At 36.3% G+C, this 130,700-nt stretch overlaps 7 protein-coding genes across 10 annotated transcripts in view; 3 read left to right on the top strand and 4 right to left on the bottom strand.

The window, feature by feature from the left end:
• Positions 1–5,468, top strand: part of LOC127985712 (uncharacterized) — a 7,020-nt gene extending 1,552 nt beyond the window's left edge. The window contains exons 3-11 of one of the 2 annotated variants that reach the window (XM_052587782.1): positions 543–789; positions 876–1,152; positions 1,230–1,407; positions 1,519–1,589; positions 1,664–1,844; positions 2,199–2,447; positions 2,553–2,724; positions 2,815–2,963; positions 3,112–5,468. In XM_052587782.1, coding sequence (XP_052443742.1) covers positions 543–789; positions 876–1,152; positions 1,230–1,407; positions 1,519–1,589; positions 1,664–1,844; positions 2,199–2,447; positions 2,553–2,724; positions 2,815–2,963; positions 3,112–3,293 — 1,706 coding nt within the window. In that variant the 3' untranslated portion in view covers positions 3,294–5,468. Of the gene's footprint in view, positions 1–542; positions 790–875; positions 1,153–1,229; positions 1,408–1,518; positions 1,596–1,663; positions 1,845–2,198; positions 2,448–2,552; positions 2,725–2,814; positions 2,964–3,111 lie in introns of both variants that reach the window. The other variant, XM_052587781.1, reaches the window with a different exon arrangement.
• Positions 5,469–20,644: 15,176 nt separating this feature from the next.
• On the bottom strand, positions 20,645–24,378 carry LOC127986499 (lys-63-specific deubiquitinase BRCC36). The gene is made up of 8 exons (XM_052588770.1): positions 24,159–24,378; positions 23,955–24,074; positions 22,872–22,959; positions 22,693–22,781; positions 22,554–22,609; positions 22,167–22,298; positions 22,033–22,076; positions 20,645–21,282 (listed from the first exon to the last, which is right to left on the bottom strand). The coding sequence occupies exons 1-8, from the start codon at positions 24,261–24,263 to the stop codon at positions 21,134–21,136; spliced, it is 783 nt and encodes a 260-aa protein (XP_052444730.1). The 5' UTR covers positions 24,264–24,378; the 3' UTR covers positions 20,645–21,133.
• Positions 24,379–26,136: 1,758 nt separating this feature from the next.
• On the bottom strand, positions 26,137–29,618 carry LOC127986498 (FUN14 domain-containing protein 1). The gene is made up of 5 exons (XM_052588769.1): positions 29,482–29,618; positions 27,705–27,852; positions 27,545–27,620; positions 27,319–27,447; positions 26,137–27,174 (listed from the first exon to the last, which is right to left on the bottom strand). Exons 1-5 carry the CDS (start codon positions 29,492–29,494, stop codon positions 27,097–27,099), a joined length of 444 nt encoding a protein of 147 aa, XP_052444729.1. The 5' UTR covers positions 29,495–29,618; the 3' UTR covers positions 26,137–27,096.
• Positions 29,619–42,703: 13,085 nt separating this feature from the next.
• LOC127986495 (transmembrane protein 164) lies at positions 42,704–58,264 on the top strand. Of its 2 annotated transcripts, none has more exons than XM_052588767.1 (7): positions 42,704–43,315; positions 43,399–43,738; positions 47,925–47,974; positions 53,764–53,830; positions 53,931–54,009; positions 55,639–55,739; positions 56,902–58,264. In XM_052588767.1, the coding sequence occupies exons 2-7, from the start codon at positions 43,412–43,414 to the stop codon at positions 57,106–57,108; spliced, it is 831 nt and encodes a 276-aa protein (XP_052444727.1). In that variant the 5' UTR covers positions 42,704–43,315; positions 43,399–43,411; the 3' UTR covers positions 57,109–58,264. The 2 variants fall into 2 exon arrangements, with proteins under 2 accessions (XP_052444727.1, XP_052444726.1); XM_052588766.1 differs by having other exon boundaries at positions 42,729–42,845; positions 43,188–43,738.
• Positions 58,265–58,512: 248 nt separating this feature from the next.
• LOC127986496 (nuclear protein AMMECR1-like) lies at positions 58,513–90,703 on the bottom strand. The gene is made up of 6 exons (XM_052588768.1): positions 89,374–90,703; positions 79,123–79,233; positions 75,990–76,104; positions 68,153–68,243; positions 67,925–68,021; positions 58,513–62,617 (listed from the first exon to the last, which is right to left on the bottom strand). The coding sequence occupies exons 1-6, from the start codon at positions 89,799–89,801 to the stop codon at positions 62,503–62,505; spliced, it is 957 nt and encodes a 318-aa protein (XP_052444728.1). The 5' UTR covers positions 89,802–90,703; the 3' UTR covers positions 58,513–62,502.
• A 7,555-nt stretch (positions 90,704–98,258) lies between these two features.
• LOC127986443 (cation channel sperm-associated protein 1) lies at positions 98,259–113,182 on the bottom strand. 2 transcript variants are annotated; one of them, XR_008160876.1, is made up of 13 exons: positions 113,008–113,182; positions 112,398–112,511; positions 111,971–112,109; positions 111,601–111,836; positions 110,705–110,768; positions 110,297–110,342; positions 110,168–110,207; positions 106,129–106,201; positions 105,632–105,746; positions 105,181–105,318; positions 103,516–103,617; positions 101,509–101,620; positions 98,259–101,338 (listed from the first exon to the last, which is right to left on the bottom strand). XR_008160876.1 is itself a non-coding variant. In XM_052588705.1 (10 exons), exons 1-10 carry the CDS (start codon positions 113,150–113,152, stop codon positions 105,259–105,261), a joined length of 1,032 nt encoding a protein of 343 aa, XP_052444665.1. In that variant the 5' UTR covers positions 113,153–113,182; the 3' UTR covers positions 105,097–105,258. The 2 variants fall into 2 exon arrangements, 1 of the variants encoding a protein (XP_052444665.1); XM_052588705.1 differs by lacking the exons at positions 98,259–101,338; positions 101,509–101,620; positions 103,516–103,617 and having other exon boundaries at positions 105,097–105,318.
• An 11,945-nt stretch (positions 113,183–125,127) lies between these two features.
• Positions 125,128–126,682, top strand: LOC127986444 (NADH dehydrogenase [ubiquinone] 1 alpha subcomplex subunit 2). Its single transcript, XM_052588706.1, has 3 exons — positions 125,128–125,286; positions 126,332–126,438; positions 126,518–126,682. The coding sequence occupies exons 1-3, from the start codon at positions 125,183–125,185 to the stop codon at positions 126,607–126,609; spliced, it is 303 nt and encodes a 100-aa protein (XP_052444666.1). The 5' UTR covers positions 125,128–125,182; the 3' UTR covers positions 126,610–126,682.
• Positions 126,683–130,700: the final 4,018 nt, after the last annotated feature.

Below are 130,700 nucleotides of genomic sequence, written 5' to 3'. Positions count from 1 at the left end.
TTTAGATTGCTTCGGGGGTACCGCGGCGGAGTAACCCAGTACCTTTGTGATTCTTCATAGACATAAACAGAGAGAAGTAGTTCCGGCTACGATGTTCTTCCGCAAGACGCAAGCAGTTCTGTTTATTAACCGCTAGAGCGTCAAAAGTTCCCTACCGCAGCTTTAACCTCCTGTATCTTTTTTTAGGTTTTGTTTTATCTACCTCTTTTTGCAGTAAGAAGTTAAGAACAGGCATAATGTGTCTGGCTTCTGGTCTCATTCGTGTTCAGATGTCTTCAGTTGTACAAAACTGATTGTTTTTCTGCTTAATATTTTAAACTACCACATTATTTTAATTTACTGACTTAATTTTGACCACACTGGTATGTAGTGCCAACAGTTTTAATGTTTACTGCACTTTGTTAAACTTTGTTATATTCCTACGGCAGCTTATGAACCAGAAGCCCACACATTACCAGAATAAAGCTTACTTTGAGAAAAAAAAATGGATAGAAGTAAGGGTTACCTAAATCAAATATTACATTTTGTTTTTTCTCGGTCAGCCACGCAGGCAACAGTTTTAAGTGCAAAGGTTAGTGCTGAGACCACACAAGTTGAAACACGGAGGCATCTGTCATCTACACCAGTAAAGGCATCCACATCTGGACATGGAGCAACACCTGCTAAAAGGCCCCGCATTGAACTTTTGGAGGAGAAGGATGAGGATGAAGGAAACTTTAGAGACTTTCTGCAACCTCATCATTCCACATATAAGCCCGTTGATTCTTTTGCAGAGGCTTCTGAACTTCGGTAGTGTTGTGCAAATGTAAATTTGTTATTCGTTGTATTTGTTTGCTTTTTTCCAGTCTAATTTTATGTTTTGTACTTCCTTTTAGTGGGATGGAGGTCTCTTGTGATTACGCAGATGCAAAGTACATTGTTTTTGAAAGCTCTCTCAGGGAGCTTTTCGAAACATGTCCTTTGTGCAAGCATAAGTGCAATGTCCAGCGATGTCGGCTTGGGACATTTGTGTCTTTTAGTATGGTCTGCGGCCATTGTCAATATGCTAAAAAATGGCAGAGCCAGCCTATGAGAGGAAGCACCCCAGTCGGAAATCTTCAAATGTCAGCGGCAGTTTACTTCACTGGTGGATCATTCATTCAGATGAATAAGGTATTTTGCAGATTGTGTGCACTAAAAAAAAATCACTAAGGATAAACACCATCAATGCGTCTCTACTATGTTTCCAGATTTGCAGAGCTATGAATCTGCAAATACACCATTACTGCACATTCAGAAGGCATGCTCGTATGTTTCTGGAACCTTCCATATATCACAAGTGGAAGATGGATCAACAGGCCATGCTACAGCAACTACAACCACAGGGCAAAATTGCTCTGAGTGGTGACATGCGTGCTGATTCTCCAGGTGAAATATTTCTTCTTTGTTGGCCAAAATTGCTTATGTGGATAATGTACAATTAAAGATTTTTGGTTACACACACTGTTGTGTTAACTTTCACATGTTCTCTATATGTAGGACACTCAGCCAAATATGGCAGCTATACTTTAATGCACCTGGAAAGCAATAAAATTCTGGATATTCAACTGGTACAGGTAACTCTCTCTTTCAGAACATATTATTTTTAATTGATTTTGCATATAGTAAGATTTTGATTTGTCAGAGCAACGAAGCTGGAGGCATTGCACACATGGAGAAGGAAGGACTCAGAAGAGGTCTGGATCTTCTAGAGTCCAACAACTTACATGTGGAATACATTGTGACCGATCGGCACACACAGGTGCAAAAGTATCTGAGGGAGAGAGCTGTAAAACAGTACTATGACGTTTGGCACATCGAGAGGGGTAAATGCAAATCTACGTTAATGTTATAGTTGTTTACAATTTCGAAGTAGTATTGTACATGCATGGTAATTTTAAGTTACACTTTACTTCAAGGGGTGTGTGTAAGACTGACATGATATAACACTTAACGACAGTTGTCAGAAACATGCATAAAACATCTTTCATATTCATGACATGTCATGAATATGAAGGTGTCATGTCAGTCTTACACACACCCCTTCAAGTAAAGTGTTACCTAATTTTATTTAATGCAAAAAATGTATTATGCAAAAGTTTGATTTCTGCAGATTCTCATTTTGTTCGATGTAAGACTTTTTTTTATTCATTTATTATTATTATTTTTTAATCATCCAGGGCTATCGAAAAAATTGGAGAAACTGTCCAGAAACAAAGAGTGCCAGGTGCTGCGCAAGTGGTTGCCAAGTATAAAAAACCACATGTACTGGTCAGCCATGTCTTCCAAGGAAGGACCTGAGAAAGTTGCTAAATGGAAGAGTTTATTCAACCACATTCAGAATGTCCACACTCATGACAGCCCAGAATTTCCTAAGTGTGCTCATACAGACAAAGTTTCTAGAGACCGTAATAAATGGTTAAGACCAGGTTTGTGACCATTATTTATCTTGTGTAACTGACCTACTTTTGGTCTTAATTTAAAACAATAACTGGAAACTCAGAATTTGTGAAACCCGTTTTCTGTTGTAACAGGTACCATGCTCCTGTATAAAGTTGAGAAGCTGCTCCTAAACAAAAGACTCCTCAAAGATGTGAAAAAGCTGAGCCACCAGTATCAAACGTTGGCTCTTGGGGCATTCCACAGTGTCATTCTGAGATTTGCTCCAAAGAATGTGGTATTTCCTTATATTGGAATGTTATGCAGGTAATAACTGAGCACAAAAACATTATTAAAAATAGTGTTCAATTTTAAACATTTACTACATTTATTCATAAACCCCCATTTTATGTTCAGGCTCTATCTTGCTGCAATGCATTTCAATGAGAATGCTGATCGTGAACAGACAGTGAACTTGGAGGGCACAGCTGTCTATAAGATAATGTATCCTAAATCTAAGAAGCGGCAACCTACAGCACAGACAGTGAAAACAGAGCCCACTTGTAGTATGTTCTGAAATGTGACATTTATTATAAATGTTTCATGTTACCAAATATAATTATTTTAAAATATTTCATGAACATTTTTAAATCAAAAATGTAAAAGTATTTTAAGAAAAAGTGCATCAACAATTTTTTTTTTTTTTTTTTAAAGAGTACGTCAATGACCTGATGAGGCTGCTCTTTACAGAGGTGTTTGACAACCCTGCCACCTTTGTTGAAGAAATTTTAAAGCTTCCCATTCCAGCGGACCTATCAGCAGAGTACGACAGGCCAGCAAAGGAGGATGTCATCGCCAGAAATGTGGCAAGGTTCAATCCAGTGTACCCAACGTAGTTCCCACCAGCATCAGGAAACTGCAGCCGAACCCGCAGGACGACACGTGATGAAATGACCACGTGCACATGTCTGCCCAGATATCCCCAGCACCAGCTGACAAAACTCTGATAGGCAAGATACCTGTAACGTCTGGCAGAGAGAGTCAGTCAGATCAGTGGTGTCGAGCTCAATTCCTGGAGGGCAACAGTCTTGCAGAGTTTAGCTTCAAAAACGAAGGACATGAAAATGTATACTTTTAGAATTGTATGCTGTCATAATAAGTCTTACACATACAATTTTGCACAAGCTACGTACATATTTAAACAGCATTATTAACGTTACTGGTTCTATTTCTTGGCAGCAAATGTTTTCTGCCTTGTTTGGCATTTTCCTACAATTCCCACATGTGCACCTTCTAAAATGGGCAAATACAAAAAATAATTACGACAACATTATTACAGGCAGCTTAGAAGTTTATCAATAGCCGCTAATTAAATGAGTTGTTACTTACCATATAGACACGTCCTACTGTAGTCGTATTTTCTGTTGTTCCATTTCAGACTCTGGATCTGATTCTGGATCAAATATGTATGGCTGGATCTGCCTGTCACTCATACTTAATTTAAGATATATATATATATATATATATATATATATATATATATATATATATATATATATATATATAGCCAGGCATGTACTGGCCATCGGGACTACCGGGAGATTCCCGGTGGGCCGCGGTCTGGTTGGGCCGGTGGGTTATGTATTTTGTTTTTAAATCATTATCGCAAATATATTCGTAAGTATATTTTTGAACAGTCCAATTACGGCCTAACGTGTCTCTCTCATGAAGCCGCAAGATGCTTTTTTTTTTTTTTTTTTTTACGTTAGTCACAATAATTTATTTAAAACATTACAAAAAGCAGTGTAAAGAACAGATAAAACGACGCGTGCGCATGATGCTGATGCGAGCTGCGAGACGTGACGTGTTCACTGCTCATTGGCCAATCAGAATCAAGTTCTAGCCTTGAAAAGCGGCCGCTTTACAACTGTGACGAAATTCAATATGTTAAATAATAAAATATCTAACTTAAGCGTAAAGGAGGGGCCGAACGTTGAGAGAGAGAAAACGACAAGCACTTGAGGCAGATGCCACCAAATGTGTCAAGATAAATAAATTATTTGCTGGAAGGCACAAGACTTCAGTGAAGACGTCCTCAGGGCGGGACTTGACTGCTGAGGTGAGACAGAAATGTAATGATACACGTAAGCTACTGCATTGTTTTGTTTCAAAAAGTTAGGATATTCCAGCTGTAATATCTCACCACTCACTGATCTATATAAATTACATTTAAAATTCTCAGCTCTCAGGTTCTGTCTATTTTATTACAAAATTCAGACAATACCGTTTTGGAGTAAAAAAAAAAATATGACGTGACAGATCGCTTTAGCGCCTCAGTTCAAGTAAACCGATCATCTGTTACTTTCTGTTTAAAGATACAGTACAACTTACAGAAATTTATATATGCCTCAGAAATAATATCGATCAGTTATCAGTCAAAACAGCAGGAGAACAATTATTTCACAGAATGTTACATTTACCTCAAGAAAGCCCTTTAAAGACCATAGCAGGTTAGTTGAGATTGAAAAATAGCCATAAGAAAGGAGTATTTTGCTAAATATGTGCACTATAGTACATATTTATTATATTTTCACCTTAAGTATAAGTATTTTACATTTGATTATGCAATTTTTTTACATTTTTATTACTGACTGTTCACTTGTCTTCATTAATGTTTGAACTTAATAGTTAGTGTTTATTGTGGTATTGAAATTAGAATTGTGAAATGAGATTGCAGATTATTTACAAAGAAAACAATAGCAATTTTATTTTTATCTTTGTTTATGTATTTATTTTTGGCAGGGCAAGAAAAGTTCTGAACCCTAGCATTGAGCTCTGCATTTGAATAAAGTGACGTGACATTCAGCCAAGTATGGTGACCCACACTCAGAATTCGTGCTCTGCATTTAACCCATCCAAAGTGCATACACCCAGAGCAGTGAACACACACACACACACACACACACACTGTGAACACACACCCGGAGCAGTGGGCAGCCATTTATGTTGCAGCTTTTTAAAGGCCTTTGATTATGTTATGAAAAATGTAAAATAAATCACTACACAACGTTCTTTGTCTTAATTACTCTTTTATTTTATTGTAGATCAGTGGTCTTTATAAATCATGTTTACTGTAGTTCAGTGGTCTTAATACTAGCCTACTATAAGCAGCCAATAGGTCAGAGGTGATTTGTGTGAATTAATATTAAAAAAAAAAACAAGTGTTATGTTGCAGCACATGAAATATAGTTACAGCAGAAATTGTGTACCCTAAGCATTAATATTTTATTAGAATAATAAGAAGCACATAAATTGAGACATTTAGATATTTAAAATAAAGCCTGATAAAATAATTTACATTTTCTTTGTTTATTATTTTAATAGTTTTTTCTTGGTTTTGATGGTAATACATTCTAATCAGTAATTTTACATCCAGATTAATGTATGTATAGACATGTAGTGTGTGTGTGTGTGCGCGCACGCATGTTTACATGCATGGTGGGTCGGTCTGGATGAAGTCCAGGGCTGATTTTTTGTCCCAGTCCAGCCCTGTATATAGCGATATCGCACCATGATCGATAGTAAGTAAACCTGCGCACACTCCCGCTTGACTCTATAGCTCTGCCCACGGCATGCTTCCAGAAACTCTACTTTTTCGGAGAGAATCAGAAAGCTGCATTTTTCTTATATAAATATGATACAACTAAAGACTTTTTTGAGATATGGATGCACTACTACTACTCAAGATTAACATGAGATTAGGTGAAACTGTGTACCCTTTAAGCCAAAAACTAAAGATGGCATCTGAAAGCGGCGGTCGGAGAGTTTGTGTGTAAATGTATGCTTTTGATCAACGTTTTCCACTTTTTATGTCATCTCTAGCAAGAAATTAATATTACAGTAATGAAATATCCACTTAGTTATCACCGAAGCTCTCTTTATTTTGCTGTAGATCATTAAACCATTACTCCGCCTCAGAAGCCTGTCCAAAATTAGTGTCGTGAGGTGCCTTTGTGGGCTCACAAAGCTCGATAAAATCGTTCTCTTAACTCAGAGTTTGAACCAGAGTTTGTGATTAACTCTGGAGCACGTGCAGCAAACCAATCACAGGGAGAGTGGAGAGCATCAGCAAAGCAACAGCTGGGTTCACTTCTCGCGAGAGTCGGCACAATTAATTTTTCTGCTGAAGATTAAAGAAGCTTAAAGTAGGTAACTTTTGACGCTCTAGCGGGTAATAAACAGAACTGCTTGCGTCTTGCGGAAGAACATCGTAGCCGGAACTACTTCTCTCTGTTTATGTCTATGAAGAATCACAAAGGTACTGGGTTACTCCGCCGCGGTATCCCCGAAGCAATCTAAAATAGTCCGAATATAAACACTTATTATAGGTGCACCCTAGTGATTCAGGACAAGCCAAAAACACGGTTTGGAAAATGGATTCATGGTGTACTCGCTTATTATATACATTTTCCTACATTTTGAACACAAACAAAGTTATGGACCGCAGCTCTGATTGGTTGTTTCTTAACGTGAGCGATGTATTTCTGCAAATGGCAATAGGACACTGGGAGGAGCCAGAGGAGCTTGATTTTTTCACAGATTATCTGTCTCATATTCTACTGTCAGGACATAATGACAGGTTTAACAAATATGTAAAAAAAAAATATTTTTCTACATCCTCTCAAACTTTACTGTACTATACTGTAAGAATCCTTCACCAGAACTGAATCCAGCAGTTTTAAAGCTTCCAGCAGCTTTCTCCTGACAAAGTAAGATGATAAAATAAATTCAAGACCAACTTACCTGTCTTGCTTTTTAGTAGCATGTTTGTTGATTGATGTGCGTACCAACTGAAGGTAATGCAGATATTTGAATGATAGCAGCATCTACAACACAGAATCTGTTAACAAGCTGAATAAGAACAAGAACAGTACAGGAAATCTTCTCATGGCTGTACTATACCAGTTACTGTCATTTAATTATGAGTTACACCATACTATCCCTTATCAATCTATAGACTGACCTTCTGTCTATAGATTAAATCTCTTATGTCCCGAGAGTATGTTAAGTTTTAGTTCAAAATATTTTTTGTGTTTGTCCCTTTAAATCCTGGTGCTTCCGGCCCCTTTTCAGCACTGAAAATGTTAGATTTTTTTTTTTTAAATAAAAGTTTAACTACTACATTCCTATTTATAATCATTCTAATAGCAACACAGACAGAGACGATGCAAGCGTCAGCAACATTAGCCATACACAGTGCCAGGAAGAACTATACTATGTTCGTTTTGGGAATCACCTTCTAATGCCTCTTTGTTGTGGAGAAGCAGCTACAGCAAGCAAATATCGGGTATGCAGGTAGAGATATGAGGAAAGGACTCAAATGCAGGAAGTATGGGCTCTTTATTAATAACAAAGCAACAAAAACTACCCCGAGCAGTAGGCAGGCCAGGGCACAACACGTGTACTAAAACGGCACAGGACAGAAAACACTGGGAGACTAAGTAGGGCAGGTAATGAGGGAGATACAGGTGGAACCACTGAAACAATAATGAGGTAACCAAATGGGAGGGGTCAGACAATAGACAGGAGAGCGTGTGGCACAAACAAACAACAAGCCTTGTGCTCACACATAAGACACAGTGTCCTCTGCTGGTCATCTAGTGCACACCAGCTGAAGACTGGGACAGAAAACAGTAATGGTGGACTGCTGCTTCTCTCTCAGGGTTGTGTTTATGCTAATAGGGCAGAGATTGTCACAAATGGGCAGGGCTTTTCCCTGATGTGTACACGGAGATAATCTGGAATCGCTTGTTCAGTAAGACTGTTTATGATTTATTGAGATTATAAAAATGACTGATTGGATTTTTATCATTATAGGATGGTTGTTTTCAGATGCTGTGTCCACACCATTGTCTTCAAACATCTTATAAAAGTAATTTTTGCATATTAGGTCTCCATTAAAAGTGTTTCTTTTTTTCTGATGTGTTCTGGTGTGCATACATTTAGGAATTATATGGACTCATATAATTTGGTGAATAGCCAGTATCATGCTCTGAAGCCCCAAGCACAAAGACATGATTTAGCACATGCTATAGATTTCCATACTGGATTTTTATGACCTATAAATCCTGATGCATTGAAGCGAGTGTTGTCTATAAAAACAGGTGCTATAAAATCTGCTCATCTCAGTGAACTAAAATAAATAAAATTAATTTAATATGCTTCATTGAGGGCATCACTACAGGGTTAAAAATCAACAGGGATTTGAACATGTGCCAAACAGGAGTAAACTATGACACAACCGAATGTGCTGGTTCAATGTACAGTGGACATGTCTAAAGGGTTTGACTCAGAACCAGGCGAAACTGAGCTTCTCCTTTCAGCACGCTAGCAGCAAAGCACTTGAGCTGAAATTGCCATAACCGGCAGAGCCCTTGAGCAAGATGGCAAGACTTGCTGAAATAGTTCTCAGTGAAAGCCACATTTACAGTTTAAATGCTGAATATGGCACATCAAATAGGGTAAAGTGAAGCTCTATTGTATTTGCGTGATGGAAGAAAACAATCCTCACTGGTTCTTACGGAAGCTCAAACTTGTTTGCAAGCACACACAAGCATGCATTTTTGAGATTTTTGTTTACCATATTTGAAGTGCTACATGTATGTGCATTGATAAATGTGCAAACCTTGAATTAAATGTTTTAATATATTTAAATCATATAAAGTTATTGTGTCTCTTAAGACGACTTGGATTTAAATTAATTACTTTTACAATGTTTTAATATACATGCTGAAACTTGACAATTTTAGTTGCATGGATTTTCGAACTGATGGACAAAAATATAAGAGAATATTAAAATATATTTATTCGTGTCCAAAGTCCATAAGTCTTATAGGTTTGCAGGGCTATGTGGCTGTGGAAGGTCAGCACATACATCAGCATTCTGATCCTCTTATTAAGTGCCTCTCAACATTTTTAAATTTTAAATGCACAGATACAAAAAAAAACCTCTCTTTACAGTGATTGTCACCTCAGGGCTCGACATTAATGCTTGTTCGGGACAAGTGGATATTCTGAAGGGGCAAGTGAAACAGAATTGTACTTTCCCGACCGGACAAGTAAACTGATTAATTTTAAAAACCACAATAACTAGGCCAGCACCGAAACTTTGGTGAGAATGATTCCGATTTTAATGCTTTCAGTGTAAACGGTGACTAATAATGGATAATGTATTGACAGTATCAAGGTCTCCCGTCAGTTGAGGTTCGTGCAGCCAGTCTGACTCGCGGAGAAATCAACCTGTAAGTTTAACAGTACACAGAAAGAAACATGAACAAACATACTGTGGTAGAAAAAAAAAGATAAATATTCTATATAATATATATGCAACATTACACGAACAAAAGTGGTGTTTTCATGACTTTCAGCACAAGTAATATTAACTGACTCACATTGAAGACGCATTATTTATCATTTTAGCTCCATTTCAAATAGTTCTAAGCAAAGCCACAGCAGAACAGTCGTGCATCTCTGAGCAACACACAACAGTCTTTCGTTACTGAATGATTCAGCATTTTTGAAGAGTCAATGATTTAGATATTGATAAAGACAGTCACATGATTCAGTTATTGAATGAATCAGCCATTCGAACGAATCAGTTGAATCAGTGATTCACTCATTGCCACCAACTGGTGGTTAAATTTCATATTTAAAAGTATCATTGCATTTTTTTTCAACATTTCATATTTGTATGTAAAAAAGTAAAACATTATTCTAATAACATTATTTATGCATTTGCAATTTTGAGTAAATTTATATATGGAACTTATCTCCATTAAACAGTCTGAGTAAATATAAATGGCACTTTTGATGCAGCTTCTGCCTTTCCTCTGCAGTGGAAAGATGGAGTTTGTTACTGATTTCATTCGAATAGTAACAACTATATAGTGTCTTATTATTCTAACTTAATGTATCTGTAAATTTCAGAATTTGACATAAATGGTGACATGTATATTTAATCAGGTTTGGAAAACAATGTTCTTCATAAAGTAAAAAAAAAAGTGTAACAGCAATCAATTTAAGACAAATATCACAAACATGTTGAATAAAGTAATACCTGATAGAGCACTGATGAGACTATTGCTTCAGAATAAATTACATTTGCATCAAAAAAGAAAAAAATAATAATAAAAACCTTTGTTCCACCCGACAAGTAACGTTTTTACTCTGAATGACCGATTTACTTGTCTGAAGGACAAGCACATGTCAAAGTTTAAAGGTTTAGTTCAGTCATAGTTTTTGCTATTTTTGGACCAACATTTATTTTCGATGCTTCAAAAAATTCTAACTGACCCTCTGATGTCACATGGACTACTTTGAAAATGTTTTTATTACATTTCTGGACATGGACAGTAGACCATACACACAGCTTCAATGGAGGGACTGAGAGCTCTCGGACTAAATCTAAAATATCTTAAACTGTGTCCCGAAGATAAACGGAGGTCTCACTGGTTTGGAACGTCATGAGGGTGAGTTATTAATTACATAATTTTGATTATTTGGTGAACTTACCCTTTAATGTCGAGCCTTCCACCTTAATAAAGTGTGTAACATATATAACTTTCTAATGTAAGATCCTTTACTTCTTTAGTCCATTCATTATTTAATTCAACAATACTGAATACAGACAACTAGCATACAGTTCTTGGCAGGCTGCCCAATGGCTCTCGGATTAAATGTATATTTTTAGACTGAGCAACTGTAAATCTCCCCCATACTCTATTCCTTGTGGACAGACATGCAAATAATAGATGGCTGTGAAAGCCGTTCCAATGAGAGACTGAATTCTGTTTCTCACAATTTAATACACAAATATAGAACAGGCCTAGAGCACTCACGTATTGTGTGATGGCCTGAAAACCTATGCTGACCACAACATCCAACATGGCCAAATGTCTTGGATTACATGGTGTTTAGCTCACAATGCTTTGCATTAGAGAGACTGAGGCTCTCTGGAAGAGCAGTAGTCTCTGATCCAGGTCCCCAATGGTTTCCTGTGACTTTCCTGTCTGTCTGCAGATTAAAGCTGGGAGGCCTGTCTGAAAGGATTCACCAAAGCAGAAATAAAGAGAAAACCATTTTGTAGATAGTTTAGTGTAGTTTAGAGAACAAAAAAAAATATATATGAAAAGGGAGTGCGTTAAGAATTTTCACTCCACACTTTCATTTTTGTTAGCCTTACTTTAGGTACTCAAGTGCACCTTGGACAGGACTGGGAATTAGTCCAGGGAGTGAATTTTGAGAAGGGGCAGCATCCCAGAGAATGGCATGGGGAGCTTGAAGCCTGTACATGCACATTATAATATGCACGACTTTGGGAATGATTCTGCTTTGTCGGTATTACAGCTAACTGTAGCATTTTATTATCTGTTTAGTAATCACTGTGATTTCGGGGAAGATTTATCGGCTTAATGTTTTTGCTCTTGGTGACCGTAACTCTGAATTCTTCAGGCAGAACAGAGCTGATTTAAACTTCTGTTTTAAGGCCCTCGGTATCAGTGGATTAGCACAAAATAGTGATTTTACACAAATTGTGGTAATTAATTGCATTTCAGGACATCTGTCAAACCTGAAAATAAATGGCTGATTTTACATTTTAATCCACAGCCATGGTGACAAATAGTATTTTAAATTCTACAAATATTATCAAATAATTTATACATTGTAAAAAATTACATTTTGAAAAATTGTGGAATTTTTGCTTCCCAAACCCATGTCATGCCCTCGTACCATTGGCAAAACTTCTGATGCATATGGGACACAAAAGTGGAAACACTTCAAGAGCGTTGAATTCATCATCAGATTGGTTGAATTCTACAGGATTTTGTGGGAGATGTGTGTCACGTTCTTTAACATTCTGTCTGGAAACAAAGATGAAATGATGCCAAACCTTGTCACCAAAGAAGAAAGCCATAGTGTTTACAACTGTGACGATGAGCGATTATCAGGATAAGCATTGCAGTTTCAAAAGTATGTGAAATATTTAAAGGTTGCTGCATAAAATCTTTAAAATATGTCCAAGACTGTTACACACCGGTCTGTTATTGTGGCAACATGTGTCGGACAAATAGCCTCATGGTTGGACTTCAGCCAATGAAAAGTGCCATGTTTCCAGAACCTTAGCCGTCAATCTGAAGGTCTGGTTATGTGAGACTACAACAAGCCATGCAGGAAAAAGAGCGTGTGTACACATGCGCCTGAGAGAAACGTTGGTGGATTCAAATTCCTGTGTGCGAGAGAGGGGAGCCAATGCTGAGGAGCAATAAACATAATTTCCAGTTGGATTTTCCATTATTAAAGTTATGGTGAGTACTGTATTTGGTCTGCGATAATATCATAATTGTTGTTTTGACATTGTGGAGTTTAACATTAAGAGTAACGTTAATGTTATATTGGATAAACCAAACAAAACACTCATACAAAGTGACGGCATACATTAACGTGATGAAGGTTAGACTAGTGCACGTGCGCATTAAGGCTGGGACACACCAAGCCGACTTCAAAGAATTAGGTGTTCGTCTTGTGTTGGCAGCGTCGGACCAGAAAGCTGTGTTTGAACACACCGCACAGACTACAGCCGACATGCGTGAGAGGAAGAAAGATTAATTCGAGAGCTCTCTGGCTCTCTCTATGCAACTTACATTCAAGTTCCAGAACAGTAGGAAAGACATCATTAAAGTATTAGGTGTGAGTCCAGTGGTTTAACATACATTTTATGAAGCAACTCAAGATTTTGCTTACAGAATTTTTTTTTTTACAAAATAATACCCAAAGTGTGGTGGTGCTTCCCGTATTGGGTTGCAGATCAATGTTTTAGTATATAAAGGCCCGGTTTCACAGACAGGGCTTAAACTAAGCCAGGATTAGGCCATAATTCAATTAGGACATTTAAATAAATTTTGATAAACATGCTTAGAAAAAAAAAACATCACTGGGTTGCATCTTGAGGCAAAACAAAGGCACTGATATATTTTAAGATCAGTCAGATCAAGTTTATTTCAGTTTAAACAGCTACGACTTACATTTTAGTCTAGGACTGGGCTTAAGCCTTGTCTGTGAAACTGACTCAAGTTTCATGAGCTCAGAGTACCTTTTCTGAGAATGGAAATATTCAGGTGAGATTCAGGTAACCTCAGATAAATGATTAAATTTTATGGTGATTATTATTTTTTTTTAATTTTTTTTTTTTTTTATGATTGTGAATGTATTCATGTTTAAAGTGCAATTCATCAGTTTTGTGTATCTCATGAGAATTAAAATGCATGATTTTGTAAGGTTTACTTGTGTAGAAAATTTCAGTGCATTTATCATTGTATGGTATTTTTACAATATCGTTGTAGATTTGATTTTAAAAAAAAATTAAACGATTCAGTTTATATATTATAAAAATATTTATAATGTCCATCAGTAACACACTGCTCACTATAACACTCTGCACAAGTAAATCAAAGCCTGATAACTCTGCCTTCAGTGTAGCAGCATCTTAGTAAGCCGGTGAAATAAATCAATGGCATCACTCAGCAATTCTTTGCTCCACAACGTCACCACGGGAACAGACGGTTCCTCGAGATGGGGCGTTCTGCTTTATTGAATTTAATTTGTCAAAAATGCCTGATACAGCAAAACATCTTTTATTTATCTGCTTGGTAAAGCCCGTTCTTACATGAACAACTGAACCTGAGAATAGTCTGCCAGACCATCCTTCTTTTCACTCATTGTAAAATTCATTTTTATGCCGCTGCTGCTTCCCCCATTAAACCCACTGAAGGTGCTCATACAAAAACGCCAAAAAGGATCAAAATATATACTGTGCATTGACTATCATCAGTATTACCGGGGTACATTAATGGTGCATTGTGCTGTCAACTGCAACATTATTTTGGTAAATGCATTCTATTTGTATAATATAAACCAATAATTGTACATAATTTGTAAACCCCTGTAACTGCAAACCATGTTTAATGTTTAATAACCCCCACCCAACACAACATAGTGAATGATGTTTTTGATATTTATTTATTATTTTGAAATTTAACCTCATAATACCTGATTTAATTAAATTGTAGTTACACTGTGTACAATTTTTCCCCCTTTTTTTAATTTAGTTAAATTTTGACCATGAGGGAATTTTTCCACTTGCATTCCCCTGTGGATTCTATTGTAAATCAGTCGTACTTTGATGTAAGCTTTCCAAGCAGACTTCATGCAGCAACATGTAACCGTGTTCATTTTAACATCTTAACCGGTAGGTGGTGCTATGCCAAAAAACTGCTTATGTACCCTCAGATTAAGGTTGTTATAATGGGTACCAAGTTTGGTCTAACTATGCTAAAGCCTTGCAGAGATACAGCCTAATGTCCATTATGGTGTTTGCTCTTTGTCACATTTGTTGATGTGTTTGGTCTATTGAAAATCTTTTCATAACTTTTTTGAGGTTTGGAAAAGGTTGAAGATGTTCTGAGCCAATTTTGGTGAAAACCAGACAAACCTTCTTGGACAAGTTTTAAAAAAGTAGGTTTTTCTGAAAATCTAAAATGGCGGGAAAATGTTTATGATGACAAAGTGACACAGAGTCAATCGTCATGAGCCAATAAGAGGACACAATTATTTTGTTTCTAGCCTTTGTGGTTCAAATGTTATTTGCATAAACATGAATAGCAATTTTTGGGCACTAGAGGGTTTCACTTAAAGACCACAGATTTGCAGTGTTTAATGTACAGACTGCTCTCCATCTTTGTGCCAAATTTAAAAACGTTCCTGTGGTCCTATGGGCTGCCATAGATTCAATGGTGGAAGAAAATGGAAAGAAGTAGGATAAAATCTTTTTTGCATTCTGATTTTTATATCCAACACGGTTTTTCCTTATTCAGTGAATCTCTCATATTCTTCCACTTGTTACCATTGTTTTTCTTCAACGATAGTGTGTGCAGTATTGCAGTGATGTAGCTGTGATGTCTTCTCCCAAATGGTCTATTGGTAAAGTCATCACTTCACTGCATCTGCTGTTCGAAGCGTCGGCTACTAACAGTCAGTGTCCTCAGACACACTAAAAGGACTGAACACACGCATTGGCTTGTGCATTGATTCGTTCAAAATTCTGCATTAGGATGTATTGAACATAGATTCAACAACTCTGTTAAATGACCCCAAAAGAAATGCTGCCCCAGCAACACTAGCCAACAACAATTAGCCAATCAAGATTCAGTACTAACCCACCCTCCCACCTGTGTAACTGCGTCTCTTGTCTATAGCTGTCACATTCGTCATTTTTGTACCCTTGCATACTATGATCTATTGACTCAACACAGGCTATTACACAGAAGGGCACTGGGGTGGTGATGTATTCTGTGATTCCTCAGAATCAGCTTTTATAATCACCAAAATAAGAACTCTTTGTATTCGGCAAATAAATCTTGGAGCAGAATTGAAGATGTAATTACTCTCCAAGTGTGGGGGCTAAGGAGGAGTGGATAAGGAGCAGGCTTGAGCAATGAGGGCTCCCACCCTGCATAGTGATGTTAATTGAAACACTCAGGGAATTGCATATCTGAAATGATTGACAGCTTTAGAGCAGATTTATGACACTGAACTGTAAATGTATTTATTTGATGAAATAAATATTCAATGCTTGTCCCTATACCACTCTCTTTGACATCAAAATCTATTTTTATAGCACTTCTTTCCTAAAATCATGTTTGTCACTATATGATTTATTATGAGCTTCCCAAACGTTTCATATTTTTTGCATAGACTCAAACATACAGTAAAATTATGGCCATATCAACAGCATTTAAAATGTCAAGGTATTTACTTATGTGCATCTTTATAAGTATTTGCAAAAATAAAACATGTTTGAATAAATTTAGTTTAAACCAGGGTACCAAGAGAAGGCAAAAAAAAAAATTATAATATTGCAAATACAACATTTAAAAACTTTATAAATCACAAATTTGTCCAACACTTTCCAACAGCGATCCCAGTGGTTAATGTTACAGTGGGAGCCATTTGGTTATCAACAGGCCCCCATGTGCAAGACCTAGGGTACTCTCTTGCAATGGCAGCACTTCATTGTCTTCATTGTCCGTTAGTAATCTGAGTGTGCTCTTTGATAGCAAATTTTCATTTGAAAGCCACATCTCTAGCATTTGTAAATATTACTAAATTACAAAATGGTAATGCTTTATTGGGTAGTGCCTTGCACTTTATAAACAAACTCCAGCTGGTCCAAAATGCAGCAGCTAGAGATATCCAGGTCTCCAACATCTGTACGTTTTTTCCAGGTCTACTTGAGGACCATGTTTTGACATAACATGACCTAGAAACTTAATGCATTTCTTTAAGAGAGAGTGTGTCTATCATCAAATGTCCAATGACCACCCCCATTAGGCAATGAAGGGTTGCAGAGGAATTGCATAATTGAAACGGCTTGCAGGTCCACTCAAATAACCCAAAGAGAGTAGTCACTGCTGTCTTTACTTGATCATGGCATTTCCTAGGGCATCAAATGATTACTCATTTAAGAGAGACCATACGCAATTTTTTTTACAGGTTACATGATTCAGCCTTCTGCAATCACAGAAAAAATCCTTCTCAACAACAATTGTAGGGAAAACCCATGGACTGCAACACTACTAGTGGATGCTCTGATGAACAAGGTCCTGTGCATGTTGATTTCTTGAAAGACTAGTGGTGGGATATGACTGTGGTGTCATTTTAAGGACTGGGCATCACCAGTAGAGATGCAATGAGTAAAGGTAATGGTTTGGCCAGTAGTCCTTCTTTGTCTTAAAAACACTTTGTTTCTCTAGAAGTGCCCTCAATTTAAACACGTTCGGCCAGTAAAATTTCCAGATTAACCTCTATCGGGATTCGTAAATGGTCAGATAATCCATCACGAGAATGGACACAGGCATCCTTTCCAGACACTCTATGGCGGTTAAGCTTGGTCACCTCTTTGTGTGCCATAACTAGTCCCATAAGGTCCCCCAATATGCTCATGCCAGTCATGCCAGGAACTCCCACCTCTCCTTGCTGTTCTGAATCCTTAAAAACCAACACTAGCACCCCTATTTGCCTTTCTCAATTTTGGTCACAACATCGACTTGTAGGAGTATTAAATATATCTAACATTACTATCATTCGAGGAGGCTGGATGCTACATTTTCCTTGGCTCTACCCTCATTTCTTTATCAAGGTGGACAATTTTAAATAGTTCCTCTTGAGGGGCTACTAATGTATTAATAACCATGTGCAGGCTTTTTAAGCTGAGTGAAGGTGATTTTTCCACAGCAGTAGAAGGACTGACTATGGCTTTGGTCTTGCTAGGGCTGGCACATTATTTTCAATATGGCTAACTTTGAGGCAACTGACTGGAAAACTTTGCATGAAACAGTGCAGAACCTTCAAATGTCCACCTGTAGTCTTGACCTACAACTTTCTTTAAACTGCCCCATTATGGGTAATGAAAGGTTCATATTTTGGTTTTGGGAGTCCCAACAATAGGTTGACATGCATGCAAGGTCAAAAACACTTTCATTGTCTTATAACATGCATTTATTTTTACCTTAGTTGCACAACGACTCCCAAACAATTCGCTCAATGATACATTTTTCCAAACCCCTCCTTTGTGTGACGCTAATCTGCGGTGATTGGTCCAATTGTTCTCATTTTCATTTCATCATGCCTGTAATATCTGACGAAGCAGCATTTGTGAGCACAGCGCTGCTTTGTGTAAAGCATTACCAGGCAAACTGCTATTTTATTTGAAAAGTGTATTTAGTTGTCTGGGATCTGACCTACTAGAGGTCAATTCCTTACTTAATTCTGGCATTTTTCCAAGGTCTTTAAAAAATGAGTTTTTAGTCATCTCCTAAAGAACACCAGCGTGGATAACTGTTTTGAACTGTATATTACATATACCCCCTTAATTGGCAAGGTTATAGAGAAGGTTGCTTTCGATCAATCTGTATTTGATACTGTTGAGAACGTACTCCTCAACAAGCTGGAAAAAGTGGATAGGGCTGTATAGATTATATTTAATCAAGGCAGAGACTACTTTTGTGAGCATAGGGAATTTTGAATTTAAACTGGACTGCCACAAAACATGGAGCTTCACAAGGCTCAATCCTTGCGCCTTTACTGTTTCATTTGTATATGCTCCCACTAGGCTACATATTTCAAAACAACATTGCTTATCACAGCTGTGCAGCTGACACTCAAATCTACCTTTCTCTATCACCAAATGACTTCAGTCCCATAGACTGCCTGTGCCAGTGCCTAAATGAAATAAACACCTAGATGTGCCAAAACATTCTTCAGTTAAATAAAGACAAAACAGAGGTCATTGTATCTGGCATTAAGGATTAAATACCAAAGGTGAATGCATTCCTTGACTCCAGGAGTCTGAAAGTTAACATGTTGTCAGAAAACTTGGTGTCATTCTGGATTCTGATCTTTAACTTCAGAAGCTACATCAAAGCAATGACTAAATCAGCATCTAAAAAAACACGTATCCATATCCTTTGTGTCCAAGCAAGATCTAGAGAAGGTTATTCATGCATTCATTACCAGTAGAATGGATTAATCTAATAGTCTTCTCACTTGTCGTTCTACCGGTGAAACTTGAGCCCTCCTTCTGGACAGCACACCAAATATTTTCTGAATATTGATCTACAATAGGAAATTTTATTTTAACATACAATACATTATGCACAGCAGCTTTAAAAAAGGAGCAAAAATATCTCATATGTCTAGAATCACAAGATCCAAACCACCAGCCTTTTTTTGGTGGGCTGGTGAAACAGTATGAGCTCTGTCCTGCCTATTTTGGAGGTGTTAATTAAACACTGTCAGCCTCTGGGACGTTATTGTCCACTACCTCATTGGCCCCTCTGCCATAAATATATCCAGGGGCCCAAGGTCCCTTAGGCATCTCATCAAACACAATGCCCTCCAAACACACACTCATAAACTCACTTCCTACACACACACACTGACAGAACCCCTTTCCCCAGCCACCATTTCAGATTTATAGAGGCTTCAGGTTCACAGTCAACTTGGTTTCGCACTAAATAAATGACAGTGTTCTGCCAGGAGTAATAACCAGTATGTTGATGCACAAGGAGGGAGAGACGTCTTTGCTCGCTCCATCAGTCTCAGAGCACATCTTTAATATTATCTGCTTGCTTCCAATCCCAGGATAAGTGCTTTCACACACACACACACACACACACACACACACACACAAGCCATTCTGTTTTAGTGGAGTGTTAGACCTCTCCTTGATACAAAATGGTATTACTTTAAGGTCCACTGTACGTAGCAATATTGGATAAAATAAAGGATATTTACTCTATATGAGAATTTGCACTTCCATATGTTGGACAATATCTATAGAGACCTGGTTCAGTGCATCAGATTTCATTTCTCGAGGACAGAAGTGCTGTTAAAAATGTTGTCAGAGTTTGTGAGCTGACACTGCATTGGGCCATTTCCATAAACCACTGTGAGATCACTTCAGTCTGATCCCATCAAAACAGCTCGCTTTCCAACTATAAATATCATGTAACTCAACTGGACTCATTTTGGTAAATGATGTAGTGTAGCCTTGAGTGACTTACTGTTTTTATACAACAAATGTTAAAGGTCACTATTAATTATGTATAATTATATTTTAGGTAAGGTATTCAGTCTGCACTGCTTACCCAGTGTCACATCTAGAGATTAAGGTCTGTCTGCAGTTCAACAAGGACACCTGCGCCACCTAGTGACAACAAATAAAACAACATGTGACTACTGGCTTTTCTGTTGGATTCATATTTTTTTTGCGCACATAGTGATGCTATGCAATTAGTTTCACATTAATGAAGCAAGGCAAGATAAGTCAGCACCAGTGTGGCTTAACTTGTATAAAATCTTCTAAATACAGTTGAGTATTGGAAAGGACTACTGGGACAACCCTCGACCCAGTTTCAGTACTTTCAAACTACCAACTAAAATGTTCATATTTGTATTTAAACTGGAAAATATCAACTTTATGACACCAGGGAGCTACCTGACATTCACAGAAACAAGTGAAAATCTGCAATTATGCAACGTGTTACACAGTTTAAGATGTTAAGAGCTTTGATTTCTAAACACACATTCCAAACTGAATTTAGTTAAGGACTGAAAAGTGGGAAAAGAAACATTCTGTATTCATTACGTGACCCTTTTATTTCACACGGTCATATTAAATTGGCATATATGCTCATTCAAAGATTTACAGCTTATAAAAAAAAAAAAATAGCATCAGTAAAATGTCTGTCAGTAACATTAACAGAACCATCAAAGTCATATCCATAAGAGAAAACAACAACAACAACCTTTTAAAGAATATGCAGTGAGTATACATAATACTACTACAAAGATACTAACATGTAATACACATACACACACACTAATATATATATATATATATATATATATATATATATATATATATATATATATATATATATATATATATTATATAAGCACTAAGACAGAGCATTACAAATGTGCTGATGTTTCAAAATGTTAAATTACAGACATCCTGTTTTTGCCCTTCCAGTGATTCCTGATCAAAATGTGTCAGTAGGGCAGAAAAAAAACTGTGCTTTCAGTGCAAAATCTTAAGAAATCCAAACAATGATTCTCCTTATAATGAAGCCAGTTCTTGTGTCAGTTGCTCTTTCTCCTTCTGGAGTTTGATGATACTTTGTTTGTTCTGTTCCAGTCGGTCTTCCAGCCACTGCAGCAGCGGGCCGCTAATGGCCGACATCTGACTGCACAGGTTTTTAGTGAACACTGAGAAGCACACATACATGCAAATTACAAAAGCACAACGGTAAAAATTGTTCTGTTACACACTTCACATTTGTGAAATGTACAACAAGGTAAGTCCCATACTATACACAAAAAATATAAATAACTGATGAATTATCATTTATTTGAAAGCAAATCTTTTTGCATTATTAATTGAATAACTGATCTTCTATGCATTTTCACATGGAATGTGATTAAATGATCTTATTTATAGAGCCCGGCCGATATATCAATTTGGGGATATTATCGGCCGATATGAGTCTGTCACCGATATATCGGTATCTGCGAATATGCTGCCCAATATGAAACTTTTTTTTTTGCTTCAAATACGTGAATGCATGTTACGAAGTGAAATAAGCTTCAATGGAATAAAGTTTAAAAAGAACTGAATTGAATTAAAGAGGAATAAACTTCAACTTTACTGTTCAGAGCACAGATGTTAGACTCATTCTGGGTAATAATGTTTATTGTTAAATGCCATGCCTCCATTACACATCTGTCACGTTATTATAAGTGTTAGATCACCACATTTGAGTGATTATTGCAAAAAAAAAAAAAAAAAATTGTGTTAATGCATATATTCAGTATATGTATATACTGTATTCTATATATAGTACCGGTCAAATGTTTGGAGATGCTGTAAAACATTCATTTTGTGTGCAATTGAGAAATCAGCTGATTGTATTTACCCACTAATTCCTTCAGGAAATACAAAGTAGATTTAATAATTACCTGATCCATTATGTATCTTTGTGATTGGATCCAGATGAGATAAACTGAAATATCGGTGCAAAAAAATATTGCATGAGGTCCTGAGTAACCATTCACAAATTTAAACAATCTGAAACATAATCCACAAGGAATACCTGTGAATCCTTCTGTATGTATCCTGTTCTTCTTGACACAGGATTCTGGGCAGCTCCACAGCAGACTCCAGACACACTTTCCCGATGGCTTCATGTGGGATTACATGGATGGGGATCTCAATCCGCTCATACCTTGTCATAAGAAAGGAAACCAATTTCCATATTTATGAGCAAAAAACACTACACAAAATCCTTTTCTCATCAAATACTGAGAGATCAGATAAACACAACATACAGGTGTCAGGTGTGGACGCACATCAATTTATCTTTTTGTTTATGGGACTACATCTTATGTTTTAGATTATGTGCGATGCATGGATCTGAGTTGCAAATCTAAAAATGTAAAGCTTCCAGTTATTCATTGAAATAAAAAAGCAGATTATTTACTCTGAGCCTTTCTGGGCTTGTACTGACTGGAAACAGGTGTACAGGACTCTACCAGTCTGCAAGAGAAACAGAATGGAAAAGTACTTGTAAAAACGTGACAATCATATAAAAACTCTTCAAGACGATGATCTTAATATACCTTTGTGTTTTTATCTTCTATAAAGCATGAGAAGATGAGTCCAACAAAACCCTGGTCCATCATCTGATACATTGCTTGAGTCCTAACATCTGTATAATGCAAGAAGAATTGGAGTTTCATTCAAACAAAGGGAAGATAAAAATGCATAATTACACGCATTCAATAAAAAAACAACTAACCAACATGTGATGGCCACACAGTGATGTGTGGATGAGAGTGGTACCAGCCCACAACCCTCATGGGACGTCCTGTCATTTCAGCCAACCTGTGCCTCGTATTAAGAAAACTAGCTAATAATATCAGGATTTCACTGAATGATACATTTCATTAAGAATCATTTTAAACATTATGTTAATGCTTTATGAATCAGAAAATGATGTCCACTGATTTATGTACATAATGGGGTCCAAATGTCTGAAACAACTAGTGCATTTTTTCCTTTACATCATTATTTCATTATGAGCATTTTGAATTGAGTGAAAGGTTTAATTGAAGCATGTATTTTGGAAGGTATTAGAATGCATTTAGTATGTCCTCCACTTAATTCAATTCATGTTTATATGTGGTTTATCACATGTAAAAATAATATGACCTTTTGCTTTAATAACAGCGGCACCCAAGATTATCCAAGACTTCATGGTCTTTATCATCCCGTGTGAGCAGAGAATGTTCCAAAGAATAGATTTTACTGAATAATTTGATAATTTTTACGAATTTACTTGACTGGTGAACTGAACTAGAAATGGTCGACAGAATAGTGTTTACTCGTGGTTGTCTGTTTGTTTGGACATCCTAAAACTTTCCTTGTTTGCTAGAAAAAACTACATTTTGAATATTAGATATGTATGCGTACTCTACAACCGCATTTCCAGAAAAGTTGGGACATTTTGTAAAATGCAATAAACACTAGAATCTGTGATTTGTTAATTGTAGTTAAACTTGAATTCACTGGCAAAGGCTCAGAGAAAACATGTCCCAAGATTTCACTCACCAACTTAATTGCATTTTGCAAATATAAACAAATTTAGATTTAAATGTCTGCGACAAACTCCAAAAATGTTGGTACAGAAGCATGATTTTTAAGTATTAAATGTTTGTTTGGTATTATAGAAACAGTTACCCAGAGCATTTTAAGACAAGGTTTGTGTTGCAGAATGAAGAAAAACAAGATAATAAAAAACAGGCCCATAAATGACCACTAAAAAGGTTATATAAATAAGAATGCACATATTAAATGTAAGAGAGAGTATGTGAGAGGATATCTCTGCCTCAGTGGACGCTGCTGACAGCTGCTCTGGGGAAATCTCCACTCGGTCTTTCCTCTTGTCTGATCGACGCAGAATTATGACAGAATGGATGTGCACGATGCGGTTTGTGTCCACCTGTTGGTCAATAACAGAGCTGTTGTCGTTCACGCGCATCTATACAGAACAACACAAACACAAACAAACACAGGAACTTCAAACCTCGCCGATGCAGAGCCCCATTACTTCCTCCTTCTCCGTGCTCAGAGCGTGATTCATACAGACTAGAAATGCGTCTGACTCTAAATGTACAGCGCTCACTGCCATTATGTGAAGTATAATCTAACAGTATACGTTTTCTCAGATTTGTGTGTTTGTTTATCACTGTACCGCACTTCCACTTCCGCAAAGCGCATGCGCTACATTCAATTCCTTCCGACAGTAAACAGAAGAGGGACTTTTTTTACGGTGACCGGGAAGGAATATGTTTTGTTGTATATGGCAAGCCGATTTGAAAATATTATATTTCTGGATTCCAGGAATGAAATATTTACTTGTTAAATAATCGTAATTCTTGATATCACCGGCAGAATTCTTGATATCAAAAATAGAATCCCTCACACATAGATCTTGAATCTTTGGGAAGGCAGCGATTCGATTTGATTCACGATTCATAGGTTTTCGATTTGATTCAAGAAAGATGTTTGCAGATTTAGAACGATTCAGTTCGATCCGATTCACAATTAAATTCGATTCGATTATTACAATTAAATTCTGCATTCTTTAAGTGCATTCACAGGATAATTTAAATGCTTAGTTAGGAGGCAAATTACACAGCAGCCTTTATAGTTAGAGAACCATAGGTTAGAAAAAAATTGACAAAATTGTCCATTGTTAGATGCTATTATATATATATATATATATATATATATATATATACATATATATACACACACACACATACAATTCATTATTTTATTATCTATTTAAATTGCTATAAGAAATCAAATACACTGCTGGACAACAATCAATCATTTGTAATCTATAATTTTTTTCTTAATGGCAATTTTATGATTGTTTTATATACAATAAACAATTATTTAAATTTTCTGCACAGAGTAAGGTAGAAAATATACTTTATAGTTTCTGTACTGTAATAAATAATATGTAAATTAGCACTGCATCGTTCATAAATTGTATTTATTGTGTTTTTTTTCTTCTTAGCGTTTCATCAGTTCATTCTCAGTTTCATTTAAATCGATTACTGTCCAAGATCGGCGATTCACGATTCAAAATACACGTTTTAAGATCAATTCATATGCAGCGTCAGAGTTTGTAATCGATGTATCGAGAAAATGAGTGAATCGTTACACCCCACAATTTTTTTTTATTTTGGCTAGAATAAAAAGTGCAAGTCTTAATTCACTATTAAAATATCACAATACCTTGAAATTCAGATGCAATTACAGATAAATAGCTAATCCATTCTGACATACCAAGAAGGTCCTGTCACTTTTATTTGTATAGAATACAGTTTTGTTAGATAGAAGACCCTTCTTCCTCGGCTGAGCCCTTTGAAGCTGCACTAAAACTGTATTTTGGAAGTTCAAACTCGCGGGCACCATAGAAGTCCACTATATGGAGAAAATTTCTGAAATGTTTTCCTCAAAACAACATAATTTCTTTACGACCGAAGAAAGAAAGACATGAACATCTTGGATGTCAAGTGGGTGAGAACATTATCTGTAATGTTTTGTTCTGGAGGTGAACTGCTCCTTTAACACTGTTGTGTGTTCATGAGGCTGTGGCGTATCTCCTGAAGTTGTGATATGTTGTTCTGAGCCATATAAAGTGACTCTCTATGGCTCTGATATTGTTCTTGTTTATTGTTTATGACAATAAAGCATAATAGCTTAAAAAGCCACAAAAAGCAACGTCGTTCCCTCAGTGTAAATCGAGATAACTGTTTTACATCGTGTTTCGGAGATTGTCTTATTACTAGGAAATAGCAACTTTTGCAGCTCTAATCCTGGATCCTTTCTGTCACAAAACTGTCCATGACTTCCCTTATGAAACTGTTGTTGTTGTTTTTTGTTGTTGTGAACCCTAAAAACATATAAATCTAAAAAGAATGGCTAATATCAGGCATGTTGAAGTCTTTAAAATCAATTCTCGAAAATAAGGACTATGAAACAACAAAGACTGTTATAAGTTTTTTACTCCACACAGGTCTTTATTTGAGGTTGTAATATACGAGATAGAGTTCTTCAGATGAACTGAGGAGGGCAGCAATACGCCATTGAAGCGTCAAAGATGCCCCAAATCACAAAAGAAGAAAATATGTTGAAGATTAGGGTGTTTTCTAACCGGAATAAATTTGGAGTTGAACAGTAAGGGCCACTACAAAGAATGACAGATTTAACTGCAATTTTTCCTCGAAGCTGCAGCTTGGCTTGTCTCTTCATTCTTACAATCAAACTTTCATTAAATCATCAAACTCTCTCTGGCTCTCACACTTTATTCAACCTAGTAATACGGTTCAGTGAGAATATTATGAATTTGACATCTGGAATACTAACTGGACTTAATATTGTGTGTGTTATTTTAACATTATGAATATTATGTGCTGAGCATTAGCTGAAATTTAGGAAAATAGATCAAACATATTTATGAATATCAAAAAACAACTAAAAAAGGCAAACCAGAATTGTTTAAAAACCGATTGTCTATATACTTTAAACATTTCTGTCATTATTAATTAAAATGACAACTTTTATTGACTCCTCGGTCTTTGAAGTAATGTCCAGATTCACAAACATTTAAACAATAAAATGCACTTGGTTTAGGTCACAGTGTTTTTAAAGGGCCAATTTCAAATAGTTTTAACTATTTACACGTTTAAGCAAGCGGACTTATCAAGTCTGGTGTCAAAAATCGTCTGTACCAAAATAATACAGCAAAACGTTCAAATAAACAAAATTTAACCGGGGCTTTAAGTACAAACTAAAGCAATGCACAATCAAAAAAACTGAAAGCATACATTCTTAATGTTTCCTTATGATCACATCCTAACAATCTAATGTTGCTCTACGTTAAATACAAGCTGCAATAATCTGATGTTTGATGACATCCTCAGCATGTAAGCCAATGATTAGAGATCCTATGAAGCCAGACCCAGCAGGAATCCCCCAGCGAAACCTCCCGTGAGAACAATGTTGTTCTTGACAAATACTTGCACCTACGTGGAGAGAAAACATTTCAATGAATGGTCCCTGCTTAAAATCAATGACACACACTTCATTCCAGTGATAGTGCATTACAATGAGTTTGTGAATATTACAATGACATAAATGCAAATACAGATCCCAACAGCATTTCTTACCTCATTCAATTTCGTTCTCACTTCTTTAGGAGGCTTGTCTGAATTCAGCTTCAGCTGCTTCTTTGCCTTGTTCACATCTTGCTCGACTCTTTTCCAGTCTATCTGAATGTATCCTGTGTGATGAGCGATCTGAAAGTGCATTGGAGATTGCTTGTATCTTGAAACAATCATAAAGCATTTAGACTCTCAACATGACGTTACATAAGCACTTGGTTTTACAGTTTACCTGGAGCAAAAAGAAACCGCCGCCGACAGCCGATGCTGCCAGCTTCCCAACTTTCTGAAACAAGTACCCTGCACACCTGAGAGAAACACAAGAGCAAGCGGTTCACTTCTACTCTACTCACGGTGTTAATACGCAGGCATCAATGTTCATAATGACCCACCATCCGCTCACTCCTCCAATGGCCAACTGTTTTGCAACAGCGTACTTCTCAGAAGCGGGTCCGGAGTTATTTTTGCCAAACATCTTGTTCCACCACCCTTGTTTCTTGAGATGCTCTGCCAGTTCTATCACATCTAAGGTTTCGGTGTCTGTTGGAAGAAACACAGTAATATTCTTTTTTTATAATATATTTCAATGAATCCAGACTTACTTACAAACCACAAGTTAAAATATTCATGCTACAGAAAAGAAAAGCTTTCTTCTTGCCTCTCTTTGATTTTGAGCACAAATATTTTTAAAATAAATAACATTCATTGTATTTTTTTTATATAAATTATATTATTTATTCATTCAAATCTCTATTACCTTACTAACTAGTTAGTAAGGTAATTAATTTGTAAGTTTATTTTAATTAGACTTTTTTTTTCTTCCATTATGCTACTTCTTTGTACTTGATGCCTAAATAAAAATATACAAATTTTAAAACAGAAATTAAAAACAAGTTCAAGTTTTCATATTGCATACGTCACTGTTTCTGGTATGTTGAGTCATACCTAAAGGCATAGAAATGTGTTTAAAGTAAGCATTAAGTCTACTTAGATGTACTGTTGTGGGTAGAAATGCTGGTGAATAATGTACAAGGTCAAAGAGAAAAACAGTGTGATAAAAAACAAGCAGGTGAAAGTGAAAGTGACATGACATTCAGCCAATTATGGTGACCCATACTCAACATTCATGCTCTGCTTTTAACCCTTCCAAAGTGCACACACACAGAGCAGTGAACACACACACACCGTGAACACACACACAGAGCAGTGAACACGAACGAACAAACAAACACACACACACACACACACACACACACACCCAGAGCAGTGGGCATCATTTATGCTGCGGCGCCCGGGGAGCAGTTGGGGGTTCGATGCCTTGCTCAAGGACACCTCAGTCGTGGTATTGCCGGCCCGAGATTCGAACCCACAACCCTGACTTCCCACTAGATTAAATGCAAAGCCACTGTTCTCCATCCAGGTCTGAGAGCTCTCAGCATCTTTACACGATAACCCTGTCCCTGACTAATGACGAAAGCTTGCTGGATTCCAGACTTAAGCCAGACACAGAAATAGAAATAGCCCACAGCTGCAGCCAACAGACAGCACAGTATCACTTTCTTTCACACGCATCTGAAGTAAAGAGAGATGAGACTGTCATGCCAATGCCAGGAGTATGACTTGGCACTCACACAGTGTCTAACTCTTCTTAGGGTGAATCTTTATAATGGTTGTGTAGATTTTCTTTGCATGCCGAGTGAACTGATGTTTCTCTGTCCTTGATAGGATAACTCCAACAGGCTTTTAGGAGCTGGTTATTTTAGCCGTTCTAGTAAACACACCCAAGGTTTCTCACATGTGAAGGACGAGGGGTGTGTGGGTAACTTGACTCATGCCACAAACATTAATTGCTTTTGCATGAGACTTTCTGTGCTTTGCTAGCGTGTGAATATGCGTGTCACAACGTTTTAAATGCGGTATAATTAAAATAATCTCTCTCCATCGTTTAAACCGCTTCTTTACGCGGTCCAAATATGTATTTTAATGTGAATTGCACGACGTAGTTTACTGAAGGACGTGTGTCTACACGTGTGTAATCGTAAATCAGCAACTCTCAAGGTCCTTCCGTGACGAGGAGGCTTGTTATAACGTCAAACAGAGAAATGTGGTAATATGCAGTCTTATTTAAATGTGTATTAAGCGATAGAGCTGGAAAAGTGAGGCGCTTACCCTTCTCGGACATTTCCCTGCGTGATTTCTAACCGGTGTTACAATATATTCAGTTCCTGAAATATTTGGTCCCACTGGGTGGCGCTTACATGAATATTCATCAGGATACGTCATCGTGGGCGGGGCCTACAGGCACAGGCGCGTCCCCGCGGTTTCTCTTATGGATTATTTCAAGCAGGTAATACAGTTTGAACGAGGTTTCTTAAACTACTCATATGACTGTTCACATTTTGGGTATCACTTTAGAAAACTGTTTCTTACATACTGCATAACTAATAAGGAATTATTGAAGAACTAACAGGTGATTATTCATTAACTACTGTTAACTGCTAAGGAAGATGTGTTAATTAATCAGTATGTAATATCATTTTATGATTATGTTAAGTAGCGGCTAGCCTAGCTAATCTATAACTAATGTATTCAGTCATACCTCCTGAAGAACTACTGTTAATTATCTACTAGTTAAGGTTCAAGAAAAATAACTATGAAGTAACTACTAATGAACAGTTTTACACAATTACATTGAATTGTGACCCTTTCATATAAATGTTAATAGTAATAGTAGTAGTAGTATGAAAATGCAATATTAATAAATGCAATACATTTTATACAGGTTTTGCCTGTGTTGTGTTGTGAGTGTGTCAGCTTCCGATAGGAACCCCACCATGACTCCAGTGCCTTATGATAACTTACCTTAGTTTTTATATTTTATATACAGTACTATATGTGTGCATCATCAGCATATACCACATTACCATTAATTAAATTTCTGTATGTAAGGCAAAGCCTGAGGAAAAGTGAAAATACAGGTATCCAATTAGTAATTAATAAAGAATTATCAAATAATTCTGCAGGACTTATTTTAACCTGAAACATTAGGCCTATTCTAAAGTGAAAATATTGGGAACCCATTAGTAATTATTAATTAATTATAAAATAATTCTGCATAACTTATTTTGAACCTGATACACAGGACTGGGGTCAGCGGGGCCCTGGTGAAGGTTGCACCAGTGGGCCCCGTTTGAAATTGTTTAATTTGTATGTTCGTTTATTTTTATTTATTTGTACTATTTACACAATGTTTAAGTTTTTTTTTTTCAAGTTTGTAGGTGTCAATGTACAAAAACCGAATAATTAAATGTAAAATAGCACTGATAGTCTTCAATGTAAAAATGAAATATAAAATCATACATTTATTCAGACACCTTCAACATTTCTCACATTATTACAGTTTATTTGCTATCGCTTGTAAAATGGTTATAAAATATGACAAGAACTTAGAGTTAAACTGTGTCAGAACAAATTCATCTTGATAATGTCATAACTTTGATAGAAATATTTTTAATGGATTACAATCAACCAAAACTACAGACAACTGTCACGACAATATTTACACAACTATCAATACTTTGACCAATTAAGACAATTGTTTAATTTGTAGCCTATTAATGTCTGACCTCTAAACAAATTACAGCTCATCCATTAACATTGTCCTTTTCATAAATGAACACACAAATGCATTGGTGTCAACTAAAGCAAGGTTAACCTTAGTTTAAGTAATGTTATGATTAGTCCTTACTATTAAGTCATTTTAATAGTAGTTATGGTAACACTTTAGTATAGGGTCCAATTCATACTAATAGTTGCTTATTAGCATGTCTATTATTAACATATTGGCTGTTTATTAGTACTTATAAAGTACATATAATGCATGGCATCCATAATCCTACCCAATACCCTAAACTTAACAACTACCTTATAAACTATTAATAAACAGCAAATAAGGAGTTAATTGAGGCAAAAGTCATAGTTAATGGTTAGTTAATAGTGAGAATTGGACCCTAAAATAAAGTGTGACCGTAGTTATTATTTGTTATTTATTAGTTATTGTTTTCGGCTCTAATAGCCTATTTCCTTTTTTTGACTTTATTGGTTTACATCCAAATGTAATAATAATCTGTGCACTGAACAAAAATCAGCATCACCACAGCTTATTGGATGTTGAATGCTTCACAAATTGAATGTTTCACAATCAACCAATTATTTATTAGCCACAGCAAATGCACATTGCCAGGTGTGGTGGGTCAAGAACATTAATAAAAAATAGTGTCATTTAAAAAGAAGTGTATAAAGCCATGGTAATAATATAAAGTGATATACCCTAGTTTCTGTGTAGAATGTATTGAGGTTTATCAATGCATTCATTATGTGGAAATGTATTTTATAGTAAGACAAAAGTGTTTTAAAAATAAACTTTTTATTTATATTTATAGGTAAAAACCAGAATGTTGGTCAAGAAAAATCATGGGATTAATGGCCAAATTACTACAGCATGTCTAATGAAATATTTATTCAAATATGTATCTATATATTTCCTTCATTTTTGTGAGCTATGCCCGTTCCTGTACATTGTAGACCAGTGTTGTTTTTATGTTGTAAATCAATAAACATCTTGATGGAGATGTTTATTGCAGGTTACACCTTGGGTTTAACAGTCAGAATGAACCCAGAACATCCTAAACTGAAACTGAATTATACATTCTTACTAAAACTGATAAGAGGTAGCAGGCCTGTTTTGTAGATATTAATGGTTAGTATCACTTAATTTGACCAACATTTTAATGCACTGAATACAACAGCTAATGCAACTGAAACTTAACATTAATGATAATCTTTGTTAAAGAAAGTATGAGGGTTGTGTATCAAAATGATGTTCAGTTGAGTGTAGAGCAACATTCAAGCACACAAACATGCAATTCCAAGTTCTTGTGTGGACTTGAGCTATCAGCTTATAATTTAAAGGCTATTTTTATAATACAGACAACACTGGTAGATACAGAATAAAACCACAAGAATAGCCTATATTAGTAAATATTTATTTAAACATGAAATCATACACATTTAAAAAGCTTAATCTCAGTCATTCATGAGAAACGTATAGTTCTACTGTCATGGAACGTCAACATGTAACATCTAAGAGAAATGAAATGATCAGTTCAGTAATAGTTCAAGGATAAGCAGAGTACTGAGAAACACATGTAACAGAAACGAAAATGTGAACAGTCATAAGAGTAGTTTAAGCTTAACTTCGTTCAATTTAATTACTGTCTTGAGGCGCTCATACTAATCATTTCTGTTCCACGCGCCTGTGCTCGAAGGCCCCGCCCACGATGGGGTATGCTGATGAATATTCACGTGAGCGCCACCCAGTGGAACCAAATATATCAGGAACTGAAAATATTGTAACACCGGACGACCATTGTCGTGCGCATTCTCTCCGTCACGTGACAGAAGGCGTTTCGTTTTTTTATTTTTATTTTTTTATTATTTTTGTATGTGAATGCAAACAATACAAAGATGACATCAATGATATACAACTTTATGTGGAGTACACAACATGTATCAACAATATGTCATCTGAATATACAAAACAAACATACAAACAATTTAACAATTGCTAAAAGGAAAAATATAGAAAAAAGAACATGAGGGTAAGATATTGATTTATATTTCAAGTAGAGTATACAAATTAAAGTCATTACAAATTGAGGTTGTTTTTCTCGCTTTCTTATTTACAGAGGATGAAATAGTATTAAGATACATTTTAAATTCTTTCAGAAAAACAAGAAAAATTAGTTTGTTGTTGGTGAATTTACATTTATGGATATAGAATTTGCCAAGGAAATAAATTAAATTAATAACAAAACAAGATTTGTTGTTATTTGAATCGGAATCAAAGTGTCCTAAAATAATATCTTTAAAAGTAACAGATATGTCTTGTTGGATATTATTTTTAATAAATGTTTCCACATCTTTCCATAGATGTTCAGTATAGGAACATGTCCAAAATAAATGAAAAACAATTTCTGTGTAAACTTGCAAAATGAGCATCTTGTCTCAATATTGTTTTTATATTTAATCATAAAAAAAAATAACAGGGTAAAATTTATTTAGTATTTTAAATGATACTTCTTTCACTTTATTGGTGAGAAAATATTTTTGTTGTAAAGACCAACTCTTTTCCACTTTAAGTTTTTTAAATAAATTATTCCAGTAGTTCTGCTCATAGGTTCTGCTTGAAGCGGCGATCGGTGTGACATCAAAGTACCGCGAGAGCCAGATTGATTCGAAAGCATAAGCCGCGCGTTCTCGCGGTACTTTGATGTCATACACCGATCAGTTTGCGCTGTTAAAAGTAATGTTTTATAGTGGGCTATATATTGAAAACAGATGCTACCGAAAATATTCAATTTAGGGCATTACTTCATTCATTTTCTATGGTATCCCCAAATAGACTGTCTTGAAACCTCAGAAAGTTATATATCATTTAATTCATTCATTCATTCGTTTGTTTTATCTAATTGGAATAGCAGGATCAAGTTTTTCCTAGGTTTTGAGTCAAAGCACAATTGCTGCCAGCAAAAAAGTCTAATAATAATAATAGTAATCATTTTTTTTTTAAACTTTCCAAACTACATGTTCTTTTTCATAATTGTCATGTGGGCAAATTGTCATGTGTATTAAATGTTATATGCATAAAATGTATTATTTGCAATGATTTTTTGGTAGAAACAGCTATGTAAAAATATGATCAGATTATATATTATGTATACATTTATTTATTGGTGCAGTTTTCACAGGCAAGTTGTAAGTTTGCTGCAGCTGACTTCAGTTGTTGCTTCTTTGTGAGTTTTTGTGTGGCTTTTAGTTTTGTCTAATGCATGCTCCGTATGGTTAAAATCAGGAGACTGACTTGGCCATTGCAGAATAAATCACTTTTTTACTTTCAAAAACTCTTGGGTTGCTTTTGCTGCATGTTTTGGGTGATCATCCATTGGTACTATAAAGCACCACCCAATCAAGTTTGCTCCATTTGACTGAATCTGGGCAGACAGTATATCTCATACACTTCAGAATTCATCTGACTGCTTCTGTCCTCTGTCAGTCATCACTAAACACCAGTAACCCGGTGCCACTGGAAGCCATGCACGCTCACGTCATAACACTGCTCCATGTCTCACAGATGATGTTGTGTGCTTTGGATCATGAGCTGTTTCAAGCCTTCTCCAGACGTTTTTCTTCCAGTCATTCTGGTACAGGTTGAGCTTAATTTCAGCTGTCCAAAGAATGCTTTTCCAAAAGTGCTCTAGCTTTTTTAGATGTTTTTTATATGGCCTTGTTTGCACCCTCTGTATTTGCTTTGTGAAGTCTTCTCTTCATGGTAGACTTTGACAGAGACACGTCTCAAATTAAAGATCACAGTGTGCACTTTAAGTCCATATTCATTATGTAACCGTGACTTGAATATGTTTTAGTCAGCAGCTAAAATAACACAAATTGTGTCTTTGTCCAAATTTAAATGGACTTAACTGTAGATCCCAGAACTGCACGATGGGCAACATGGCTGGTTTGAAACATGCATCTTGTATTAAAAGAATGCTGTTGTGTTTTGGTGATTAAACCAAATGTTCTCACAACATATTACAACGATCTTGTGCTTTGAAACAATTATAATGTGGACTGAAAATATAGTGTATCTACAATCAAGTTTAAATGGTCCACTACATGAAAAAGTATAAGTAATAGCTTTGCATTTTAAGAGATTTAAGAGTAATGTTATTTAAGGAATATATTTTGTCTTGATTGTATGTGTTATTTATTTATTTATTTTTTAGTTTTTTATTGATATATTTGTCGCAATCTCTCGGACCCCTATTATGAACCTGTTGGGGTTGTGGGAATTCCCTGTTTACATTCATGTCCACAATTTCCCTAACTTTACATCATGATACTGTCACAACTGGTTAACAGAACGTACATTCACCATGTCTATAATAATGCCACCATATTCTTTGGGTTCAAAGATTTAATCACAAAGTCAAACCCCAAACACCGAAAGGAGGTTTCAAGCATCAAAGCAATAAAGGTTTAATACAGCTATAAACAATTACAGTGTGTCTTGTTTCATTTTATCTTTCCTGTGCAAAAACCTATACACACATTTTTACCATGATTTGCAAAACACACAGACTATGGCAAAAACTCATGAATCAGAATATATTAAAAGTCTATTTCAGGATCACAGTTCAGCCCCTTAAAACTAATTCATTGTCAGTCTTTACAACTGTCTAGGTTTCACTCATCAGAAAGTGGATTTTAATCATTTAAAATACAATAACATATAGTACGATCACTTGTTGTATATATTTTAATAAGTGCAGATCAGAATGAGTATGTTGTTTAATATTTACATATATATATCAGTTACACAGACGATGGAACATTAGCCATTTCACCCATATTTTGACATATTATTTTCACTAAAGTTACTTGAAACATTAAAGTAGACATGGTACTGGAATTTAATATACATTCTGTGTATATAACAAATGGGGCACTTCATCTTTGATCCTTCATGATCGTTTTTATCAGTCACACGATGAGAGAATGAAACACTTGCTGTTATTAATTTTTTTTTTTTCATCTGCAATTAACAGAGCAGTCTAAAATTGTCTTAAGATCATCTGGCTTATTAATTTTAATCAATATCTTTTATCAGCTATTACTTTAACAAAACAATGCAGAACAATTATCTTGTATTCTCAATGCTTTGTTTGATTTAACTTTAAGTTAACTTCAAGTTTACTTTTTTCTTTCATAAACTTAAAATGTGTTATTAAATGTAGCCCACAAAAGAGAAATGAGTATGCCTCTAAAACCATTCTAAAAAATGTCTGTTTAATTTTATTTGAATTCAAAATTTGAGTCTATAGAAATGACTGTATAAAACTCGTTTTGGCAGAATTTTATTTTGTTACATGAACCTTGTACTACATTGTGGAATATAAAGCATAACAACTTTACAAAAGCAGCACTTTATTCATGTAGAAATATATTTAGAAAAAAGAAAGAAAGAAAAAGAAAGACAAATTCATAAATGCAAAATATAGTTACGAGTTTTCTTGCAGAACTCTTGATTGAAGCGTGTGAAATCTTTACTGACCCAGTAATCAGATGTAGCTGCATTTCGATATCAGACAGACTCTACACTGAGTACTGAGTAAGTAAATGACATCAGTACGGTCCTTGATCACATCCAGCTCATATTCACTTCTCCATTAGATAATAGTAGCTGTAGTCCACAAAACATCCTTTAATCATGCATCGAATGCATTCGTAAATAATGAACAGGTCCGCTAATAATAATCCACCTCCACAGCACATTCTTCTGTGGCTGTTCTGTTTTCTTTTCTTTTCTCTTTTTGAAAGAGCTGTTCAGAAAAAGTGAAACTGATGGTGTCTGTTAGGGGGAATACCATGTCCTTATTATGCATGCATATTAGGTTATTTCCCAAAAGCATCCATGCTTACTTAATACAAACTGAACAGAAAAGTATTCTTCAATATTTGTGCGATGGAGAGTTTCTGCAGAGGAAGCATTGCTTATATGACGCTTCTTGGGGAAAACTCTTTTCTTTGTTCATGAACGAACAGTGTGTGTTTTCAGAAATGGTTGTGTAGGAAGTTAACAAAGACATAGTTACAATTGCAGGTAGTTTGTGCAGCTATAATCAACAGAGCTCTCAAAAAGCCAAAACAGCAATTTGATGACTATAGCCCCTACATTTGAATTTCTAAATTGCATTTAGTAGTTAATTTCCAGTGCATCTATATGACTTACTTCATCTCAGTGAGCCCATCCAGTGCTGCGACGTCTTGTTCCTGCAGCGCTTCACATGTCTGAGCTCTGACTGATTGTTCAAGTGCTAACAAAGACATTTTTTGTTGGCTCAGAACCATACCTTTTTACCAGCACACCGATTTCCACTGAACTCCTCACTTGACGTCTCACGCAAACTGTCTATTGCTCCACATCCTTCCTCTGCTGTAGTCTACTCCGAATTCTCAGAATACGGAAAAAGCGACTTCCTTGGTTGAAGAAGAGCTTGACAGCGTGTGGTGTGTGCACATGGCAGAGCTGTGTGCTTGTCTGTTCGTCTTATGAGAGCGTGTCGTGTGTGCGGGAGGCCAGAGTTTATCTGCCCTCTATAAATTTCCCCTGGGTCTCTCCCTTCACCTGGCTGGGAATCGTGTGTGTGTTAGTCACCTTACAAGGGGCAGTCCCTTTTGATAGCAACACTTTCAATAAGCATCGCAGGCAATACCTTGGACAGGGACTCTTGCAAACGTCTGAGATGAATGGACCCAGAGGTACCTCTGGCAAGAGTTCAACAAAAGTGTCACAGAGTTTTAGCAAAACATTGCTATTCTAAAAAGAATTCCATCTCTGTTTTTGGAGGTCGAAGAACGATAAAGATTAATTTTGTTTTTACATGCATGTGTGTATTTGTTTATATATTAATTTGGATGAAGAAACAAACTCATTAAAATGAAAGACATCCACTTTTTAAATACAATCAATGTTTTTCATATGATAGTTTACCGAAAGAAGACAAGAATTGTATCAAATTTAATCAAATGGAAATGTACAAAAAATTATTATGAATAAACAAACAAAGTGAAATGAAAGATATTCTCATTTTAAATACAATAAACTATTTTCATGTCATTATTTTACCGAAAGAAGACAAGAATTGTATGATATTAAATGAATAAAAATGAATGTACAAAAATAATTATGAATAATAAATGAATTAAAATGAAAGACATTCTCTTTTTAAATACAATAAACTATTTTCATTTATGATCATTTCATTGAAAGCAGCAATAATTGTATGATATTAAATAAATAAAAATTAATGTACAAGAATAATTATGAATAATAAATGAATAAAAATTAAAGACATTCTCTTTTAAAATACAATAAACTATTTTCATTTATGATAATTTTATCGAAAGCAGCAATAATTGTATGATATTAAATAAATACAAATGAATGTACAAAAATAATTAAACATAATTAAATGAATTAAAATAAAAGACATTCTCTTTTTAAAAACAATAAACTACTGTATTTTCATTTATGATAATTTTATCGAATGCAGACAAGAATTGTATCATATTAAATAAATAAAAATAAATGAACAGAAATAGGTGAATTATGAATAAACAAACAAACTGAAATGAAAGATTCTCTTTATAAATACAATAAACTATTTTCATATGATAATTTTCTCAAAAGAAGACAAGAACTGTATTACATTTAAAAAATTAAAATAAACATACGAAACAGTTGGTATGAAATAAATTAATATTTCATTGTTTCTTTTACTTATTTTTTATTTTCTTCTTATTGTTAATTGAGACAAACAGAACAAAGAAAGAACCCATTCCTAAAACAATTTTGTTATGTAATGCATTGATGAAAAGCACTTTCGATATTGTCTCATACCCAAGGTATGAAAAGCATGAGAAACAATTATATCTACTCTCAACTGTACATGTCTTGTGTGAGTGAGACCATTACATCATTCTGTATCTCATCATTCTGTACTTATTTGACCTTCTGTGGGTTCTGCACTGATGTCATCATACTGCTTAAAAAATTTAAACTTAGCTGTCCCCAAAAAGGCTTCTATTTGCATAAACATTTTGGTGAATCATAAAGTTCCTTGCCATCTAAAAGAGGGAGTGTGGCATACAGGAAGTCAGAGCAAAGTTTGTGAGTATGGTGTACAGGAAATCAACGCAATGTTCATCACCACCCGTCATCCTGACTTGCAGGCGGGGCCTTTTTTTGTTGTTGTTTGTTTATTTCTTTGATGTTGCCTGGACAGATTTCAAGTCAGATTTATTTAGATAATCCATTTCACAATGCACACAGTTTCACAGCAGATTTACAGATTGGATTTCTATAGTGTAATACTATATGCATAATTACCGTGATCTTATGACCAGCTTTCTGTCAAAAAAGTGACTCCATCATTTTTTAATCCTTTATCCCCTAGTGAACATTAGGCAAACGCGGCAAGCAGTTGTTCATCTTTAGCATTGTTAACAGTGGGTTTTCTTTACTAATCCTCACTTATTAATTAATTAATTGCTTAATTCTCCCATTAACTTCAACACTCTGTAGATTGGGACAATATGTACTCTGATGAGAGTTGATTTAATTTTGTTGCGTATTCTGTTAGAAAATAATACATCGGTATATTGACTTCAGTGTGTTTAAATAGTTTTTGGAAATAACATCGTATACAAGCTGTTTCATAAAAAAGTCTCAGAGTTTTTGTATTTATTTAAACTTACATTGTAAGAATGACTGACTCTAGTAAAGCTGAAAGTGATTCGGAATAAGATTTAATAATACAATCTTTTTCTGGTCAAATCTGGTCAAGACCCTTGACAGAATTTTTAGATTAAGCATATATTTCTTTTCTTTAGCGTATGTGCATCAGTGGTTGTCATTGACAATATAGGCTAAAACCAACCTAATCAAGAAGGTTCAGCAGTGCAGTGGGCAACACTCTCCCCCCAGACTTTCCCAGCTCAAAAATAGGGGCAGGTTTGTGGTTTCAATGAATCTACAAGAAGATAATAACACAGTATTCTCCCCACCCAAGAGGAGCCAATGCCAGTAAACTCAGTGCTGGTCACATTTACTGTTGAAGAAACTGAACTCCCACAGTTTACAATGTACTCGCTTGCTGTTAAATTAATGGATTTTTTAAAGTACTGGACTGTTCTCATTAGCCTACATATTGCATATATAGATACATAAAATTTTATGTGGATTGAAATATACATAACTTTAATGAAAGCATAATAGTTTTGAAGATTGAATAGCAGTGTGATCAGTTCAGGTTTTTGTTGCAAATAGCTTTGAAAATATAGCTACACCTTTCATGAGAAAGTTGCACCAAATTGAAGTTAGTAAGTAAGTAACAAATAAAAAAATCTATTCTGCTTTTGACATTTATTACAAACACATTAAAGACCTACAAGAAATTAAAGAGAGCTTTGGTGATAACTAAATTAATATTTATTTACTTCAATACTAAATTGTTGGTAGAAATTAGCTTGATTTCACCAAGTACAACATGTTCCTGGAACAACATTCCAATCAACCAATCAGAATTGAGATATAACTTTTCAGGAAATATCTGTTTTACGCTTACAATCAGAGTTAGGTGCTTCTACACTCTTGTTAATCAGCTATCATTTCCCACTGATATTAGGAATAAATTATGGGTAATGTTAAGTTTAGGGGTAGGGATTGGAAGTCTATATTTTTGGACAATAATGTTGACCCAGGATTATCAAAAGATGCTGATCCAGGAACATGTCTTGGAAAGATCACAGTGACCTACTGGGGGGATGGTTGGTCAAAAACCGTCATTTGCGCACAAACTGACCACCAACCCCAAAAGCATTTTTTAATGCTTTTTTGTCAAAAAATTGAGGGAATGCACAAGATTGTGGGAAATCATAGGCAGTACATCTATGCTGCCTTCATTCAAAATTTATTTTTTTATTCCATTAATGCAAGCAGAAACTGAATCAGTTTGAATGAATAGGGCAGATCTACAGGGAGTACAAATCTGAATGTTATCTGCATAACAGTGGTATTTGAAACAGCATTAGTGGGTTAGTATATAGATAAAAATATTAACGGCATGAGAACAGATCCCTGAGGAACACCTTGCTTCAGAGAAACAGTATGCAACTAAAAAGTATGCACTGAGATGTAGAACTCTCTATCAGAGAGAAATCAAGAAAGAGCAACACATGTGACATTTACAGCTGAGAAGCGGGAGAGAAGTAAATAATGACAAATTGCTTCAAAGCCAAACTGATGTCCAGTAATATAAGAATATAAATCTTGAAAACCCCATTTTATCAAAAATAAAATTACAAGTAAAAAAAAAAAAAAAAAAACACACTCATTAGACAAAATATTGGACTGAAGTGTCGATACTACATTTACCACAAGGGGTCACTTTTGAATCAATGTATCATGAATCTATTAGGATTGTACTTTGTAAAACGCCCCAAACACGTAAATGGTCTTCGATAATAACAGTCAGCTTTTATGCAAATAGACTACTTAAGGACCAATATGTGCTGCGTGTTTTAATTCATGATTCAATATGTTAAATACCAAAGCTTATCATCAATAATGATGATGAATAAGAAGTGAATAAGATAGCTGGTTTAAACAGGATTTAGCTAGTTTAGAAAGGATGTCACAGTCTGGTCAAATCCCTTTTATAACAAGGCTGGAATGACAAGGCTGGGAGACCATCTTTTAGTATCAGTCTAGTTTAAGATGTTCTTGGCCATAATGTTAACATGTATGTGCACAACTTTCTTTAAATGTTTGTTTCTCTTTGGGTCTTTTATTATTTCAATTTAATTTTTCATTTATTTATTTAATTTAAGAGTTGCACATATTTTAGAATGGAATTAAAATCGTCTTTTGAATTCCAGCCTAGTTCCAGTTCTAGTTCCATTCAAGTAAATTTGAATTTGATGCTCAGTTTAATTTTAGATGTAAAATATATTATGTAGTCCTTTACAAATTAATGTAAGTCATCTGGGTTTCTGAAAACATTAGGGTGAGTGAAAGATGACAGGTTTACAAGCAGTGCAAATTTGAATGTTATCTGCATAACAGTGATAGCTGAAACAGGTTGATGTATAAACTGATCTAGGAACTGTGTATAGGTAAAAACTGTAACGGTCCAAGAACAGATCCTTGAGGAACATCTTGCTTAGAGACAGTAGGCAGATGAAAAGTGTGCATTGAGATATAGACTAACTTTTAGAGATACAGGTGGGAAACCAAGAAAGAGAAACACCTGTGACACCAACATCTGAGTGGAGGGAGAGAAGTTAAGAATGACAAATGGTTTCGAAGGTGAACTGAGCTCTAGTAACATGAGATTATTACATAATAAAGTTATATTATATTTATATTCATATTTATGGATAAACTATCCCTGCAAGAAGTATCGAAATTATTCCATCAAGTGGTATGTAGTTAGTTAGGCTCCTCCAGCTGTCTAATTTATTAGCCTATTATAAGTAAAGTTTTACTCGTCTAAATTTATTTTCTAGACTGGGCGGTGGGCTTTTATTCTGGACTAAATACTTTATTTCTTTTTATTACTCTCTTGTCAGGTAGATTACCTTCCGCTCTTTTTTATTTGTGGGGTATCATTTACGAAAACGTAACCATCACGTGTACAGCTACACCGGCAGTGAGGGAGTTAACAAGTACGTACTTGCACAAAGAAGGCGGGGCCTCGCGCTCTGGTTCTTTTCCGGGAAATGAACTCCATGGAAATGAACGGGCAGAATAACAATCCTGCTGATGGTTTTTCGCGAGAGGCTAAATGCGCAGGCGTGTTGCGGTGTGGGTGGATTTTGGGTGCCCGCTTGAACAGGGCGGCGTTTCTATGGTGAGGAGGTCTTTAATACGCCACATGGACCCAGACACATCGCACCTTCTGCCTCTGCTTTTATCGCATTTTTCGGATGATACATTGTAACAGCCATCTGCATCTCTCGCGTATCGGTCGTAGTCGTGTTTTTAGTTGTGTTTATAAACGTAAGGCCTCTCAGGCGCTTATCAAGGATCTCTTTGAAGCGTTCATGTTATTATCCTCTCTAGGAATATTCTGGACTCTTTATTTAGCTTAGAATCGGTTTCCAATCAAAACGTTACGTTTCGTAATGCGTCGTCTTCCCTGAATAGCCACAACTTGACCATCTGTGAATAATACATTGTATATGGTCTCTAGATCTCTCCCACAGGTGTCTTTCACATAAAGGATGTGGATCTGATTAAACAGCCGAGGCTGCTCAGCTCCTCGTTCATTTCATCATTCGGTCACCGAAGACAGATTTGACGTTAATGTTTCGCCAGGAGGTCGGTGTCCTGTCTTTTATTCCGTCTTGTTCGTACCTTTTCCAATACGAGCAGAGGAACATGTCTCGGTATAACCTCGACAGTCTGCTGGACTGGATGTATGGAGGGGTGGACCCCATGTTTGAGGGCAATGGAGGCCCCGAGTGCGCCGCCTTCCTCTCTCCACGACAGAGACTATTTGAGACTCTGATTATTGTGTTAATTTCTATCCTGGAAGTGGTGGTGGCTATCAAAAAGCTAAATGTCCCTAAAGAGGTCAGAGATGTGGGGAAAGATGGCAGGAGGAGTAAGGAAGACACTTGGGGCAAGAACCTATTGCTTGTGGCTCTGTGCATGACTTTTGGAGTTGAGGTTGGGTTTAAATTTGCCACGAAGACTGTCATCTACCTCCTCAATCCATGTCATGTTGTCACAATGGTGCAAGTAAGTATATTATGTCTGGTAAAATCCTTAAAAAATATTGTGCAGATGTGGTTCTGACAAGATAAGGGCTATGTAGTTTCAAAATCCTTTGAACAACGCATTCAATTTCAGATTACTTCATAAAGCATCTGGATTTAGTGAGTAGTAAGTTGCTTGCATTGTTTCGTTTCCAAGCACTGAATGTCAATGTATGACTTGCTAATTTAAGAAACATGTTCCTGCACAGCACATACCTAGGTGCAAATCTGAACTTGTTATCATCTGTGGTTCCTCTCTACAGTTAGCTGGCTCTCAAACATCGGAAGGAAATGAGAGCGGTCACCACATTTAAAAAATAGATCCGTTCTGAAATGGAGGAAGTATTGAAATTTGTCTTGACCCTTTTTGCACCGGTTTAAAACGATGTATAGTTTAGATGCACCAGGTGAATTAAGAGTAAACCGTTTCACATTCATTCATATAGTGTTGACTTGAAAACATCTTCCAAAACATACCTAGGTCATATTACATCCCCAAATTAAAAGAAAGAAATATACTGCTCATTAAACGTGTGCTTCACCCAAAAAAGGAAAACCCTGTAATCATTTACTCACAGTATGAACATCTGCACATTATGAAGCGTTATGTAAACATGCTGTGAATGTGTTTTGTATTTGTGCATCACTTCTAAGTGAGTAAAATGATTTTTTTTTTTTATTTTGGGTGGAGTATCACTTTCAATATATTTAAAGCATGCATAATATTGGGAGCTTTGGATTTTAAGGTCTTAAAAAAAAAGATGTAAGTTAAATATTTAAGAGTCAGCAACCAAACATCGGATCTGATGTGAGCCATACATTTGAAAGAGACTCATTTAAAAGCCAGTGGTGATTGACAATGGTTTATTTCACTTGCTTTAACCTGCTATATTTTCATTTATTTTTATGATTGAAGTTGAAGGGTACAGTGAGTGTAGTACAAAGGGAGAAGATATAAAGCATTTACTTGTTAATGGATGTAACAGTTACAAATGCAAATAAAAACGCACATTTTTTGAATGCTTTTTGCATCAGGTAAGGCCATCGTGAGGAATATTTACAAATTCTACACGAAGGCCAGAAAGGGCTACAGTCAAAATATTGTATTGTGCAGGAACTGGGAGCCTATAAATATAACTTTTGATTGAAAATTGTCTAAGTATATATGTCCATTGTCTCCTCAGGGCATTTGCACAAGAAAATATTTTTTGGCAAAATTAATTACAGATGTTGTTTGGGTATTTGACAAATAACATAAAAATTAACTTGTATTTCACCATAAAGATTTTAGATGTAAAAAAAGTAAAGTGTATTATTTCAGTAAGAAGGAACGAGAGGCAGTGTTGTATGATGAATGTAAGTGTGCAGCTGAGTGACATTGACCTCGAATATATTTAGGTCTTTAGTGCATTATTGATTTTGAAATGTGGTTATTACATGGAAAAATGTTGAAGACAATTTTTCATTAAAGCTTACTTCAAGCAAATGCATTAAAGGGACAGTTCACCCAAAAATGAGAATTCTATCATTTACTCATCCTCAAGTTGATCCAAACCCATATGATTTAAACACAAAAGAAGATACTTTGAAGAATGTTGGTAACTAAATTGTTGATGGTTATATGGTTACTATGCAAGCCAGTTCCTACATTTGACAGCATTTGTGAAGACTGAATATGAATATCCTTTCCATTAGCGGTAGAGTCTTTGCACTTTGTGTTTGGATCTCTCATCACAGCACTGTCAAGGCTTTGCATAAGAATTAAAAGTAATATCACAGTTTAAATCTAGGCGTATGCCTGTGGTTTAACTTAATAACATAATATTATTATATATAATAATACATATCTGAAAATTGCATCTTGCAAACCTTTGAAACATCTCTCTGTCTTGATGTTATCATACTCGATAACGTGCAGTTCATGGCCATAAATAAGGAAGTGGTTCGTTACTAGTTAAATGATCTTCATGTTTCATCCTATTGTTGTTTTAGAGCTGCTGGACCGCAGAATTTAGATTTGCTCATAAAGTTTGCTTCTTCTGCTTCCCTGTTTACTGTAAACACTGCTTTGAAACAATCTCTGTTGAATAAAGCACTATACATAGAAAGGTAAAGAGAAGCACAGATACTGAATCTAGCAGGGGTTGGGAAAGTTAATGGTCAGATAAGAAGCAGCATGAAATCGTCGGTGTTGCTTAATTGTATATCACCTTCTAAATCAGGTGTTAATCTTTGATATATTGCCCAACTCAGGCGTAAGCATTTTTTATTTTTCATTTGAACACAACGGGTTTCTAATAATGTTCCTGTTCTCAAGGTGAGCCTTTCCCATGTGAAGCAACTAGATAAATCCTTGCTTCATTCGAGTCCAGCCCGAGATTGCCCGTCTTTTATGGCACACTATGATGTCGCTCTACCAGTCTTCAGATATGCAAACGCAGCATGTGTTCTCAAGTGTAGTAACTCTATGGTTCCTCTTATGTCAATAAACTTATTTGTGCAAGTCTTACAGTATTTGAACAAGGTCACAGGCTTATCCGTTGGTCAATATTAAAGCCGGAATAGTTGGGAATTGTAAACAGCCCTTAATGACCTCTCACACAATTTGAGTGCAAAACCAATTATAATAGTTACACACCGGGAGATGTGTGGAAGGTAACATGCTTTTGCTTTATAAATCCTTCAGTGCATACAGAATGTAACGAAATGGAAATAACTAAGTAGCATGTTTTTAATGAATGCACATCTTTCCTACAAACCTTATTGTGGCAATATTTTCTCCTCTGCCTTGTGAAAAACAACTTTATTTGACAGGACACATTAGGCAGAATTACTTCAGCCTCAATAAATGCCAGTAAGAAGAAGACACTGATGTGCAGGAGATACAAGGACTCAGTAATAAAGATAATTGCTATGTGTTGTTTTGTTGGGTGAGATCAATATAATGCTCAGCAGAGATCATCCAGCTGTTCAGTAAAACGAATAAATAAAAGAGTATAAAGCTGGTTGGATGCGCAGATGTTTTGAAATGTGTTTAATGTCAATGCCATGATCAGTTAGGAGACGTGAGATGGCACACTAAAGATGTTTGCGTTTATTAGAGTATGTGATTTGATAAAGGAGAAGATTAAAAGCTAAAACAAATCTCTTCATCGTATAAAGCAGACATAGCATGGACAAACACAACTCACATATTCTTCATAAAAAATGTCCAAATCTAGTTTAGACTGTCATTGAATTAAATGAGCACTTAAATTCATGGCATTACATTTCTTCACTCAATGGTCCGTATTTAAATTGCTGTAACCGTATTATCTTATTTGTTAGCTCTGCCTCGGAGTGAGCGTGTTACACAAGAGTGAATGTGTTCTCCTCTTACACAATGTCAGATTCTTCTCTAGTTTGATTCACCTGGGCTGGGATGTGGACATCTGCTGACAGGGTCCGGCTTCCTTCCTTCTTTCTCTCCTGCTCCCAGACTGCTCTTTCTATCCGAACAGGGAAATCCTGGCTACCCTCCCAACAGACACTAAATTATGTGATCTCATTAACTGGTTGCCTTTCTCCATTCTCACTAGTGACCGAAACACAAACTTGTTTTAGTATCAACAAACATCTCCGTAATTGGAAGTTGTTTGCAATAATTATATGCAACAGAAATATTATTAAACCAAAATAGTCAGTTTTGATGATTTAGTTGATTTCTAATGAGTCTGTTGTTTTTGGAGTAGTTCTCATTGCAGCACTGAACTGGTTCAAATAAGGATATCTTGTTATCTCCAGGTCTCCATTTTTCAGTTTGATTGACACTGGGCCACTGAAAATGTGCTAAACTTGTTCTGATAAGATATGCATGGCTTGGTGCTTGCTCAAAAGATTGCATTTATATACCGCCATCACCTAAGGTACACAGTACGTGACAAAGAACAGAGCGCTCATTTACAGCAGTCACAATGGCTTGAATGAGCAGCCCTCTCGTTGCAGAAATGGTTGTTCTGTTCTATTTTAAGAGTCGTATTTCAGCATTTATTTGGAATCGCTGTGCTCCTGTTGACTTAGTCAAATTCTCATGTCTAGTAGTTTGCATTACTAGTTTCACTGCTTGTTGTGATGTCTGCGTTGTCCGAAGAAGTCATTGTTATTGAGCTTTATCACTTTATCTTTTGCAGATCTTCCTGCTTGCATGTCCCCCTTGTAAAACTGCTATGGTTATCTTTAGGTAAGTACTCAGTGAGAGGTTGCACTGCAACTCTTGGTCCTTATGTGCAATTTAAGTCTAGTGACAGTTATTACTGTAGTGTATGGCCTCTTCAGCATATGAGGAATGCAAACCTGTGCATATCACCAGACTCTTCCTAAAATAGCCTTTCAACACCCTTTTCTGTGAATGCTTAGGGTACTCCTGACTGAGCAGTGTTGGGGGAAATGCATTGCAAGTAACATAATCAGATGACTTTTTCCAAGTAACTAAAGTAACACATTACTTTTTGATTTACAGGGAAATATCCAAGTTACTTTTTTCAAATAAGTAATGCCTGTTACATTTTTTTTTGTCTGGTTCGCTGTGTAAATATGAGGGTTACTGTAGATCTATGCGTTTAGTCATCTCTTCTGCACAAAAACACATTCAGTATTTTTCAAATTGAAAAAAAGGTGTTTGAAATGCAAACTCAGAATTTGACGCAAACATGCAATAATTAAACGTTAACCCAAAAAATGAGGCCTGATGCTTATTCTTTTCACTTTTAGTGTGAAAGGGTTTTTTTACATTTTCCAAAAACCGAACCTTTTTATATTAAAAACTAAATCAAGCCCAGATCATAAGAGGAAAAAGTAAAAAAATAAATAAATAAAAATAAATATATATGTGTGTACTTTTTCCACATATGAACAATTTTATTTTTATTTTTTCAGGACTCTGTTCTGCTCATCAAGGCTGCATTTATTTGATCAAAAATATAGGGAAAAATATTGTGAAATATTATTATGATGTAAAATAGCGTTTTTCTATTGTATATACTTTAACATGTATTTTATTCCTGTGATGCAAAGCTACATTTTCAGCATCATTACTCTTCAGTTTCTCATGATCCTACAGAAATCCTTGTAATACGCTGATTTATTATCATTGTTGGAAACAGTTTCATATTTTTGTGGGAACCTTTGATACTTATTTCAAATAGAAATGTTTTCTAACAATATACAGTACTGTTCAAAAGTTTGGGGTCAGCTAATTTTTATTCTTTCTTTTTTTTTTATAAATTCAAACCTTTATTCAGTAAAGATGTGTTAAATTGATAAGAATTGATAGTTTCATATTGTTAGAAAATATTTATATTTTGAATAGATGCTGTTCTATTAAACTTTTTATTAATCAAAGAATCCTGAAAAAAGGCAGCACAACATTGATAATTCTAATAATAAATCTGCATATTAAAATGATTTCTAAAGTATCATGTGACTCTTTAAGATGGACTAATGGCTGATGGAAATTCAGCTTTGCATCACAGAAATAAATTATATTTTAAAGAATATTAAAATAGAAACCATTATGTTATATTCTAATAACATTTTGCAAGATTACTGGGGGTTTTTCTTCTTCTGTATTTTTGATCAAATAAATGCAGCCTTGATGAGCACAAGAGACTTCTTTAAAAACATTACAAGTCTTGCATTACATGATCCCCAAATTTGGACCAGTAGTGTATGTTTGTATTAGTATGCATGTATATAGTTGTAGTATATAGTAGGTAGTTGTTAGCTGACCAATCTAAAGGATTTGTGACATATCATTAACTGACAGAGCCTATTACTCTATAATCAACACAAGTGTAATAAAAAAGGATCTCACTAACAAAAGGATAGACAAGAGTAACTAACAACTACTAGAAGGGGTAACACTTTAGATTAGGGAACACTTGTTCACTATTAACTACCTCAATAAATTGCTAATTTGCTGCTTATTAATAGTTAGTAAAGTAGTTGTTGAGTTTAGGTTTGGAGTAGGATTAGGGATTTACAATAAGGTTATGTAGAATAAGGCATTAATATGTGTTTAATTAGTACTAATATATGGCTAATAAAATGCATGCTAATATAAGCAACTAGTTAAGAGACCCTAAAATAAATTTGACCCTAGATGTATATCATATGAATTGATAAAGTGCAGAAGATTAGAAATACAGGTGACTGAGTAGGATGATATTATAGCAGTTACATATTTTCTTATTGATAAGATAAAGTGTAGTTTCTCTGGAAGTAATAAACCTTATTCTGGATTCATGTTTCATCTGAAAGCAAGAGGCATTTGTTTGTTTTTCACAAATGCCTGATCGCATAAAAATGAAACGTTTCTTGAGATACAGGAATCATTTCTGCTTAGGACTTCTAATTATAATAATCAGTATTGTATAAAGCGATGTATAAATTAACATGACTTCACTTGATAATTAACATTATACCACATAAGTAGTGAATAATTGCTATGATGCATGCTCACTAATATGAAATCCTGAACATAAGCCCTTTTGTAAACCCTTTGTGATTTTAACAGAGCTGTGCTAATGTCCCTGTTTTGTCGAAGTGACCGGGTGAGGCTGTTCATGTCCTGAATGTGAGACATGCTGAATTGGTAATGTCACCAGATGGCAATAAATTATGAACAACCCTAGAGATGACCTGGATTTTACATTCATCTAATTATAAAATGATTTCTTTCGAAATGAGTCACGCAAGCTTTGGTTCCTTGCTTCTACATTTTAATATGAAAAGCTACTAGGAAATTTTAGTTTTTTTCTTTGCTACTTTAGTGTCTGCTTTTCAGAAACAGATTGTTAACAGGCAGTTAGCAGATTCACCATGTTTTATAACATTAATCAATGCTTAAAATGATGGACGTTATCAGCATAACTGATATTCAGAATGCTAAGCGCTGCTGCTTTCTTTATGTTTTGTATACTTTGGTCATATCTTGTATATCTCGTATATCCTTGTTTCGGTTTTTCCTTTTGAATGTCCTCCATAATGAAAGCTCAGTGGTTTAATGTTTGAATGCAAAGACTTTCAGACAGTCATTCATGTTAGTCTTGTAAGTTTACTGTTGTTCTGTATGTTAATAATATAGCTGCAAGCTGTAATCATCAGGGTCCAAATTTCTTGATATTTGCGGAAACTTTCCATGGGAAGTTAAACTGGGGAAATTTGGAAATATTCCACGTTTTGGAATTTGCTGGAATTAAAGGGAATTAATTGGATTGGTGGGGTAAATTGTATCAAATACTAACTTAAATATAAAAAGGTCCCATTTAAAAATGTAGGCACATGTGGCTCTTAAATAAGATTAGGAAAAATGCTGGTAAGAACACTAATGCAATGCCGTGCACAGAAATATGAATAGCTAAACAATTGGAAGATTCAGAAATGGTAAAAATATTCGGTAACACTTTATAATAACTTCACAATATTCATCATTAATTAAGCATTAGTAAACAGATTATTCATAATTTATAAAGCATTAATAGACAGTAATAAGCAGTTTATAAATACAGATATAAATGCTTTATTCTTGATTTAAAAGCATATCTATAATGTGTATTTTCACACTTTATTCATGATCAATTCATCATTTCTCAATGAAGTATAGCATTATTTACCAACCAGTTATTTAGGAGTTGCCAGTGATTCATAAGATCACAAGAAATGTAGTAAATTCAGGTAGTTATAAAGCATTTAGTAGTGGTCAGTTAACTATTTATGTGAGCTCATCTAAAGTGAGGACTAGTTATGACTTATAAAGCATTTATAAAGGATATTTAAAGGCTCAGTTATCTTCTAAACCAAAAACGGAAACAAACGCAACACAGTGATACAGAACATAGAAATGTTAACAGCCTTTAAATCTCATTTGTAAAATCTTTACAAGGGATAAATAGTCCTCACAAAAATAGTTAACTAACAACTACATATGTTTTATAACTACCTGAATTAACCCTGACTTACTGTAGAAATACATGTTAATAAACCATTTATTAACACTATAAGTAACTATTACTATATGTCTGAATAAAAAGATGTATGAATGCACATTTAAATTATTTATTAATCATTTAATTACAATTTCTAAGTGATCTTATGAACCACTGACAACTCCTTAATAACTGGTGTGTAAATAATGCTATGCTTAATTTAGAAATTATAAATTGATCATTAATAAAGTATGAAAAAACTATTATTAAACACATTATAGATATGCTTTTAAATCAGGTATAAAGCATTTATATCTGTATTTATAAACTACTTATAAATGTTTATTAATGCTTTATAAATGATTAATTAACTGTTCCCTAATGCTTAACTAATGATTAATAGCATGCAGTTATTATAAAGTGTTACCAAATATTCTTTCTCAATGCATCAACATTGCACAGGCAGCCTGGACATGCACTGACAGAAGACAATGCATTTTATTTGGCCTGGCAATCACCAGGTTGCAATAAATACATCTTAACTGTGTCAAATATTATCAGGGTGAACCAAACAACCCAAAGGTATGAATCTAGCCACATTTAGCAGCCAAGACCTAAATCAGAATGAGTGTCTACCTACATACACCGTTGCCTTTAAAAGCAGCATCTTAACTGTAACAGAATCTGATCAGTTATGGATGCTCTACATGGGCAGCAGCACGTCATACAAATAGCACTCCTCATGCAATCTCCATGGACATTTCTATTCACTTTATTTTTAACAAGAGCGAGCATGAGCATTTTTAAAATTAGTGTGCAAGATTTCCAGTGTCAGCCACTTCCACTTATTTTAGCTGTGGAGAAACAGTACACTGGTCCGGAGTGCAACCTCAAGCAGCAGAGCAGTTTAACTGGTATCTGTTATCAGGACCGGAGGGACCATCGGGAGAATCGGGGGGTTCCCAGCGGGCCACTCATGAATTTGAGCCAGTGTGTAGATGCTGTTGAACTCGTTGAAGCCGCTAACCAATTTTTCTAATCCGTAACCTGCTTGGGAATGAAGAGAGGCGTTATGTGGCAGGCAGTTATTTTTCCAGCATTTTCAGTGCTGACTAATCTAAACGCCTCTAATTAGCCATTGCATTCATAAGCTCAACAGAAATGTTGATGTGAGTGATTATAATGCTCAACGGAACATAAATAATGCATAAAAAGCAATCTGATGCAACAGACAAATCTCAATGTGTCAGTCGTGAACTAACACTTTTCATTCATTTTCACATTATATTGTAATCGTGACAGACAGACATCATTGTTTCTGCCCATTTTTGCCACATTATTGTTTATTTTGGTGACATTTTTGCTACAAGCCACCATTAATTTCGGACCCTGCTCTGCATTATTGGCTATCATGACCAACCAGTCAAGTCACCTTTAAGCACTTTATATGAAGCAGCTTGTGTCAAAGCAGCTTTACAGTGATGAACAGGAAAACAGCGTGTCGATAAAACAAGAGGACAATAGCCACAGAATCAGTTCCCCTTCCAAATAATGTCTTTGATGTATTTTTCAGCTGTGTCTATTCAAAAGTTTGATTGCAGAATGTTTGCTTGAGAAGTTTACTATATCGTTTGTTATTTATGCGTATATTCTTAAAAAAAAGAGGTTATTAAACTCTTGGATGGAAAATGAGCCCCACTCCGGCCCTGTTTGTTTATCATATTATGTTAATTCATTATTGTAATGATAAATGCAGTTCGTAATGCATATAGTTGAACCATTAAAGCACCCAGTAATTCTTGAATGAAAGTCTTTCACATGAATAAGTCTATCAGTAAAACCTTTCATCTATGTATACAGGTTTGTTTTTGATAGAAGTATGTTTACAGTTAGCCTATAATTGCTATGATATCTCTGTTTAATGACATTTCTTTGTCAGTTTAATAGACAATGTCACTGTTTTCTGTTGTTCAGTTGATATTTAGATCCTGTAATGTTTCAGATATATTGTTGCTGTGAGCTTTCAGTCTTTTTTCTTTCGAAGGCTTCAGGTGCACATGCTGAACGGAGCCCTTCTAGCTCTCCTCTTCCCAGTAGTCAACACTCGACTGGCGAGTATATTCTCATCTCTAGTATTAATACTTCAGCTAAGCGCTCTGAGGCTGGAACATGTATGTTTTGTCTTCTAAACAAATATTTCTCCCATCCCAGCTTCCATTTGAGAAGGAGATCTATTATATTCAGCACTCCATGTTGTATCTTGTGCCAGTCTACCTCTTCAGAAAAGGAGGTGAGTTTCTGAAGTTTGGGCAAACAGTCATAGTACCGGAGCTTCTACCGCACATCATCATCATCATATCTGCCTCAATATCATTTCAGCTTCCATGTTGACACGTTTCAGTTGAAAAGCCTGCAATAGTAGTGTTGAAATCATTGGGGTTATTTATAGAGCTCAGTTGTGAAATGACAGTTATGACACTTCTCATGCCCTGAGAAAAGTATATGATGCTTAGAGAGAAAAGATGAGCCCATAGTGTCATCTAATGTTCAGAAAGGATTACTACAGCTCCTCATTGGCCTAAATAAGAACAATTTATAGCATGTCTAGTAATTCTAAGTAAAGTACAGGGAAAAACAAAATGTGTTTCAACAGGGGACAAGGTTTGTGTTTTACCGCAAAAAAAAAAATATTGATTTTAATTTTTAACATTTTTGCATTGTTTTCCTGGACAAATATCTAAGCATTCTTGAATCATATATATATATATATATATATATATATATATATATTTACTTGGGAAGCAAATTTTTTTTAAATATTAAGCATTGTTTTCTGAAAAATGTATCCAGATTTTGATAGTTTTTGTTAAAACATGATAAATGTCTGCCAGTGGGGTAAGAAAAATAATTTTGACTCAAAAAGGAAGATTATTTTTTACACCCCATTGGCAGATTCAATAATTTTAAGATATTTATACCGGGGGGGAAAACAAGGCAAAAATACTGAATATATATATATATATATATATATATATATATATATATATATATATATATATATATATATATATATATATATATATTAAATTGTAAATAGATAATCATCTGTGTAATGTCTAGTCAACCTTTTCGGCTAATTCTAGACAAGAACTGACCAAAACTGGGCTGAAATGATTTATGTAATGGTATAAAGCAGATTATCCGCAGTAATAATACAGGCATTCATTATGCTCGACTCAAGACAAATTTAAAGTTCTTACATTTAAAGGGTTTAATGCTTGCAAGTAAAGAAATGAACAGAAGTGTTGTAATTTGGTCTTTTGTCATGTTATAAAATGATTAATATCATTGAATATTTATTTAAATGTTACAGTGCAGTTGTGTCACTATGGAATAGTTTTACTATAGAAGTCCCCTTGAAGTGTGCATTCACTGCTAAATTGTATATTTTTATATATAGTTTAGCATATGCAAAATAATGATTCTTCATTTAAATTATTATTAATTAAAATAAATAGAAACATTTGCAATTCTCCTCAGTCTTCAACAGGTTATGATTAATAATGTATATGTTTAAGATGCACATATAATTTGTGGGAATAATATATAATTCCCTGATTTTTAATCTTTAATCTTATCCCATCTTACCCTATAATGCTCAAGTCTTGTGGTGATATTTCTGAAACACTAATGTTTATCCAGGTGCATTGTCTCGCCCCCATTGTAAGTGCTTTCCTGTAATAACAGTTTAGTTTGTTTGTTTGAAGGGCGAGCTGAAATTCTGTGTGGTAACAGATGCAGCTTTACCTCTGCTGAACCCAGCGTATTCCTTTAAAACAAATGCTCAAGCATCCAGATAAACATACTTCCCTGACTCACATGCATCTTTAAAGACTGTGTCATGTGTCTCGTTTGTCAGGTGTGTATAAGCCAGAGCCGCTCGGAGACATGTGGTGGGCACTTCTGTCCACGGGCGTCCTCTTCCTCTACCACTTTGTGTTTCTCCAGGGCCTTGGAATGGTATGACAATCAAACACTATTGTGAAAATCTGAATAGCATACTAGTTTTCTGCTTTGTATTTCTGCCATGCAAATATGGGAGAAATAGAAAGAGTTGGTAACTTGTGACTGTGTTAGAAATGGAATGCTTGCTTACTACTTACTGATTAGGATACACTGCATGCTTCCATTTGTGCCATTCTGGCAATTACGGAAAAAAAAGTCTGAATAGTGAGATGTAAATTCTCAATTGCGAAAAAAAAAGTCAGAATAGCTTGATTTAAACTGACAATTACGAGGAAAAAAACTCAATAGCGAGATGTAAACTCACAATTGCAAGAAAAAAGAAAGTCGGAGTAGCGAGATAAAAAAGTGAGTTACGAAGTCAAAACTGCATGATATAAATGCAGTTTGGAGAAACAAAGTCTTTTGTCCTCAGAATTGAAATTTTGTAATTGTGAGGGAAAAAAATCTGAATTGCGAGAAATAAACATTTTCAAGAACGAAACCATGAACTCAGAAATTACAGTATATACTCTTGCAATTGTATATAATCTTGCAATTCTGAATATTTCTCACAATTCTGAGTTTTTGAAAAAGACTTTATAAGTCTTTAAATTTATAATTTTTTATCATTAAAAACATACAATTTCCAAATAATTCAATAGAATGTATGTTAATACTAGAGAATAGCAATATGACTATAGAGAAAGAGAGAGAGAGAGAGAGAGAGACACAGTATTATTATATGTGTAGAGTTTTACCTGAATAATATTCTTGTTACTAAAATTTTATATTTTTATTGAAGTTTTCTGTCTATTATTTCATACGCCAGGCATTACAGGGTTATAGGTGTGTTTATTGAGGGTTTTTTAGACTCCTGGTCCTCTGTGACAGTATTACAACCTCAAGATAAAACACAGTAAAAGTTGACAGCTTTGCTAATAGACCTTTATCACATCAGACTCCGTTCATTAGTGTTAGTAAAATTAATCAATGCATTGTAACACATGTATTCTGCAAAGCCACAGACTGATGGTGCTCATGATGACCCCTTCCATCGATGAAAACACCTACTGTATAGGGCCAGATTTACTAAACAGGGCATTTTATGCATATGCATGTTTTGCTTTAGTTATTGTGACCCTATGCTAACTCAGTCTCGTATTTGGCTTCTCACCAGCTGACGGAAGTGAATCTGAACAACATGCTGTGTCCTGCTGTCTCGGACCCCTTCTATGGACCATGGTACCGAGTTTGGGCGACTGGTCACCAGACTGCCCTGACGTTACTGCACGGCAAGGCTCTGACCATCCTCTCGCAGCACACTGCTCCCAAGTGCCGCTATTTACTGGATATAGCATGTCTACGCAACAAAAAGTTGGACTAGTGTTTTTATCAACGGTCTTACATGGACAAAACCTCAACTGGAACTTGTCCAGCATCCCTAGACAAAAGTATAGTACATAGAGATACACTTTTTTTTTTTCTTCTGTGTGATGTTTTGTCCAAACTTGGTTTCTTAAAGTTGGATCAAAAGACTGTTTTAACACCATAGGAGCAGGACTCGAGTGACATTAACCTTGCCTTGTTTTTTTTTAGCTTTAGTGTTTGGCAAAATGAACACTCACTGAACTCAGAACACACGTAACCTTTCTTCTCAAGTTGCCTTCTTCAGTTACACTCAACAGAGGGCCAACCCAGTTCCTTTTACTCGTTAGCCGAATAGCTGATGTGTGGTTATGAATGCTGCATTTCCTTGCTATAGACTCACAAAATTACATTTTGTTAATATCATAGACCTGTTGTGGAAAGTGTAAACATAGTGGAACTGTATGTCTAGGAGATTTTCCAATGTTTCCAGCCCATGTCTCTTTCTTTCGTCTGTAAATAGAACTAAAGTTTTAGCTGAAGGTATAAGCTGTGCTCACATCTGCAAAATATTTTGTGTCCGTTTGATTCCATTTGCTATTTGATCTAGTACACACACACACACACACACACACACACACTCTACTAATGATATTATCTAAGGGAATGGACCATGTTCTTTGTAGAATGACCATTTTAAAGGTTCTTTTTTGTTTTTATTTGTTCAACTGAGATACTCTTTAGATGTAAAGTTAAAAATGTTATTTTCCCTTTTATTTATTTTTTATTTTACAATCTTAATAATAAGCTGAACACAATTATCTAGAAATGGGTGAATAACCACACACACAAACAATTCCAATATGTAGTCAAATGAAGGATAAATAAACTTGTTACCAGCTACACAAGGGCTGCATCTCTTGTTCAGACACTGTCCAGAAACTGCTCTGTTTCTTCAAGTGTAGTGTTCGCATGTCAAGCCCAGAAACTAAGATTTGCTCAATCATTTTGTGGCTGTTGCAGTCGTGTAAGAAATACCAATTTGAGCGTTCTAGTGAATTATGGGATCACTCTCATTTCAATGTAACTTGACTGAACGGGAAACCTGTCTGTCTTGGTGTCATTTTTGTACATATGTTTTTATGGTCTATATTAAAGGTCTTCTCCAACATTGATGAAGATTGTCTTTGTTTATCAAAAAAAAATAAGATAATAAATTCATTCAAGTTCATTGGTGAAGCATAAAAAGACACCCAATGCTTCTTTCAGAATTTATTTTTATTGGATAAATGATTTAAAAGGTAATAACAATAATGTTTTAAAACTACATTATCATTGCCACAGCCATAGCTCACATACCCACATATAACCCATCTGTTTGCCAACCCCCCGCCCCCACCCAACACATTATTTTTTTGTGTACATTTTGTCTTTTTTTTTTTTTTTGGAGCCATACTACCATATTCATAATAAATGCCCATTTCAAGTCTCATCACACTAACAGCAATTCAGTGGGGTACAGGATCTAGTTCTACAGGGGAGTTGTTTTTCTATTTTTTTTTTATTATTATGCTTTTTTTTTTTTTTTGCCAGGTCGTTATTTTAAAGTTCTGAAAGAATCAAACCTGAAAAACAAACAAAAAGTGGTGGGCATTACGGGGCTACACCAGGTGACCCCGATGCCCGCAATGACAACACCGCAAGCTGTCAGTCATCGAAGGGCGCATCTTCTCAAAGTTCCAGAACATTGAAAACCACTAAAATAATTTAGAAACTAGGTCCAAAATATTTTTTTGAAAAGAATTAAGTCAATATACAAAAACAGTCATTGTGTTTACTTTTTTTTTTTTTTTACATTTCTTTTTTTTTTTTTTTTACAAAAAAAGTTTTCAAACAAATTTATTGTAGTTCTTACATTTTTTTTATCATCATCATCATCATTATTATTTGTTATACTTTTTCTCCGTATCTATCAGTGTGATTGTATGCCAGTGTAGCTACTGGGTCCAGAGTAAAGAAAAGAGGCATTATTATATATATTTTTTTTCATTAAATGGCATTTAAAAATAAGAATTAACTCATCTTTTGTATAAAGTATAACTGCTGGTCTTAGGAAAAAAAACATTAAGAAACCCATAAATCTAAGAGGCACGCTATGGGGTTTTCTTCCTTTACAAAAAATATTATAATAATAACAACAACAATGATGATGATGATGAAAACAAAATTTAAAAAAAAAAGTGCAACCTAGTATTACGTTCATTGACACCGTGCAAGGTCTCAAAGACAGCTACAATGACAATTCATTGAACTTAGGTAGCTAAAATCCTAAAACAATATTAGAAATTGTACAAAAGAAAAGAAAAAAAAACATAACAGAAACAAAAGACATTTCTCTTGCAGGGAAGGTTTTTGGAAGGACAGGAAGGCAGGTCTGTAGAGCAGCATTTGGACATGGCTGGAGGCATCTTTGGTTCGGTTGAACACACAAAGGTAACATGAGCCAAACGACGATGGGTTCGACAGCGAGCATGAAGCTCGTCTGCGAGTGTTACAACCCAACATTTATGCCTAAATGAACATTTGCTATACATACCAAACAATAATCCCAGTTGTGGTGTTAGAAATGAGTCCAAGACGAGATGACGGCGTGAAATTGGTTCTTGAACTCATCTTTGAGCAACGTAAATGCAGGTCAGGTACTGAGAGTTTCACCAGTGCCTGGGATTGCAAATGTCTTCAAAGTGCATGTTCAAACCACTCTAGGAGTCATGAAAATACTTCAATCCATTTGCAATCGTAAAAAAAAAAAAAAAAAAAAAAAACCGACTTTGCAAAATGTAAAGTGTACAGACGTTTCTGATAGAACCAAAAAAAAAAACGTGTCTTTCAGCACAACGTGTTGCTCGCAGCCGAATGAACCGATGACATTTGAACGAATGTTGTTAGCAAAGTAAACTCAGCACATCATTATCGCTGTAGTTTCGGCCATATTTAGGTGACGGCGATCAGCTAGTTAAGCCAGCCATCGTTCAAAATGGCAATGTAGATGAACATCCACAGCATTTAACGATGGAAACAAAGTGTGAGACTCCAGGTTATTGCGTAAATGTGCACATCTAGAACGGATGAGATGTTAAGCATATGCCCGAATCCCCCAGGCCATGAGGGAAAGATGGGGTTAGACTCGTCACTACTTGTCCTTTCAAACCTGCAGGAGAGTTTGTTACACTGGTAGGAAAAAAAAACACCTGTAAAACAGATCTGCATATATTGAGGATAATAATAAAGTCTGATATGATCAATGAGTCCGCATGACCAGTCACATTTACTGCGACCACCCCCGACATGAGGTCCGATAGCACCATTTTATATAGTCTTTTTTTTTTCTTCTCATATCTATATAGCAGTGAAACAAGCATGCATGCCATGTTTAATAGGAGGCCTCCTATTCATGCAAAAAATGTATTGCAAATGTCAATACATCCGATTTCAAATGCAGAGAGTTGGTTTTGCAGCAGAAAAAAAAATTCAGTTTGTGCTGTTTTAATGAACCAACAAACGACGCCCTGAACGTCCAGCTAAAACAAACAAACCGGCTTAAAACTGAGGTTAACAAAAAGAGATATTTAAAGGGTTGTTTAGGACCAAGAGACAACAAATGTGTCACTTTTCATAACTGTGACCTTCTTCCTGGTAGGTGGAGTTTAGAATATAGATTAAACAGATTGAAAACTGCTGAGAAGTAATAAACACTTGACTCAACAGCCTTCACATTGTGAAATGATCGGTCTCTAGGTAGTTGAGCACTCAGGGCGATGTTTGCTGGTCTACATAACCATTTTAAAGGCAAAACAACTGAAATCAGGTTATTTTTTTAGGTTTTAGTGAGCTTGATAACGACTGTGGATGGAACCCCAAAAGCCCTTATCATTTTGCATATGAAAATAAAAGACAGAAATCGTTCCCGATTTTCCTTTCAGAAGTGGTCAAAAGCAAGCCCACTGCTTCTACAGACAATATGACACGTGATATTCCATCTACATCCTGGTCTTTGAAAAAAAATAACAACAACACTGACACCTTTCAGAGCAAGAGTTTAAAACACCTACAACCGTAGTTTAAAAACTCCCTGTTGTGACAAGCTTCACTGCGAGATATGGAGGGGTTCAGATGCCACCAGAGCAGCTTGACTCGAGGATCCAGAAGTTATCTTCTCAATTACAGCCACTGTAAAGTTCACGCGTTCCTATGGAGGTGTAAACACTGCTGCCATGCGAGATAGAAATGGATATATTCATCCATTAGACCAGATCATTAAAAACAAGAGTCAAGATTCCTGTGCCAAGTAAACAGAACAGGAGAGAAATTAATTAAAAACAGCCATTTAGAGCAACCACCCTGCCACAGCATGCGTTAAAAAGAATATGGCTTTTTTTAGCTTGTCCCTGTCATTTGACCTTGGTCTCTTACAAAGGTTTTCCTCTCTGTGTGACAAAATAGGAGCGAGACGAATTTCAGTTGTGAGCAAAAACGGACTAGAAAAGCCTTCATCCAATTACACCCTTCGTACAGACCTATAGTTTCAACCTCACAGACGACACTAGCACAACACATCAAGAAAAGAAGAGACGTGGATTAATACGCATGTAGAAACACTCCACAAAAAAGGGCCCGACTGTTTATCTAAGTAAATTCAGTTCAAATCAACTCTGGTAATGTTAGTAGCAACAGGCTTTTGCATTAAGGGAAAAATATTCTGTGGTACCCAAAAACTAATTTAAGATCGTGGTTTCAATAATCTGAGAACTAGAGGAAAACAAAAACAACACATGACTATGCCACACTGCATATATCCCTACAACCCACAACAATGCTCACGATAAAACGAGAAAGGAAAGCAAAAATCACCACTCACAAATAAAAATGATTGCACAGAGAGGAAAGAGAATCCCTTAAACCCTGTGGTTGCCTATATGATAAAGTCAAACTAAAATGAAACAAAAGAAAAATTGCCACCAAAGTAACTAAAGCTCATCATTGCCCATCATTTAATATGACTTATTTCCATCCACAGACTGAGAAACCTGATTTTAGGAAATTTGTTATAACAAAAAAAAAATTTTATTTGCTTAAAAAGGAAAGGGGTATATATATTTATATATATGCTGCAAAAATTAAATTAAATGCAAAGAATAAAAATGACAAAATAAATGAATTGTATTTTTTCGCTTTATAATCACCTAATGCTTATTTGCCACCCGCTGCCATGCCTCCAACGGACTGAGGACATGGCAACGGAAACTATCATCATAAAATGGTACAGTAGTACAGATAGCTAGACCAAGAGGGGGCGGGTTCTCCCGGAAAGATGTCTGCCGAGAGGTCCAGTGGCTGGTCATGCGGCTCGCTGTCAGGAATAATGGTTGTACGGAGGGAGAGGGTGCCCGATGCCATTCTGGTAGTGATGATGCTGGCGGTGGGCGATGTATTCTGCGTAGCTCATGGTCATCTTTTCACTACGGTACCTAAATCAACGGTGAAAAAAGGGGGTAAGCATCAGAACAGATTTCATGTAAAGATTCAAAACTGATGCACTGACAACGATGTGTAATCGATTGCGTCGTTCCAATTTCAATATGCTGCAATAAATTTTATATGAAAGTAGTTAAATGTAAATGTGTCCTCAAAAACTAAATGTAGCAATAATTAATAATTTGCATGTCATGAGTGATCAAATATGCTGAAGGGCTATGACAGAGTGGATGGATTATCAGTTAACAGCAACTTAAATATGGAAAAGCCTCGCACAAAGCTATACTAGGTCTTCAGAAGATTTACATTATTAGTAGGAGTTATTGTATATGGAGTATAACAGCAAATTATAGTGTTTGTGTGTGAGAGAGAGATAGAGAGAGACCTTTGTGCACTTACCTTGATGTATCTGAAAAAATTCAAATATGCACCTCATGCTCTCAGAACTACACGGAGTAAACAATAAAAAAAAAGAAGTGTGTTTATGCACCTGCTGCCTTTTGATGGTGAAAAGTATGGATGGTCTATGTGTGAAATGCTCGTCTTTTCTTGATGGTAAAGCCAGTTTAAAACCTTAAAATCCTGTATAAAAAAAAAATCTACTTTGCATCAAATTTATGAACAATGTATTATGAACCAAAATGCCATACCAACTTCAAATAAGCTGCAGCTCGCTGGAGGGGTCGAGCTACATAATCATTTCTAAAACTTCAGTACAAGTCAAGCCCTTTCTCGTGTTGCTTGCTGCTCCTCTCACCATTAAATGACCAGCATGATGGTATGCAAGTGTTTAAATCCACATACTTTGCTTTTGTTTGGTCTATACTTATCACCACCATCAAAACGCAGCAGGTGCATAAATACACTTTTGTTTACTCCATGTAGTTGTGAGAGCTATAATTTGCTGTTATACTCCATATAACTCCATATACACGGCAGAAACTAAGCCTTTTTTTTGCACAGGCCTCTCTAAAGGGTTAATGGTCCCACCTAGTGATCAACTGTAAAAAAGGGAAAACCACAAACAATCAAGAGTGCATGATTATACGGTGTCATGGCTTTGCAATCAAATAATGTCAATGGAAGTCAAATGGGCAAAAACAGCCACCAACAACAAACTAGGGAGAAAAAATTTTAATCTAATGCTGTACAAAAACAAAAGATGCATCAAAGCCAATGTTGCTACTAATCTTTGACATGCCCAACACTGTTATAAAAAGTAAAAAAAAAAAAAACTTACTTTTATACTGAAAATATAGAAAAGTCATTTTGTGTGTTTTTCCCCCAAATCAGTGACATAATTTATGAACTTGGCAATTAAAGAGTTAAAATCTTAGATTAAAAAAAAAAAAAAAAACATTTGGTAGTTTGGATCAGGCTGAAGTTGATTAACAGATTTATGCAAAAAAAAAAATTAGAAAAATATGAATCTGTCACATTTTTACAGTAGTTTAATTAAGTGGATGTTTTCATCCCGAACATAAAAAAGGGTAGTGAATTTGAATAATGCACAAGGGTTAAACTTTATTCTCAAATTATTAATGTATGTTAACAACATCATCATTGCGTGACTGAGTATAGTGCGTATTAGCATGTAGATTTAAATTTCTGTAGTCTAATCTCTAATTGTCATATCATTTGAATTTTTATATTAAATTATTTTAACCCATAAAGCTAACTATGCTCCCTTCTAACTTGTTGTCTTTAAAAAAGACGCCTTGTGTAAATCCAGGCTATCTGTAATCAAAAGCACATTTAAAACTGGAATATCATTTAACTTAATTCAAAATTGTTTCATATAATCTTTCTTGATTACAACTCGCCATTTAATTATTCCAGCTGCTGTGGGAATAGGCTATAATTAAACGATCCACCACCTGCAGGATTCTCACATGCGATAGCCTAGTAGCCGGGACAACTTCTTTCTGTTTACAGACGTGATGTAAAGAAGTGCCATGCTCGACGCGAAAACTACCAATATCACACAAATTAGAAAACATTATTATAAATTAACCATTGTGAAAAGGGCTAAAGTAATGCAATAGTTTCGAACAGTGGCTGGTTTTGTACTTGCTCAAATATTGATATGGATCATTTTTACCCAAAAAGTTATGGACTGCAGCTTTAAATAAATCTTTAATGAAACAAGTTATGACAGCCACGGTGTAAATTATTTTATTATTTCAACAACAAAAAGTAATTGTATAATTTAGAGTTAATTTTGCAAATAAATTTGAATGTTGATTTTTGTAGTTGAATTTAAGTTTGGGCCCTGCTGTCAATTGTAACCTTATAGCAATGTAAAAGGGCTCCCTACAGTTTAGGTAACTCATTAAATCAACAGAACCGGCCATCCCCTTCAGAGCGGAGGAACCGAGCTGGAAAGAGATTAACACTTTTCTCAGGAAGCCCAAAGCAAAATCAGCACCAGGACCAAATGGCATTCTGTACAAGGTGCATAAATATTGCAAAAGGCTCATAACACGACTTTGGGAGCTACTGAGGAGTGGCATGGAAGAAGGACTTCCTCGCAGATAGTTGGCTGGTCACTGAGGGATGCTTCATCCTTAAGGAAGAAAATTTTACAAGGATCAAGCAATTCCATACCATCTCACTCCTCAGCATCGAGGGGCAAGATTTTTCTTGGGATTCTGGAGGTACATGGATACGTACGTCCAAAAGGGGGGAGTTCCAGGGGTAGTGGGCTGTCTTGAGCACACCAGCATAATCACGAAGACATAGAATGACCATGGTGACCTGGCAGTTCTGTGACTAGATTTAACAAATGCGTATAGGACAATACCCCATAAATTGGATTTGACGTTGAAAACCTACCATGTCCCAGAGGGTTTTCTGAAGTTCTTGCAGTGCTACTTTGACAACTTCTACATACGCTTCAGCTGTGGAGATTTCAGCACTGAATAGCAGAGGCTAGAGGTGGGCATTGTCACTAATTCAGCAGAGAAGTTGTGACGGGGTGCAGTGTTGGCCAATAGCATCCAGCAGGTACCTATAAAAGCATTTATGGATGACGTCAGCCTTATGGCAAAATCAGTCCCTGAAGGAGATGGATTTTGGAGGATCTGGTGGAACTCATCCTATTGCCGAAAGGGCACATTCAGGACCATTTCCACTTCAGGATAAAAGACACAATAATCCCAGCAGTCCTAGAAAGACTAATGATAGGTGGAGTGTGAGGGAGAGTATTATCCAAGAAGACAACTGGATAATATCCTCATCCTGGCAAATACAAGGCCTGGGGTTACCAACATAGGGTACTTCCAAGACTACTCTGGCCTCTGCTTGTTTCTGAGGTACCTGCATCTACTATTGAGGGATTGGAGAGGAAGATTAGCAGCTATTTAAGGAGGTGGCTGGGTGTCCCAAAAAGCTTCTGCTCCATTGGCCTGTAAAGTGCAGGCAGCAAGCTGCAGCTGCCAGTGACATCAGTGCTCGAGGAGTATAAAGCAACCAAGACACACCAGGCTGTGATGCTATTAGACAGCAACTGCGAAGAGTACGCAAGTCAGGCATTGTGGTCAGGATAGGTCATAAGAGGTCAGCCAGCAGAACATGGAGGCTGAGGATTGGCTGGAGCATGTCGACATCATTGGGACAGTAGCTCAGGGCAGGCTTGGACTGGGTTGCTTCACCAGAACAAGCTGGAATAAAGCTGACCCAAAGGAATCCCAAAGCATGATACAATAACTTATGGCAGAGGAGGAAGCTCAGCATGTCAAGGCTGTTCCCATGAAAAAACAGGGCAGCTGGACAAGATGGGAGGGCATATGAAAAAGGGCCCTGACATGGCAGAATATTTGGACCATGGAAGGACGCCGGATAAAGTTCTTGATGTGTTCAACCTACGACATCAAACCTCCATATTTGGGGGATGGCAGAGAGCCCCAGCGGTACATTATGTGGAAAGCAAGCTAACCTTGAAAATCAGCATGCCAGTCAAGTTTGACAGATGGGAAATTCCAGTGACTTCATGATAAGATCCTGTCTCAATTGGCAGATGGTGTGGAACAGGCAAGGAAGAAGATTAAACAACTTCCTGACAGGCACCATTTTATGTAGTTCGTCAGGACAGGAGAGAACACTGCAACAGGACAGAGGAGTAGAGGGGTCCTGGCCTCAGCAAATGATTGGGAGATGAGGGCAGATCTGAAGAAGCAGCTCAAATTTCCAGAGGAGATAGTAGACACTAGCCTCTGACCGGATATTGTCCTGTGGTCTAGAGGCACCAAGCTGGTGAGTAAACAGTACCCTGGGAAGAAAGGATAGAGGCGGCCCATGAGGGCAAGCTCAAGATATATCAAGGCCTTATCCCTCAGGAGCCAGCAAAATGGATGGAAGGCTTGGCATTTTACAACAGAGATCAGCTGCAGAGGTTTTCCTGGGAAGTCACTCTGAAGAACCATTGGGCAGGCAAGGTCACCAAACAGGCAGAAACAGCATCACATTGGATTTGGATACATCGGGAGGTACGGTGGCAGAGCCAACCTGTTGAAGGACAGAGTTAGGTGGTGGTCAGCAGGTGTAGATCCAGGACAATGGATCTGCTGTCAAGCCCTCCCAAGGTATCATGGGCTTAAATCAGTGAAACACCAAGGAAGGGGGGTGCCCATCTGATGACCGGCTGTAACCACCAACACTTGTACATTTGAGAGATGTAGCCAATCCTTGACCTGGTGCTTGAAAGGAGGAGAGAAGGTGAGGAAAAACGATGCCACTGGCTCACAGTTGGTGCAGGGCAGAGTACCTGTAAAGGGAAATGAAAGGACGTGACGCGTGGCCAAGTATGGTGGTCCCATGCTTGGAATTTGTGCTTTGCATTTAACCCATCCAAGTGCACACACAGCAGTGAGTAGTGAACAAACATACACACACACACACACAGACAGACACACACACACACACACACACAGTGAACGCACACCTGCAACCTTCGGATTACAAGTCCGGCTATCTATCCATTAGGTCATGAATGCCCCTAAAGGTGGGCCAGTTGCGAGGGTACCATCATATTTTGCATGTAAGTGTAATTTTATCCCAAAGTAAATTTGAAATTGCACAGACCAGATGAGAAAGAGCAATGCAAAGGTATCATAGTGTATTACTTCCATAAGAAGTAACTAACTAGGAAGTAACACAATATTGTAATGCATTCATTAAGAAAAAAATAAATAAAATCCCCAACATTGTCTAGTAGCACTGGACACAAGTACTAAAATAGTTATCTACATATAAATAGCCTGAGAATTAAAAAATAAGTTTAGAAAAGGCAATTGTCTCACCTGGTCAATTTAATAGTCTTCCTGAAGTCATTTGTGATGGGAGCTTTGTAACCTCCCTTTCGAAGTAAGGAATCTATAGTCTGAATGTGGTCCCATCCTATATAGACAGAAATTCAATTATGTTCCTTCATACTAATTGTTACGTTTGGGTCTGCATCTTATTTCTGGTGTTACAGTGTAGCTGAAGACATCACAGACAAAAATTAGGCAAGTGTATTTTATTCTTACCTTGCTCCTTCGCAACCTCTGGCAGGTAGGTGGCGGTGCGCTTTGATCCTTTTTCATTAAAAAATTCTATCCTAATGCCGTGAACACCCACCTAGAAAACAAAGACATTTTGAATAATCATATTTATTCCTTTCCATACCTGACCAACATGTAATTGACAAACTGTTATATTGGTGCTAATAATGACATTAAAATTGTGAGAATGGCTTGTTGAGAGAGGGAAGATTTAATGTTTACTGCGATAAGTTCCGCTCACGCTCTCTTTCAGAGGCACATGGAAGACACAGACATTGAAAAATGAAATATGAAACCAAATAAACAATTATAATGATCTAATATTTTTCTTCAAGCAAGCTTAGGTATTTTTATAGTGATTGTATTTACTGTGTTATGTAGAGATGCACCGATCGACCGGCCAGGGACCGGATTAGCAGATTTTCCAGTCTGTTTTGACATCACACCTATGCTCACATCCGCATGTAAACACATCGTTGAGATGGAAGTTCTTCACTGTGAGTGAAGAAGAAACAAAGTTCGCAATTTGTAATACGTGTAGGGCCAAAGTATACCATGGGGAACCAAAGGGCTCTATTAACGCCAAGTAGAATTTTTTTAAAGGGGCAAGTGAGAGAGAATTTTTCTTGCCCGACTGGACAAGAAACATTATGAAAAAGCCAATAACAATAACAACTAGGGAAGCACTGAAATTTGGTAACCAATAATTTTTGCGCGAATGATTCTGATTCTATTACATTCAGTATAAACGGAGAGTGACAATGGTATTTATGTTATGCCATGAGGCTCGCGCAGCCTGAGAGAGAGAGAGAGAGATTTGGGGAGAAATAAAACAAAAAAATTAGTGTAATAGTACACACAAAGTTATAGATGCATACTGCGGTAGAAAAAAAAATCTATTTATAATATTTGATTTACACAACCAAGATGTTTCCCCAAATATCAAAAAGATTGCAACGTGACACTGATTGTATACAATCCTAAGTCAATATTTTAAAAAAAGCTAAAATTAAGTGACATAATTTGTGACCAGTGACCAATATTGTCCATTTTTGCTTAATTTCGCTGAGGAAAGAAGCAAATTTTGCTATTTCATTTTCTGAATGAATCGAGTGAGTCATTGATTTATAAAGATTCTGAATGAATCAGCCATTTGAACAAATATGTTGAATGAATGACTAAATGACTGACTTACTAAAACAGTCGTTTGCAGCCATTTACTGGTGGTTTGATTTCATATACAGTGGTGGCCAAAATGATTAAATCACTAATATTTTTACCAGCTAAAACATGGTTGCTGTAGTGTGTCAGAAGGAAATATCGGTTTACATTTCCAAACATTCATTTTGCCATTAATTGTAATAATCCAGTGATATTTTTGTCTGAAAACAGCCAGTGCTCCACAGAGAGATCTGATCATCATCAGTCTGTCTGGAATGACATGAAAGAACAGAACAAACTGACACAGACTCAATCCAGAAGAACTGTGGCAATGTCTCAAAGACGCTTCAAGAAACCGTCCTGCAAAGCTAGAGTAATGTTTAAAGTTTTAGACACTTGTGTAAAAATGCTGTAAAATATGTCAAAAATAATGCTTTTTGGAGCATTGGCTGTCAGACTTCTTGAAAAATGGCTAAATGAATGTTTGGAAATGCTAACTGATATTTTCTACTGACACTACAGCAAAATATAGGAATAAATAACTGACTTTAAACAATTTTTAGCTGATGGATATACTAGTGCTCTAATCAATCTAGCCACCACTGTATAAAAGTATTGTATTTTTTCAACCTTATTTGTATTTTCTTTTTTAAATATAATTATAACATTGATCTTGTAAAATTATTAATGCATTTGCAATTTTGCAGTTTAAATGCATTTATGGTACCTCAGCTTATTCAAAGAGTCGGTGTAAATACATAGATGCAGCTTCTGCGTTTCCTGCAGTGGAAAGATGGGAGTTTTATTTTAAGCTGATTTAATCTGAATGGTAAGAACCGTTTCTTATTTTAACTGAATTAATTGAAACGATGTAAGATTTGGTGTGGAAGATAACATTTGATAAGGTTAGGGAGGAAAATGATAATTTATAAACAAAGTAGGAAATAACACCTGTTTTGTCATATACAACAGTTGTGCAATTGAGAGATCCTCTGTAATTTTGTCCAAATTGGGGGAATTGTAATATTTAATAATTAAATTTTGCATTGAAAAAGTAAAACAATTATATTTCATAGCAAAAATTGGTATCCCCAGGTCACACTTAAAAAAAAAATTATTAAAATCTGATTCGGCCGAGAAAATTGCAATCGGTGCATCTCTAGTATCGCAATGGTTAGCATACATAACATTTAGCATTGCATAAAAATCTCCCAAGCTGATCACAATGCAAGTCATTTCAAACACTCATTGCCTGTTTTTAGCAGAAAATGGTTTTAAATATATTAAACGTTGATAATCGCTAGTAATTGTATACGAAAAAAATGAGAAATGAGCAGCAGCACCAACCCTCTCCTTCGTAATCTTTCCTCGGGCCATGATCTCACCTTAAGCTCTACTCTGGACAGACTTTAAAAGCCCAGAGGAGGCACAATCAGGAACCAGGAATGAAAGCAGAATGATCCATTTGCATATAGATTGTGTTAAAAAAGACAGCTCTCACCTGGAAAATTTATTAGTCTTTAATAGTTATTTGTGATGGAAGCTTTGTACCCTTACTTTTGATGTATGGCAGAGGTACTCAATTAAAAGATCCAAGAGGTACGATCTTTATATGCAACTATGGGTTGTGTCCTGCTTCAGGCTTCACACTGGCATTCTGAAACCACAAGCTTTATGCTTTCTAACCTTATCTCCACTTTTTCTTTTCTTCTTGCAATTATTCTGCCTATTTTACATAGAAAACACAAGTAGTTTATATCAGTAGTCCCATATTCATAGGTGTGCCGACACAATCTGTTTACAGTGTCTACCATTGTAACAGATGTTTACATCTACCAGAGTCTTCATTCAGTATATACTAGGGCTGTCAAAATTGCTCAAAAATGACGTTCGAATATTCCCTCTAAAAAATACACGAATATTCGAACTATTCGAACATCTGGTTGCACATGTTGTCAATGATGCGCATTACGTCAAGAAGAACAAATTAGAACAAACGTCTGAATCGCCAAGAGAAATGTTCAAAATGTGCGGGCGCGAGGACTGCAATTGAGAACCGCTGGTTTAAATGAACAAACAAATTTTTGTGCAAGCAATTTAAGGTCGCGACTGTTGTCCCAAATATAGCAGGCTTCATTCAGTGATTGAAATAAATATTATTAATATTAATTGAAGTTTTACAGCATATAGAACTGACATTGAATGCTCCGAGCGAGCTGTACTGTGGTAAACATGGAACTTTTCTTTGACATGAAACGATAAATAATCAAACCTCTGATCCATTGCTTGACATAACTCCCCGAAGCCTGCCCCATCCGCGATACTGATCGGTCTCATGTCCTTACAATTGAACGAAATAGTTTTATCCGTTATGGCCTCTTGTCATGTTGCAGACAAAGAGCGGGCAATGCAAAGTAACGTTAAGTGTCAAGACGTGACGGTTTAGCTGGAGTTCCACACATTATGCCATGCTCATTTGGGTGCACATTTTTGAGATGTGACCTCATGTTGCTAGTGGTCGAATGCGTTATGCTAACTGTATCTTAAATAGCTTGCATACAACTTTATCTCGCGGGTCAACAATTCGCAAAGCAGACAACCACACCTCACGCATTTTTTTCCTCTCTTTTTTTTCGAATATAAATTTTCACCTTCGAAATTCATTTTTTTTAAACAATTCGAATACATATTCGAATTTAGAATATTCGTTGACAGTCCTAGTATATACGTCCAAATTATTATACATGCATACAGACACTAGTGTTTTTTTATAAACTGGCTGCAAAACCATTTGGTTCTGAAATTATAAATGCATCCATTTCCCACTAAGATTTAAGCACTGTTGAGCAGATTATTAAACCGCGCTGATTGGTCACTGTGTTTCACAAAAGAACACCTGTGATTGGCTTCAATGATCAATGCTTCAGAATCTGCTCATGTTATCTTAGCAGGAAATGGAGGTTTTTAAATTTTCAGTACCAAAATGGTACCGCAGTTGGTACCTTTGACAACACTAACAGACGTGTGTGTATGTATAATATTGTCCTAAAAATATAAACCTGCTGTCTTATTCCGATCGAAACTGGAATATTGGATTAATCTGGATATGAGAATCAGGTTAATGCTTTTACATGATGACAATCAGATCAATGAAAAGTTAAAATGATTCTACTGTGCAAGAATAAGCAGACAGGCATTTCAATTAAATTTTTCGTCTGTTTCATCACTTTAAATCCCTAACCCTAGGTATGAGCAATAGTGATGCTTGCAGTGACAAACCACTAGATAAGGGTTCCTAAAGCAGAGATACACTTCAGATTTACTGTGTGAACACAGTCTAGCTCTGAACTGGGTCACTGCTGACAAAAGGGATGAATACATATAGAATATCAGCAGAACTACATAATGTGAAGACCTGCTATCTGATCCAGGATCTGAACATGACTGGTTGGTTGTGTGAACAGACAGGAAAAGAACGCAGAATAGATGTGGCAAGAGGATTAGTGACTGCTATCTGAATGACACGCATCCTATCAAACTGTTTTAAGGAGGAAGACGCAGCGTAAGCCAGATTAGTTTTTACTAAACTCAAGTGTGACCCTAAGGTGGGACGGTCTATTATCTGGATGTGGCTGTTAAATGCCTGCAGGCCAAGTCTCAGTCAGCTAACAGGAAGGAAAAACACTGCAAACACTACCAAAAAAAAGACACACAATACACAATACATCATCGTCACTCCTCACCCAGGGCTCGTTTCTGTCTGTACTGTTGTAGGTCACCAAGGACAGTATGTGCCTATGTGTATGTTTGCACGGCCTGAATCATCAAGCTTTCACAGTATAAAGCCAGAATAAGTCTGTGAGCTTGTGCTTCATTTGAAAGAGTATGTTGTGAGTAGCTAATTCTGCACATGCCAGATTCGCTCTCTGATCACGCAATTTGCAAGCTGTCCTGCAGTGGCCAGACCATTTTTGACTTGTAGGCTGAGGCCTGTGCTTGTGTGCAGATCTTGATAGGGTCAGAATAAACTAAAACTGTCACTTCAGAGAGTCCCACCTCTGAAGTTGTTTCGAGCTCCAGACTGAGCTGCATTGCACTCTGTGCTGAACACCTGCTTTCCTGATTTGCTTATGTGGTTAAACATATGTTTATACATTTCCTTTCATTTCATTTCCTATTGGGGTTATGTTTAAGATCAATTAGCCTTCTCCCAAGTGTGACTAAAATCATGAAGCATCATGCTGTCGGATTATTAGAAAAATGTAAACAAAATGACACTGCTCAACAAAATTAAAGGAACACTTTGAAAACACATCAGATCTCACTGGGGAAAAACATCATGCTGTATATCTATACGGATAGGGACTGGTTAATGTGTTAGGAATGAAAGGATTCCGCATTGTTTGATGGAAATTAAAATGGTCAACCTACAAAGAGGCTGAATTCAAAGACACCCCGAAAATCAAAATGAAATAATTATGCAACAGGCTAGTCATTTCACTCAAAATGGTACTCAGTAGTTTGTATGGCCCCCACATGGTTAAATGCATGCCTGACTGACAACATCTCTACATTTACATTTATGCATTTAGCAGACACGTTTATCCAAAGCGACTTACAATGCATTCAGGCTACACAATTTTTTTTACCAGTATGTGTGCTCCCTGGGAATTGAACCCATGGCCTTTTGCAGTGCTAATGCAATGCTCTACCACTGAGCCACAGGAACGTCTCTATTGAGACAACAGATGGTGTCCTGGGTTATTTCCTCCCAGATCTCTTCCAGGGCAACACTAAACTCCTGGATAGTCAGAGGTGCAACATTAGGGACTGAAACAATGTCCCAGAGGTGTTTTATTGTACTTATGTCAGGTGAGCGTGGTGGCCATTCAATGCTATCAATTCCTTCATCCTCCAGGAACTGCCTGCATGCTCTCCCCACATGACGCGGGCATCTTCATGCACCAGGAGGAACCTAGGACCTACTGCACCAAATTGGGGTCATAAAATGGGTCCAAGGATTTCATCGCAATACCTAATGGCAGTCACGGCGCCATTGTCTAGCCTGTAGAGGTCTGTGTATCCCTTCATGTATATGCCTCTCCAGACCATCACTGACGTCGGGTGTGTTTCTGATTGTTTGGTCTGAGACATTCACACCAGTGGCCTGCTGGGGGTCATTTTGTAATGTCATTTTGTAATTGTTTTGGAACTCATCCTGTTCCTCCTTGCACAAATGAGCAGATACCGGTCCTGCTGATGGGTTAAGGATCTTCTACAGCCCTGTCCAGCTCTCTTAGAGTAACTGCCTGTCTCCTGGAATCTCCACAATGCTCTTGAGACACAGCAAACCTTCTAGCAATGGGACATATTGATGTATCATCCTGGAGTAGTTGGGCTGCCTGTGCAACCTTTGTAGGGTCCAGGTATCACCTCAAGCTACCAGTAATGACACTGACCCTAGCCAAATGCAAAACTAGAAAAAGAACCGTCAGAAAAGATGAGTAGGGAAAAATGTCAGTGGCCTCCTTCAGTAAAACCATTCCCATTTTGGGGGCAGTCTAATTGTTGCACATCTAGGGCACCTTTTGGTAATTTACTCTGATTAAAAAGTGTTCCTTTAATTTTTGTGAGCATTGTATGTTTTTTCATCACCAACAACCAAAGACTACCAGAGGGTTAAATGCATGTCCCCACTGTGCTTTGTTTTCCTAAATCCTTGCCTGTGCCCATCATTGCTGCTTGCAGTTATATTTTCATTTATGACTCATTAAATCAGCATAACATTTGTAAGTGTCACTTGTTCAACTAAGCAGCCTTTGTTTATTCAAATATTACTTTTTATTGATAAAAAAAAAAAAAAACACTATCAGTTATTGGTATAAGGCCTGAAACTCTTGGGCTGGGTGATATGGCAAAAAAGCAAATCATCTTCATTTATTTTCTTATCAGAACATTTGAAAGATCCTTGATTTCAATTTGTTTTTTTATTTGTTTTTTATTTTTTACAATTATCTAGTCAGCTTAATGCAATTACAATATTATTTAAATAGACTATTATTAAATGTTTTATATAAAAGTAACAGCAGTTTAAGCCCATTAGCATCATGCAAACATGAAATATCAGACATACAGTAGTAGTTATTTACGGTTTTGTTTTATCATTATTATTCCACTGTTCTGCTTTCCATTGTTTTTCCATGTAAAACTGTGCCTGGTGGAAGCGTTTGACCTCTCGTGCACCGTCATGAGTTTGGATCATTCTTTCCTCTTGACTGTTATCATTAACGTGTCTAATATTACTGTTTGGTAATAGTTCTATTCAAAAACACGATTCCTTGCTTTACAAAAAATTTAATCATGACAAAACATTAAATTCAAATGAATTGATAATATTGGGAAAAAAAATCACCCAGCCCTGTGAAATTCCATGTTAGGGTTAACACTAAATGTTTTTTCTAGTGGCCTGTTCAGATTAGTGGTTCAGACTTCTCATGTTTAAACTGACAAAGCCTAAAAACTCATGCAAATAATTCAGTGAACAGACACTTATTTGCCTCTTCAGGGAACAGTGATTTAGTGTTAAGTGGCTTTTATAACTAAAATGTGTACAGCAAAAACAAATGTGGATAACAGATGGTAACATCTTGTGCGCTCTTACCTCCCAGTCTAGATAATCACCAACATCCTCGAAGTTTGTGAGCAGAGACACTGAGCAGAAGAGGCGCGGCAGCTCGTCCCTCGTCATGGGGGGAAAGCGGCTGTCTTTAAGGGCACTGTGAAGACGACATGAAGGCACAAGGTTTGGGACACAGCCATACCATGGGTACAGTGTGAAACCATGATCAACATTCAATAAAAAACAAGGTATAAATCTAACAGCCTGATACAATAAAAAGGAAAATTGCAATGAGCAAGTATTCATGAGTATGGTAAGACTACAACCTAGTGAAGCTGACTAGTGAGTTGATCTAGATTCGCAGACACAAAAGACGAGGTGATGTGGTCTCAGAAAGAGAAACCCCATCACCAAAGAAAGATCAACAGTGAGAGAAGGAAGGAGGGTTTGTAAGTCAGGTAGCCTGCATGCATCTCCGAGTCGGCTGCCAAGCACGTTCTATAAATAGCCTGAATTAGCACTGACCGATAAACAATGTCATATCAAGATCAAGATTAAAAATGTGGATAATGATAGTAAGCTCTGGACATTTTTACTCAATAACTTTATGGATTAATCTAACATCCTATCTATCACACACGACCGAAGCCAGTCAGAGCTTGCAGGTAATAAGTTCACATGTTTTGTGTGTGTGTATTAATGGTGCAGTTCCCACTGACACACACACACACACACACACACACACATGACACTCAGTGATTTCAGTGTCTTAATATAAGAGGAGATGAACACATGCACTTCATCTCCTGAGCTGAAGTCATTTTACCAGCTTTACACCATTGCATTTAAGAAACAATACCTTCAAACACAATCAAATGTAAAGTAAAACTGAAAGACCATCACTACAATCAAGTTTTTGTTTATTATTATTATTATGAATGTATACGGTTCTGTTGTGCAGCATCTTATCTGACAAAATTAAAATGCAATGCTTTGTTGTAGACTGATTTACTTTTAAACGATTGATAATTCATTTCATTAGACACCATTAGTTATGTTTACCTTCATAAGTTCAAACCAACATATGGAAAGCATTGATAAATTGATAGGATAAATAACAATATTGTATGATACGGTAAAAAATTGTGACAGCATATTTTATAAATTTTTCTGGATTGACTTTTATAAAATTTCTATTTAAAAATAAAAATGAAATACTTGTGAGTCATCATTATTCATTTATTATTATTAATATTACTTCTATTTCTATTATACACATTACATTTATTATAATTATTCTTACTACATATATATTATTTATTAACATTTAAATTTACAACAATAACTATTGCGATATAAAATATTATCATAAATGATTCATATCGCAATACAAGATTCAGCTTTTTGGTTTCCAGATTTGATGTGATCTTTCATGTCTGTTGGTTGATTGTCAATCTTGGAATGGCCCTCCATAAATGACTGAAGGTTAATTCAGTAATAATGACAAGTCTGATTCAACACTTCGATTTTTCAAGATTAGTGACCGATTTTGGGTACAAAACGCATTTGTATATAACCACCCGCAGGGACCCAATGTGAGTTTTTTTTTTTTGTGGGTGCTCTGCCATTCTTTAAGCAACCATGGGATCAGTACCTATGGTAAGACAATGGGTAACGAAGGCAAATCCCCAAATACACAGTGAAGAGCTGTGACGAAACACACCTACTTTCAAATCAAATGCTCCGTACTCCATGAAGCTTTCCTGATGCTGACAGATCCCATGAGAACATTTCCCAGATGTCAACTGTTGCTCGTGTTTTGTATACCACTACTTCATTGCCCACGAGAAGCAATTAATCTGATTAAAGCTTCACTATTCCTCCATGTGTGCACAGAACATGAAATAAAGCCCTAAATGTAAAACGATCCCCAGCAGAGTTCTTCTGTATTTGGACACTGTTTGGTAAGCTCTTGGCACATTTAGGCAGATTCAGGAAACAGGCATGCAGGATATAAAAACAAAACATTCCCTTCATCAATGACTGACCAAAAATATTCAACAGGGCTTGGAGAAATATGGGAAAACAATTCTAAGAATTTGAAAACTGAACATTGCACTTGTTGGCCTCATTCGCAACTGTAATTTTCATGCATTTTTGTGATGGGATCCAATAAAACCACATTAAAGTCATCCTAAAAAGAAATATCTAAATACCATCTGGATGTTAATTCTAGGTGACGAAAACATGCATGAGCTTGTGCAGGACTTGTTATAGTTCTTAGTTCTTATTGGGGAATCAATGGCCTTATGGAATTTATTTAGTAAATTATTATTATATAAAGAATTTCAACATTTTATTTGCATGCACCAAAACGACATTGTATGGATTAAAAGGTTTATGGCAGCAGCACCCGTGATGCTTAATTCTAGCCACAACAACGCATTACTATACTCATTACTTTACTCATAGCCACCTCTGACACCAGACTGATTCACAGACTGAATGTGGAAGCCTGGAGGTTAACTACATTGATTTTGGTTACATAAGCTGGTTCAAAGTTAACCAGAGAATGGAGAAGTGGGAATCTGGCAGCGAAGCATCTGTCCTTGTGTCTCCGTTCCTGCTGAGGGAAGAATGTGGCTGTTCTAGAGATGGATGACTAGATTGGAAGCAAGGTCAAGCAACTGCTTGAGAAAGAGAAGTCTAAGATGTTCTTTACAGGCAATGCATGTATAAGTGTTAAAGTGCACAGGCAACTTCAAGAAGGGCTGACTTCTTCCTGAAAAGTGAAAACTAGTGGCAGTCCAGTACAGACTGCAATTTAGCTGAAATTACAAAAAGCAAAAAAAATAAAAAATGGCATTCTGGATGTGAGACTCAATAGTTTTAAATTGCTTTTACCATCAAAACATTGTCAAGATTAACATCTTGACTTAAAAACATTTGACTTTTTAACTGTGATAGTGGCTCAGTCCACAAAAAAAACTAGTTCATTGTTGTTAATATTACTCCTGTCAGTAGAGAGGGACTGCAATTAATGTTGAGCACAGAAATAATTTTTTGTATATCTTGCAATTCCATTTGGTGTAAACAAAACAAAAAAACAAAATAATATCACATTAGAAGACACAGAGAGAAAAAAAGCAGAATTTCAAAGAGGGATGTGGCATACCTGGTAAGGGTGTACTCCCTGAGTCCTGAGTGCAGGTTCATGGCAGAAAATGTACCTATACAACCCCTTAACCGCTTGTCCCGGCCGATTTTCCAAGTGACAAACAGTGGGCTGTTGGGAAAGAAAAGAACATCTATCAGAAAGCAGTTGGAATACACACGTAATTCAAGTTATGAAAACAAAAATATCCCTATAAAGATTTTTGCAGGGCTCCAGACTATTTTTAATAGGAACACTGTAGCCCGACTAAAAATGTAACTGTATACTGACCAATGCTTATTGATTATTTTAACTTCAGAGAGATACCACACATATATATGATAAAATTACTACTGTTTTACATTAACAAGTAAGTGCAGACACTAATAATAATAATAATAATAATAATAATAATAATAATAATAATAATAATAATACTACATTCATTTCTTGTTTATTTCTAGTTTATACACATTTGACAGTAAAGCACCAAGATTGAGCTGGGAAGCTTACAAAATGTATTTTATTAACAACAGTAACATGCAAAATCTTTTTTTATGTAGAAAATATATTGTACTCTTATTAAATCTACCATTATTAATTTATAGTCTCATATGAAACTGACCAAGGACTTCAGTGATTGTGTGTGATTTCGTGGCAATTTTAAGTAAAAAGTTTGTTTTTCAATGCACTCTGACAGTTTTTAACTTCATAAACAAAAAAACAACGAAACTGACAAAATCAGATTTCTTGATTTGATATTTTATAATAGTGACATTATCATTGTTATTTAATATTTTTAAAATATAAAAGATAAAGTATAAGTGAATGGTTAATAAGTCAATAAGTTCTCCTCTGCTTCCATCTACAGGTTATAGTGGTAATTTGATGTATTGTTTTCTTATTTTACATAATTGTTTGTTCACAACAGTATATTTTGGTCATCTCATTTAAAATAACATGGTCCGAGTTCAAACTGATAAACAGTCTTTGCTGCACTGCTCAAATGAGTAGAGGGATTTTGTTACACTTTTATTTTGTATCCCGTTTGATGTTCCTCATATGCGACAAAAATGGCTGTGCGGGTTGAACAACGCGGTGGTCGCGCCAGAGCGCTTGCGTACACAATGTACTTGCACTGAAAGAAAAAATGGTCCTAAAATGTAGGGATGCATGATCATGATTTTTCATGACCGATTCCGATACCGATTTTTTTTTTACAAGCAAACTGACCGATTCCGATACCGATTTCCGATATTTTCTTTTTATCTTTAAGCAACAAACAAGAAAGAAGGAAAGTGTGCATAAACAATTTAAACAAACAAATTAACGTCAGTAACTGCACAGTAAGTAGCCTGCATTCAGTACAAACACAGATGGTACAGAAATCAGTATTTAGCTTTTGTTTTTGAATTGGGTTGAAACTACATAGAATTGGCCTTAAATTAAAAGATTAACTGTAATCATGTGAAATTAAAGGCAATAACTGCATAGTTATATAATCCAAACAACACATCAACATTCAATAAGATGTTTCTTAATAAGCATTCAGTATTTGTTTTAGTTTTTAAATTGGGTTTAAAAAAAAAAAAAGGTCTTTACCAGTGAGACTAAATAAAATAATGCTATATAAATACATTATTCCAAAATGTTAAAATCAAATAATTTTGGTGCAAATAAAACAAAGATGCAAAGTGTTTCATTCATCCAATTAATAAAAAAAATTGGGTAATGATTCACATCTATATTTTTTTACTTGAGCCAATGAAAAATAAATAACTTATTGTCTCAAGTAAAAAAATATAACTGTGAATCATTACCCAAATTTTTTTATTTAAATTGGATGGATGAAACACTTTGCATCTTTGTTTTATTTGCACCAAAATTATTTGATTTTTTCAGTGTGCTACAGCAGGTGATTTTTAAATCAAATTAAGCCAAATTAAGTCATTTTAAGGTAGAATAAAAATAATCATCCTAATGCAAAATAATAATAAAAAAAAAACATTTCAGTTTTGTCAATTTAGTTCGTTTTCATTTCTCATCCAACACGTGAGAAGTTGATCTCTTCATGGTCTACGCGTGTTCAGGGCCCGGACCGGTACAGTATGCTCGCGCAGCTTTAGTGCGCGCAGAAAAGAGACTCTTATTTTTGCGCCAGTACACCAACTGCTGATCGCTTCCTGCCATCTGTGCCTCAGACATGAAGCTCTGCATTTCCAGTGCTCAACAGCTGCCCGTGTCCTGCACATAGATTTTGAAATACTTCCACACAAACAACATTGCGAATGATTACAATGTAGTCTGTGCATGCAGGTGCACTTCCGGAAAAAAACGGCCGATTGCCGATCGCGTATTTTAAGCAAAAAACACTCGGTTCCGATTTATGGCTGGTCAACCAGTGCATCCCTACTAAAATGCATTTTTTTACATTTACTAGATAAAATTAAGACCTCACGTAATCACACATACAAGAGTGAAGTTTTCCTGAGTATAAGCATGTGAGTGCAATCACAAATCTGACGTTGATTTTATACAACAGTTTACCAAACATGTAGTTAATATTGATTGAGTTAGCCTACAGTTAAGGCACACTATTCTGTGTGTTTTGATTTCACCAACGGAAATAGTTTCAAACAAAACGAAGCAGAGCATTCGTGCATCTCAGGGAAACACTTTGACATTCTGTTCCTAAATGAATCTAATCTAATGTTGTTTTAATGATAATTAAAATATGCAAGCACAAACTATACAATCTTAAACCAATGAAAAAAAAGTTTGGCTAATGTAGTTTATGGCTTAATTAAAGCTGCAGTAGGTAACTTTTGTAAATTTTGTTAAACCTGTCATTATGTCCTGACAGTAGAATATGAGACAGATAATCTGTGAAAAAAATCAAGCTCCTCTGGCTCCTCCCAGTGCTCCTATTGCCATTTGCAGAAATACATCGCTCCCGGTAAGAAACAACCAATCAGAGCTGCGGTCCATAACTTTGTAGAAAAATGTATATAATAAGCGAGTACACCATGAATCCATTTTCCAAACCGTGTTTTTGGCTTGTCTGAATCACTAGGGTGCACCTATAATAAGTGTTTATATTCGGACTATTTTAGATTGCTTCGGGGGTACCGCGGCGGAGTAACCCAGTACCTTTGTGATTCTTCATAGACATAAACAGAGAGAAGTAGTTCCGGCTATGATGTTCTTTTTGCCATCCCACTGCCGGTGGTCCTCACAACTGTATGTGACTTATGCTAACAGGCTCAGCCCTAGCCCTGGGGCTCATCTTTCACTATCTGTCCTCTACAGTCTGACTTTAACTCTCTTTAGTGTTATCTGTTCAACTCAACCAAACCTGAGATGTCACAGGTTATAGTATTGCAAGACACTGTAATGTAGCAAACAAAAGCCAAAAAAAGGGGTAATATTTTAAGCATTTTGAGGTTATTTCATCTAGATATCAGGCTATTCCTCAATTCTTTCAGGCGATGCAACCTTGAGCTACTGAAATTAAACAAGCAACTCATTCTAACTCCCTCTTCTTAAGTTAACATTTTTATGTTAAGCATTGTTTGTTTTCTTTTCTCTTGCTTTGGTATGAAATATTAAGTATAGGTTGCTGGACACAGACATTGTTCTCCAACTTGTCCATCTTCTGTACACCCAAATTGGAGTTAATGATAAAAAGGATTAACCATATATGGCCTGCGGTCGCTGTCAATATTTAACTACTCCTAAGACAGAAAATTTAGGCCACTTGTTTAAGGACCAGTTGAATATCCCTTTGCAAGGAACAAACTGGAAAAAGTATTTTAATGTGCTGGAAAAATCAGATTAAAGACTTAACTCCGTGACACATTTACATGCACAGAAATACGCAAACTACTACTAAAATTAGTTTTATTTAGCATATAAAAAAAAAGAAACCACTCGAAATCCCTGAAAAGTCAAAGAATACCAGCATGAATCCCTAAAATGATTCCCTTGGATGGAAAGAGGAGTTATGTTGCATAAACACAATCCCACCTAACCATCTGCCTTCCACACTTGGATTTTCAGTCACATTTGCCAGCATCAGCCATTTTCGGTAACACTTTAGAATAAGGTTCCATTAGTTAATGTTAGTTAATGTATTAATTAACATGAACAAACAATGAATAATACATTTATTAGTGTATTTATTCATCTTCGTTAATGTTAGTTAATGAAAATGCAGTTATTCATTGTTAGTTCATGGTAATTCACAGTGCATTAACTAATGTTAACAAGCACGACCTTTGATTTAAATAATGCATTAGTAAATGTTGAAATTAACATGAACTAAGACTTATAAATGCTTTAGAAGGATTGTTCTTGCTTAGTTCATGTTAACGAAAGTAGTTAACTAACATTAACTAATGGAACCTTATTCTAAAGTGTTACCCCATTTTCTCCTGACCTTTAAATCCAGGGACAGTGACACATCACACGGATAAAAAGATATGGTTGTATCAAAGCGGCTCTGAGCAACACTTTTTCCTGGACATCCAAAGCATCTTTTCTGAATCAGTGGGCATAACTGAGGAAATGGTGCTATGCAAACAAGAATAACAAGATAAATTTTTGTTTAAAGAGTAAGATTTAATTTTTTTTTAAGTTTGCCATCTATAAGCGTGTTTTATCACAAACATAAAGGGTTATATTTGTACAAGTGGTCCATGACAATAAAAAAAGTCCAGTGCTTTCACAGTACCAAAATTTATGTATTTGGTACCAATACTAGTGAAAATCCATCGCTCTCTGTACCAATTTCAGTACCAAAGCACAAAAACATGCTAATTAAAAATTCTGACTACACTTTCATGAATCCAAACTGTGTGCATATTTAATTTTAAAGGTTAAAACAACAAATGCAATATTATTGCAGGATTCGCAGACCACATCGCACACCGCTATAGTATTTTTATTTTTATAATGTTGTCTTATTGATGCGTGTTTGCAGGGTAAAAACATGGGTTGATTTTCGCATTGGTCTGAACTCTTAACAAAACAGTTTTATTGAAAATGTTCATTAATTCTTCCAGCAGGTGGAGCCTTTGGTATAATATAACTGTTTCCCTGGTAACACTAGAACACAAAGCAGTGCAGTACTGGACTTGAAGTGGTGAGCATGTTTATTCAATTAAATCATGATGTTGGCCTTTTGAAATTTAATAGTCACATTCAGCCATATCGCAATTCTGGTCTTTCCATCCGTAAATTCTTGAAATCATAATTAAGACTTTCTTGTATAATTTAAGACTTTTTAAGGCTTTAAATTTGATACTACTAAAACTAATTTTTTTTTAAGACCTGTAGAAACCCTGAAACACAATGATGGGGAAGACTGCTGATCCGACAGTTGTCCAGAAGACAATCATTGAGACCCTTCACAAGGAGGGTAAGACACAAACATTCATTGCCAAAGAAGCTGGCTGTGCAAAGAGTGCTGTATCGAAGCATGTTAACAGGAACTTGAGTGGAAGAAAAAGATGCACAACTAACCGAGAGAACACCAGCCTTATGAGGATTGTCAAGCAAAATTGATTCAAGAATTTGAGAAAACTTCACCAGGAATGGAATGAGGCTGGGGTCAAGGCATCAAGAGCCACACATCCTGACGTTTCGAGGAATTTGCTGAACCAGAGACAACGTCAGAGGCATCTTACCTGGGCTAAGGAGAAGAAGAAATGGACTCTTTTCATTTCAGAGTTTTGTATTTCATTTAGAAACCAAGATCCTAGAGTCTGGAGGAAGGCTGGAGAAGCTCATAGCCCAAGTTGCTTGAAGTCCAGTGTTAAGTTTCCACAGTCTGTGATGATTTGGGGTGCAATGTCATCTGCTGGTGTTGGTCCATTGTGTTTTTTGGAAACCAAAACCACTGCACCAGTTACCAAAAAATGTTGGAGCACTTCATGCCTCCTCCTGCTGACCAGCTTTTTGAAGATGCTGATTTCATTTTCCAGCAGGATTTGGCACCTGCCCACACTGCCAAAAGCACCAAAAGTTGGTTAAATGACCATGGTGTTGGTGTACTTGACTGGCCAGCAAACTCACCAGACCTGAACCCGAGAGAGAATCTATGGGCTACTGTCAAGAGGAAGATGAGAAACAAGAGACCAAACAATGCAGATGAGCTAAGGGCCCTTCCAGACCACCTCAGCAGTGCCACAAACTGATCACCTCCATGCCACGCTGAATTGAAGGCCAACAATTCACTAAAAATGTTTTTTATTGGTCTTATGAAGTATTCTAATTTGTTAGTGTAACATACTACCATAATTTGTGCAAAGTACCACAGAGCTTAGAGACAAAAGGTTGATAGCAGTTGAATTGCTATAGTAAACATTTCCACAGCTCTCACCCTGACCATTTCAGAGTGTCAAATTACACTCTATGACCTTTGACCACTAGTAAGGGGCCAAGTACTGAAGATGCAAAGCGAAGACTACAGAAATACAAAGACGGTTCACTCCTATACTTGCAGTAATACACATACTTAAGAATGTGGTGTTTTCAGCATCAGCCATCTCATCGTCCCATCAGATCTTCATCTTCAGAGCTGCTCTGAGAGCATTTTAACATTTCATTTAAAATAATCTGAAAAAGAAACTCTGCCATGGTCAATCTAACTCTAGTCTCGTGTAGCCAGTCCTTCAGGCTGAAGGTCTGGAAATCATGGCAGCTTTCATTGGCCAAGACCCATCCATGAGGCCGTTTGACCGACATGTTTAACAACCAATCACGGTTTGTTCCGTTCATAGTCACGTTTCGAGAGCTGGAAATGTCGCCACAATAACAGTATATATATATATATATATATATATATATATATATATATATATATATATATATATATATATATATATATATATATATATATATAAATTGTAAAAAAAATTCATAATGTGAGTTTTTTTTCCAATATCTTGCAGCCCTATTGAACAGTAAAACGTGTGAACTAAGAGTAAGAGTTTAAACTTATTTTGAAATGGAGATCAACATCAAGTGTATACTGAAAATTCTTTCAATAAACCAATAAGGGTTGGTTTACCCAAAAATTTAAATTAGGCCATATATTACTCACCCTTCTGTTTAATGCCACTCAGCGGGTGTTGCACTGCATCAGTTCATGAAAAGTTTACTAAAAAGCACATGCAATAAAAACAATTTTTGTAAGAAAAATATCCATATTCAAAACGTTATAATCACTTGAATCTAGCTTGTGCTCGCTGTTGACGTATGACGTCAGCGCTGCGCATGTACCACAAGATCAAAACTAAACAACTGTCACTAGTAAGAAGTGAAAAAGAAAATTTTTAAAGAATGTCGGAGGATTTCGATAAGCCAAGAGGAAACTTTGCTTCCTTTTGCTCCTGTTAACAAACGTTGGTTTTCACGAGACTCACCGGACAATGCGCAGCACTGACCTCAAACATCATCCACCCCAGAACAGCTTCTGTGTGCAACAGTGAGCGAAAGATACATTAAAGTGATCACTAAGCTGTTTTTTAATGGATGCGCTTTTTATTAAACTGCTTGTGGACTGATGCAGTGCAACACCCGCTGATTGGCATCAAACAGCTTGAAAGATCAAAGAAATTTTTTAAATACCTCTGACTGGATTCATCTAAAAGAAGAAAGTCATACACACCTAGGATGACTTAAGGGGGAGTAATTTATGGCCTAATTTCACCCTAATTTTCACCCATTTTTGGGTGAACTAACCCTTTAAGAATGCATATTGAGAAAAAGCCTATCAAATAGGTTCACTTTAATCCTTAACAGGTTATATATTCATTCATATTTAAGATAAACTAACAAACATTTCAACTAAAAGATGGAGCTGACCTCAATACAAGACAAATAAAGTTTTGACCTGCAAATTATAGCACAAGTGATTTAAAATTGTCTTATTACAAAATGTGTTTAAATTTAGTCCATTCATATCTTACCTGTATGTAGGACTTTTTGAGGGATTTTAGGAATTCAGAATAACTTAAACACCATTAACAAAAATCATAGAATGCATAACAGATCATTAATTAGTATGCATTGAATTAGCTACAAATAATTTACCGAGCACACAATGATTAATAGATCATATTTTGAATTAAAACGCATACAAATGGTAAGTTTTCAACTGATTTATGATCATACACTTTATGAAGAATTTTTAACTGATGTTATAACTGATTATCAGTTTACTAAAGTGCATTTAAATGCATCACAAATTGCATTAAACTGGTTGTTTAAATGGATTAAAATGATTTATAGCCTATATTACGTAATGTGCTTTTTTATTATTATTGTTATATGCATACAAGTATTTTCTTTCTCTTTTTTTATATTGCTGTATGATGAAAAGAATATCCTCTGTTTACAGTATACTGAAAATGTTGAGGCAATAAAGCGACAATGGCAACCAAATTACTATTGTGTGCTTGGTGTCATTTTAAGACTATAAACAATCATCCTTTACCTAAACTTAGTTTACAGTAGCTAAGTCCAATTATTTAGGCTTACAAACAATTTCATATTCATATTGTATATTATTAAATAGTGATCAGTAAGGCATTATATAATGTTAATGAAAGCTATAGATGTTAATTGTGTAAAGTTCAATATGCATAATACCTGTAGCAATCTGAATTATATATATATATATATATATATATATATATATAAACTAACTTTCTGTTAAGCATTATTTTTTATGAATTACAAATGAAGTGTTTAAAAAGAGCAACTTTTTTTATATACAGTACCTCTCTTTTAATTGAGAAAGTGATGCTGTTTGCACATCGGAAAGCATATATTTGGCTCTTATGACTATTTTTAACAAATATTACTTTTTATGATTTATAAAACATGCTGAATAAAAGTGTCTGCTAACTTAACAGATCTGAAACGACTAATGTTTTTCGCATTTGTGAAAACAAACAAAAAAGGCATATTTTAGAAAATGGCAGTCATCCATAAATGGACTGTGTTAACAAAACTACTTCATATTTTGTACACAATGTCTTAATGTATGTGTGTGTAAAGTTCAAATAGGGGCAGTGTTACTATAAGCAGAGATAGAAACTCCAGTGAAGACATTCACTCAGATTAAAGATCCCTTTAACGCTCTTATAACCCAGCACTCAAACTGTGGCCCGAGTAAACCGCTTTGTTTGTCCGTACAAATACATAATCATTCACAACCGACCAGCTGTCATTGAGAAGGCTTACCTGAAAAATGTCCTAAATAACAAAGATTCAGTGTTTAGCGAGCGACAAAACAGCAGAATATAAAACCGTTGTATTTTTAACACTTAACATGAAACTATTCTTGTGTGTCCCGATATCACCTTCACATGAGCTCGTGGTTGCAAATCAAATGAACAATTCTGTAGGAGTTTTCGGATAAAATGAAGTAACGTTAACGTAAACAACTCTTGGGCTTTGTTAGCTTACTAGCTCACTTCAGCTAACCCTTGAAAGCGGCTTCAAATTGAATAAAAAAATAAAAATCACTCGGGTGTTTTGGGAAAAATCTAACGTTAATTAAATGGGAAAAGAAAGAGTACTGGGAGCTAAATCGAAAAGAGGTATATATTCGGCGAATGAGAATCGTGTTTGTTGGCTAGCGTTGGTTAGCATGTTAGCTTGCAGAGAAGCTTGAATAAAGAAGAGCAGGCTAACACCCATTTAATCTCTTTCAGAGAAAAAACTAAACAAAACACCGCAGCTTTAACTTAACCAATTAACAAGCGCATTAATGATGGATTAATTGTACTCTCAAGTCTTCGAAATTGTAAATTTAAAAAACTTTTAAGCCTAACTTAAATTATAAATATGTATATTTGTTTTTTGTTTTTATCAAATATGTAACGTTATACCGTCGATTATAAAATGTATACCGAATCGATACACGATTATATTTGAGAGTAACGTTATGTATTGATTAACAACATTTACTTAGAACACATAAAAAATATTGAGTTTGGAAACATGACATTAGCTCTTATATATATGTATGTGTGTGTGTGTGTGTGTGTTTATGTATATATTTCTCTTTTTTTAACGCGAGGGCTTGGATTAGTTAGGTTAGGAGTCAACTATTAATCACTGGATTCGGTACGGACACAAAAACAAAGTCATTATCACAAAGTCACGAGGACCAAGCTTCACGGTTCGAGCACAGCGAGCAGGAAACACACCGTCTGTTGTTGTAGCAAAGCGGGTCAAAATAGCCATATTGCTACTTACTAGGGGTCGTTTGTAAACCTGGGTGTTCGAGGAGGCTGGTATCCGTAGAGATGGCAATAAAGCACGTCGAAGCAAAAGCAACACATCTCCGCCGAAACGACCATTTTCCTGGCTCCGGAGCCGGGGCTGAGAGTCGGGGAGAGGCCGGTGGAAGTGTATCCTCCTGGAGTTGGGGACAGAGCATTGGTGCTGCTGCTGCTGCTCCCCGGACCCCCCAGGCCGTTCATCCGAGTCACGTTCCCGGCCACAACACTCGACGACGACCCGATCCCCAATTCCGATCCACAATGTCCGGTCCCGGCTACTCCGCTCCCCGCCCCTCCGGGACCCCCCGCACCGGGGGATCCCGACAACTTCTGCTTCTTCACCCCGCAGCACCCTGCCGCCATCTTCGAACAATCTGCACCGACACACCGCTTCCGACCCATCACCGTCACCGCGGGAAGGGCGGGCCGAAACGCAGACCACGCGTAGAAATCCCACTGCGTCAGCACGTACGACGGACAGTGCTCCACCTTCCCTTGTTAATAACCGAGCGGGGCTTACGTTATATCTCTCCGAGGGGAGAGACTGCAATGTCACCCGATATTTTTTTTCCTTCGAAAAGACGTAGCGTACGCTGCAAGCCCTACGTAATGTTCTTAGGGACTCAAATTAAAGGCTTCGACGGAGCCAATGTGTGTTTGTTAGAGTAACAGCCCCTCCTTGGGATGCGCTGTGCCGACTGCAACGATGCACGCAGGATACTGTCAAAACATGCACGCGTCCATCCATACATGAAACGACAGTCATAGGCAAATATATGGCCTGTAGAGTCAGGTCTCCCTCTGCGGGAGCGGGGACCTCGAGTACGCAGGACCCATACACGCCTCGCCCCAGAGGCGACGCAGTCTGAGCGGCGTTCAGTCGATGCGGTTCGGCTGCGTGCGTGATAGCACCATAGCCTCACGACCTGCTTTAATGCAAGCCCGCCGCGTAAACCGAGCCCAAAAGTTTTCCTTCGACGGATCCGAGCGCTGTCATCCGATTATTTAGGTGCATTTTCGCACGGCATAATAGCATGGCCTCCGTCAGATGCTGAGTGTTCCGCTCGCAGCTGCTAACATTAGCTCGGTTGCGGTAGAGAAGATATCCTATGCGATCATCTGAAGCGCTCAGAATAGTATTCTCTACTTTCACGCCGGAGTACAGAACCCAGGACGTAGTTTACGACAGATTTCTGCGTGTCAAACGCATTTCTCCCTATTCACGAACTACGCTATCACGGCGACGCAGACATCCCTCATTTGTTATGGACTCGTCCTCTTTGGTTCAAGTCTTCGACCTGATGGAGGAAGAATGGAGCTGTTAGAGAGCACCGTGACCCAGCATCCCGTCTCTCACCAGACAACAGGAATGTGCTCACCCTTGTTAAACGCGTACACACACAGCAATGGAATCCCTAGAAATATTAAGGGATTTTAAAATGAGCGAGGGCTATTTTTTCCCAGAAATTTTTTGAATTTAATACCACTTCAAAATGTCTTTATAGTTTCTACACCATTTTGTGACACTGAATCACAAATCAGTCATAAGTGTTCTTTTTTTAAGCATATCAGTTAAGTTTTGGTGTGTTTATGCTTGGAAATGTACAAAATATCTTCATGGAACATGATCTTTACTTAACATCCTAATGATTATTGGCATAAAAAAAATTGATAATTTTGACCCATACAATGCATTGTTGGCTATTGCACAAACTTTGCTACATGAGATGGTTTTGTGCTCCAGGGTCACATTTGTTTTTTAATGTGTGGCCATCAGAGGCCTTGCAGAAAATATAATAAAATAAATCAGAAGAGAAAGAATGGCTTCTGTGCTTGAAAAAGACATTGAAAAAGGGAGGGTGTGGTGTTTCTTGGTGATCACAAGGGTCTAGACCACTTCTAAATAAATCCATAATTACTGTTACAAAAAGAAAAAAGGTAAGATGGTAAAAAAAGTATTTAAGGTTATGTAGGCCATAAAATATTTTTTGTTGATTAAAAGCATGAACAAACATGGCTACTAAAGAAACTGAACTATGACATTTTTTTAAATGCTGACAAGGTTATAAAAGTTACATTTAAAGCACTAAGAAAGCCTTATACAGATGTCCTGTCATCGTAGGAGTCATTTCTTGATGAGAGCGGTGTTTTGTCGAGCGGAGTTGCACAAACTGTAAAATCAGAGAACACAGACAGCAATGAGATTCAGAAACCTGTGATCTTGTTTTCTTAAATAAACAATAATAATCCAAATAAAGAAATAAAATAAACAAATACTTGATGTGAAAAAAGTTTATTTTCTCACAAAATATGGTATTATTCAAATAATTCTAATACTTAGCTATTCCCAAAGTATGAAAATAAAGAAAGCATTGGATAATACATATTTCTTATGTAAATTACAGTTTATAACTTAGAAACACATTATGTGTTGTATTAAATAGTTCATAAACATCCAAAAGGAATAGCCAAGAAATGATGAATACTGAAATCTTGAACCATTTTAATGGATAAAACTAATAATAAAGTATTATAATGTATATTTATAAATCATGTGTATTGTTGGTGGATAAATATAACTAGAAACAATAATCTTTTTAAAAAAAAAATGTAATATATAACTACAACAATTATGTTATTTATTATTGCTCATATTTAATCAATTAAGTAACAAGCAGTTGCCTTTTAATGAAATACATAAACAATTGTATTAACAAGATGTATTAATGCATAATGTATTAATGCAAAACATGCTCAATTTACAACGCAAGAGGCAGAATTGTGCCATCTGCTGGGGAAAAATTATAAGTCAAACGTAATGTCATTGTTTAACCACTAGCAGGCTCTAGGTCCCTTATATATACACAGGTGCATCTCTATAAATCAGAATGTCGTGGAAAAGTTCATTCATTTCAGTAATTCAACTCAAATTGTGAAATTCGTGTATTAAATAAATTCAATGCACACAGACTGAAGTGGTTTTTAAAAAAAAAAAAAAAATTGTGAATTGTTGGCCTTCTGGAAAGTATGTTCATTCACTGTACATGTAGGCTACTCAATACTTGGTAGTGTCTCCTTTTGCTTTAATTACTGCCTCAATTCAGCATGGCGTGGAGGTGTGATCAGTTGTGGATGTAATTTCAGTAGGAGTAAAATCTTTGCGTGGCAGGGGCAGCTGCCACTGAGACCTGTCACTCGACCCGTCACCGCCAGTGGCAGCTGCCACTCTACCTGTCACTGCTATGTGCGCCTGTCACTCAACCTGCCACTGCTGCCACTCGATCTGTCACTGATATACACGCCGTTCACTCGATCTGTCACTGATATACGCGCCGTTCACTCGATCTGTCACTGATAAACGCGCCTGTCACTCGACTGGTCACGGTTATACGCGCCTGTCACTCGACCGGTCACGGTTATACGCACGGATATACGCGCCGGTCACTCGACCGGTCACGGTTATACGCGCCTGTCACTCGACCGGTCACGGTTATACGCACGGATATACGCGCCGGTCACTCGACCGGTCACGGTTATACGCGCCTGTCACTCGACCGGTCACGGTTATACGCACGGATATACGCGCCGGTCACTCGACCGGTCACGGCTATACGCGCCGGTCAATCGACCGGTCACGGGTGTACGCGCCGGTCACTCGACCGGTCACGGCTATACGCGCCGGTCACTCGACCGGTCACGGCTATACGCGCCGGTCAATCGACCGGTCACGGCTATACGAAACTGCCCCCCGACCTGCAACAGATAAACGCGCCTGGAACTGTCACTGCTGAATTAATCTGCCTTGCGCCTCTCCAACCACCGTATACCGGTCACGTAACCAGTTATAGTTGTATTTTCTTAAGTAACTACTTCGAAAGTTGACTAGGAAAACTAATTCTTATTTTAAAGGCCTGTTTTGTTAAGTCTAGTTAAAGTTTTGCTAGACTAGTTAAAGTCTAACAATGTTTAGGCAAGATTTGAAATACACACTGATGTGGCTCTGAAACCAAGTTATACAACAATAACCTAAAATAATTATAATAAAATCACACAAAAATGCAATACATGTATATAAAAAGAATGTTTATTAAAGTATATATATATGTATATATATGTATGTATAAATATTTACAGTACTGGTCAAAAGTTTACACGCATTGCTATTTGTAATGTTTTTAAAATAAGTATTTTATGCCCATTAAGCCTGCATTTATTTAATAAAAAATTCAAAGAAAAAAAACAGTACTAATGTCAAATATTATTACAATTTAAAATAATGGTTAGTATAATAATGGGCTTATAGGTTTTATATATATATATATATATATATATATATATATATATATATACACAAACACGCACGCACGCGCACACACACAGACACACACACACACACACATAATACACTTTAAAGTGTAATTTATTACTGTGATCCAAGTCGAATTTTCAGCATCATTACTTCAGTCTTCAGTTTCACATGATCCTTCAGAAATCAATAAGCTGATTTATTATTAATGTTGAAAAATGTTGTGCTGCTTAATATAAATAAATTTGTCAGGATTCTTTTAATGAATAAAAAGTAAAAAATTATAGAATTTATTTAAAATGGAACTATTTTGCAACAATATACACTACCGTTCAAAAGTTGGGGTCATTAATTTTTCCTTCATTTTTTTGAAAGAAAGTAATACCTTTATGCAGCAAAGATGTGTTAAATTGAGGAAAAGTGACAGTTAACACTTACATTGTTAGAAAAGATTTATATTTTCTGTAAATGCTCTTCTTTTTAACTTTTTATTAATAATTAAATCCTGAAAAAGTACTACTAGCTACTATACTATAGGCTAGCCTACTATTTCGATCTGCTATTGTGTATACATACTTAAGGAATTTGCTACAATAAAAGCAGTAAGGCCCTCTGGCAATATCCAACTAGCATACATATTCAAAGCTGAAGGCAAGCCAAACACATTTATTGGTGACTTTGACAGAAGGTTTGATGGAACACGGGTCGAGTGACAGGTGGGTTACCCAGGTGAAAAAAAGTAAATTTCTATTTTAAATTTTTAGTAGCCCTGCTTTTTTCGGTATTCTAAAGGCTGTAGAATGTTTGTACATACAAGGTTGACTTTCTACAGGTTACATTTTGCTATATCTTCCTTACTGTATGTATGGTACACAAATCTATGAAAAATTACTTTAATTCAACAAATGGTTTTTTTTTAATCCTCCAAAGGCTGTAGTACATTTCAGACTTATTACTGGTAACATTTTGCCAACATCTCCTTTACTGTACATACAGTACATAATTATTCTAAGAAAACAATTACTGTAATTCAACAAATGGGTTTTTTATGTTCCAAATGTTGTAGTCCTAGTGTCCAGAAATTTCAGAGTTTACACAGCTGAAATTTTGCAAATATAAACCTTACAGTACATAATTATTCTTAAAAAAAAACAATTACTGTAATTCACCACAAGGTTTTTTTAAGTTCTGAAAGGTTGTAGTACATTCCTAGTGGTGAGACTAACTCACTACAGTTTAAATTTAGCAAATATCAACCTTACTGTACATGCAGTACATAATTCATCTTTACAAAAACTGTAATTGACCTAAAGGATTTTCTCATGTTCCATAGGCTGTAATACATTTGTAGTTATGATGCTGACTTAATACTGGTGCGATTTTGCCAATATCTTCCTTACTGCACGTACAGTACATAATTCTTAGAAAAAAATACTGTGGTTCATCAAAAAGGTTTTTATAGTACATAAGGCTGTCATATGTTTGTAATTACAAGACTGATTTACTACAGGTGAAATTTTGCCAATTTCTATCTTACTGTATAGTACGTACAGTACATAATTATTATTTGAAAACAATTACTGTCATTCACCAAAAGGTTTTTTTTCATGTTCCAAAGGCTGTAGTAAGTTAGTAGTTACAAGACTGATTTACTACAGGTGAACATTTGCCAATATCTCCCTTACTGTACATGCAGTACGTCATTCATATTCAAAAACAGCTACTGTAATTCAACAAATGGGTTTTTTGTTTTCCAAAAGGTTTTCATGTTCTAAAGGTTGTAGTACTCTCCTAATGGCCTTGGATTTTATAGCAAATTATTCATATTCATTTATGTATGGATGTATGTGTGTGTGTGTGTGTGTGTGTGTGTTTGTGCACTTGTGTTTGTATGTATTGTGCATGCCTAATTATTAGACAAGTTGATATTCTGACCATAGTAGATTTAACAAATTCCACACCACATTAATCTTAATAACTACAATTAATTTTATATTTAATTTAATCATTTATAAGTGATATATAATTGTCCATAAGGGCTGGAAATGAAAACATTCATATATCAAGGTGTGCATAATTATTATTATATAAGTGTAATTTTTACTTAAGATATTATAGTTCCAACGTAATCTTGATTTTACAATGTATAAATTACATGAATTAATGTTATAGATTTTACCATACCACAGAGTCATTATTTTCAGTGTAGATTTTCTTTTAACAATAAAATGAGGAAAAAAAGTTATTAAGATTGATGTGGTTTTGGAATTTGTAAAATGTGCTTGGTTTAAAATTATGATTACTTGCCTAAAATGTATGAATGCACTGTACACAAACACACACACACACACACACACACACACACTTGCATTTGCGGGGACTCTCCATAGGTGTAAAAGTTTTTATACTATATAAACTGTATTTTCTATCAATCTACACAAACCCTACACCTAAACCTACCCTTCACAGAAAACTTATGGAAACATTTGAATTTCAGAAAAAACTGTTTTGTTTGTTTTTTAAGCCTTTTGTTTTACTGGGACACATGAAATGTCCTCATAAACCATGATTATGTTGTACTACCCATGACATTATACACATTTGTGTCCTCATAAACCATATATAACACAAAAATAAATAAATAAAAAATTAACAAATATGAATATAAATAATCTGCTGTAGAATCAAAAGCCACTAGGAGCGTATTACAACCTTTAGAACATGAAAAATGTGAATTAGGTGAATTTTAATGAATTAGTTTTTAATTAAAATATGTGAGTGCCATACAAGCAGTAAGGCTGTTATTGTGAAAATGTAACCTGTAGAGAGTCAGTCTGGTCACTAGGAATGTACAGCAACCTTTGGGGAAAAAAACTTTTTTCTAAGAATAATTAACCTTTGGAACATAAAAACCCCTTTTGGTCAAATACAGTATATGTATTCGATAATTAATTATGTACTGTATGTACAGTAAGGGTGATATTGGCAAACGTTCACCTGTAGTAACTCAGTCTCGCCACTAGGAATGTTCTACAACCGTTAGAACATAAAAACCTTTTTTGATTAATTACAGTAATTGTTTTCTAACAATAATTATGTACTGTACATACAATAAGGGAGATATTGTCTGTAGCAACATATTGGTTAAATATTTTCTGTCAGTTTGCCAGAAAATTTACTATGGCATTTACTATGGAATTGTAAATATAATATTTCAGTTTGCCAGAAAATTTACTATGACATTTACTATGGCTTTGTAAATATAATTTGTATTAATTATTGGACTTCGTTTTGTACTGAGAGGTAAATTTGCAGACGGTCCCTAAAGCAGCCTAGGCGAATATCCAGCGAATATCAAACCTAAAACCAACTTTACAACGCTTATGTAAAGAACGAAATTAGTGCGCGAAAACAGAGCACTTTAAATACATTATAGAATTGTACTTTTTTCACCTGGGTATCCGTGACAGGTGCGCGTATAGCAGTGACAGGTGCGCGTATATCAGTGACGGGTCGAGTGAACGGCGCGTATATCAGTGACAGATCGAGTGAACGGCGCGTATATCAGTGACAGATCGAGTGAACGGCGAGTATATCAGTGACAGATCGAGTGAACGGCGCGTATATTAGTGACAGATCGAGTGAACGGCGCGTATATCAGTCACAGATCGAGTGAACGGCGTGTATATCAGTGACAGATCGAGTGGCAGCAGTGGCAGGTTGAGTGACAGGCGCACATAGCAGTGACAGGTAGAGTGGCAGCTGCCACTGGCGGTGACGGGTCGAGTGACAGGTCTGAATGGCAGCTGCCCCTGCCACGCAAAGATTTTACCCCCTCTCTGTAATTTGTTGAGATCGTAAATTGGTGGGTTTTTGTTAAATGTGAGCCAAAATCATCACAATTAAAATGTAAAAAAGACTTAAAACTACTTCAGTCAGTGTGCAATGAATTTGAGTTGAATTACTGAAATAAATGAACTTTTCCATGTGTGTGTGTGTGTGTGTATATAATTATACAAAATAAAATTAATGCATTTTCCGGTAAAAGCAGTAGGCTAAGCACACGTGACTCGTCATTCCCGCGTTCAAAACATGTTTGCGGCTGACTGATGAACACAACACAACCCGGGAAAACACGTCAGAAGTTGGATGCAGAGAAGTTAAAAGAAAAAAAGCCCAAGATGAAGCCCGTGCATCACTTTCAGTTTCAGGTACGTTCATAATCCTGTGAAACCATTTTGGCTGTTGACGGTAATAACGTGTTTAATATCGGTAATAATTTCACCAACACCAACGTCTAATGTTCTCTCCGAGTTTCCACGTTTCCTAAAGAAAATTAGCCATGGTTTTACTACGAATAAAAGGCAAAAACCACGGTTCTTGTAGCCATGGTAAGCAAAAATTAACAAAGGTTTTGTTATTTCAAATAATAATTTACAAAGACGTATTCAAGGTAACGTTAATATTTTTTGTGGTAATAAAAACAGACCCAAGCGAACAACAGCTTTTAAAACTAATTAAAATTCACACACACAAAAAACAATGAGGCAACGACGATTTGTTAATTAATAATAATGATATGGTTTTATTGAATGACACTGTTAAAAATACATAATGTAATCCAAAACAAACAAATTATGTACATTACATATTACTACTAACGTCTAAAAAAAGGGCGCCAAAGGCCTGTCAAAATCCAAACATTCAATTCAAATATCATGGCCACTTTTTTCGCGATATAAATGCTACAGCCTCTCATTTAAAAAATGAACCATGGTTTAACCATAGCAAAAACTGCTTTATTTTCTCTGAATGCTTGAGACTATAAAATCAATCTGACAAATGTATTAATAAAATCAAAGTTTTTTTTTTTTTCAATTTAATTATGTTATTTTTTTTAACTAACAATAACTGTTTATTTAAAAGTGCACTCAGTAATTCTTCAGTGACTAATATATTATGTTTCATTTAATTCAGGGTCAATGCTGAAATTATCTACAAAAGAGGATGAACCGGTACCCTCAAGCACCCATTTGGCCAGTGTTATGATGCCACAGAGCGCAGCTGAATGGTTTAGGTGTGGTGAAATGTTGGTGAGCGCGGGATACCTTCACTACGCATGCGCAAGGGTTCCTCAACTGTGCACATACGTTAGTGGAACCAGACGATAGGCTTAAATGTTTCCCGGCTTGACTGTTAGAAGCAGATGATTGGCTTTCCAGTGGGAGGGGCGGGACTTGTGCACGCAACCGCCATCTTTGCCGTTACGGGTTTTCCTTATATAGTTGTATTGAGGATTGAGGAAGTGACATGTCTCTTATAAACTGTCTCTGGCGCGGTATAGACGTGAAATTCCATGAAACATTTTGTGGGTTTGCAGTAACATTAGTGGTCTAAAACGAGAGTTGTTAACGGTTTTAAGAGTGGTGAGACAGCAAATTTCTCGAATTATTCCAGTGAATGATGGCGAGGTGTACAATCAATCACCATCATAGTTATACCCCCAACATCCAGCACCGACACGGTGGAGCAACATCTTCATCCCCAAGATGAACCTCCTGTTGGTGTGGGAGACGCCCAGAGGAGTGTGGAGGAGGAAAAAGAGCTTCTTGAGGCTGCCCTCTTTCTTTAGAGCTGCCAAAAAACACTTCAAGGTGATCCGCCCTGGTCAGACTGAGGTGCAGCTCATAGAGTCACTCCTGGACATCAAGGCACCCAGAATGCCAGGGGTTATAAAGCTGCTGGACTGGCAGGACTCGGGACAACTGTCATAGTCCCCGAGTGTCCGTCAACCTGCGAGAACTTCTTGGAGGGCCATGGAAGCAGACTCAATAAAGGTTTAGTTCGACACATCAGGTGGCAGGCAATGCACGTGTTGTCTCTTGTGGCATTTTCCATAGTGACATAAAGTTGGGAAACTTCATCATGAGTAAGGAGGACACCCTGCAGGTCAGATTGATTGACTTTAGGTGTGGAGATCTGAGAAAGTCTGCCTGCACAACACTGTATGGTATGTATTATTCCTCAAAGCTGACAGAAAAAAATAGCTTGGTAATGCAAACTTGCATTTGAGATGAAATCTCTTTCCTCCAGGCATTGACTTCTACCCTCCCGAGTACAGAGTCAAGGGCAAGTACCATGCAAATGTCTGCAGTGACGTGGTCTCTTGGGGTCATCTTGTTCACAATGCCGTGTGGCCGTTTTCCAACTGGTGAGGATCTACACAAGACCAAACTAAAGCTTTGGTCAGAGCCTGAATTGTCAAAAGGTGAGCTCTTCATCACAAAAAAAAAAAAAAAAAAGTAAATCTGAATCATATCATACAAATGATCTTCCAGATCAGATCTACCAATTGAATAGTGCAGATAGAAAGGCTAAAGGTCGTAATCAAATAATGCTTCTGTGTTTCTGCAGCCGTTTGATCTATAGCCTCCTGCAGCAAAAACCTAAGCAGCGGCTCGGTCTGGTTTCAGGTACGGAGCTTAAGATCAGCCACATTTGCTTTTGTAATGTAATGTTTTTAGGCTAATGTTTTGTTTGGTGTGTTGTCTCAGGTCTCCATAAAAGTTGTGGAGAAAAGGAGCTCCAACCCCAGACATTTCCCCAATGGAAGATCATTCACCACAAATGGTTTCGGCTGCCGAGCCTAAGATCACTTGAGGACGTGTACGTCACTGTCCCATTACTGCCTCCACAACATGATGTCATCACTCCAAGAGGTCCTTGTCCCATCTCATCTCAAGAGCCCAGATAGCTCAGTAGGTAGAGCATCAGACTTTTAATCTGAGGGTCCAGAGTTCAAGTCCCTGTTCGGGCGAAGGTCCATCTGCCTGGGGGAAGTCATGGCCTCGTTGTTAGAGAGTTTAACTCCTAACCCTAAAGTTTTTGTTTTGAGTCTCGGGCCAGCAATACCACGACTGAGGAGCACTTGAGCAAGGCACTGAACCCCCAACTGCTCCCCGGATGCTGCAGCATAAATGACGCCCACTGCTCGGTGTGTGTGTGTGTTTACTGCTATTTGGTGCACTTTGCTTGGGTTAAATGCAGAGCACGAATACTGAGTATGGGTCACCATACTTGGCTGTATGTCACATCACTTCCACTTTTTTCACTTTCACTTCTGCACTGCTCACAAGAGGTTCTTGCCGTGGCCAGCTTAAAGGCATGTAATGGCCCCCTCGTCTCAGCACTCCACTGTCCTGGTTCCTCAGCGGTTCTTCTCATGGTGCTCCAGAATTTTCTGTAGTGGCTTCTTGTTCTCTCAAAATCTTGTTCTGGACAACGAGTCCCTGCAGAGTCAGCTGGGTCCCAGAGGTCCCACTCAGAGAGGTCCATGCCTCGGTCCAGTCTTAGATGTTCTTGTCATGGCTGTTCCAGAGGTTTCTGTTATGGCTGCATCTCATGGCTGTCCCAAACTCAGTGCTCTATGTGATGATTTCTGAGTACCAGAAGTGGCTGAAAAGACCACCCAGTACTCTCGGCTGCACCAATACAAGAGGTCCCAAAAAGTTCCTGCCATGAACAACCCAAAACCCCTGGCCAGAGTTTGAGCTCCTAGTGATGTGTGTCATGCCTGTCCCAGTGCTCTCTGTGCCAGAGGTCCTTGTTTTGGCTGCCTTATTACCAGAACTCCCTTTTGTGATCCAATCAGGAAAGGGATGAAAGAAAAGAAAGTTAAAACCTTATGAAAATTATCTGACTATTTTCTGACTAAAAATGTTTCCTTTTTTTTTTTTTTTTACATTGTTTGTGTGTGTGTGTGTGTGTGTGTTGTTTATTTTTGATAGAATTTACAGTATTTACTTTTTCTTCCTGCAGGTCACCACATAAGATGTTGTTCCAGTGCTCCTGTATCAGCTGCCCTGGGACCAGAGTACCCTGTCCTGTCCCTGGAAGTGCTTCTTTCTTACTCACCCTAAAGAACGGGAGGGAACATCATTTGAGGTAACAAATTATATATATATATATATATATATATATATATATATATATATATATATATATATATATATATATGGCAATAATTTTTTTTATATATTATTGAAATTGTATCATATTTTATGATAATTAGGTAAACGTGTTTGGGTTATCTATATCTATATATTCACTTATTTTTATACTACTGTTACTGTTATACAATATCAGTTAATCTCTGTTAAATACTTGTCTCGTGTCAAAAAGGAAGAAAAACTGGGGAAAGATTAAAAGAGGAGTATTTTTATAATGACTGCATCTGTGTCCCTCTTTTACAGAGTGGAAATGTTCATGTGCTCCAGAAGGTGGCTATAGAGAAAGATCTCTGTGCATCTCCACCAGACCTGTAAATACTTTTATTAGCCTTTATCACAAAATTAATGACAGGCACGTGATATAAGCTTAAAATACCATCTCCATCATTTCTTTCAGATGTTTTCTTCTTATCCTCACATTTGATCCTAATAGAGATTATATGACTAAATCTTTCTTTCATCAAGACTGGACAGATTAGAAGATCCCTTTTATATTTATTTTGTTATTCTTCTGTGGCTTTTTCTGTTTGTTTATTTTATATTTTCACATAATAAATTGCAACTGTATAGCATTTTACTGTATTGTCATCCTGCAGTAATGTTCTGTTGCAAATTAATTAACCCTTTACTGCAGCATTTCTGTCTCTCTCGTTTTTTCATAAACTACACGTTCTATAAAGGTACTCTAAGATGGGTCATTCATTTTTGGTTTTAAAGTTTCTGCAGCAAAAAACAAAACAACAATGCATGCATTTACTAAATCCAACAAAACAAAAATGTAGAGAGAAAGCTTCAGTGCAAAACAATACAATATCAATACAATCCAGAAAATGCTTGTTTTCTCTAATAGTTGTTTTATATTTTGGTTTCAATCATCAAAGTCGTTGAAATTATAATAATGTTTGTGATCCAAACATAAGTTCCTTAATATCTTAAGTGGCAGGAATGTTATTTAATGAACTTATTGCGCGCCAATTGCCAAAAAAAAAAAATGGCAATAATAGTAATAAATTTGTAATAAAGTTAAGGAAGTGTGTGGCTTTTGATACTCTCAATAAAGACATTTAAATAATGAAAAGAGTCAAAAATGTCTGGAGATTGCTAAGAGATTTCTACTGCAGAGCAATCACCGCCCAGTGATTTATTACACTTGAGATGTTTTATAGCCTGAACTAACCAATAGGCCTACTTTTGGACATCTGTAGGGCTTGAACAAGGTTCTTAACGTTACCTGAACTTCATATGTAAAAGTACACCCTGTATCTAAAAAAGAAACGACAACTAAACAATTATTCAACCATTCTGCAGTAACATTTGCAGAAGGCACATAATAATGAGCCTAATTAGGGATAGTAAAGATCCATCTCCAAAGATGATCATACATGATTTTTTATTGTGTGACTTTTGGTGAACTGCACTGAATCAATTAGATCTTTAATACAGGCATCATAATAATTACCAAATACAAGAATGGTATAATAATTCATAATAAATGTACAGTCCCTGTTTGGCGTATAAATATGAACATACATGAACATGATAAAGTTGCATAGAATTACAGCCCTTGATTTCAAGTCCTAGAAACACCCCTGGTTACAGATCAAGCTAATGCACAATTACAATTTCTGACATCATCTGACAAAGTTTACACAACTAATTTTATAATTTGATACGTGCAATTTACCAATCAGGTGATCTCAGTAATAATGCATTCAGATCAGTCCTTTAACTCACTTATCTCAGTCTTTTTACAGGTTTGCAAGATATTGTGAAGATATATGAAATATATTGACTCTCTTACCTGTTAGTTTACAGCAAACAATTGAAATCAATGCTTCCCACATACTGATGTAGAGCAGGAAACACGCTAAACACGCTCATCACTCTCCATTGACAGCATTTCCTGTTTGGAGAGCCATGAAAGATACACACGTTTAACCATCTCAATGAAGGAGCCAGCTGAAGAAAAACAGCATTTCTGGAACTGAATTAACTTTTTTTTTGTTCTTTAGATTAACTATTTTTATTATGTATAAAAAGCCAAAAATATCAGGTTTAACTAGAGGAGAACACAAACAGAACTAATTGTGATCATTTCAAACAGTTGATTTTAATCTCATTAATATATACTGAACAAATAGAACGGACTGTTTTTATTTCAAACACACAAATTTAATCAGATCAACACATTTTTCAAAATCCCATATAGAATGCCACTTGAAAGTTTGGGAACCCCCTTGCAGAATATGTGAAAATGTGAGTGATTTTAACAAAATAAGAGAGATCATACAAAATGTCTTATTTTTTTAGCACTGTCCTGAGTAAGATATTCTTCACAAAATATGTTTACATTGAGTCCACAAGACAAAAAAAACATAGCAGGAATGATAAAAATAACAACATATAAAAGTTTGTGAACCCTTGGTTCTTAATACTGTGTTCTGTTACCTGATGATCCTCGACTGTCTTTCTGTTTTGTGATGGTTGTGCATGAGTCCCTTGTTTGTTCTGAACAGTTAAACTGAGCAGCGTTCTTCAGAAAAATCCTTCAGGTTCTGCAGATATTCAGTTTTCCAGCATCTTTACATATTTGCACCCTTTCCAGCAGTGACTTTATGATTTTGAGATCCATCTTTTCACACTGAAGACAATTGAAGCACTCAAACACAACTATTAAAAAAGGTTCAAATGTTTACTAATGCTCCAGAAGGAAACACATGAACTGGTGGGGGGGGTCCTGAATTTGAAGATCAAGGTAAATTTTAATTCATTTGTTTTCCAGGAAACATGCAGGTATCTTCTGTTGCTTCTGAAGGGCAGTACTAAATATATATATATATTTCTACAAAGAAAAAATTGGACATCTTCATCCAGTTCCATCCATGCTCTTAATGCATCATGTTTCCTTCTAGAGCATCAATTCAAACCTTTTTTAATAGTTGTGTTTGAATCCCTCACTTGTCTTCAGTTTGAAAAGATGGATCTCAAAATCATAAAGTCACTGCTGGAAAAGGTTCAAATATGCAAAAGATGCTGGAAAACTGAAGATCTGCAGAACCTGAAGGATTTTTCTGAAGAACGCTGCTCAGTTTAACTGTTCAGAACAAACAAGGGACTCATGCACAACCATCACAAAACAGAAAAAAAAAAAACAGTTATCGATCATCCAGGTAACCACGAACAGTATTAAAGACCAAGGGTTCACAAATTTTTGAATAGGTTCATTTTAATAATTTCAGCTATTTTTTTGTCTTGTGGACTAAATGTAAACATATTTTATGTAAAATATCTTACCCAGGACAGTACTAAATAAAAAATAAAATGCATTTTGTACGATATCACTTATGTTAAAATTACTCATATTTTCATAGATTCTGCAAGGGGTTTCCAAACTTTCAAACTAAACAAGAATATATAGACATACATATACTATATTATAATGGAGATAAAGAACATATACACTCACATGCTATATTATAATTGAGATAAAGAATATATTCCACACATATACTATATTGTGAATATACTACACGAGACCATCTTCTCAATGGCTGTCCTCGAGTTCATCCTCATCTGCTTCCTTTCTACGGTAAAAGGAAGGTCCCTAAACACAAAAAAAATGACTAGTTTTCTGGATGATTTCTTCATAGTACTATTGCATTTGTGTAGAGTAACAGTATTAGATCAAATGCAAGTGTCCCTAAAATAGAAATGCTGAACCATTGTGACCATTTTGGTTCATTTTAACTGCTAAACTCAAATTAAACCAACACACTCTGCATGCTCAATATTGAACTTATATATTTTTTATAATAACTTTAAATAAAGGTGTTGCATGTTCTTATAACTATCCAAAAAGTCAAGTGTTTTCAAATATATAATTGCTTGTAAAGATTTCCTAAAAAGCTGAGACTGACCATTTCAGTGCTGTCAATCAGCCTGTAAAGGTAATTGGTTTGTTTCCGAAACAACTGCTGATTCTTCTCCAGAGCTTCCAGGATCCTCAAACAGTGTTCCATCCGAATGTTCTTCCTAGAAACAACATCCCAATAAATATAATAACTTCAATATGATGCTTTTGCTGCACTTGAATAATGCAATAAAACATGCTCTTTGTAGTCATTTAATTTGTGTAGAAGTTTTAAGTTAATTTATTTAGTAGACAATAAGATTCATAAGGCAAGCCGGAATATCGAATAGCTGCATACGACAAGGTGATGCTTGACTGCAATAAATTATTTGTGTGAACTGATGTTCATTCAAGAAAAATCCATGATAGGGTCTTTAAGTTGTAAGCGATGCTGAAATCACTCAAATCAGTGCTGGGTTGCCTGACCATATTGGAACTGGATATCAATGTTAATATCCACTGAATAAAGAGGAACCTGTAGCTACATGTACTTCCATTTCTTACCCTTCAATAAAATAGTTTTCTGAGAAAGCAACCTTGGTTGTCTGGTCGTCAGTCGGCTCACTCTTGATTTGCTCTAAAAAAAAATAATGACTAACATTACAAATGGAACATAATATATAGATAGATACAATACATAAACTCCCAACAACAGTGCTTTAGACAAAACCCCTTAGTTCAAAGTTACTGCATGATTCTTTACATTTACATTACATTTAATCAAAGAAAAGACTCCGCTGTACGAATTGAGATTGGGAGGTCATTCCACCAGCTGGGCACAGTCCAGGAAAAGGTCCGTGAGAGTGATTTTGAATTTCTTTGGGATGGCACCACAAGGCGTTGTTCACTTGCAGAGCGCAAGCTTCTGGAGGGTACATAGGATTTAACCAGTGAGTTTAGGTAAGTTGGTGCCAGTGGTTGTCTTGTAGGCAAGCATCAGTACCGTGAATTTGATGCGAGCAGCTACTGGTAGCCAGTGTAACCTGATGAGGAGGGGAGTAACATGAGCTTTTTTTGGCTCATTGAAGACAACCCTCGCTGCTGCATTCTGGATCATTTGCAGAGGCTTGACAGTGCATGCAGGAAGGCCCGCCAGGAGAGCATTACAATAGTCCAGTCTGGAGAGAACAAGAGCTTGGACAAGAAGTTGGGTTGCTTGCTCTGACAGGAAGGGTCTAATCTTCCTAATGTTGTATAAGGCAAACCTGCAGGACCGGGTCGTTGTAGCAATGTGGTCAGTGAAGCTTAATTGATGATCCATCACAACTCCTAGGTTTCTGGCTGTCCTCGAAGGAGTTATGGTTGACGAGCCCAGCTGTATAGAGAAGTTGTGATGAATCAATGGGTTAGCTGGAATCACCAGTAGTTCAGTCTTTGTAAGGTTAAGCTGAAGGTGATGGTCTTTCATCCAGCTAGAAATGTCACTCAGACAGGCTGAAATGCGAGCAGCTACCGTCGGGTCATCAGGCTGGAATGAGAAGTAGAGTTGGGTGTCATCAGCATAGCAGTGATAAGAAAAGCCATGCTTCTGAATGACAGATCCTAAAGATGTCATGTAGATGGAGAAGAGAAGTGGTCCAAGTACTGAGCCCTGAGGAACCCCAGTAGCAAGGTGGTGTGACTTAGAAACATCACCCCTCCAAGACACACTGAAGGATCTGTCAGAGAGGTAGGACTTAACCCACAGGAGAGCAGTTCCAGAGATTCCCATCTTTCTGAGGGTGGACAGGAGAATCTGGTGATTAACAGTGTCAAAAGCAGCAGACAGGTCCAGTAAGATGAGTACCGAGGATTTTGAAGCTACTCTTGCTAGTCGCAGGGCTTCAGTAACCGAGAGCAGAGCAGTCTCAGTTGAGTGGCCACTTTTGAAGCCAGATTGGTTGCTGTCCAGGAGGTTGTTCTGTCCAAGGAACATAGAAAGCTGGTTGAACACAGCCCGCTCAAGTGTCTTTGCAATGAATGGAAGAAGGGATACCGGTCTGTAGTTTTCAAGAAGCGCTGGATTTAGAGATGGTTTCTTGAGCAGTGGGCTTACCCGAGCCTGCTTGAATGCTAAGGGAAATGTTCCAGATTGAAGAGAGGAGTTGATAATGTGAGTAAGTGAAGGTATGACTGAAGAAGAGATCGCTTGAAGGAGGTGAGTGGGGATAGGATCAAGTGGACAAGTAGTAGGATGATTGGACAGGAGAATTTTGGAGACGTCCATCTCTGAGAGTGGGGAGAAGGAGGATAAAGAGTGTGCATCAGTCATTGTGAAGTTTTCCTCAGTCTGTGGTGTGGAGAATTGTTCACTGATGGATCTCGTCTTATTTGTGAAGAAAGTTGCAAAGTCGTCCACTGTAAGAGTCGATGGAGGAGGTGGAGGCGGCGGATTAAGAAGAGAAGAGAAAGTCTTGAATAGTGTCTGAGCGTCACAGCAGCTGTTAATTTTGTTGTGGTAGTAGGATGTTTTAGCTGTTAAGACCTTTGCAGAGAAGGAAGAGAGGAGTGATTGATACACACTGAGATCCGTAGAGTTTTTTGATTTCTGCCATTTCCTCTCTGCAGCCCTGAGTTTAGAGCGATGTTCACGGAGAACCTCGGACAGCCAGGGGGCAGATGGGGCAGTGCGTGCTGGTCTAGACAACAGTGGGCAAAAGTTGTCCAAGCAAGATGTTAAAGTGGAGCAAAGAGTGTCCGTAGCACTGTTCGTGTCCAGAGCAGAAAACTGAGAGAATGGTGGAGAGGATGAAACCACAGCAGATAGGCGAGATGGAGAGAGTGAGCGTAGGTTCCGTCGAAAGGTGACCTGCGTTGGAGTGTGTGCCACTTCAGGAGTAAGTGCTAGGTTAGCAGTAATGAGGAAGTGATCAGAGGTGTGCAGTGGAGCAACTGAAGAGGTGTCCACAGAGCAACCACGCGTGTAGATGAGGTCAAGTTGGTTGCCCGATTTGTGAGTCGCTGTAGTGGACATTAGCTTGAGATCAAATGAGGTGAGCAGAGTTTTGAAGTCAGCAGCCTGGGGTTTATCTAAGTGGATGTTGAAGTCGCCAAGCAGTACCAGAGGAGTACCATCTTCAGGAAAGTTTGATAGTAGCACATCCAACTCCTCCAAGAAGTTTCCCAGTTGACCTGGAGGACGATAAATGACCACAAAGTGGATTTTAACAGGGTGGGTTACAGTAATGGCATGTGATTCAAATGAACCAGTACCTGTAGGTGATGGCTGAAGTTCAAATTTCCATTCTTTGGATATAAGGAGACCCGTACCTCCACCCCTCCCAGTGGTACGAGGAGTGTGGGAACAAGTGAAATTAGTAGAGAGGGCTGCAGGGGTGGCAGTATCTTCAGGTTTGATCCAAGTCTCTGTCAGTGCCATGAGGTTGAGACCGGAATGGGTAGCAATAGAGGAAATGAAGTCTGCTTTGTTAACTGCAGACTGGCAGTTCCAGAGACCAACTGGAATAGAGAGCATAGTAGTAGAGGTCAGAGGGACATGGCGTAGGTTTGTCAGACAGGCCTTCCTGCGACGTACATAGCGTGCTCTCCGAGTGTTAGTAGTGATAATAGAGATCTGAAAGCACATAGTGACTACAAGTGTAAGATATATTTGAGAACAAACTATACAAAGAGTGGAAAAAAAGAGAAGCAATACTCAGGTGCCCTGTCGGTGTCCTTGCTCGGTGGAGTCGCGCAGGTAGAGTCGATTGTCTTTACACTCATCGGTCTTCACATGAGGAGGGTTCACACGAGGGTTGCCGCGACCGCTGCTGCGGTGAAACCTGGTGCTTTGTATTAGCCTGATTACCTGTGATTGAAGTCAGCTGGACACGCCTCACTATTTAGCAGATCGAAACCAGGCAGTCCCGCGATAGGCAAACGAAAAACCAAGCGCCACTTTCAGCACATATTAACCACGGTAAGACACACACACAATTTAAACCAAAACAAAAACTTTCCTAGCAATGATGATCACACACTAGTCTGATGAGAAAACAAGACAAAACACTCACAAGCTGCTGTCCTTCTATGTAGCTCGACTGTTTCTTCTTCTTTAGTGACAGAAGAAGTCAACTAAACTAATTGCTTTGTGAAATGATTCACTTTTTGGAAGCACTGGAAACACCACATGTTGGCCAGAATGGAGTAAATACAATGAAAACTCTCTCAAATGTGCATAGAAACATTTTTACAGTCTATGATAGAAACACTTTTTTATCAGAATCAGAAAGAGCTTTATTGCAAACATAAGGAATTGATCTTTATACTACTTCAAACCATTAAAATTTGGAAACATTGTCAATTTAAATAAGCCTTGTTTACTTAAATCTGATGACCATGGCAGTTTAATACGTAATAACTGGTTCAAAACAAGGCACAATCTTCATGTGGCAGTGATTTTAAAGCGCTCCTCACTACTAGGCATGGACTTATTCTACATACATTGATATTTATGCATTCAGCAAATGCTTATATCCAAGCAATTTACAATACATTCAAGATACAGAATCTCTTTGATCAAATCACGCATGTGAAGGTATCCAGTGAATGACAAAGCTCTCACCTGTCATCTGGATCGGCGATGGCTGTTCCCCAACCATGTTCTGAATGTGAACATGAATGGTGTCAATGAAAACCTTCATGAAGAAATTAGAACTGTGTTTGATAATTGTTTTTATTGATGACCTCTGACCTTTCTGTTGCTGAGGATGGTGTCCACCGTCACTGCATAGATCAGACTTACACCAATGGTTTGTTTTTATAGAGAAAATGGATAATGCAATTTGTGAGCACATTGTCTTACCAAATACTAATAGTCATGATGCATAAAAACTGTGGATGTTCTGGAACCAGAGGGTTTCAGGACACTCAAAGGGACTGTCACTCACCCAATCTGCCATATGTTGAAAATTATTCAAAGATTATATCAAATGTATAACATTATTAGCTTTTTTTTTTTATTAGTCATTTAATTTATTGTTGTGAGGCCAATTAAAATGTTATTATGGTAATTTTCATTTCTGACCCACTGGCCCAGGCCACAGATAAACCCTTACTGCTGATGGTTGAAGGGAATGTGTGACTGCTTTTCTTGACTTACCTTAAAAGGATGTAGTATTCAGTCAAGATGTACAAGACGATGAAGATGATAACATCGGGTGCACCTGTTAACATACATAAGAAGAATCTTCAAAAAAGTTATTAAAATTAATGAGTCTTTAACTAGAAGAGTAAACTTTGAGATTGGCTGACAAAGCCTAGCCTGTTTGAAAGTTTGAAGCAGCTGTAAAAGCTTGAAGTTTGGAAAGGTGAAAGTTTAGATAGATAGATATTAGCAAGATTTAACATGTTCATGTTGCTAATATGTTAGCATTTTTAACATGTTGTTGACATGCTGATAACATGTTTCTAGCAAGATTACCATGTTTTAAAATGTTTCTAGCATGATTACCATGTTTTAGCATGTACATAGCATGTATCCCGCATGATAGCACTTTGTTAATGTTTTTAACTTGATTAACATGATTTAGCATGTTTTAACATGTTGCTGTTAGCGCTGTTAGCATGTTAACATGTTTCTAGGATGAGTAGCACATCGCTAGCATGAATTAATATGTTGCTAGCATGCTTTAACATTTTGTCCTAGGATAGTCATTAAACTTTGCTAGTGATAGACAGCTTACTGTACAAAAACTTTGATCCCCTCAATAAAAGTATATAGGACATTTCATAGTTTTTATTTATCCGTTTAAAGAAAATCATAAGTCCAATCAGTTAGAGAAGATATAGCAACCTGAGTCAGGTGTGACCCGAGTGTGGTGTTTGTAGCTTTAAAACTGGAGGTTAGGAAGTTAGTCTTGGAGGTCTTGGAATTTAGTCTTAGAATAAAAGAAGAGGACATAGAAGAAGAAGAAGTAGCAGCTTAAATAGTAGACCAGTAGGTTGGCTTTCTCTTATGAAAAAAATAAAGAGTGTGAATGTGTTTCTGTAGCAAACCATTGTCTCGACTGGTGTAATAGACGTTAATCCAGTCATCAAGTGTCAACAGCTGGAGGAGTGTAGACATGGTACTGAGCATGGAACCAAATCGCTTTGGGTCGGACTTGCTTAAGTTTTGTCGGAAAAGAATGGAAAACATGACAAAGATGCAAAACATGAGCACGAAGATGATTCCATTCATCTTCAAAGACTTTCCTATTACTTTCATGACGACCTTGGGACCACTGAAAAACCTGAGATGAAGACACAGTTCTTAGATCCTGTTTCCTTTTGGACTAAAAAAATGCTAAATGCCCCACACTCTTCCACTTTAGGATTGTTCAAACTTCAACTTTGTGCATTTGGTGTTAAAGACTCAAACACTCACCGCAGTGTGCGTAAAATCCTGAACGCTCGACATACTTTGAACATTTTAAGGAGGTGGAAAAAAGTGGTGAAACGCTCACTATCATACTGTTTGCTGTCCAGAAAAAGGTCAACCAACCCTACCAAAGTGACCGAGAAATCTGCAGAAATAAACAATTAAACATCACGTTACGTTAGTTCCTATACACTGCAAAGAAAAAAATAATTTGCATCATCATATATTTTACTGGAAAAAGAGGACAAAACACTATTTAAATAAAACAAACCATCAAATATTAAGACTAGTTCTCAAAAAGGGATCTTGAGTTATGTATTTTCTTACCCCGGTTATATAAAGTTTTCGCTTGCATAAACCATGGTATTAAATTCACAAGAAATATGCTTTAAATAAGAATAGGAAATGAAAAACAACAGATTTGCCAGCTCACCCAGAATATTCCACATGCTTTTGAAGTATTTTAAGCCAAAACTTATGAGCTTTAACACACACTCCATCGTATAAAAAGCCAAGAAGACTGCCTCCAGTGCTTCATAAACCCAAGCTAAGAAATAAACAGGAAATACAATATGTTAGTACTGATGAGAACAACTCAACATTTGTGAAAATAATGTACAAAGGAGCTGTTACTTCTAATGGAAAGTTAATGAATGCAGTGGAAATATTAAACATGCACACAGTCATTTTTACGTATATTGTGTTTAGGTTGTCGCCTAACGGCATGAATTCTGCATTTAAAAAAAAATATATAATAATAATAACCACGACTTTTTATCTCAAAATTAAGACCTTTTTTGTTTATTTCTCAACATTCTGAGAAAACAAAACTAACAAATAAAAAGTCTGTTTTTTTGTATGTGTTTGTGACATAAACAAGCTTTCATTGTAGAAATGCTCGTTTCACCAATTTATTAAAAAATAAAAACCACTATTTCACTGATTTAAATCAATGTAATTGTAAATGCTTTTAAACACGAAACGGTTTGAATGATTGCAACTTTACGTTTTCTATTCTTGTGAGCTGCTGTGGTGATCCTTACCTGGTGCGAGACCTTGAAATGTCATTGCCACTTGTGTTGTAGTGTTCATCAGGAGCACAAACAGCATGATTTGATCATAGAGCTTAGTGAAGTGATGGATGTCCTGCTGCAGACGCACAGCCCTGTCCAGCAACGCTTTCCACATCTTCTCAAGGGAAAACACAACTTACATTATGAGTTCTGCGTTTCCCAAAAGCATGGTAAGCCCAAGTTTGATCGTAGCTCTATTGGTTTACAATGTACTTTTCAAAGACCAGATTCAAAGATTGCTTTTCAAGTCCATTAAGTACATTTCCCCCAACTTTACTGCTGTGTGTGATATTATATAGCGTTATATACGTTACATTTCTGACATAATGGCGATTTGGGATCAGCTGCAACATATTAGTAATTCTTTGAAACCAAATAGTTACCCGTTTATTTAGCACAATAACCTGTACAAGTATTTTAGTAAGGATATTTTGTACATATTTTCTACAAATTTTATGTATAATATAATTCATCCTTCGTCCATGTTCTTAACAGTGTTTGTTTACAGTCTACGCGAAGCAGCGGCGGGAAAATGCATCATTCAATTTTACGATGTAAAAATAGTTTTATCGCGTCGTGTCGATTGTTTCATTTCTGTTGCTGTTACTTGAGGTTTAAGGAAATAACAAATGGTATTGGTAAAATAATGGTAAAATATACGATACCTTAACAAATAGTTGTCTAGCAGATCTCAGAGAAACATTCGCGTCGGTGTGTCTTCCGGTGGAGTTCATTCAACGGTGGTTAACGGTTATTTCGGTTACCATAGTTACCAAACAAACTGTTAAATATATCGAAAATATTAAAGATACAAAATAAAAGTTAATAAACCGAATACATGAACGATCGTGTATATAAAATTAAAAAATATATATTTCTCCACGTTTTATAAATCCAGTCAATGATTTACAGTTGTTTGCTATTAAGCCTACAAACAGCAAACAACTGTAAATCAGTGTTATATTTACAGCGTACACATAATGCAAGGTAAGTGATCAAATTAGGAATATTTAGACTACACTAAAGAAATGCAAGTGGGAAAGTATTTTTTTTTTTTTTTTACCTCAAATAGTCCAAATGCTTTCACACGTTAAAAAGACAAATTTACAGCCATATGTTTTTCTTTTTGTAGTGTTTTGAGCACAAACTGTTTCTTTCTGCATTTCTTTTAGTGGAAATATACTCACTATAGAAATCAAAACTCTTTGTGTAAAATAAATACGTTTCAGCTTTGCATTTCTGTTTGTAGGCTATATAAAAACATTTAAATTGAGTTTAAATACAAATCCCTGTATGTAGCTTGTGTGTGAGAAAACAAGACAACACACAAAGAATGCATTGAATTCTGAAACTTTCCTGAAGGTTTATTTCTCTTGGATCAGAACGAGATATGAAAATGTGGCAATTAAAGCAGACATTTAGAGAAATAAATAAATAAAAATCAGTGTTCTATAGATCAGTGGTGTTCACTTTATACATTTTTCATTTTTTTCCACCATTTTCAGAATCTTGAAATAATTTTTCAAAAATCTAGATACAAAACTCAAATCGTATACCTTCCACTAATCTGTGGATGGGCCTGAAATCGTGCTTGCACTTTTTGAGCAACTGCACATATCAGACCGTCACACCATCAGCTCTATAAACTCCATTTAGCTCATCAAGGAAGGCTACAAGGAGAGCTGCATTAAAAATCCCATCAAAAGGTATGAACCCTGTAAAATAAAGACTATAGGCAAAATAGGGGACTGATCTACAAGACAGAGTTGAAAGAAATATAGTTGATGTAAAAGTAATCAGTCCTTTGTTTAGTTTTGTACAGAAAGCCAACAGAGGTGCTGACAATATTTTCAATGATTCCACTATGTCTGTATTCTCTTTACTACTCCTTTTACATGAATGGAACATCATAATGAAACATGTTGGTACACGATCCGTCCACCTGCACGATCCGTTCTGCGCATGCGTTGTAGACTCTTTAGAAAACGCACATGCGCAAATGATAATTCTGTTTGAGTACATGTAGAAGTTGATCGATTTTAAACTCATGCTGACGGCGGGCGGAAGTTGAATTGTTACAGTCGGACACTGTGGAAACACTGGTGGAACATCAACCTGCGTTTTGAAACCGTCGTGCGGATTGAAAAAAGGGACGTGAGGTCGTATGTGTCTGAAAATCTTCAGAAATCTGTAGAGTGGCCAGACGCTGGAGTTACCTGCTGGGAGGATGGCGGCTAACTCAAACAAGGAAAAAACTGGGAATACAAGAAGGCAGAGTGGGCATGGATCAGAGATAGTTAGAAGGGAAGATATGGGGGAAGAGGACGATGATATGGACACAGGATGGACACAGGTAGAGAGGAAATCAGGAAGGAAGGTAAATAAGAAAAGAAAAAAGGGTAAGGGAGAAAGATTGGATAGTAGTTCGGTACCCAGTGAGGAAGAAGATGAAGACCAAAACAAAATTAACAATAAAGTAGTTAGGGTAATAGTAAAGTTCAAAGGAGAAGTAGGAATCTCAGGTATAAACCCAATGGCACTGACGTATGAATTAAGGAAGCAGGTGGGTGAAATAATGTTTGCTAAAGTGCTACAAGATGGCGCCTTGATGATAGCATGTAATAGCGAAGAGCAAAAGAATAGGGTTGCAAAACTAAAAACCGTGGGGAAACAGGCGGTGGCGAGTTACAAGATTGTAGGCCAGGAATCGTGGGTTTATGCTGTAATAAATGGAGTACCAATAGGACTAAGCATGGAGGAAGTTAAAAAGAATATAGTAGGGGGAAAGGTGTTGGATGCAGTTAGATTGCAGATGAATAGAGAAGGGAAAAGAGTAGATAGTTTATCAGTGAGGCTAAAACTTGAAGGAAAAGAAATACCAGAGAGACTGAAGATGGGCTTTGTTAGTTATCTGGTAAGGAAATATATAGCTCCACCTATGAGGTGTTACAAGTGCCAGAGGTATGGTCATACAGCATTAGTGTGTAAAGCTAAGACAAGGTGCGCACGATGTGGGGGGGAGCATGAATTTGGTAGGTGTGGTGAAGGAGTGGAGGTGAAATGTTGTAATTGTGGTGGTAATCATAATAAATGAGGAAAAAAGCTGTGGAGATCCAAAGGGAAAAAACTAAAGGTAACATTTCATATGCAGAAGCAGTGAGAGTAGTAAATGCTAGGAATAAGGAAAGTAGGGCAGGAGAAATGGAGGATAGAAATGGTGGTGAGAGTACAGGAGGAAGAAGAGAGAGCAAAATACCAGAAGAAGCAATGATAGTAAATAAGAAAAGATTTGTACTGTTTATGGTTGAAGTAATAAACTGCACAGCGCAAACTGAAAGGAGAACAGAAAAGATACAGATAATTGTCAAAGCTGCAGAAAGATTCCTAGATATTAAAGGACTGAAATGTGAGGAGATAATGAGAAGTCTAATCAATACAGAATCTCAGCTGAGTCAGGAGATATGGGTTGGTTAATTATTATTATGTTAAGTATCCTTCAGTGGAATGCCAGAAGCCTCTGTGCAAATGGACAAGAATTTAAAGGATATATAAATGAATTGAATGAAAAGCCAGATGTGATATGTGTGCAAGAAACTTGGCTGAAGCCTAGATTAGATTTTGTTTTAAAAGGATATATAAGTGTGAGAAGGGATAGGGAAGAAGGGAATGGTGGAGGATGTATGGATTTTATAAGAGAGGGAGTGGCGTATAGAGTTCTGGAGAAAGGAACAGCAATAGAGTACATAAGTATTGAGATATGGATTGGGAAAAAGAAGTATGTAATAATAAATTTCTACAATCCATGTAAAAGACTAACTTTAGAAAGTATGGAAGGTATTAAAGGGATAAATGAAGATAGAGTAGTATGGTGTGGAGATTTTAACGCCCATAGTACATTGTGGGGAGGTCTAAAAACAGATAATAATGGGAGGGTCATTGAAGAGGTAATGGAAAGGAAAAATTTAGTCTGCATAAATGATGGTAGCTATACCCGTATGGATTTGAATTCAGGTAATAGATCAGCAATAGATATAACAATAGTGTCAAATACGATAGGAGCAATAACAAACTGGCAAGTATTGAAGAACTGTTCAGTGGGAAGCGATCATTTCCCAATAATAAGTGCTATTGGAAATTGTGAGAGAGGGAAAGGAAATCAAGGAAATATAGTTAAATGGAAATATGAGAAAGCAGATTGGGAAAACTTTTTATTAATTAGTGAGGAAAGGTTAAAAATGATCAAGTTTACTGAGGAAATAGTCATTGAAAATAAGTATGCAGAACTAGTAGCAGGGATACAGAGTGCAGCAAATGAAAACATCCCGATAAGGAAGGGGAAGCGGAGAGGAAAAATAGTCCCATGGTGGAATGAGAGATGTAAAATAGCAATTAGAAAGAAAAGGAAAGCCCTCAAGGAATTGAAGAAAACACATAATTGGGAAAATTTAATAGGGTATAAGAAAAGCCAGGCAGAAACTAGGAGGGTAATAAGGGAAGTGAAGAAAGAGTATTGGAGATCATTTTGTGAAGAAATTGGGAAAAGCACTCCTGTGGAGGAAGTATGGAATATGATTAAAAAGATGAGTGGTATAAGGAAAGAGTTTGAATATCCAGTATTAAGTGTAGGGGAAGAACTTGCAATTAGTGATAAGGAGAAAGCAGAAATATTTCGAAGGGAGTTTTCAAAAATAAATAGTTCAGACAATTTGACAAAAGAAAGTAAGGAAATGAGGGAAAAACTGATGGAAGAGAATTTAAATATAAAAGAAATAAGGGAGGGAACACAGGATGTACTAGATGTACCATTTTCATTAACAGAGTTAAAGAGAGCATTAAAAAGTACAAAAGCATCTGCACCAGGAGAAGATGGGATTAGTTATGTGATATTGAAGAAGTTGAGTGATGAATCGCTAGGAGTGGTGCTGAAATTTTATAACAAGGTATGGGAGAAAGGGAGAATACCACAAAGTTGGAAAGAAGGTTTGATTATTCCCATTAAAAAGCCAGGTAAAGATACAAGTGTTCCAGTAAACTATAGACCAATAGCGTTAACATCGCATTTATGTAAACTAATGGAGAAAATGGTAACAGAAAGACTGATGTATCATATGGAGAAAATAAACTATTTTTCAACGTATCAAAGTGGATTTAGGAAAGGAAGAGGTACGATAGATTCAATTCTAAACTTAGAAACAGATATTAGGAAAGCTTTTATAAACAAAGAGTATGTAGTTGCAGTGTTTTTTGATGTGGAAAAAGCGTATGACATGTTATGGAAGGAGGGGCTGTTGATAAAGTTAGATCAGATAGGTATAAGTGGAAGACTATATAATTGGATTAAGGAGTTCATACTTGAAAGATACATTAAAGTTAGGATTGGGGATTGTGTATCAAGAGAAGGAAAAATTGAAAATGGCACTCCTCAGGGAAGTGTTATAAGTCCTTTGCTATTTATTATTATGATTAATGATGTGTTTGTAACTATCGATAGAAATATAAATAAATAATTGTTTGCAGATGATGGTGCTTTGTGGATTAGAGGTAGAAATGTAGATTTTATCATTAATAAAATGCAGTTGGCATTAAAGGAGGTTGAAAGGTGGTCATATAAATGGGGTTTTAAATTCTCAATAGAGAAAACCAAGTACATTATATTTACAAATAAAAGGTCAAGCAAAGATTTAAAATTAAGGTTATACAATAAAGAATTAGAACAAGTTAAAGTAATACGATTCTTAGGAATGTGGTATGATACTAAAGTTACATGGAGCACACATATAAGTAAAATGGAGGAAAAATGTAAGAGAATTATAAATGTAATGAGATGTATATCAGGACGGGAATGGGGGGCGGATAGACTGGCATTAAAAACTATATATACAACAATGATAAGAGCAATAATAGATTATGGATGTCAGGTATATGGGTCTGCGGCTAAGTCACAGCTGGAAAGGCTAGAAAGAGTACAGGCTCAAGCTCTGAGAATATGTTGTGGGGCTTACCCGTCCTCACCAGTCCCAGCGTTACAGGTGGAGATGGGTGAGATGCCAGTACAGTTAAGGAGACGGCAGCTGATATTGACATATTGGGCCAATTTAAAGGGTCAGAAGGAGGACCACCCAACAAAAAGTATATTCAAGTCATCTTGGGAACAGGGGAAAAGGAAATGTAATAGTTTTGGGTGGGTCATTAATGAGATGGTAGAGGATATGCACTTAAATGGGTATAGTGTGATCCCAGTGGTTACATTAGGAGTGAATCCGATCTGGATGTTACCGCAACCAGAGATAGATTTGTTCTTGCTGGAACAAAGAAAAGAGAAAGGTCAGGACATATCAGAAGCAGAATTTACAAAATATTATATAAGGAGTAAGTATGATCAGTATGTACAGGTGTATACAGATGCGTCCAAAGACCCGCAAAGTGGCCAAGTGGGGGTTGCATATGTCATCCCAGGAATGGAAGTGGAAAGGGGTGGAAGAATAACTAATCACGTGTCAGTGTGTACAGAAGAATTAACAGCAATAATGATAGCAATAAATAAAGTTAGTGAAATGGGAATAAATAAATCCCTAATATGTTCCGATTCAAGTTCTGCGCTGATATGTTTCGAGGCACAAAAGTCAGAAACAAGACAAGATCTGGTATTAGAAATCCTACAGATTTTATTAACAATGCGAGAGACAAATAAGAGGGTTAAGTTTTTGTGGGTTCCAGCACACACTGGAGTGTTAGGGAATGAAGAAGCTGACAAATTAGCAAAGCATAAAGGAAATATAGATATGGATATTAAGCATAGTAAAGAAGAAATCAAATCAATCATTAAAAGGGAGATTAAAAAAAAATGGCAAAATTATTGGGACAATGAAAGTAAAGGAAGACTGCTTCATTCAATTCAACCGCTGGTAGGAAGGGTAAGGAGTTCGAGTAGGAAAAGGAAAGAGGATTGCATTATATCAAGATTGAGATTAGGGCATACAGGTCTGAACTCAACTATGCATTTAATAGGAAAACATCCTAATGGTATGTGTGACAAGTGTGGAGTAAGAGAAACAGTGGAACATGTAATTATAGACTGTAGTAAATATGGAGAAGAAAGAAAGACATTAATGGGAGAAATGCAGAAGGTAGGTGATCAACTGGTAGCATTAGAGGATATTCTGAATCCGGTAGGAGGATATAGTATATTAATACAATTTCTGAAGGCAACCAAGTTAATTCATAGAATATAGGAATAATTTTTTTTTTTTTTTTTTTTTTTTTAATTAAGCGTGGGTGGAAGGGAATTGGGCTTTTCATGGAGGAGCTGAAACACGCAGCAACATGAAGGGCATCACTCCCAACTAGCCACTATAGTGAGGATTTAAGTCTCTGATCCATTGCCTACAGTAGATGGCGGTAATGTATGAAGTTATTTTTGATTCAAAACAACTGAACACCTGTGGCAGTGCGATTTGTAGTTGTAGAGAAAAGCCACACATGTGTATCAGTAAATTTGAAGTCACAGAGAGAAATGTTTTAAGAGTTGCAAACCTGTAGACTTTTTTTCTCTCCCAGAAACACAACACAACAGTTACACCTTCTCAAATTCTTCATTGCAGGTGCACAAATCCTATTCTACAAATCACACATTTAGAAACTCGTACGCTCACATTTTTGAAACAATTGCTGCAGTGAATGTGGTGCAAAACGCATTTACACACCCGCATCAAGAAATGTGAAGTCGTGGAGAAATGTTGAACATCCGCAAATCAATACGTGAATTCATCAAATGAGAGTTGCACACTTGTAGAATATTTTCTCAGAAATGTCTTGTATATTTTTCTAACACAAACACAAAGTACATAACTACAGCTGCTTGAATCTGCTGAGATGAATCTCAAACACTGTTTTTCGCTTTCAAGTGACAAGTTTCGCGCTCTCCCTTTTGCACCGAGATATTTGGTTCAGACAGTATTTGGTTGAGACACCCTCAACCTGAGAGTAAATGCTGGAGTTGGCCTGCACAGTGACCCACACTCTGTGTGAGTGTGTGTGTGAGAAAGGAAGTGTGTGTGTGTGTGTGTGTGTGTGTGTGAGAGAGAGAGATAGAGGGGGAGAGAGAGAGAGAGTGTGTGTGTGTGTGTGTGTGTGTGTGTGTGTGTGTGTGTGTGTGTGTGTGTGTGTGTGTGTGTGTGTGTGTGTGAGAGATAGAGGGGGAGAGAGAGAGAGAGAGTGTGTGTGTGTGTGTGTGTGTGAGAGGGGGAGAGAGAGAGTGTGTGTGTGTGTGAGAGAGAGAGAGAGCGAGAGGAAGGGTAGGAGAGTGTGTGTGTGTGGGAGAGAGGGGGAGAGAGAGTGTGTGTGGGAGAGAGGGGGAGAGAGAGAGAGGAAGGGTAGGAGAGTGTGTGTGTGTGTGGGAGAGAGAGGAAGGGTAGGAGAGTGTGTGTGTGTGTGAGAGAGAGAGAGAGAGTGTGTGTGTGTGTGTGTGTGTGTGAGAGAGAGGGGGAGAGAGTGTGTGTGTGTGAGAGAGAGAGCAAGAGGAAGGGTAGGAGTGTGTGTGTGTGTGTGTGGGAGAGAGAGTGTGTGTGGGAGAGAGGGGGAGAGAGAGAGAGGAAGGGTAGGAGAGTGTGTGTGTGTGGGAGAGAGAGGAAGGGTAGGAGAGTGTGTGTGTGTGAGAGAGAGAGAGAGAGTGTGTGTTTGTGAGAGAGAGAGAGTGTGTGTGTATGTGTGAGAGGGAGAGTGTGAGAGAGAGTGGTTGGGAGAGAGAGAGAGAGAGAGTCTGTGTGTGTGAGAGAGGGTGAGAGTGTTTGTGTGTGAGAGAGAAAGCCAGAGATCATTTTTAATGTTAAATAAAACTTCTGTGTGCACACATGCTTCTTTCAAGTCATTTCCATTGTCAGTTTGAAATACTATATAACGTTTCCCCACACTTGTTTGTAGTTCTTTCTTCATGTAAGTGCAGATAGTCTTGGCAGAAATGCATTATGTTCTTTGTTGTCTTCTGTAAACAACATTGAAGGGATTATTTCCCTCACTTCGATTTATATATATATATATATATATATATATATATATATATATATATATATATATATATATATATATATATATATATATATATATATATATATATATATATATTAGTCTATATAGACCCATACTAATACAAAATTACTAACTTAAAGGTTAACTATTAGTCAAGTCTGCTTTATTGTCAATTCTTCCACATGTACAGTACATACATACAGAGAATCGAAGACCCCCGGTGCATACAGATAACATTAACAGTACAGCCTAAAAATCTAGGTCAAATATAAAATGTAGATACAACTATACAATAAGGGAATGTAAAAAAGACATAATAAAATTAAAAATCAAGTTAAATAAAGCGGCACAAGGCAGATCGAGTGTAAATCAGTGAAGTGAACAAAGTGCAGATAAAAGATTTTTAGTGCTAAAAGAAGCTTATTCAGTTTGATTAAATTGACAAAGGGCTCAAGAGCAGTTATTTTATTTAACTGACAGATGAGATGGTAGAATGACGCCAGTTGGATAAGCAGCTTTTAATAAATAAATAAACTACACAAACGGCCTTTGACAATACTACTGACCTCAGACCAAAACACGGCAAGTTAAGTAAATTAAGCCTAATACCAGCAATGAATCGCAAAGTATGGAGGAAAGTGATCATGTATTTTCATGTAACGACTCGCAAATCCTTTATTATTTTGGATTGGCAACCACGTAAACACATAGTACATTATTCATTTAGCAGACGCTTTTATCCAAAGTGACTTACAGATGAAGACAGTGGAAGCAATCAAAAAGAGCAATGATATATAAGTGCTATAACAAGTCTCAGTTAGGTTAACACAGTACACGTAGCATGGGATTTTAACTAATATAATAAATAAAAAGAAAACAGAATGCATAGCGTAAAGCTACATTTAAAAGCATCAAACTAGACCCGCTGTTAAATGTTAAACACAATAAAACTAACGTTACACAAATATGCCGCAAGTTGTGCCGCCTTGTCGTCAAGTGTTTTAGTAGGTACCGATAGTGTAGGAAAACAGTGACGTTTTCTTCTACGTAGTTACGCGCATGCGCAGAACGGATCGTGCAGGTGGAACGGATCGTGTACCGACAAAACACATACAATTTTCGATTGCAACAACCTTTGCTTCCAACAGTACTGCATGATAAATTAGTTATCTGACCAATGCAAGTGCAAGGTTTCTTTAAAGATATGAACGCACAATGTGATGTTTTGAAAAATGACATCAAGACTCTGAAATTATTGTCAAAGTGATTGAAAAACATAAGAATGCTGTTTCAGAACTGGCTAGTCAAGGTGCAGATTTGGCACCTTGTTTTGATATTGAGCAATTGTACGTTCGGCTGTGTTTGCAATATTGGAATGCATTAGCGAAAAGGTGCATCCCAAATCGCCTACTTATGCACTATTCTATGACGCTTTATAGTATAAATAGTGTGAGTAGTGCGTTCACACCGAGGGGAAACCTCCCGCTCTCTCTCGTGAAGCCAACAAGGAAGTGACTAAAGCTGTAATTCATCGACTGGCCGCTTGAGGCTGGCTGCAAAGGGGAGTCAATCCCATAGACTCCCCATGTTAAAATGCCCAACTTTACAGCAGAAAAAAACGTTTACAGCCTGGTGCAAAAAATGATTTTGGTTTATATAGCTAATTGATTCTAATTGAACTAATTCTTTTGATGATTGATTCTGAACTGATTCTGTGCTAATGTTATGAGCGTGGGTAAACCGAAGGCCGAATCAAGGGCAGTCATGACGCCATTACGTAGAGCGCAAAAGAACCGGTGAACCGTTTTCTCCAACCGGTTTATTGAATCGAACTGTCCAAAAGAACCCGTTCACGGAAACGAACAACTTCCCATGACTACTGGTGATCTGAAAACCGATGCAACCGGTTCATGACTCGAGGACGAGTCAATCGTTCGTTCGTTATCTGGCTCAGCTCGGTCTTCATCTTCAGTTCACAGCAGTTCAGTCGGTGTACTGTTTGAGTAAATGAATTATTCCGGGATATTGGTTTATTTTAACTCAGAGGGAGTGTCAGCCAAGTTAAAAAAGTTAAAAGCTTAAGTAATTTGTGGATTAATGCTTATTGGAGACGCAAACCATTTCAAACGATTCAGTTCGATTTGGTGAACTGGTTCAAGAAGAACTGGTTAAATCAAATTATTCGTTCGCGAATCGGATATCACTACACTGCAGTGAACGCGCTCACAACAGACACAGAAGAGAAGACAATGCTGAAAAAGTCGTAATTTTTGCTATTTTTGGACCAAAATGGATTTTCATGGCTTCAAAAAATTCTAACGGACCCTCTGATGTCACATGGACTACTTTAAAAGATGTTTTTCCTACCTTTCGGGACATGGACAGTTTATCATACACACAGCTTCAATGGAGGGACTGAGAGCTCTCAGACTAAATCTAAAATATCTTAAACTGTGTTCAGAAGATGAATGGAGGTCTTACGGGTTTGGAACAACATGAGGGTGAGTCATTAATGACATAATTTTCATTTTTGGGTGAACTAACCCTTTAAGCTTCAAAAGCGCACTTCAGGAGTCTACAGGTGAGGTCACGGATACTAAGTCCATGTTCACAGTCCATGGTTCACACTGAAAATTCCCAAAAGAAAAAGTGCACTTTAAACACTCAGATGATGCACTTAAATAACTGAAAAAACAAAGTGTGGAGGGTTGGACACTTCATGCACTCAACTGTGCAGCTTTAATTATGTAATAAAGGGGAAGGGGCTATCAGAATCAGATTATGAATGACAAAATAACCTTATATAATTCACACACTACATGATTGAGTACAAATGAGTGCATAGTGTACAGTGCATCATTTGGGACGCAGCTAGTAACTTTCCTCAACACTAGCAACTGATTAGATGAGCTTGTTTAGTGTCGTGTTTAATGTCCTCGACAACTTAAGTCCCATTTAGCTACTTTTTATTTAACTGCCTTTTTCAAGACTATAATTTTCTGAAAGAGAGTAACTAATACCATCCAGTCAGTAGGTGGCGATAATGCAGATGAAACATGTTTGCAGGCGGCCGGTAAACATCAACAGAAGAAGAACACTTCCGTTCGTGAAGGTGACAGTGATGGCGGCGGCTGTGGTTCGCGGAATCGGCTCAAATCTGTCCAAAAATCTTCGTGAGGTCCGTCTGCACTTGTGCCAGATATCAGCTGCCAGTCAGGGAACCAGGTGCAGTACTGGCGCTGTTTACTGTGGGACAGGACGAGAGTAACTGTCCTCTTCAGAGGTTGTGTGTGTCACTCGCAGTAATGTTTAACGTTATAATAACAACGTTACTGTCTTTTATTTCTCCATAATTTTATTTCTTTATCGTTTCTGCTCGTAGGTTAATTCAGAGTAATTGTTAATTATTAATACATAAATGAATAAAATTTTTAGTTGTTGTTGCCTTGTAAAATATTTTTTGTTTTAAAGAGATCTTATGCTTTCCGAGACTGCATTTATTTCGTCAAATGTCGAGTAAAACCATTAAAATAGATTTATTTTAATATATTTTTTTAATACGTAAACGTGATACTTCAGAAATAATTTTAATATGCTGATTTAATGCTCTGTTATTATTTATTAATGGTTCTTGTTATTATTAAAACCTTTTTACTTTAATTTTTTTTTTTTTTTTTTGTAGACACTGTGATACTTTTTTAGCATTCTGTGATGAATAGAAGTATTAATGAACAGCATTTATTTGATATAGGAATATTTTGTAGCATTTTAAATGCCTTTGCTCTCTCTTTTAATCATTTTAATGCATTGCTAGAAAAAGTATTAATTTATTTTATTTTAAACAACAGCTTATAATTGTAACGTGTCACTATTTCCCCCAAAATATTTTCAACATGGATAATAATAAATGTTTTGGAGCATCAAATCAGTATATTAGAAATGATTAAAATTGATAAATGGGTTGTGGGGCCTGACGAATATTCAGAGTGGAACTAGATCCCAGTCTTAAGGTCTGAAAGTCTGAAATTCTCTTCCGAAATATTTGCATGTAAAAAAAAAAAGACCTGACATTGTGTCAGTCACTTTTACACACTGCCTCCGAAAATTTTGTCCGACATAAAAAATTTAATAAAATAAAAAAATTAGCTCAAGGTTTAATTTGATGCATTTTCGCATCTGTAGCAAGCATTTTGCGAATTCGATAAAGAAACAAAAACAAGGAGCTTTATTCTTATGTCTCACTATTTTTTATTTGTTGTTCTTATTTTAGGGATTTTATTGAGCAGCATTATGTGACATTAAAGAAGGCAAACCCGGAGTTCCCCATCCTGATCCGAGAGTGCTCTGGAGTTCAGCCCGTGCTGTGGGCTCGATATGGTGGGAACTTACTCCAGAAAACTAAAGCATATTCATACAACTGACCACATAAGCATAACGATGCATCTCTCTGTCTCAGGTTTTGGCAAAGAACACAACGTTTCACTGGACAACATGAACGCTGACCAAGTGGCCAAAGCTCTTGAATCAGTAGTAAATGCAAAGCCCTGAGGAAACACCCTGATGTAAAATAATGTAAATGTTATTTGTGTCCAAAATTGAAAATAAATGTCTATTCTAAAGATTTTGATTTTTTTTTTTTTGTATGCATTTCTATCAGGAATGAGTGTTCATTGTTCATTGCTTATGCTAGCCTGGCATCAGGCGTACTTCATCACCACAAAATGCATATTTACGGTCCCAGACACAACTTAATAGAACCAAATCGCAAAAACATTCATAACCTGTACTGTAAAAGGTTTAATGTGACTCCGTTCCCAAATACATTGTAAAAAAAAAAAAAAAGTACCTATTTTAACCTTTCATACACAGCATGAATTTTCATTAATATATTTGTTTATATGTGTTCCTTTAGCTCAAGTGGTAGAGCATTGCATTATCAAGTGCAAGGTTGGGGGTTCGATTCCCCGGGAACACATGATAGGTAAAACTTGATAGCCTGAATGCACTGTAAGTCGCTTTGGATAAAAGCATAAATATTTCAGTCTAATGTAGTATTTACTGCACCTGTATCTACTGTTATTGTGTAACAATATGTAAGTGTTAAGGCCGTTCACACAAGGATGATGGCTGTAACATTAGCAATAAAGATATAGTTTTGAGTTGGAATCGCTTTCAGAGCAATGTTTTCAGCAGATGAATGATAAAAACATTGACAGCCGTTCAGAATCCAGCCTGATTTGACAAGCTGAAGCATTTCATATTCTAACAATAGAATATTAGCATGCACTGACATGGACGCTAATATTGTAATATTTATCTTTCCAGTGCCCGTCCTTGGTGTGAAAGATGGTTTCTGAAAATCTAATGACTGGACATTATACAACTATAAATATTTCCAGAAATTTTCTGAAATAATTAAAAAGGAATAGTACACCCTGTCACTTTCTTTCCTCAGGTGAAGAGAAAGGTTTTGGAAGAAAAACATGCTCACCAAAGACTATTTTCAACAGTCCTCCATAATCCACAGCATCAATGCAATGAAGGCTGATAAATAAATGATATACTTTTAACTACAAATACTTACATTTGTCAAGTTCGGTTTAGTTCATTACCTCTTGTCTCCAGATGTCTTTATAAGAAAGATTTACTTTAAAGCTGACATCTAAAATTTAAGTAATATAACAAGTCTAAAAATACAACTATCTCTTAATTTATGTGAGCTCATAAAACCTGCTTGCATAAGAATAATACTACAGTGGTACTGACTAAGGTTACTGCTTTTCTAATTGTACAGTTTTAAAAGGTCAAGTTAATACACTGTTGCAGCATTTGGTGAAATTAACTTTAAATGTCATACCAAGTTACACAACAGAAAAAGTATAACCAAATGCATTAGTTTGTTAGTCAACACTTAAAAACAAGTTAAGCACAATTAATGATGATTACGATATAATGATTTAGAGCACCTTAAAGTAAAATGTATTATGTATTTTTTATTTATTTATACACTACAAGTGCACATTCAGTACTACTAAATGCACTTTGATTAAGATTACTTTGTTTCTTCGTCAGAACAGATTTTGACAAATGTAGCAGAAGTTTCTTAAAGAGACAGTGCGCCAAAAAAAAATAATAATAAAAAACAATGAAAGACGATGTTTTGAAGAATGTCAGTGTCCAAACAATTTCATGGTTCCTATTGACTTCCACAGTATTTCCATAACATCATGTGGAAGTCAATGGCAAAAACTGTTTGTAACAACATTCATCCATGTAAGTGTTTGTGTGTAAATGAGTGCAAATAGGGATATATTATGTACCCAAACACAAACTAAATAAAAATCAGTGAAGTTTGATTTATTTTGGTAAAATGTATTAATCTTTAATTTATTTTGCCGCTAAATTATTATTTATAACAATACATATAATAAGTATTTATTAAATTATTGTATGCATTTATTATGTGCAGTTATTAACTGACTAAATAAAAAATGGACTTCAGTTGATAAATGCACACTGGATCAGGATGAGGTTCAGGTGTGATCTCGCGGTTGTCCTGCAGGTGACTGCACGAGACTGTCTGTCTGGCACTAAATCTGAAAAGACTTTCAACCACTACTTTCTTTTTCGAAACAGTCCGTGAATGTAAAATGATTCATATGATCGTTGACTTAAGCCGAAGCCATTATACAAACACATTCTTGCTTAGTATTGTTTAGCCGAAAATAAAATACAATTGCAACCATCACCTTAATACATTCGCACATTTAAATTAAATTAAATTACTACATACATTTTAAATATAATTTCACGACATGCAACATTTTTGTTTTGTTATAAAAACAAATTACTGCAATTATTATCTGCAACTGTATTTGTAATTAAAAACACTCATGCTTATTTTAAACGAGACAAGTGCTTCCACATCTGTAAATATACATGTTACAGTGTATATATTTTTTTTATTCAGCATTATAATCAACATTAAAATACATTGAGGCTATTTATTAATAGATTTTTATTTATATTAATAAAAATTGGATTTGTATATTAACAATCACCTCAGAGTTGATGAAGATATTCTCTCTCTATCTCTCTCTCTCTCTCTCTCTCTCTCTCTCTCTCTCTCTCTCTCTCTCTCTCTCTCTCTCTTTCCAGAAAGCTCTTCCCATTTCAATCACAAGGAAGTCACACTTGGATGTGAAATGTGACCCCACACATCTAAATCCTCTCAGATCGCTTTGAAACCCTTCTCTCCTTCTGAACTGACCGAGATCGTTTGCATTATTCTGTTTCCTCGAAGTCTTTTACATGGGATCGGAGAAACCTGTTTATTTATTGGTTTTTTTTTAATGGACTGGAAAGTGTTTGCACGTTTTCAGAGGGCGACATTAACCTGTAACATATATCTCATTGAGGGTAATATTTCAAGTGAAGAGGAAAAGCATGAGTCAAACTATAACTAATATATGTCCTCAATGAGAGAAACGACTGAATCCTTAATTAGACCAGTAAAGGTTGAATACAATTAAAATAAGATGTAAACCAATTAAAATGTAAGAAAGCATATTCCACGTCGTTATCTTATCAATAGGCAACCGTTTTCTAGCCGAAGAGTGAAATAAAAGCTACTACGGTTATAAATGTATTAACACACTTGTTAGTCTTTACAACATGAACACAATCATAAATACTATTGAGCAGCAACACACACAATCTGAATTAGCCCGAGACGCATCGTGATTTCAGTTTTTCTCACATGGTTCACATCGCTTTTGTCAAATGGTTTCATTCTAGACCACCTTTTCTTTTGCTTTTTGCTTTTTTGGATAGCTCATAATTTTATGGCCGTGTGTTTTAGGTGTTTTTATATTAAAAAAAATGATTTGGTAAGCTTGGCTATATTAGTTTTATCTCCGTCAAATTTCTTCTTGAAAAATAAATTAAATGCTTTGAAAGTCCAGGTGAAATTGTGGGCCGGGTCTCCGGTACAGAAAACAGGGATGTGCTACTTAAAATGAAGCAAAGGCGTAATTTAATAACACATTTGTAATTTTTTGGAATTTGATTGTGTGTGCATGTGTACGTAGCATAATGCATTATATATATATATATATATATAATTATAATTAGCCTATATAATGCATTATAATATTTAATGTCCTACTATAAAATAAGCATGTCTAACTTAATGCCTATAGGTTGCAATAATAACTTTTTGTTAAATTTATTCTAAAAACTGGTAGTTTTGTCTGCCATCATATCATAAAAATACAGTGACACAGAATTACGGCACGTTATTTCACTGTATATTTTACAGTTCATGTCATTAAATCATAAGTAGGCTATACAAATGCTGTTGGACAATTATTTCAAATGTAAAAGGAAATTAAAACTTGGTAAAATGGAAGATCACATAATAATTAAAGTTCATGATAATTAGCTCCTGATGTGTTTCCAATAAAAAATAAATAAAGACAAATGCAAAACAAACAACTAAACAACATGAATGTATTAACACCAATCTTAGGAAAACGAAAACAAGAATAACTTGAACTTGAAATCGAATTGAATCAAACACGATGGTGCGCACAATGAATTTGGGGAAATCCCGTTTCCTGCTGGCATTTGTATCTCCG

Source organism: Carassius gibelio, chromosome B21 (genome assembly GCF_023724105.1).
Source record: "Carassius gibelio isolate Cgi1373 ecotype wild population from Czech Republic chromosome B21, carGib1.2-hapl.c, whole genome shotgun sequence".
NCBI lineage: Eukaryota > Metazoa > Chordata > Actinopteri > Cypriniformes > Cyprinidae > Carassius > Carassius gibelio.
This window is presented reverse-complemented; position numbering and strand designations above follow the sequence as displayed.

Excerpts from the sequence above, each read along its gene's own strand:
- LOC127986499 (XM_052588770.1), bottom strand. The coding sequence starts at position 24,263 with ATGGCAGTGAGCGCTGTACATTTAGAGTCAGACGCATTTCTAGTCTGT. Across the intron at positions 24,075-24,158 it reads TGGGGCTCTGCATCGGCGAG|GTGGACACAAACCGCATCGT; the intron begins GTTTGAAGTTCC and ends ATTGACCAACAG. Across the intron at positions 22,610-22,692 it reads TAGAAGATAAAAACACAAAG|ACTGGTAGAGTCCTGTACAC; the intron begins GTATATTAAGAT and ends TTTCTCTTGCAG.
- LOC127986498 (XM_052588769.1), bottom strand. Across the intron at positions 27,621-27,704 it reads ATTGGAGGAGTGAGCGGATG|GTGTGCAGGGTACTTGTTTC; the intron begins GTGGGTCATTAT and ends TGTTTCTCTCAG. Across the intron at positions 27,175-27,318 it reads TGAGAACGAAATTGAATGAG|GTGCAAGTATTTGTCAAGAA; the intron begins GTAAGAAATGCT and ends CTCTCCACGTAG.
- LOC127986495 (XM_052588766.1), top strand. The coding sequence starts at position 43,301 with ATGTTTCGCCAGGAGGTCGGTGTCCTGTCTTTTATTCCGTCTTGTTCG. Across the intron at positions 47,975-53,763 it reads ACTGCTATGGTTATCTTTAG|GCTTCAGGTGCACATGCTGA; the intron begins GTAAGTACTCAG and ends TTTCTTTCGAAG. Across the intron at positions 54,010-55,638 it reads CTACCTCTTCAGAAAAGGAG|GTGTGTATAAGCCAGAGCCG; the intron begins GTGAGTTTCTGA and ends CTCGTTTGTCAG.
- LOC127986496 (XM_052588768.1), bottom strand. The coding sequence starts at position 89,801 with ATGGGTCGGAAGCGGTGTGTCGGTGCAGATTGTTCGAAGATGGCGGCA. Across the intron at positions 79,234-89,373 it reads AGGTTTACAAACGACCCCTA|CCCACTGTTTGTCACTTGGA; the intron begins GTAAGTAGCAAT and ends CTTTCCCAACAG. Across the intron at positions 68,244-75,989 it reads GTGATTATCTAGACTGGGAG|GTGGGTGTTCACGGCATTAG; the intron begins GTAAGAGCGCAC and ends TTTGTTTTCTAG.
- LOC127986443 (XM_052588705.1), bottom strand. The coding sequence starts at position 113,152 with ATGTGGAAAGCGTTGCTGGACAGGGCTGTGCGTCTGCAGCAGGACATC. Across the intron at positions 112,110-112,397 it reads AAGCATGTGGAATATTCTGG|ATTTCTCGGTCACTTTGGTA; the intron begins GTGAGCTGGCAA and ends TTATTTCTGCAG. Across the intron at positions 105,319-105,631 it reads TGATTGACAGCACTGAAATG|GGACCTTCCTTTTACCGTAG; the intron begins GTCAGTCTCAGC and ends TTTTGTGTTTAG.
- LOC127986444 (XM_052588706.1), top strand. The coding sequence starts at position 125,183 with ATGGCGGCGGCTGTGGTTCGCGGAATCGGCTCAAATCTGTCCAAAAAT. Across the intron at positions 125,287-126,331 it reads GCTGCCAGTCAGGGAACCAG|GGATTTTATTGAGCAGCATT; the intron begins GTGCAGTACTGG and ends TTCTTATTTTAG. Across the intron at positions 126,439-126,517 it reads CGTGCTGTGGGCTCGATATG|GTTTTGGCAAAGAACACAAC; the intron begins GTGGGAACTTAC and ends TCTCTGTCTCAG.